The sequence below is a fragment of the Clytia hemisphaerica genome, unplaced genomic scaffold, assembly GCF_902728285.1.
Source record: "Clytia hemisphaerica strain Z4C2 unplaced genomic scaffold, Clytia hemisphaerica genome assembly, whole genome shotgun sequence".
Classification (NCBI taxonomy): Eukaryota; Metazoa; Cnidaria; class Hydrozoa; order Leptothecata; family Clytiidae; genus Clytia; species Clytia hemisphaerica.
The window spans coordinates 1,888,682-2,032,817 of record NW_027103473.1 but is presented as its reverse complement, the minus strand read 5'-3'; the positions used below and the strand labels follow the sequence as shown (position 1 = coordinate 2,032,817).

Here is a 144,136-nt window from a genome sequence, read left to right as displayed (position 1 = left end):
GGGAATAAAGGGAATAAGGGAATATGGGAATAAAGGGAATAAGGGAATACGGGAATAAAGGGAATATGGGAATAAGGAGAATATGGGGATAAAGGGAATAAGGGAATAAGGGAATATGGGAATAAGGGAATATGGGAATATGGGGATATGGCAATAAGGGAATATGGGGATATGGGAATATGGGAATATGGGAATAAAGGGAGTAAGGGAATATGGGAATAAAGGGAATAAGGGAATACGGGAATATGGGAAATGGGGAATAAGGGAATATAGGAATAAAGGGAATAAGGGAATATGGGAATATGGGGATATGGGAATATGGGAATAAAGGGAATAAGGGAATATGGGAATGTGGGAATGTGGGGATATGGGAATATGGGAATAAAAGGAATGAGGGAATATGGGAATAAAGGGAATAAGGGAATATGGGGATATGGGAATATGGGAATATGGGAATAAGGGAATAAAGGGAATAAGGGAATATGGGAATAAAGGGAATAAGGGAATATGGGAATAAAGGGAATAAGGGAATATGGGAATATGGGGATATGGGAATATGGGAATATGGGAATAAAGGGAATAAGGGAATATGGGAATAAAGGGAATAAGGGAATACGGGAATAAAGGGAATATGGGAATAAGGAGAATATGGGGATAAAGGGAATAAGGGAATAAGGGAATATGGGAATAAGGGAATATGGGAATATGGGGATATGGGAATATGGGAATATGGGGATATGGGAATATGGGAATATGGGAATAAGGGAATAAAGGGAATAAGGGAATATGGGAATAAAGGGAATAAGGGAATATGGGAATAAAGGGAATAAGGGAATACGGGAATAAGGGAATACGGGAATAAAGGGAATATGGGAATAAGGGGAATATGGGGATAAAGGGAATATGGGAAATGGGGAATAAGGGAATATGGGAATAAAGGGAATAAGGGAATATGGGAATATGGGAATATGGGAATATGGGAATATGGGAATATGGGAATATGGGAATAAGATATGGGGAATAAGGGAATAATGGGAATATGGGAATATGGGGAATAAAAGGACTATGGGAATATGGGGAAAGTGGGGAATATAAAAGGACTATGGGAATATGGGGAAAGTGGGGAATATGGGAATATGGGAATATGGGAATAAGGGAATAAGAGAATAAGGGAATATGGGGAATAAGGGAATATGGGGAATATGGGAATATAGGGAATATGGGAATATGGGAATATGGGGATATGGGAATAAGGGAATATGGGCATATGGGAATATGGGAATATGGGAATAAAGGGAATAAGGGAATATGGGAATATGGGGATATGGGAATATGGGAATATGGGAATAAGGGAATAAAGGGAATAAGGGAATATGGGAATAAAGGGAATAAGGGAATATGGGAATAAAGGGAATAAGGGAATACGGGAATAAAGGGAATAAGGGAATACGGCAATAAAGGGAATATGGGAATAAGGGGAATATGGGGATAAAGGGAATATGGGAATATGCGGAATAAGGGAATATGGGAATAAGGGAATAAAGGGAATAAGGGAATATGGGAATAAAGGGAATAAGGGAATATGGGAATATGGGGATATGGGGATATGGGAATATGGGAATATGGGAATAAAGGGAATAAGGGAATATGGGAATAAAGGGAATAAGGGAATACGGGAATAAAGGGAATAAGGAATAAGGGAATATGGGAATAAAGGGAATAAGGGAATATGGGAATAAAGGGAATAAGGGAATATGGGAATAAAGGGAATAAGGGAATATGGGAATATGGGGATATGGGAATATGGGAATATGGGAATATGGGAATATGGGAATAAGGGAATATGGGAATAAAGGGAATAAGGGAATACGGGAATAAAGGGAATATGGGAATATGGGAATATGGGGATATGGGAATATGGGAATATGGGAATAAGGGAATAAAGGGAATAAGGGAATATGGGAATAAAGGGAATAAGGGAATATGGGAATAAAGGGAATAAGGGAATACGGGAATAAAGGGAATAAGGGAATACGGCAATAAAGGGAATATGGGAATAAGGGGAATATGGGGATAAAGGGAATATGGGAATATGCGGAATAAGGGAATATGGGAATAAGGGAATATGGGAATATGGGAATATGGGAATAAGGGAATAAGGGAATACGGGAATATGGGGATATGGGGATATGGGAATATGGGAATATGGGAATATGGGAATAAAGGGAATAAGGGAATATGGGAATAAAGGGAATAAGGGAATACGGGAATAAAGGGAATATGGGAATATGGGAATATGGGGATATGGGAATATGGGAATATGGGAATATGGGAATAAGGGAATAAGGGAATAAGGGAATATGGGAATAAAGGGAATAAGGGAATATGGGAATAAAGGGAATAAGGGAATACGGGAATACGGGAATAAGGGAATACGGCAATAAAGGGAATATGGGAATAAGGGGAATATGGGGATAAAGGGAATATGGGAATATGGGAATAAGGGAATAAAGGGAATAAGGGAATATGGGAATAAGGGAATATGGGAATATGGGAATAAAGGGAATAAGGGAATATGGGAATAAAGGGAATATGGGAATAAAGGGAATACGGGAATACGGGAATAAAGGGAATATGGGAATATGGGAATATGGGGATATGGGAATATGGGAATATGGGAATAAGGGAATAAAGGGAATAAGGGAATATGGGAATAAAGGGAATAAGGGAATATGGGAATAAAGGGAATAAGGGAATACGGGAATAAAGGGAATAAGGGAATACGGCAATAAAGGGAATATGGGAATAAGGGGAATATGGGGATAAAGGGAATATGGGAATATGCGGAATAAGGGAATATGGGAATAAGGGAATAAAGGGAATAAGGGAATATGGGAATATGGGGATATGGGGATATGGGAATATGGGAATATGGGAATAAAGGGAATAAGGGAATACGGGAATAAAGGGAATATGGGAATATGGGGAATAAGGGAATATGGGAATAAAGGGAATATGGGAATATGGGGAATAAGGGAATATGGGGAATATGGGAATATTGGGAATATGGGGAATATGGGAATATGGGGAATATGGGAATATGGGGAATAAGGGGAATAAGGGAATATGGGAATATGGGGAATATGGGGAATATGGGAATATGGGGAATAAGGGAATACGGGAATAAGGGAATATGGGGAATAAGGGAATATGGGGAATAAGGGAATAATGGGAATATGGGGAATTATGGGAATATGGGAATAAGGGGGATGAGGGAATATGGGAATAAAGGGTAGATGAAGAAGTTACCGATTTTCTAGAGCTTCTCCGGACGTGGAAGCACTTTCGATTTGAGTTTCAACATTCATTTTCATCATCATCATGGTAACTTTGCACATGTGTTTGCTTTTTTAGTTTAGAAATCATTTAAATGGAAAGTAAAAGTAAAAGATCACAGAAGAACCATTAAATAAAAGTATTTGTGCATACATTAAATTTCCAAGGTTGGAAATTCAATATTTTTGGGTAGGAAATTTTTGTTTCATAATTATTGAAGGTTGGAAATGGGCCATTCCAGAAAAAAAAAATTAGGCCGATGTAAGTTACATGTGAGTTTACCGTCGTCAACTTACCCGAAAATAGATGCGGCATGATTTCATTATTCATTATTCATTATTTTCCCAACAGCACCTTATCCACCATTTCTGCTAACCATTCTCTCTCAAAATAAAAAATTTTGCTTCGCTACAACCCTACGCATGTTTTGCAAACGAAAAATAAAGATCGATTGCTACAGTGGCGCTAGATTTGGCAAAAAACTAAAATGGCCGCCAGGGCGGTTAGGCAGATAGATGGGCGTGACGCCCGCTGTAGTTGTAGGATTGAGGGCGGTCACATTTTCTGTAAAAAATCTTCTTTGTTTACCCGTGTTTACTCTGGGAAAAAGGTCATGCGTAGAGGGAATCCTGCGTAGAGACGATTTTAACAACGATGGAGGTTGTAGTTGTAAGGAAATATAGAAATAATGAAATTTTGAGCAGTTTATCGAAATAATGAAATTTTCATGCGGGTGCTTTTTAGAGATGCGGGCGGCCGACGGTAAACTCACATGTGACTTTCATCGGCCTTACCCCCCAATGGACAACATGGAATTTCAGTAGCAAATTGCTCTCAAGAAAGTCCGGAATTTCCGTAACAAATTTACAAAATACCTATCAAAACAGTGGAATTCCGTTACTGTAACCTAAAAAAATCATGGAATTCCAATACTTTAATGCAAAATTAAGTAAAATTCATGGAATTCCGATACTTTCTCTTTAAAGTTTGCCTGGAATTCCGTGCCAAAATTTATTTCAAAAATTGATGTCATCCATTAGGCAGTGTAGACCTAAAGCTCTAAAACAGCATCTAATAACATGAAAACCAGAATATGATTCTTCAATGGGAATCAAAACTATAAAGTGCACTTACAAACATCAATTTGTCAGATCTAACAATTTAATAACCACACTGTCATCATTGACAATAAAACAAACGATTTTCTGTCAAGAGCCTTGTAAACATTCCAACAACTTCCATCGAAATGATCTATCACAGCTCAGTTTACCATTTTAGCGCGGTCCGAGGATTGAGCCCGAGAACTCTCGCATAGCGCCCGAGCTCCCGCGTAGCGCGCGCCGCGGGGATGAAAAACTTCAATCTGTCAATCATTTTCTCAAGCGAAGTGTACGCGAAGTGATTCTAGCTTTACGATAGTGCCGCGGATCATCAATGGATAGTATTCAATTATCATTATCCCTTTATTTTCATTCCTAGAACTTTTGCAAAAAAAAGGAAAAATAGAAAAGTTGTATTTTTTACTGCCCTATTCACATACTGAATTTGAAAGATCTTCTATGTGGCGTTTTTTTGCAAACTTCGAAAAACTGATTTTTGTCCCGCCTTTGCGGGATTTTGGCTCAAGTGCTTGAGTGCAGCCTAGGGTTCAAAGTCCAAATATCCGTTTCCCGTAATTTTTGTATGAAGAGTTAGGTCTATACTGTTAGGGGGTAATTTTTTTTTTCTGGAATGGCCCAATTTGAGCGATTAGCTACCGTGAGATTGGGTAACTTGCATCAGTGGAGGCTAACATGCATAGCCCTCAAATGAATGACCTGTCTGGTCATTAAAATACAACTACGCAGCTCCGCTCGCAGCTCTAATCTACCAGTGTAGACCTAAAGCTCTAAAACAACGACCCTGCCTATGCCCCAGACAGTCCGGGGTTTTTTTGATGCGTGCCCGGGGTCCGTATTATTTGTTTTTGAGAGACTACCCCGGACGCCCCAGACAGCCCGCGCGGTCGCTTTTTATAGAATCGCTGACCGCGCGGGCTTTTTTCTAATTCATTGAAATATTCTTCCGTGGACAAACGCCGTCTTCCAAAAGATCTTGTAATGTCCTGATTTTGGCGTTTCGTGTGTGAGGCCTGTATTTGAACCTTAAATCTCAAGCGTGGTTTGTTCAGCAATCAAATTCTAAAATCTAACCGAAAGCTGAAAAATGGATCCTGATCAGACAGAGAAAGGTAAGTAAAGTTAGTTTTTTTATAGTTAGAACCTTACCGTCTCCGTCGCTGAAAAACACACATACATAATCTCGGAATTTGGGCGTGAGGGGGTGAGTTTTAGACCTGGATAAAATGTCCGGGGGTTTAAAGTGTGCTCGGCGATATACGTCCGGGGTAAATTTATGGCGCAAAAATTAGAGCCCCGGACGTAGGTCCGGGGAAAAAATTATTTTTTTCAGACCCCAGACATTTGCCCCGGACTGTCCGGGGCATAGGCAGGGTCGTCTAAAACAACATTAGCTGGGAGACCCGACTTCTCTGTCTGTGTGGTTTAAAAAAAATATCAAAGTATAGACAGTGGACAGTAGTAGCCGGGAATTATACAAGATGCAAGAATCAATCGCAGAATTTGATTGGCTAATATTTCATTGTTATGATTTGATAAACAAAAGTATGACGTCAAACAGCTCCATTGTTTCAAGAAGTGGCGCGAGCTTTAAAATTGTTTTGAAAAGATAACGGTTTTTTCTTTTGTGATTTGAAGTGATTTGAATTGAGTCAATAATTCCATACTCTGTATTTCAGTGAAGTTGTTGGGATTTTCACCCAGTATGGATTTCGTGTAACTAACGCCGAAGTTCTTCGGCGTACAACTGAAACGTTTTTGGCGCATTGGCGTAAGGGTACTTACAAAGATTGTTTGATTTTCAGTTGGCGTATAGTAATAATTCCAGCTCGGCGTGAATGACTCCATAATCCATCGATTTTTAGCTTCCATTTGGCTAAATTTGCTTTCGCTCGCTTGCGCTCACGTCAATTTATTAATTATGTTGGCGCATGCGCCCTCTTGCACCCTTATTGAAAAATTGAATGTTGGTACAAAACAAATTTTGCTTGGCGTGAGGCTTGCTGCACGGAAAAATATCTTCGGCGCAAGATTTCGTGGAATCCATACTGGATTTTCACAGGATAGAAATATTTTTGTAACAGAGTATGGCCTCCAGACTAAAACAACATCTAATAACATGAAAACCAGAATATGATTCTTCAATGGGAATCAAAACTATAAAGTGCACTTACATTTTACAAACATCAATTTGTCAGATCTAACAAAATTAATAACCATACTGTCATCATTGACAATAAAACAAACGATTTCCTGTCAAGAGCCTTGTAAACATTCCAACAACTTCCATCGAGATGATCTATCACAGCTCAGTCTACCATTTTTAGCGCGGTTCGAGGATTGAGCCGAGAATGCTCCGCTAACTCCTGCGTGGGTAAAAAAACTTCAATCTGTCAATCATTTTCTCAAGCGAAGAGTATGCGAAGCGATTCTAGCTTTACAGTAGTGCCGCGGGTCATCAATGGATAGTATTCAATCAGTTAGTCACACTAAACGTAGTGGTCCAAAGAAACGGCTATTCTTTTTTAGAATCAACCTTACAATCTAGTTTTTATATTTATAAAAACTAGATTGCTGACGTGTGGAAAGGAATGTCGGCGTGAATGATCCTTTTGTTTCGCTAATAACATCAAAGCGGGAACTAATTTTCTTCTCGTTTCTTTCTTTCCTTTTTCTTTCTCATAACTTAAGTCTCTCCTAAGCGTGGCTAGCTCAAGTGGTTGGAGCATCTGTCTCATAAGCATGGGTTTCCAAGTTCGATCCCTCTGGGTGTCAAATTTTTCAATTCTTCAAATTTCTTATTTTAATTCTCTTTCTATTAAAATGAAGGTCAACCAAACAAGTAACTAGCATATATTACCTCCGCTCTCTGCTGCTCTCTGTGTAAGGTTTAGATAAGCTATGATAGCATCACTTAATAAGAACTTTTTTAAGTTTTTTTTTTCTTCAATCTTTTTTTTACCACAAGCAATTATTCAAGGCTGAGATATAGAAGAACGGGTATAGGCCTTTGCGCCTGCGTTTGGTGACTTACAGTACAGTTTCACTTTCAGTTTCAGTTTCACCACTTTCACTTTCACTTTCACTTTCAGCCAGCGAGTGAGCGAGCATGATAATTGATTTCCGGGTCAAAATGTTTGACACTTGATCCAATCGTTTGTTTATCTTTCTTGCGTGGTCGTCATTTGAATTTCAGTATTCAATGCTTATAAAATACGGTTGTTATAAGGGTATCAAACTCCTCACTAAGAGGGAACAGGTCATAGATTCGAATTGAACGCGTAATTAATAGCAATTAACATTACATAACGCGTCGATATATCTCTTCACTCCCATGAAATGTGATTCAAAATTAAAGTGATGAGCACGAAAACAAAATCAAGAATTGGAAAATTTGACACCCAGAGGGATCGAACTCAGAAACCCATGCTTATGAGACAGATGCTCTAACCACTTGAGCTAACCACGCTTGGCAGAGTCTGAGGGAAAGCTTGAAGTTATGAGAAAGAAAAAGGAAAGAAAGAAACGAGAAGAAAATTAGTTCCCGCTTTGATGTTATTATCGAAACAAAAGGATAAGTCACGCCGACATTCCTTTCCACACGTCAGCAATCTAGTTTTTATAAATATAAAAACTAGATTGTAAGGTTGATTCTAAAAAAGAATAGCCGTTGCTTTAGACCACTACGTTACTAGCATCCCGCAAAAATGAGTATCAAAGATTAATGCTGTGAAAGCGCTACATCGTTTACTTGACTCTCAAGCAAAAAAATACACCGCTAAACTTCTAAAGGGATTCATGAAAAAATAACCCGGCACTTTTTAATGAAATTAACATTTTCAAAAACTTTGAGAAATTGTGTAAAATTTGAGCCATAGATGAAAAAATTAGAGCCAAGCCAACCTTGAAAACTAGTTTGAAGATCAACTTCCCAAGAAAAAGATCTACCGGAGAGGCGGAATCCACCTAGATCCGCGCACCGCCGGATAGGCTATCTCCCAGAAATTTGCCGGACCTCAAACAATGACCCATTTACATGTGCGGAATTGTTTTTACTTTAGCGTATAAACAAGGCCTTAAAAATTGAAGCGCTGTCTCGGGAATTGAATGACAAATTTTGGTTGGTTGATTTTGGCTGCTGCACGTTTTATTTTGTTTCCAACTTTCAAGTTTTAATTAATATTGTCTTGCAAACTTGATTCAGGTAACTCTCATCCTTGTTGTTGAAATGTATCCAGTCATTCGATGACTGATGTTGTTTTTTCTGAAAGCTTAATTTCCTAGTGTGACTAACTGTCAATTATCATTATCCCTTTATTTTCATTCCTAGAACTTTTGCAAAAAAAAGGAAAAATAGAAAAGTGGGTTGGTCTAAAAAGCAGGGTAGCCAATGGGGTAGCCAATTGGGCTAGGTTATGGGGTACCTCTTTTTGCCTAAACTTTTAAAATCTGAAACCTGTTTTCATGTGGAAATAACTATTACAACATCTTGTTAATGATTCCATGTAATAAAATTTAAGATTCCTTTCGAACTTCAGCCACAATAGCCTTTTTTCCAAAGGTACTGAACTTTGTTACTTCTCAAGAGACCTGGCGCCATTTTGTCTTCCTTCTTGGCTTCGTTTGAAAATTTACAGACCCGAATAAAAAATATATACAACAAAACAGTTTTTAATATTTTAGATTTAGATTTTATTTATTTGGAGCTAAACCTTAGCTCAGGTTAATTCCAAGTCGAATGAAGTACATCCCGCCACCGCACCGAGGCGGCTATGAAATAGTATATTTCGGCTGCCGGTTATTCTTTCCTTCGCCTATAAATATCCTACCGTCAAGCCCCTTTCAGCGCAGTTCAGCTCAGTCTCAATTGATCACACTTCAATCGTTCATCATCTGAATAACGAACAACACGACGAACAACGACCACCATTTCAGCCATTTTGCCGCTATATCTGCTACACGTGTCAACAACCAGCGTTGAATCCAACGGCTCGCCCAAACTTTACAATTCCATCAACAGCGCCAGTTTCTTCAGTAGGCGATGAAACCAATATCCTGGTAACAGTATTCGAAAGCATCCAGCGAGCTGGCTTCGTCCATCCAAATAACGAACGAACTACAACCTCTTCACCCGCTACCGCCTCAAACGCCCTCACAGGAGCGATCAACAACAATAATGGTAGCCTCGCTACGAGTAAAAACGTCCATCAACTCTCACTGCCACCCCTCCTTTAATTTTCGGTATGAATCTTTGTATTGTTTTCTCTTTTCGTCTGGATTTAGATAGTCTTAAAAGGCTGGTAAAGTTATTGAGGCAAGTTTATCAGTATTCACCTGAATATGTGGCACTTTAAATTCAATCTTTGACTTGATTTTTTGCTTCTTCTGCTGGCTTTTGTTGTTCCTTTGCTTTTTGTTTTGAGGAGTCGTGTCTGTCTTGAATCAAGATAATTTCTGGCACTAGAATTTTGTTCAAGGCTTAAAAGATTTTCCTGCATTCTGAGTGATTTGTGGCTGGAGTGACACTTGTCATCGTTTCTGGAGTTGTGATTGTCGGTCGTTGTGCTGCTTCATTTAGCCTTTTGAGAGTTGGGGATAGGGGCCTGTTATCCAGTGTTATGGTTATGTATTTTTTATTCAGAATTGTTATAAATTAACCGGTCAATGAGCTATGAAACGATTGTCAAGTTGTTTTGGGGTTTGATATGATGGGACAAGTTCTTTGAGAAAGATGTCAGATTTAATGATTGTTTTGATTTTGACACGTACGTGGTATATACAAGCCTGGTACAATTGAATATTTGTATCTGCTTTCTCAAAGTTGAAATGACAAATTGGTGTTGTTACTTGTGACTTGAAGAATAAGGGTAGTGATCCAGTTTTTGCTTTTCGTCTTTATAGCCTTTTCGTCTTTTGCTTTAATAAGATCAAATTAAATGCTTGTTATAGTGGATTTTTGACTGGATTGATGTGTCATTTTGCATGTGTTTTGATTTTTGAGATGTTGTCATAAACTTTTGCAGTTCCAAAATCACCCAAACATTTTCTGCAACTCTCCTTGTTTTATTATTGATTTAAACGACAGCAAGTCAAAAAGGAGGCTGTTCTCTAACTATCATTTCTTCCATTGTTCTGGGGACTGGTAGGTTTTTATTTAAAAAATTTTCATTGGCCTGAATTTATTATTCTTAACATTTAACTAATATCCTACATTTGAGGTAACAACATTTGACCTTTTAAGCAAGGGTAGTACCAGCAATGCCAGACATTCAGGATAAATTTATCAATTCTTTGCTAATGTTTTGAAATTAATCATTTTATAGTGTTGTGTCAAATTTGATTGATCGATATTCGTTGACTACTATCGGAAGTGTCTATCCTTTTGGGACAATGGGTTGAAACTTTATAATAAGGGATAAGAAGACAAGTTTGACTGGCAGGTTCACTGCTCCAATTTGCAGCCAAATGTTTTGTGACTAAATGCTAAAACAGGTTTTTTTGGAAATACTTGATAAGTCAAATTATTTTCGCTATAGGAGTTGACAGAGCAAAGGGCTTCACAAAATGACTTAGTCATCCAGTATCTTAAATGGAATCACAACCTAACTGTAATGGTATGGAGTACTTTGAAATTTTAGTGCTGTCCTTTCGAGACAAATACTTGCAGAATTTGTATTAAATGCTTGTGGCTCCTGAGTAGCTCAACAATGATTGTTGTTCCAACTTGATAGAGTCAGTGGCTAGACAAGGACAGTAAAGAATTTCAATAGATTTCTCGAGCATGGATACTTTTGAATAATCAAAGGACCAAGTTCAAGTCATTTATGAAAATATTATAAGTTAATGGCTAACAGATGATATTTTTTGAACCGTTCGTAATGTCCAAGTTTAGTTTGCAGCGTACATTCACTACAAACCAAATCTTAATTAGGATGTCTTATTTCCGTTTCATGTCACATCTCTGCAAGAGACTTGAATCACATTGTACAGATCTCGAATCAACAGCTTAAATTCAGATCTTTTAAAGCTCTCTTAAAACTCAAATTTAGTTCTTCAATTTTCCACATGATTGTATTTAGTTTCCTAGCTGATTTTCTTATCCTTAATGCTGATGCTTTTTGAATATTTTCTCTCTTTCTATTTTGTTGCCGTCATATTTTCCGAATTTTTTTTTTTTTTTTTTTTTTTTTTTTTTTTAAATCTTTGTTTATAACTCTTCCTACTTTTTTTTTAATTTACAGACTACAATTTCTAAGACACATTTCTTCGTAGAGATTCCTTTTCACAATAATATATGGAAATTCATGGATGGCAAACTTATATCTTGAAGGAAAGTCCATACCCTGCTCAAGCTCCTTCCTCTTGAACACTGTTTAAATACCCTAAGTTTTTGCATGGGTGGAGCCTCCGCTGCCCTCTCCGCATGTGTGTCTGACTCAATGATACACATTATGGGTAGACGGTCTAGGGATTGCTATCTTAGGTATCTCAAATCTCTGACCAAGATATTTCTAAGTTTAATTCTAACTTGGCCAAGGTAAAATTTTTACATCACTATTTGCAACCTACCTAATGTCATTATGTGTCTAGAATTTCCTCAGATTAATTTCTTTACCCTCCTTTTAATGTTATTCTTTGGATTTGGGTGACGTTGGGGTGTAGGGTTACTCCGTAACCGTTGCATGTCAGTAGTCAGTTACTTAGATTATTCCCCTAAGGTCAAGGATCCAGTTAGATCTGGATTAGGTTCGCACACTGTAGTCCCAACGGTGTTAAGGTTCGCCAGGGCAACCTCCCTGTTTATTTTTTAGCCTCCGTCTTATACGGGGCGTATAAGTCTCCGTCATCAAAACGGGGCTTATCAACCTCCGTCATCAAAACGGGGCTAGGCGACACCTGTCATCAAAACAGGCTAAGTAAGACCCCCGTCATATATAAATACGGGTTACACAGGACACCCGTCGTCAAAACGGGTTAGGCTCTCAGTTATATATATATATATCTTGATGCATCCCCAATGTCATCCCAAGTTCTATTATACATTTTCGGCATTCTTGTTTACGTTTCGAAATATACCGTTTCCATTACTGCACACTTATGTCTCTATTCTATTTCCTCTGTTGCTCATATCCTTTGGTACCTAGATCAGTGTATTTCGACCACTTTCAAAAACTTCTCATCTTGCCTCCTTAGTCTGCCTTTTTTGTGTTTTTATTCCTAGGGCCTTATACTTTAATTGCATCTGAGACGTGGGAATTAATTGGAGCTAAACCTTAGCTCAGGTTAATTCCAAGTCGAATGAAGTACATCCCGCCACCGCACCGAGGCGGCTATGAAATAGTATATTTCGGCTGCCGGTTATTCTTTCCTTCGCCTATAAATATCCTACCGTCAAGCCCCTTTCAGCGCAGTTCAGCTCAGTCTCAATTGATCACACTTCAATCGTTCCCTCCCACCCTCTCCTTAACCCTGTATTTGGTTCTGCTTTCTGCTTCTTCCTTTTCTTTTTTTAGTTACCAACTGCGTTCTCATCCAAGCGTGGTGATTGCTGCTGCGACGGATCCTGATCTCATGGTTTCTCCTGGGCAAGGCTGTTAACCAGAGATTAGGTCATTTGGGATGCATCATGATACGTTTAGTTCTAGTGTAGGGTTACTCCGTAACCGTTGCATGTCAGTAGTCAGTTACTTAGATTATTCCCCTAAGGTCAAGGATCCAGTTAGATCTGGATTAGGTTCGCACACTGTAGTCCCAACGGTGTTAAGGTTCGCCAGGGCAACCTCCCTGTTTATTTTTTAGCCTCCGTCTTATACGGGGCGTATAAGTCTCCGTCATCAAAACGGGGCTTATCAACCTCCGTCATCAAAACGGGGCTAGGCGACACCTGTCATCAAAACAGGCTAAGTAAGACCCCCGTCATATATAAATACGGGTTACACAGGACACCCGTCGTCAAAACGGGTTAGGCTCTCAGTTATATATATATATATCTTGATGCATCCCCAATGTCATCCCAAGTTCTATTATACATTTTCGGCATTCTTGTTTACGTTTCGAAATATACCGTTTCCATTACTGCACACTTATGTCTCTATTCTATTTCCTCTGTTGCTCATATCCTTTGGTACCTAGATCAGTGTATTTCGACCACTTTCAAAAACTTCTCATCTTGCCTCCTTAGTCTGCCTTTTTTGTGTTTTTATTCCTAGGGCCTTATACTTTAATTGCATCTGAGACGTGGGAATTAAGTTTTTAATTGTTATTTCTGTGAAGCTGTAATTCGATGATAATAGCTTTGAAATCGCCTTTGGGCCATATGATCTCTAATCTTGTCATATCTTAACAATCCTTTGTTATTGAATCTATTGTTTAATTTAAATCATGTTTAGATGTTTCAAACAATTAATTCCTTTCAAAATTTTTAAATATGGTAGCTTATAATAGGTACAAAAAGTCTTTTGAAATAGCTCTGTTACAATGAAGCTCTATTTCTTACTCCTCGTGCATTAACACCTGGAAATTTATATCTTTGTTTATCTTTGGAATCATACATGATCAATCTAAGTATCAATCAGATTCATGCTCCCTGGTCAGTAAAATGTGGTTCTATGCATTCATTTTCGGTATTTCTATTCTGGTCTGTAAAATATTTAGGTACCCCACAACCTAGCCCAATTGGCTACCCCAATTGGCTACCCTGCTTTTTAGACCAACCCTAGAAAAGTTGTTTTTTTACTGCTCTATTCACATACTGAATTTGAAAGATCTTCTATGTGGCGTTTTTTGCAAACTTCAAAAAACTGATTTTTGTCCCGCCTTTGCGGGTTTTTGGCTTAAGTGCTTGAGTGCAGCGTATGGTACAAAGTCCAAATATGCGTTTCCCGTAATTTTGTGTGAAGAGTTAGGTCTACACTATCTACCGTGAGAGGTCCTAAATCCGACACTACTGCCTAAATCCAATGGGGTCTTTCAAAGATACAAACTAAAATAAAAACAAACCTTTCGCTGTGACGCAACGAAGATACCAAAGTGTCAACTAAACTGAGAGATTTGATACACTGAACCAATTGAACCAAATAACAATAATTGCTTCTTATAACAAAACATATTTTTTTATTGCAATATGCACAACGCGCACAACACGTCATAAATGACAACAGTAGTAACAGCATCATAAAAAGTAATGAGATGTTTTGATTTTCCAAAGCACACAAAAATATAAAAGAGGTCTGTGTACGAGCGTGCTCATTTTGAAACGTTACGTAATCAAGCCTGGTTTTTATTACTTTACACTGGCACTTGGCTTGATTGCAGGCTTTCTGTAAATAAACATCCGGACTTATGGGTGGTAAAGAGGGCGTTGATAGTTCCCGCCTCGTTGATTCGATGTTTTCTATTCAAATTAAGTGCTACTGCATCCGCCCTTTTTTCAAATTCGCGCCATTTTTGCAATTTAGTCTGTTTGTTTCTTGATGGAAACCAGCCCAAGTTGTTTCGTATTTTCCCCGCACAGGTCACTTATTACAAAACTGTTATCGTTTTAAACATGAGCAACTGATCCAGAATAAAAGGTAATTATTTTTACAACTCACACTTTTTAATTACATTAATTGATATCTTGACATTACAGCTATCTTGTTAGATGTTTTGTTTCGAGAGTTCTAGCAATAGTTTATCGTTCAACTTGGAGAGGGAATGTTTGTAAACATAGAATTTTTTTCATAACAGTTATTTGGGGGGTCGGAATTAGGCAGTGGTGTCGGATTTAGGACCCCTCATGTATGCATGTTAGCCTCCACTGATGCAAGTTACCCAATCTCACGGTACCTTAAGCTAGGGTGGTCAGTCGAAATTTCAAACTCATTTGCAAAATGTCAAACCAAGTTTAACGAAAAGCCCTTATCCTCAGAAAAAAAATCAGGGGTCACTCATCTTTAAACCTTTAGAAGTTTTCCAGATATTTCATTTTGAAGTTCCATTTTTTGAAGATTTCTGTGCAAAAGCCTCCCGCCATCTTGTAACAGTCAGGGAAATCCCTCAATTACGGTATACTGGAAAAGAAAAATTATTTCTGAGGCTAAAAATTAAAATTGCACGTCGTTCGGGGGGGGGGGTAACAAAAATTTTCTGGGATGGCCCACTGTCAAAAATCGTACGAGAAAAAAGCTTTTCTTTATTAAAAGAGTCTGATCTACGGAAAAAATATTTTGTCTGTCTGTGCGTTAAAAAGTTATGATGAATTATGTACAAAATTTGCCTGTTTTCTCGAGTATACCACAGATTTTCGCTTATTCCCCGCTGTTTCCTGCGAGTTCCCTCGATTCCCCTCGGATTTATGTTTCTCTTGTCAGAGATCTCCCGCCGCCGCCTGCGGGTTTATTAGGTTTTCCTGCGGGTTCCCTCGATTCCCCTCGGATTTAAGTTTCTCTTGTCAGAGATCTCCCGCCGCCGACTGCGGGTTTATTAGGTTTTCCTGCGGGTTCCCTCGTTTCCCCTCGAATTTAAGTTTCTCTTGTCAGAGATCTCCCGCCGCCGCCTGCGGGTTTATTAGGTTTTCTTGCGGGTTCCCTCGTTTCCCCTCGAATTTAGGTTTCTCCTGTCAGAGATCTCCCGCCGCCGCCTGCGGGTTTATTAGGTTTTCCTGCGGGTTCCCTCGTTTCCCCTCGAATTTAAGTTTCTCTTGTCAGAGATCTCCCGCCGCCGCCTGCGGGTTTATTAGGTTTTCCTGCGGGTTCCCTCGATTCCCCTCGGATTTAAGTTTCTCTTGTCAGAGATCTCCCGCCGCCGCCTGCCGGTTTATTAGGTTTTCCTGCCGGTTCCCTCGTTTCCCCTCGAATTTAAGTTTCTCTTGTCAGAGATCTCCCGCCGCCGCATGCGGGTTTATTAGGTTTTCCTGCGGGTTCCCTCGTTTCCCCTCGGATTTAAGTTTCTCTTGTCAGAGATCTCCCGCCGCCGCCTGCGGGTTTATTAGGTTTTCCTGCGGGTTCCCTCGTTTCACCTCGGATTTAAGTTTCTCTTGTCAGAGATCTCCCGCCGCCGCCTGCGGGTTTATTAGGTTTTCCTGCGGGTTCCCTCGTTTCCCCTCGGATTTAAGTTTCCCCTCTTGAAATCGCACACAAAGGATGTTCGCAGATCGAAGTTTTTTACTAGATTGTGGAGATGAAACCACGATATTGTATAAAAGTAACGTTCAGAAAGCACTGACGTCACTTTATTTACACCTCAATGACTTCATTCTCAAAGATGGTTAAAATTGACGTCAGAAAATGGAACGCATCGACACGACTTCATTTTCATTAATTCACAAATAACGACATACACGAATAGAAAAGAGCAAAATTGAAATGAAGGTCAAGTTCGAGATGTTGCTCCTGTTGTGCGACCTATATAAAGCAATCCCGTCAAGAACACCGAGGCGAATGGAAATCATTCATCAATACGCAAAGTTGATTTCTGAAGAACCTTTTCTTTGTCCACGGGACATACTAATTGATATTCATGATGAGGAAACACCGTTTCAGAAGACAGAATTTGAATTGACAATTCAAATGATATGCAAACTTGAACAAAACATTCCGAAGCTAAATTAACAAAGACGATTAGAGGTACCGTTATTCTTGTTGCCCACAGCATATTATTGTTGTGGTACTTTTCTGAAATTGCAACCAAAATTTGCCACTGTCAAATTGTATTCTACTGATGGAGAGCATAAAGCCCATTCGTATCATTCAAAGTGTGCGAAATGCTCCAATATCCATTACTATGGATTTACAGAAAATAAGAAACTTTGTCAAAAGACTTTCGATTTCAGCAACTGTGAGGTATTGTTGTTCAATTCTGGCATTGCATTCACCAGAAAATTGTTAGAAATGACAGACAATATGATCTGCATCGGCGGAGTGTCATTTGAGAAAGCTGCTGATATAATCAGTACAACTGGACATATAATGGACAGGATTAATCCTGATAGGTTGGAAACAGCGTGGTATATTTATCGTATTATTGAATACCAGATAACTTTATATTGGCCGAGAAAGAAAGTATCAAAGGAATTAGATGTTGAAGCGCTGTGTGGAATGGTCTATGAAGAAATCAAATCGGAAGTGGATTCAAAGTGGCTGAGACATATATGTACAGAGCCTGGCTGCAAAGAAAGATTTATTGTAATCGATGGCAACGAAAAACTGCATCGACTGATATGTGATGCACCCAAAACGCGTGTTTTATGTTGCGGTAGAGAGGTGAACTCATATGAGTTGTGCATACAAAATCCCCAGAGAGGTAACCAACACCAAACCAAATCAAAGTTCTGTCATGTACATGAAAATGAAAAAACCGGTGAAACAATAACGCAACTGGACATGAGACCGTTCACCAGACAATTTGCTAAACATTTAGACAATGTAGTTGTCGATGAAGATAGCTGTAAGAAAGAGGAGAATGTCGATCGTTTTCATTCGAGGACAGCAGGAATGTTTTATTTATTCAGACCCTGTGGTATACGTTTATCACACTATGAAATGTACACTTCAGAGTCGTTATCTTCAGTATTCTTGTATCTTATTGACACGTTTGGAGAAACAGCTCAAAATTTATCTGGAATTGTGTACGATCGTTCGTGTGGATTGCATCCTTTCATACAACGGTTGAGTAACGAGGGGAATCTAATTGCAAAAAAATACGAGGCGCTAGATTTCATCGTGGATATATTTCATGTCGAGAAACATACTCAGCCAAAATGTATGCTTCCACATGTTGATTGTCTTTATCATCCATTTTTAGACAGATTTAGTCGCGTGAGAGGACTTAACACCGAAGTAGCTGAACAGTCTAACAGTCAACTTAATCGTTTTAAGTATATGACTCGAAAAATGAGCTACTGCAAAAGGTTGTTATTTTTTAAATTTATTGATGACACTCATAACAAAATTTGTTTGGAAAAATCCAAGTATAAATCAATTATTATTTGATTTGATTATAATTTAATTTTTGTGTTAAGCAATTATTGTCCCCGTTCCAAAACGGAAATTTTGTAAAATGCAAGGGTGATTATTTAAATCGTTGCAAAATTTCACTGTTTATACAACTTGTTTTTTCTTTATTTTATTATAAGCGTGTGTTTTAAGAAAATAGGTAGTTTCATTATCATGCACTTTTTGTGTTATCTGTAAAAATCAAAGAGCTTCCATTTTTAAATATAGTTATTTCGACGGGTAGTATATAACATTAATCATATTGAATTTCGTAATAATTAGAGGTATTTCAGGTTATAAAGTTCATTATAATTACATATAATAGAAGTTATATAAATATGAAGATAGTTGGCTGAAAGCCGGTTATTGTTAATACGTGATTGTAGATATTATCACAGAATGTTATTTTATTTATATTTCAAGGAATTTCATGAAAAAAAATAAACAATTGTTACAGTACTTTAATTTCATTTATATTTTCGGTAGTATTATATTTTTGTTCTGGATGTTTGATTATGCATTAGAGACTTTGAATAGTCAAAATACAAACGCATCAAGATTTGAGTGTCCAAATAAGTTTACTGAAATTCATTAATTTCTGATATTTCGATAATTAAAGATTTATAAATTACCCGCAGGGAATCCGCAGTGAAATCTGGAAACCCGCAGGCGGCGGGATTCGAGGTTTCGATATCTATAGATTTATAAATTACCCGCAGGGAACCCGCAGTGAGATTTGGAAACCCGCAGGCGGCGGCGGGATTCGAGGTTTCGATAACTAAAGATTTATAAATTATCCGCAGGGAACCCGCAGTGAAATTTGGAAACCCGCAGGCGGCGGCAGGATTTGAGGTTTCGATATAAAGATTTATAAATTACCCGCAGGGAACCCGCAGTGAGATTTGGAAACCCGGGATTCAAGGATTCGATAACTAAAGATTCGAAAAGTTGCTATAGCATATTTTAAGTCAATCCGCAGGGCTCTGCGGGAAATATTGGACTATCTGTGCCTAAGTGGTTTTCTCCTTGAATCTTGAATTCTGTTTCTTGGAAAGACTGCAATTGCGGTATAAAAAAATGTTAAAGTGACGTTTATACCGCAATTGCAGTAAAAAATTACTACCGCAATTGAGGGATTTCCCTGACTGTGTAACCTCTTCTCCAAGCCATGGAAAATGCAAAATTGCCAACCTTGGAGAGAGTGTCCCACATTTCCAGGTTGGATTTTCCATTGGATTTTATCTTTTTTCCAACTAAGAAAACTTGAAAGTTCGAACCTTTTTTCCTGTGAACCCTAAAGCTGGGTTATTAAAATACAACTACGCAGCTCCTCTCGCAGCTCTACTCTACCATTTTTGTTTTGATTTAACTTTGTATTTTAATGACCAGCCAGGTCTTTCATTTGAGGGCTATGCATACAAACAAACTTCAAAATAAAATTGTTAATTAACTTGTTATTTAAAATATCACTTAAGACTTACATAATTTATTTTAAAACCTGCCCCTGAGATAGTGCCGTGCGCCGAAGGTGCAAATATCCCGTCGCAGGTGCGAGATCTTTTAGGGGTATTTATATAATTTTTTTCGCACTTTGTTTTGGTACCGCGGTTGAGATGTTCAATAGTGTTGAGGGCGTTATTATTTCAGGGCGGAAGGCCGCGTTTAATTAAAAAGGGCGATCAATTGGGTGTAGACTTATAAATTTTGGCCGCCGTAATCTTGTCAAAATCATTTTCGGAACATTTTGGAAGAAAAGATGGCGGACGTTGGCGGTGGTTTGTAGATGCTGCTCTTGGCCTTGGAATCTTGCACTTTCTACCCCTGGTTATGAGAAGCATTTCTGCCCCTGAGGACACTGATACAACTTTTTACAGATTCTCAGGCAATTTCTTTGTGATAGAAATTGAATTTTTCAAATGAGTTATTTGGAATTCTGTTGTTTGTTTCAGTTACTGTTTCTATAGTTTTATGAATGTTAATATTTACGGATTAATGGTGCGTTATGTTTGGGCTCGTTGGGATACATGAGTTGCTATGTACTAAAACACGATTGTTTGTCCATACTAAGTCAAGTATATTGCCATCTTTGTGTGTTTCCTTAAGAATACACTGTTGTAATGTAAATTCATTTGCAAGTTCACTTAACAGATATAAACATTGCTTCTCATCACTAGAAGCTCCTTTTGTAGAACTCCCACAAGGCCAGGATGCATGTGGAAGGTTGAAATCTCCTAGCAAGAATATGTCTGAAGTTACTTTACGCAAAAGTATCTCTCATCTTTTGTAATATTTCAGAAAATTCTTTTGAGGTTAATGGATGACCGTGAGATGAGTCATCTAGTTGTCGATAAATAACATATATCAATATGTTTTATTTCTTGGAGTGAACAATTAGCAGTTATTCACACTGTTTGAATAAGGAAGGACAGAGTACACACATCAAACTTTCAAAAAACGCAAACTGAAAGCAGTAATTATGATGTCACACATTCTTTTCCGTGCTAGAAAATACCTTCGCTGGTGGTTTTTCAGCTTGATTTTATGTCTAATGTTATGGTGTTTTGAAGTGCTTTTTCTAAGAGATGAGCGAATATAATTATTTTTGGACCTACCCCGGTGGGCTGTAGGTCCTATAAATTCCGTCCGTTCGTTACTAGCTTTTCTCGGGATTGGCTCATTAGTTTTTCCTAATTTTTGGCACAAAGATGCAAAATGGTAATGCCCAAAATGTGACGGAGCCCGATTTTCGAAAAAAATTCATTTCCGGCCGAAAATGCCGAAAATATGCCGGAAAAACCGGTTTTTTGGCATTTTCTCGAGATTTCATCATTAGTTTTTTCTGATTTTTTGCACAAAGATGTGTATCAGCAATGCCTAAAACATGGATTAGTCCGATTTTTGAGAAAAATTCTATTCCGGCTGAAAATGCCGGAAATATCCCGGAAATCGCCGTTTTTGCAGATTTTCATTGGACTTTTTCCTTATATTTTGTTGTTTTTTCACACAAAAACATTATTTGTAGCAATGCCCACCATCAAGCATGGTTTAATTGTCAATAAAAGTGATTTTTGAAGCCGGAACTTTCTAAAAATCGCGGGAACAGCCTATTTTCGCCGGAAAAACGGTATTTCTTGAATTTCTCGAGCTGTACTTTATATTTTTTCATGAAATTTTGCACACTGATGCAAAATGGCAATACCTAAAATATGACAGAGCCTGATTTTCAATTAACGTACTTTTCCGGCCGAAAATGCCAGAAATATGCCGGAAAAACCGTTTTTTTGGCATTTTCTCGAGATTTCATCATTAGTTTTTTCTGATTTTTTGCACAAAGATGTGTATTAACAATGTCTAAAACATGGCCTAGTCCGATTTTTGAGAAAAATTCTATTCCGGCTGAAAATGCCGGAAATATCCCGGAAATCGCCGTTTTTGCAGATTTTCATCGGACTTTTTCCTTATATTTCGTTGTTTTTTCACACAAAAACATTATTGATAGCAATGCCCACCATCAAGCATGGTTTAATTGTCAATAAAAGTGATTTTTGAAGCCGGAACTTACTAAAAATCGCCGGAACAGCCTATTTTCGCCGGAAAAACGGTATTTCTTGAATTTCTCGAGCTGTACTTTATATTTTTTCATGAAATTTTACACACTGATGCAAAATGACAATACCTAAAATGTGACGGAGCCCGATTTTCGAAAAATATTTTTTCCCGGCCGAAAATGCCAGAAATATGCCGGAAAACCGTTTTTTTTTACATTTTCTCGAATTTCATCTTTAGCTTTTTCTGATTTTTTGCAGAAAGATGCGCATTTGCAATGCTCAAAACATGGCCGAGTTCGATTTTTGAGAAAAAAATTTTTCCGGTTGAAAATGCCGGAAATCGCCGTCTTTGCAGATTTTCATTATATGTTTTCCTTGTATTTCTATGTTCTTCACACAAAAACATTATTGATAACAATGCTCACCATCAAGCATGATTCAATTGTCAATAAAACTGATTTTTGCGACCAGAACTTTCTATTAATTTTTCCCTACAACCCTTCCCTCTCCCCCCATCAACAATCAATGATGAATTTATTGCGTTATGCATTTTCGCTACACGATATATTTTCTGACTGATTTTTTTCTCCTCGCATTGCTATCTAACTTTCATCATCAGGTAGGTCCATTCAGCATCTAGCTTGTTAGTTTTCAAGAGAAGCGAATTTAATCTTTCTTCTACAACAAGATTCAGCCACCATAATTTTTGCATACAATTCAATTTGGCGGATAGAAAGACGAAAAGGTCTATTTGAAAAACTTATGCGTGCGCATTATTTTGATACTCTCCACCGCTTGGTCTCTGGAGGTAAACAAACCAGTTTTTGCCTGCGTTTCCTTAGGGAATGTTTTTTTTTAGCTTTTCTTAAGTTCTGATGATCAAAATCCCCTCAAATTTGAGCATGTTCAACCTATTCAGTCTAAACTTAAACTCCTATATCAGGATTAGAAACTAGGCTAGTCTTACCTCTTTTATCTTTTCCTTTACAACAATACAATGCTGACAAGTTGACACAACACATGTGTACATGTACATTGACAAGTAATCCCTGAGAGAAGTTTATATTTTCCTGGGGCTTTCCTGAGAATTTCCTTGAAGTACCTCGATTTTAAACATGTTCAAAGTTCACAATAACAACTTTTCTTTTTATTACGGAAACCAAACGAGTCAGAACAAGTCGTAAAACTAATAGTCAGCGCTCCATGGTATTGTGGCGTAGTTTACGAAATTGTTAAGATAAAATGACATACTTTTAAAAAACTTTTTTGACGTCATTTTTTCAAAGCCTCTTCGTAGGAGAATGTGTCTTTCTATTTTATAACACTTCTCATGGCAAATTAAAAAGACGATCAGAAAACGAAAGTTTCTTCTTTTTTTATTTTCGCATTTATGGGGAAGAATGAAATTTTCAGAAGATGCTTTATTTGATATGAGGATTCCCATTTCTGTAAAATCGCCATTCCCCATGGTTGCAAAATGGTGGCAATGGGTAATTCATTTGTTCTTTTGCTATTTTCTTTTGTTCTATGTGACGTAAAGACGCTTCACAAATGGAAGTATTTCCACTAACTGATTCGTGATTGGGTTTGTGAACCACACCAACAAATCGTAATGACCGTGTTTGTATAAAAGGACTAGGAGTGACAACAAAGTCGCATGATTGTGTTTATGAATAGGACATTGTATCAGTTGTTGACTTTCCGGCACAAAACAAGAATCTTGTTGTTGAATTTTCCGCGTGAGGACTACTTTCCTCAGATGTTTTAATTTTAAATCACCAAAAAAAATCTATTGTGTCCCCAAGCCTTTAGAAACACTTGATAAAGTCAGAACATAGTGTCCTCCAGAGTTTGTTCCCCCCACCAAATTCTTGATTTTTTAAAATCTCCCCCCTCTTTTTTTTCCCCCTATAACTTTTCGGTTTTTTAGTTTCCCCCCTCTTTTTTGCTTTCCCCCCAGAACATTCTGAAAATATCAGTTGCCCCCATATACCCGTATAAATTTCTCAAATTTCAGGCTGACACAAACGTAAAATTTTGCTGCAAAAGGAATACTAGACAAAATAGAACGAAAATTTGTTAATTTTTCAATCATGATCTAATCAAATGATATCATGTGGACTGACCTTGGTTGCTGAGATAAAGTTGAAGTGATTTCATACTTCCCCCCACCAAATTTGCCAACTATCGATGTTTTCCCCCCTCTTTTTTTTCCCCCCTTTACTATTCAAATTTTCATTTTCCCCCCTCACCCATTCAAAATTGGAAAATTGGTTCCCCCCCCCCCTTTATAAAGGGGGGGAGGACACTATGCAGAAAATCAGGAAAGAAGAAAATTGGGCGAAATTAAGAGATGTTGCATCCTGATGGATGATATCGTTTGCCAACTATAACAACAGGGTTGGGTAGAAAAATCTAAACATAGAATTCATGTTTAAACATAAGAATTTACTTCAATCATGCATACTTGGTTGAAAGTGATTGGAGGTTTGACATCGGCTACTAAATGTTTTATCAAGGTGTGAACAAGTATGACAACGCCACGCCCTTGATCACAATGTTCTATATATCAGCAGGTTTGGTATGGGGATATATGCTGGTGGTGTCAGCATACTGAACACATTTGGCATCGGTCATAGCAGCCATATCAGAGACATATATATTGATCAGAATGGGACCCAGTATACTGCCTGGTGGTGCACCATCGGCTGATTTTTTATATTTTTCATAGGCTCGGAAGATCGATTGTTGAATGGAGGTGTTGATTATGTGACAAACGGAACTGCAGATCTCATCAGCAGATAGTTTTATATATTTTGATGGTATTTGGTCATGACCGGTCTTAAAGATTTTTGATAGCTTTACGGGTGTGGGCATAGAAGACTTTGGTAATGGTGTATGTATTTTCGGGTTCAGACATGTCATTGATGACTTTGTGAAGGAACACCTCAGGTTTCAATTTCAGTAGCCTTGCACCAGTTGTATTGAAGTGTTGGTTGAGGGTGTCAGGGCCAGCATGGATCTTTTGCTGAATTGGTTTAAGGATTCAATGGATTGTCAACCAAACCTCTTTCGGTTGTTTCTAGGATAGTGCACGCCGGGTATGTAGAAGGACGATTTGGTTACTCAGATGAGAGTCTTAAGTTCATTCGGTAGAGAACGCAGTGCGTGTCCATCTCGAATTCACGACTACGAATTGTTACCAAACTTTGCAGACGATGGATTCAGAGGTGTCCAGACCAAGTCGTTATTTTATCGATGAGTGACAGAGACTGTTAACCCTACTAACATCAAAGCGTTCAAGGAATTACTAACCAAGACATGGATGGAACATCCATTTCGCTATGAATCAAGATCTTTGTAATTGTAGATATGAGCACGAGTCTGGTAATGTCACCCAAAAAGGTGAAACATTTTGGAAAAAATAAAGTTTTGAATTTCAGTTTTATTCCTGGATAATTTTTTTATTATTGACCTCAATTTTCAGAAAACATAAGTATCAGGGCTTAATCAAAATGGTTTGGTCCAGAAATTTGACCTAGAGTAGTTATAATCAGAAAAATTTGGCAAAAAACTCTTTGTAGTTTACACTTCATTTGAGATAAAATATGCATAATCTAATGCTTGTCTTAGATTTCAGTTCATGGCTAATATATTAAGCTGCATTGGAAAGCAATTTTTACCGTCCAGTATAGCATATTTTTCAAATTATGACACTTTTTTCAAAAGAAAATCGAAAATACTAAAAAATATTCCCATAAAGTTTGACTTCATGAAAAGAAAACTGGCTATGGTCAGGAAATTTTATTCTAGATTTGAAGGACTCATCATAACCTTCCAAAAACCAAAGTTTTCTATAATTCAGTTAGTCAATAAAAATAGAAAAATGAAACCTTGTTGGTTGCGGACATAACTTTTTGTTAAATTTGTTTTAAAATAAGCAATAAACTTAAATTGGAGTTTTATTTGGCTTTTAATACTTTGCTGTACTTGAACCAAACTTAATCATTGAAATTTGTTGTCTTGAAAGATCTTTGTAACTATGATTTCCTGAAAATTGAAGATTTATTTGTAAAAGAGAATCCAATCATATAAAATCTTTTGTTAAAATCTTTTCTTAAAAGTTAAGATTTGAGCTTGGCATCAACTGTTGTACATCTTCATAATCATTAAATATGATTTTTCCTTGAGAGTCACTCAACTTTTTCAATAGAAAGGATTAAATGTATAATAATGTTGTGTTGCGGACATAACTTTTTTTCTTCCAGGGTAGAACCATAGGACATTATACATCATTATTAAAATTTTGGAGTGTCTTTTTCTATTGCCAAAATTTAAGGAATATTATAGAGACTAAATCAATATAAAACCAAAAGATTTGGTTTGGTTTGATGTCAGTTATTACATGTTTTCTTCGAAAAGAACAAAGAAGACTTATTAATGATATTAGAGCTTTCTCATATTTCTAATAGAAGAACGACCCTAGAGGACACAAAAAATTGAAAAAAAGCAAGGAAATGCATGGTTTTTACAAATGTAACTCTTTAGTATTGTCAAAGTGTTAGCATAACTGCTTAAAGAGGGTTAAAAATCTGATAAATACTTTAAATAGTTATGTCCGCAACATACAATTTGCTACAGAATATGACTCTGTTTTGAACTATTGAAGCAATTCTAACCAGTCTGTAAGTGAATGTGTAGTAGGTTATGTTGTGTGAACACTACAAAATGAATTTACATGCAAATTAATGCATGATTTATCCTTTATTCAAGCTCGCAGGCTCAGAACCATCATTTTCAAAGAAATAAAAAGGTTATATTTTTCTGTTAAAATTTTCATTTTGGACCTCAACTTGGCATCAGAGTATTTGTTTTCTATTTCTAATAGCCTAAGCACTACTTCCATATGATAAAACATCATGTCAGCTTGCAAAAACACTTTATCAGCAACATTTTTAGATGAAATAGTTATGTCCGCAACATGAAATACATATGATATGAGGTGGAAAAACTGAAATCTTGCCAATGGATAATTATCAGACTTTTTTCTGTTTTTTTTTCAACTTAAAATGACCTCAAATGCAATAATTTGTCAAAGAAACCTAAAAATGATGTATGGGGGCTGAAAAAACTTCGTGAATTGTTGCGGACATAACTTTTTGTTGCGGACATAACTAATTTTTGGAGAATCTGTTTTGTTTCACAACAAATAGCCTTTGAGACTTCAAATTTGTATAAAATGACCCCAAATATGACCCTTGATATAGAAAAATGATTCAGCTGAGTAAGGATAACTCCTTTGAAAATTTAAAGGATAAAATAATGTGCGGACATAACTCAAAATTGTGAACGGAAATCATACCCTGTTCACTTCAAAACGGAATATTTTTTAATGAAGGACAACTGGTATTTTAGTGTTACTTGGTTTGGTTCTCTAATGGATGGGAAGGGTTAAAAATCAAATAACTATAGATATTAACACTTTCACTTCTCTAGAAAATCAATTGTGTGCGGACATAACTTTGTGAACGGAAAAAGTTATGTCCGCAACTTTTTGCATTTATTCTGGGAAAAACTTCATTTTGAAAAATCTTTTTGTAGATTTTGTTTTTTATATCCATTGGCTGTAATAAAAACAAAAATCAAGTATGATCAGAGATGATTGGCCTAGATTATTAACTAATGAATTTAGACAATTTGCTAAAAACCTTATTTTCCGTTCACATTTTGATGTAAAAAGCTGTCCTGAAAAAATTGCGTACTTTGTAAAGTGAAAAAAATGACTATTTAAGCTTGCCAGTATCAAGACTGATAAAAAACATCAGCTTGTATCATTATTACATGCACCTAGATTTTTCACTGGGGCCTTAAAGTTGAAAAGTTGACAAAACCGAAAATGGGTGACATTAGCAGACTCATGCTCATATATCGGTTTAGAGGCCCTCGTGTGCCTGGACTGTAAATCTTTATAATAGTAATAAAAATCATTTTCTTTAAACAGAATCGGGTGTGTGACACTTAGCGCGGAGAGAGTCTTTCTATTTGCTTGTCTCCGATGTTGAGGTCTTTCAACCATGTAACTTTCTGCCCCATAAGTGGATGCACCACCTCTAGGGCAGAAAGTTACATGGTTGAAAGACCTCAACATCAGTTGAGAGCTAATGAGAATCATTTTATAATTTTATCTGCCATGAACCTGACTGCAGATGTGTAGATATGCACAAAATTATTTTTTGTAAATGGTAAAAGAAATTAACTTTACGATTATTGTCTACTGATAACAAGGCTTTCAGCTTTTATACATATTTTTGGACATGCCATAAGTTTAACAAACATGTAATACTGGGCTTTTTAAGCATAGCTTGCATGTATTAGCCTAACATATTTGGGTTCATTTACTATCATCATTATTATTACTAATATCAATATTTATCTTAATCTTCTTAATCTGTCTTTAGTAGCTGCAATTAACAGCATCATAATTGTAGTTTGAATCTCCTCTCCTGATTTTCCAAGGGGTTAAACCTTTCTTGCAATGAGCTTTAGGTACAGTTATGTTATACAACTACGTCATACAGCCATATGTTATGGGACACATTTTTAATTCATTATTTTTTGTTTTTCTTCCAGTTATAAAAATGTTACTTATATTTGGAGTGGTACTTCTTTTGATATTTTCAATCCTTATGTTGTTTTGGAAGATGAAGATATCAAGGTTTGAGGGTTTAAAGATGGCTCCTTATTATCCTATCATTGGTTCATGTTTGCACTTGGAAACAGAAGCTCATAAATTCTTTAAGCAAATCAGAAAGTATGCTGTTGATAATGATTACTGTTTTGTTTTGTGGTTTTTCTTTCATCCGGCTCTGTGGGTTGCAAAAGTAGAGGGTGCAGAACTTGTGCTAAAGAGCCAGGAGATCATCACCAAATCTTATCTCTATCATACCTTGCATCCCTGGCTTGGGACCGGTCTTTTAACATCAACTCATCAAAAATGGAAATCACGCAGAAGAGCAATCACTCCATCCTTTCATTTCACAATCCTAAATGATTTTCAAAAGATTTTCATAAAACAATCACAAATCTTAGTCCAGAACCTGAAATCCTATGCTGTCACTGGGGAAGCTTTTGATGCTCAGATTCCTGTTAGTTTGGCTACTCTTGATATCATATGTGAAACAGCCATGGGTGTATCTGTTAATGCTCAAGATCACGCAGAATCTGAGTATGTAAATGCAATAAATGCTGGGAGCAAGTTGTTACAACAGCGCCAGAAATCACCATGGCTTTGGCCAGAGCCCATATACTGGATAACTAGTCAAGGAAAACAGTTTAAAGAACATTTACGTGTTCTTCACAGTTTCACAGCTAATGTGATCAATGATAATATCAAAGCAAGGCAATCTGGAGCTGAAAGTGCTGGCCGAAAAACAAAAGCATTTATGGATATGCTTTTGGATTTGTACGAGAAAGGAGAAATTGATATTGAAGGGATTCGAGAGGAGGTGGATACCTTTATGTTTGAAGGTCATGATACAACTGCTGCTGGATTGAGTTGGACTTTATTCCAACTTGGGTTAAATCCAAAAATTCAACAAAAGCTTCATGAGGAGATTGATAAAGTAGCTGACAAGGAAGAAGATTTGGTTGAAAAGATACGTGGAATCAAATATCTTGAATATGTTGTGAAAGAAGGTTTACGTCTTCATCCACCTGTGGCTGTCTTTGCACGTGAGCTGGAACAGGATACCAAAATTTACAATGTTTCCATTCCCAAGGGAACAACATTAATGATTGATGCCATCTCCTTACATACAAACCCCGAATATTGGGATGAACCGGAAAAATTCAATCCAGATCGATTTTCAGATGAAAAGTATGTCAAGCGAAATCCTTATTGTTATATTCCTTTCAGCGCAGGCCCACGAAACTGCATTGGTCAGAAGTTTGCAATGTTGGAAGAGAAGATTTTACTGTACCATGTCATGTTGAATTATGAAGTAAAAACAGCACAGAAAATGGAAGATGTGGCTGCTTGCTTTGAGCTCATACACAAATCTGAAAATGGTTTACAGATTCAATTAAAGAAACGATAATTCTTTAAACTTTTGAAGACACGCACCACCATACTGTATGTGCCACCATTTATACCACTTACCATATTTATCATTACATTGATGATTTTTTTATTTGATTTTAAAACAAACGTTTTCATTTGATGTACTATCAAAATATGAAATTACGATAAAGCTTTATAGAAAAGGATTTCTGCAGAGAAATAGCTCTCTAAATATGATTTGGAAATGAATTTTAGATTTGTATCTTCTGTCGAAGTATATTACTTACAACTACAACACATCCATTTTCTTGCACACATTTATGTTGGAATTAGTCAGTGAATAGTCATTCACAGTAAATGTGATGGAATAACAATTAGAACAATAATTTTGAATTCTCACTAGATTTTTTTTGATAATCGAAAAGAGAGACTTTGTAATTACCTCACTCTTTGGAGAAGCCTTTTAGCTCTTATGTTTCATCATAAAGTATAAGTTTTTTGGACTCTAGTCTAGCGTCCCAGAGATATTGTTGAATTTTTGAATATAAAATTGGATTACTACTGCATAGAACGATCGAAATTTACATTTGATACAAATATTCTTACATTTTTCTAAAATACTCAGAAATTATATATAACTTATATATAAAGATAATTGATAGAATAATATATTTTAAGATACTGTAAGTTTAATTTGACAATTGTAATTTACAGAATAGTACTATTGAAGTTTGCATAAAAAAACCTGGTTCCAGGATTTTTGGGTTTCCAGTTTGGGGCTATTCATACATCTTTAAAAACATATTTTCTCCAGTCTATTTGAGGTGGTCTGGAGCCGTTTAAATTATAAAATAGTAGACGCCTCTTAGTGGCTGCCTATTGAATTGAACACATAGTGACCTTTTGGAATATTCTTACTAATGAAAAACTTGGTAATAACCCTCTCCACTTTACAGGAAATTAAAATCGTTTGGAGAGTCAAATTACAATGTGTAGAATACTCTGATTTTAAAATATGCAATTTAATTAGTGATTTATTTTTAAAATTTAATTAAAATTGTTTGGAGAGTCAAATTACAATGTGTAGAATAATCTGATTTTTAAAGTATACAATTTAATTAGTGATTTATTTTTAAAATTTAATTAAAATGTTTGGAGAGTCAAATTACAATGTGTAGAATAATCTGATTTTAAAATATGCAATTTAATTAGTGATTTATTTTTAAAATTTAATTACAATGTTTGGAGAGTCAAATTACAATGTGTAGAATAATCTTATTTTAAAATATGCAGTTTAATTAGTGATTTATTTCTAAAATTTAATTACAATGTTTGGAGAGTCAAATTACAATGTGTAGAATAATCTGATTTTAAAATATGCAATTTAATTAGTGATTTATTTTTAAAATTTAATTACAATGTTTGGAGAGTCAAATTACAATGTGTAGAATAATCTGATTTTAAAATATGCAATTTAATTAGTGATTTATTTTTAAAATTTAATTACAATGTTTGGAGAGTCAAATTACAATGTGTAGAATAATCTGATTTTAAAATATGCAATTTAATTAGTGATTTATTTTTAAAATTTAATTACAATGTTTGGAGAGTCAAATTACAATGTGTAGAATAATCTGATTTTTAAAATTTGCAATTTAATTAGTGATTTATTTTAAAATTTAATTAAAATGTTTGGAGAGTCAAATTACAATGTGTAGAATAATCTGATTTTTAAAATATACAATTTAATTAGTGATTTATTTTCATACACCAATTTGTAAGTTTATAAAGGATACACGGACGATTGTAACAAAATATTAATCATTGTAACTTTTAAGATGATTTTTTATAAAAATGGAGGCTTATTTTCATGCAATTTTATTTTCATCTATAAATTTTAATTTTGACTTTTGATTGCTAATGATGATGAGTCCCTGATAAGTCCCAATAAGCACGAAATACATATACCTGCTCTGCCACTCAAATCTCCTCATTGAATATAGTCGGACACAAACTCTTTCTTCACATTGGGCTTTTCCAGGAAAAATTTGAATATGGGGGGGATGGAGGATATAACAATTTTCAGTGATTTTTGGCCCCCCGGACAACAGGTTTTACCCCCTGGAGAAGCATCAGTTGACCCCCCGGACAGAACAAATTTACCCCCCGGACAAGGCAAATTTTGATGATTTTTTGCTACCCCCATACAATATATCCTTCACCCCCCCATATACGGACATTTTCTGGAAGAGCCCATTTATATAAACAAAAATCTGGTTCATGTTATTGTAGTACAATACTCACAGGTTCCTAGTAAGCAGATGAACATGATTACAGGTGGTATTACTTCTGAATACCAAACAATGGGCCATTCCATTTTATATACATACAGGGGGTGGACGAACATTTCCAGGAGGTCTAAATGAGTGTTTCCAGGGGGTAAAAAGTTAATTTTAAAATTTCCATGGGGTAGAAGACTGATGTTAGTTCGTCCACCGTCACTTTAAGGTATGAAAAGAGTTTTTTCCAAGGGTTTTTATGCTAAATTTTGCCATTTTCAAGGGGTATCTTTACATTTCCAAGAATCGTTTCTTGACTTAAAAAGGTTCGTCCAACCCCCCCCCCCCACTATATGGATTTTTAATAGAAAAGCCCAATAAAGGTAAATAAAGAATAAAGCTAGTTTGATAAAGCTGAAGCTATCTTTTAAAGTTAATTTTTTAAACATCAATCCTGGCCATAATATTTGAGACAAAAGGGAAATTCCCACGAAATCTTATAACCACAAGTATTTTGGAAGCGCTCTAAATTAGGTTAGACGAATAGAGTTTTAACTCTGAGTTTTAACATTAGACTTAAGACTCAAAGATCCAAAAGTCCCAGAATGGTCCAACAGGGCTCAGAATATAGCCTGGAAGTCAATTAACCCCACCCAAAAATACTCGAATAAATTTATCAATTAGCCCAAAAACGACTTTCTTGCCTGAATTCCAAATTTTGAAAAACGAGGAAATAAGCTAAATTCTCAATATATTTTGGCCAGGATTGATGGTGTAGTTTATTATGCACCTGAGAGTACACTACATCAAATTTAGGTTACGTTCTTAATTTAATTCTTACTTTGCTCTTGGTGTAAAAATCCAAAACTATCTGCAGTGTAGACATTTTAGCATATTCCTAGCATTCTTATTCTTTCCAAGGATGGTATAACATATTCAAATTATTATTATATTTTTAGAATAAGCAAAATAACATTGAAAAATGGCTAAAAAGAATAAAAATCTTAGTTCCGATGTTGAGGCACGGCGTAAAAAGAAGCGATCAGGTGGTGAAGTCAAAAGAAACCCATTTGAAGTGCGCATCAACCGTCTTAAGCATGATGTTATTGGTCAGAAAGTGAAAACTGATAAAGGGATGCCTGGAATATCTCGTTCCAAAGCAAACGAAAAGGTGAATTGATTAGATTATAATAGATTTGTACTCTTCTTCTCTTTATGTAGCTTTCGTAGTAGACCACTATACTCAGCCAGTTTCAGTTTTTATTAAACTATATATCTACCATACAGGGGGGTGGACGAACGGTTTAAAGAAGTATTTTTTCAGTTTTCCAGGGGGTAAAAAGTTATTCTTGAATTTCCAGGGGGTTGACAACTGATTTTAGTTCGTCCACCCACACTTTAAGTTAAGACATGAAAAGAATTTTTTCCAAGGGTTCTTTTGCTAATTTTACCAAGAAATTTGTTTTCACTTGAAAAAGGTTCGTCCACCCCCCTGTATGGAAATTTTATGGATAAACCCATTGTCTTTATCATCCTAGGATCAATAACGTTTTAGCAAATCATAAATTATAAAAATTATTCAGTATTTCGGAAATTTTAGCAAAATTATTCAGTATTTCGGTAATCACAAACCCCGTACGCCCCCCCCCCCCATAAAAGGTCTTTAGAAATGTAGTTTTTTATGATTTTCTGTCTTCTAGAATTGAGAGAATTCTTTCATGTGTTTTAACGATAATTCTAATTACCTTTTCAGAGAAAGAAGACACTTCTGAAAGAATATAAACAACGCTTCAAGGTTTTTCATTTTCCTTTTTGATGACTTTCCTGTCCCAGAATGTACCTTAACTTTTATTTTGTCAATTGTTCCTTTTACCAATAATTATCTGTGGAAAAGTCCCTAGAAAAGTCTTTTTGAGGATGTGCACACAGAATAGGGACACATCTCCTACGTTTGTTTTTGTTGAAAAATCACACACAAGTTGTTATTCATACGATGATTCAATAACTTATACTTTAATCGGATTAACTTTCGCGATTTCGCGAATTTTTGCCATTTTCGTGAAAACTGGCGAAAATGAACGTTTTAAAGCTGTTTTCAGGTATATTCGCGAAATTAAATCCAGAAAGTTTTGCGAAATTTAATCTCGCCAAATTTAATCCGATTAAAGTACCTATTGTGTGCTTCTTAGATGTAATAAGCGAAATTCGTTTCAACTAAAAAAGCCCTTTTTTCTCGTTTAGAACAATGCAATTATTGATCGACGGTTTGGAGAATTTGATGAAAGTCTTTCCATTGAAGATAAAATGCTCAAAAGATTTGCCATGGAAAAACAGGTTAAAGTTTACCTCAATCAAAAAATATTATCAAACCTTCTTTAGACTTGCTGATGTTTATGATTGTTAATCTTAATAACAGGCTAAGGAAATTATACTGGATACTTCCGTCCATGTTATTGTTTTATCTTTTCTATCAAATCTTTCTAAATAAGTTTTTCTATCATTCTAAATCCTCTATTTAACCAACAAAACCAACATCTCTTTAATGATGTCTTTCCTTCGTCTTCCTTAAAAGGAATAATCAGAAAGATTTGGCTTACAGACACCCTTGTTCTAATCAAATTTGAAATGAGTCTTCGCACATCTTCACGTTGAATTTTCTTCATTTTTTTCCCAAACAAAAGTTTTGAATATTTCTTAGACAAATATCTCATTTTGGCAAAACAATTTGGCGGTGGTTTCTAGAACCACATATAAAGCAAAATATCAAAATTTATCTTTCTTTTCAAAACAAATCTCCTTTTGTGTCTCTTCTACGTCAGGAAATTCCTATGAATGCCTTGAATCAGATCTCCCTTGTGTCGCTTCTCACATAGATGGGGGAACTTTTCATACAAATACACGTTGTTTTTTTTTCAGAATCTAGTTTTACAAAGCAGCCTCAATGTTTCTTAAGAAATCGGCCTTTTGAGCCTTAAATGTTTCTTACATGTTTCTAAACTTTTTGACATAAACAGACTATTTTTCATGCAAAGAAAAAAAACATTTGCTTAGATTGGAAGGTTCTTAAAAAAACAAATTAAAAAATGTTATTTTCTCATTCTCAGCCTCAGCATGTTTCTTAGATGTTTCTTAGTTTTTAGGCATTCTGAGCCTCGTGTTTCTTAAAAGTGTGTTTCTTAAAAAAAAGAAAAACGTGTAATAAAATAGATTTCTCTTCTGTATCTCCTTACAGAGCCATCATCAAGAAATTTATATGGATATTTTGAATCAATTCTCCCTTGTGTCGCTTCTCACATAGAAACACAGGGAAAATTTCACACAAATAACGAACTAGATTTCACCTTACAGAGTCATCACGAACGTTCAGACATTTACCGTCTTCACGATGATGATGAAGATGACATTCTAACACACATGGGACAGAATCTTGGTGATATTGATAATTTTGATGATGCTGGCTTGCAACTCACTGATAATGAGGATGATAATGGTTTGTTGTTTTGTTTGTTTTAATCATGAATATCTTATATAAAACACTAGATAGAGCTACTCCGCCATCATAGTTCGGTGCCGGCAATTTGATCGATCAAGCGTATCTTTCGCCTCGTCGCTTCGCATCATTCAGTTTTTTTTGCTTTGTTGAACAAATTGCCGGTACCGAAATGTGACCTACTATGACCTACTTTCAGCAAAGTTGCTTGGGAAATGCAGAATAGCTCTATCTAGTGTTTTATATAAGATATCTGTGGTTTTGATATAATTATGTACATTAGTGTACAAAGAGAAATTCAGCATAACATAACCTTGTTCGCAATTCGACGACATGCCTCTCTATATACCATTGTCAACATCTTGAATGGAATTATTATTAGGTCCTAGATATGAGGTATGGTCACGCCATCTGGAAGTATGATTCTAAATTGTTTTAAGCTATTCCGGATCTCCCAAGCAGGGTTGTCTATTAAATAGTATCTGGAACTGGATACCAAAAAATGTTTTGAAGAGTCCTCAAAATTTAACAATTTTATCAGTCTAAATCCTAATCTACTTATTCTTTATAAAATCCCTTAAAGGTTTTGTTTTCAAATAAGAGTGATATCGTTTGCTTGATATTCAATTTCAACTTACAAGCTTTTTCATATTGGATTGACACGGATGTGGAGCAAGATTGATCAGAAAGAAAAAGTAATGAAAATAATGGAAATAAAAACATTGTTACTGATATGAAGTATATGTGTCTGAAATGAAACGGGAACAATTATGTAAAAATAAAACCTTTAAGAAGCGTGATATGATAGTTGAAGTGGTGAAAGTTTATTGTGTCAATACTGACAATTTCATGTCTTATTCAAACAATCCTCAGTTGAAAATAGAATTTAATGATACACCAAAATTTTATCACTTCAACTACCATGTCACGCTTCTGATTTCGGTTGGTTAAGCACTATTCATGAATAAAAGCATCACATCAACTAAATAAGAAGCGTAATAAAATCTTTATTTTTGTCATCAGATGCTTCTCAAAACTTTGGTGGTTTTCTTTCGAAGAAGAAGAAGATAACTGATGAAGAACAAGACAACATGATCAACCAGGTTACAATAATAATACTTTGCTTTACTTTATTTTATGAAAGACACTAGGGCAGTGTTCCAACTTTTTCCTTTGTAGACGAAAATCTGTCCTGTTGAAGTATTTTTTGATTTTCGTCCCAAACGTAGGCCCTGGGAGAACGGAATTTCAAAAAGTTTTGTCTTATTTTGAACTTCCCGTCCAGATTAACCAAATATGGTTGCAACACTATAAAATAATTTTCAGGGCTGACAACAAAAATTAAAGTACCTTTCGCTATAGATCTACCCCTCCCTTTTCGACGAAGAATTTAAGCCAGAATTTAAGCCAAATATTTCTGAAGCTTTTCCCCTACCACAGTTAAAAAGGCATAAAAGAAACACAAAAACGATGTTCATGGAGTCTTATCTAAAACCTTTTGTTGAAAAGGCTGGGTAAAAGGTAGGACAGAAGTAAGAGCTTTGTGTTTTGTGTGGTAGTTCTGTTTACACTCTTGTCTTTCTGCTTACAGATGAGTAACAAGAAAATGACAAAACAAGAAATTATGGATGAAATCGTCGCCAACTCCAAAAAGAAAAAGGTAGTTTAAAAACTTTCCTTTTTGCTAATTCAATACAAGACAATGCATTGTATAAATGCAAGAAAGCAATTATTTCGTTGTCTCTTTAATTTGATGTTGTTACAAATTCTTATAAGATCATGAAATCCAAAGTTTAAAGATACAGACTCATTAGTCAATAAAGGGCTGCAATTGCTAAGACAAAACTGCATACCATCTGACTATTCCTGAATCTAAAAGTTGAAAAATTACAATGAAAAAATTTGATGAAGAAGAAAATTAAGACTTTTGCGAGTATTTTAACCAGTTTTAACTTCCAGTACGTTATTTTCGGTGAAGAAAAAAATAATTTGAAATTTTTTTTGCACGAGATGGTGTATTTTTATTTTTAACCAAATTAAAAACAGATTTTCGGAAAATTTTTGTAAAAGCTTCTTTGTCTCAAAATCTTAATGGTGGCTTTTGAGCAACTTTTCATCCCAATTTTTCTTACTAAAAGAGTCCTAACTTTTGATACATCAATTTAAAAGATTTTTCCGAAAAGATAGTTCAATCTTTTGCAGATTACCCATTAAAATTAAACGCTCTTTGTAAAAGAGGGTAATATAACATTATATTAACGTCTTTTTAAAGTTCGTAACGTCATTTTTGTAATCAAATTGCTAATTACTCTTGATGGAATAAATTCACAAACAACTTATAAAGACAGTTTTTTGTTAAAAGTGTAAAGGAACTCGAAACATAAGTTTTATCTTCAAATCTCATAACCGGATTTTTTTACTATGGTCAGAGCCCTTAGGTTCAGAACCCGAGAAATTTTGGTGAAATATAAAACATAGACCGATACTATGAAATTGTTTCTGATTTTACCTTTTGTTTACCTTTTAGATGGAGAGACAACAAACACAGGAGAAAGCGTTCGAACTGACACAAAAATTAGATTCTGAGTTGAAGGACATTATGCCGTTACTGGCAAAACAGGTATATTGACTATTATCAACCCTTTGAAATAAAAATAATAAAGATAATGTCCATTCACTTTAAGTATGTCCTCTTTTATGCTACCCTATACCACTCTCTAGGGAAGTAGTCAGCCATTAGACGCTGGTATGGTTACATTACTTTAGCAAAAGAAAGTGCACGCTTAAATATAGTGAATATAATATATTTTAGTTCGGGATTCATGATTTAACTTGATAATTACCTTGCTTTTATTCTTCTTCCGCACAGCAAGTGAAGCAACGCGATCGCATTCCGGCGGACGATTATGACCGCACGGTGAACGAGCTCTTCTTCGAAACGAAAAAAGCGAAAGCCACAGACCGAATGAAAACAGAGGGGGAGAAAGCACAAGAAGAAAAACAACTGCTAGAGAAATTAGAGGTAGGGTTTCCTTGCATACTTCCTTATACTCTTTTTTTTATATAAGAATGTTTAGGATGACATTTTGGTCAAAAATTTAAGAATATTCAAAGAATATATCCATTAAGGAATTTTGATAACTGAACCAAAGAATGTCATTTTAGAGCATTTTTGGCTGTGAATTGCCAATTATGATTTTCCACCGAAAAGTTAATAATATCCACTATGAAAGGGAAAAATCTCTTTCAAATATTCATTTTTTTGTAATAATCTTCTTAGAGGGTAAATTCTAACAAAATAAATACAAACAAAAGGGACACGGTTTGTGTATGGTTGAAACCAACATAAATACAGTGAACTGTTGCTGATTCGAATTTTCATTATTCGAATCTTTCAATGATTCGAGTAGGCTCTTAGTCAGGGAGAACTAAAATACTTACTATACTTTGAGGTCGAATTAGCCAGAGTCAAGTGTACATCGATTCCCACTTTAAGTGTCATACTATGCGCATATGTTTGGGATAACAAGGCAAACAGTATGAATACCGCGTTACTTCGAAGAAACGTCCCGGACATTTATTGAATTTTTTGTTTTTTAAGGGGCGTTCGAAGAGAGCCTAAAAGAAGGGGGCGTTTACTAAAAAGCTTTGACTTCAGTCCTGAGTTTTGAACTCAGGAGTTTGACAACAAAGTGAATTGGAACCTTTTTTGCCCTTCGTTATCATATGAGAACAAAATGTGTCAATGCGATTTTTCAAAAAAAAAACTGTAGACCCCCTGTGTCTGGAAATGCTGTAACCCCCTGGTAACCCCCAGGTAATTTCAGCTTTAAACCCCTCTGGAATTCTGAATTTTGGTAGAATTTAAATCATCATCGTATAAGTTTTACTTCATACTTTTTTATACAACTAGGAGGGAGGCATTTATTTGAAGAGAGCGTTTACTTGAGGGGGCGCTCATTGCAAATTTTTACTCAAAGGAGGCGCGTCTGATAAAAGGGGGCGTTTAAAAGAAGGGAGGCGTTTATACAAAGTACGGTATAAAGAACTTATTGTTATCTTCCCTATAAGTCTCTTATACTATAAAATATAATCTCCTTATATTGAAAGAACGATGTGCGCGGATGTTCGGGATAACACAGGATAGCGATGATGATAATGACCCAAAGAATTTCACCCCCTTATACAATATAGGTTTTCATCCTCGCTATAAAAAAAACGGCATATGTGGGTATTTGGGGGGATAACACAGGATAGCGATGATGATAATGACCCAAGAGATTTTGTCTCCCTTATACAATATAGGTTTTCATCCTCGCTATAAAAAGAACGGCATATGTGGGTATTTGGGGGATAACACAGGATAGCGATGATGATAATGGCCAAAAAGATTTTATCTCCCTTATACATTATAGGTTTCCATCCCCGCTATAAAAAGAACTGCATATGTGGGTATTTGGGGGATAACACATGATAGCGATGATGATAATGGCCCAAAAGATTTTATCTACCTTATTCAATATAGGTTTTGATCTCGGCGATAGAAAGCACGACATATGTGGGTATTTGGGGGGGGATAAAACACAGGATAAATTATGATAATAATGGTACCTTTTTATCTACCTTATATAGAAAGAACGGCGTATGCGAATGTTGGGGATAACACTGGATAGTGACGATGATATGACCGAATCAGCTGATGCCCTTATCACCAAAAAGTATGTCTTTGTTTGTCTATAAAAGTATTTTTGTATTAGATTTTCTTGCATGAAAAGGATAAGATTTTTTTTATCTCCCTCAAAATAAATACCAAAATCCTGGATCGGAGTTTTTTCATTAAACATTCTTTTAAATCTTTTTTATAACGAGTAATTTATAAGGTTGTACCCACATTGAGTAGTGCTAGCCATTAAGGGACAGAAATTCTAAAACTCAGATCGAAGATGACGGATATACTTCAGCTCAGGTACGCTAATAGTGTGACCTACTTTCAATAATTACAGTGGACTTCATAATCATAACTCGTACACGCACAGGGAACACAAATTTGTTCGATTTTAAGAGGCCTCCACCCCCAGCGGACCCTCAATTCACGCATTTACGAAAACTTTCCTCGAGTTTCACCCGATAACCCGATTTTTCAGAAAATCGGAAAATCGGAAAAATTTTCGGGAAACATTGGAAAATCGGGAAAACTGCACATATTCGGTGGAAAGAAGGGAAAATTTACGTATTCACGCACAAAATAGCCCAGATTCACGCAATCACGCAATCAAAAAGTGGATTTTCACGTTCACGCAAGTTTTTTCAATTCGCGCATTCATGCAACCGAAAATGCCCGATCACGCACTCACGCAAACCGCTGGGGGCCCCATTTAAGGAGATTCGAGTTATGGAGTAGGGTTTATAAGTTTAGGACGCATTCGAGTTTTAAAGGTTCGAGTTAGGTAGGGTCATTCTTTATTTTAGATAGCCCAGTATCCACGGCCAGCCGTAGAAGGGTTCGGTATTCGAACCGAGAACCCCTGGTTTGTAGTCGCAACGCCTTAGGCCAGTCGACCATCGCTTCTTTAAATTAGATTTATTGTTATCCAAATCTTCATTCTTTTTGTAGGAAAAACAAATCTGATGACCGGTTGGAAGTGTATTTCAGAGATGGTAAAATGGTACTCCCAGGTACGGACTTTATCGTTCAATTTATTCACGAAGTTTACTTTAATGATCTACTCCCCCCTTCATCTTTCCTATTTGCTTCAAGAGGGTTGGTATAATAAGGAGGTATTGGGAGGGAGGGGTACCCTCAAATGAGGGTAGAAGATTGAAATTAAATTTTCGTAAGGAGGTAAGGAGGCACACAACGTTTTTTCGTTAACGTTTCCAACGTCCATATAACGTTAGATGGCCAGCTGGGAAGGTAGTCAAGCTTTAGCCCTTCAAACTTAAAAGCGTATGTGCAGTGTCGTTGAATTAGTGTTAATTATTGGCCTTTAAATAGTGAAAAGCATAACCAGAAGCGTCATGTTTTTTATTTAAAAAAAAACTATTTTTCGACCTTCACTACAAGAGATCATCATCAGAGTGTGAAAATCTATCTACAATAAAAAATTAAAAACAAATTCATAATCGGCAAATAAAAAACATTTTTTGAAAAATATAAATGCTATAAAACAATAGTCGAACGTGTGCACCGCACTAATTTCAGATATTTTGTTATTCGAATGCCCAATTGTAACAAGGAACAAGTGTGCAAAATTTCAGCCAAATCGAACAACTTTTGAAGTCTCCAGGCTGCCCCAAGTTTTAGCCTCGTTTTGGCGAAAATAATGTCCCCAGGCCCCAAAAATCAAAACTTTTGAAAAATGAAAAAAGTACCCCCAGATACATTCACCCAAGGAACAAGTGTGCAAAGTTTCAGCCAAATCGAACAATTTTTGAAGTCTCCAGACTGCCCCAAAGTTTTCGGACGGATATACAGACATACAGACAGACATTGTCAGATTCTAGCTCAACTGAAGTTGAGAATAGAAAATATATACACAGGGACCATTATGTATATCAGTTGTAAAAACGAAACAAAAGCATGAAATGGGACTAAAGGTGCGGGTGACTGATCAATGAAATAGACTACGCCGTGAAAAGTTGTATTGTTTTAAATAAGTTTAGTACATTTAATAATGATGGTTTTTGTTCTATAATGAGAAATGCCTCAGTAATTTCTCTTGTGTCATTTCTTTAAATCCTTTTGCAATCAACTCATCATCGTCCATTGTGACTGGTGTATGGCCGCGGTTTTTCAAGATTAAACACCATCATGTAATTTGGCAACTGAATCTAAAGAATGCCGATTTTTGGATCATTTTACCTGGAAATTGCTAATTATGCTCTAGTAATACTAAAAGCTTCACAAAAATGCAACATCTATTGCTTGTGCTGGATTTAGGCTTGGTCGGATCCTAACACTAGGAATACACGCTTTTTTTATAAGAATGGTGTAAATCCATTTCATCATGGATCTTCTAAACATTTTTGGGAAAATCATCCTAAAATATTCTTACAGCATTCTTAGGTTAGGATGGTGATATTCTTAGCATATTCTTAATTTTTTGGCCATTTTCATCATTGACATTCTTATAAAGTGTATTCTTATAAAAAAGCGTTTAGTTGAACATAGTGCATCAGCTCGATGTACTAGGGTGTTTAATGTTCCTTTTTTCCAAACCACTGGAGCGAACGATTTCCAATGGAGATAGATGTCGGTGTTCGTTGGATTTTCGGTAACTGATGTTTCAATCTTCCTGCCGATTACGAAAATCTTAACGTCTAGGAACATCATCATATCATCATTTTCAACCTTAAATAAAATAACAGCCGTAATGACGGCTGCAAACTCCGGTAATTGTCATTTTTGAATAGCGAACCATTATGCAAACATCTTTATCGGGGTCAGCCTTTCTTAATGTATCTAACATAAAATTTAAAAGAGTATATCCTAGTAAGTGCGAGCGCAAACGCAAACGAAATCGGGAAATCAAACTGGAAAGATCGGGAAATCGAACCCGACTATCGCGATTGATCAGATTTACGCACAATTACAAATGAAAAACACTGATTTTAAGAAACTCATTATACCGGAGTTTAATAACAAAAAGCCCAACCTCGCTTTAATAAATTGTCGCACTTATTATTCTACGTTAAATACTTGATTAGTTTTACTAGGTAATAAGGCATGTTTCATTTATTTAAGCGTACGTGCCCTAACGTTGATGGAGAACGCTTTTAAGATACGTTTTAGAGAAATAGATAATATTCATTCTGTAAAAAAGAAAAGAAAAATCATGCAGATAAACTCTGTTTTTGTGAGGCAGCTAACCTCGTTCTCGACCCCTAGTGGGTTCAATGTTTCATAGAAGCACAATGACATCTATACAGGATCAAGTTCGCTAACATACATCTCTATATTTCGTGCTTAATTGAAGAGAGGATAGGGGGTATAGGAGAGGCAACGAGTGTTGCTCTCGCTGAAGTCGTTTCGAAAGCCGTAGTTTTCAATGAGATTTTAAAATTTCTTTTAAAAACAGAGGGCTTTTTAGGTCAAAAGATGGTTAAAATTTGGCAATTTGTCTCTCCCAAAAAATGGAAGGTGACCGCCACCACCCCTATAATTTTAAGCACATAAGAGTACTGTAAAATTATAAATATGCGTTTGTTCAATTCAATGTTATGTTGAGGAGGTGTGATGTCCAGGGTGGTCTGGTTTTTTAAGTGTAAAAATCCAGGGTCGTTAGTAAAATGAGGTTGAAAATCCAGGGCAGGGTTGTCATTAAGCGAGGTCTAAAGTCCAGGGTGGTTTAAAAAATGAAGAGAAAAATCCAAGGGGTCCTGATGATTGGAAAAAAATCCAGGGCGTCACGTTTTCCAAAAAAGACCTCTTCAACATAGGGGGGTGCAATTTTTTCTGGAAGAGCCTGTTCTAAGAAAAATTTATTCAAACTACGTTTGGAGATCATGAAGATAATAAAAATATATGGAGAGTAAACGACTCGATAATGGCCTAAGTGATCGTTAAATTCTTCTTTAGTTTCATTCAAATCGGTTTTCTTTGATTGGCCTATAATTGGAAGCAAAAAAATCCAAAATGTAAATTTATAGAACAGAATATCGGATATCCAGGAGGGTTGACGATTTTTGTTCAAAAGTGGATATCCAGGGGGTTAAATATCTACAAGGGAGCGGATATCCAGGAGGTTAAGTGTATTTTCAGGTAAAAATACGATATCCAGGGGTAAGCATCTTTATAAGAGAGGATATCCAGGGGGTTGAGCATATTTTTAAGAGCGGATGATCTTTACTAATAAAGTAGGATATCAAGGGGGTTCGATATTTTGAAAAATCAATATCCTCAACAGTGGGGTTAAATTTCTTTTCTGGAAAAGTCACTTCAAACAGATTGTGTTATCAACATGTTATCAAAATTCAAAAATCAAAAATCAAAAATCATTTAAATCGAACTGATTTTCAGAGACCATTAAAAAATGCTAATCATGTGATTCGAATTGTCGAATTTTTTTGACGTATGGCAATCAAATCTTTGTTCTACCTTTCAATGTATTAATTGTTTGCAAAATCCACCATAATAGTGAATTCTTTTTCAAATTTCAATTTATATCCTTGAAAAGATTGCTTCAGTATTTCACTATTCAAGAAAGAAAATAGGAAAAAAAAATGTGCAAAAGTAAACCTGGGAACATCCTTTTTCATCAAATGAGGCCAAAAAATGAAAAAGCACTTTGTTCGAAACTAATAGTCCAAACGAAATTCTCGTTTCCTTATAAAGAATTATATGGCATTTTTGTTAAATTCCTAAAAAGGACTTTTTAGACCTATTTGGTCTAGGAGCAATAAATCAAATAAGAGAAGTAAGCTCGAATGAGATTTAAAAAGATTAATGTTTCTACAAGAGCAATAAATTTTAATTTATAATCAATATTTGGCTTTTTACATGCACGGGAAATGCACCCGAAATAATTGTCATTAAAACTAAAAAACAAAACAAAATACATTAAAGGACAAACAATATCAAATATATATTAATTGGAAATAGGTAGGGTCCATCCATGAATTTACAATTAATTTGAAATATATACAACTAGTACTTTCCTATCCCTCAAATTGCACTTTTTTCGTAATTGAACTTTTTGGGTTTCAATCCAAAGAATTATCTTCAGATGTTGTAATTTATTTTCAGCATTTTCTGAGTATTTTTGTCTAATTTCTATAAAGATCTTTTAGACCTGTCAAAGCCTTGGAGTTTTATAAAAAAAAAATTTTGTTTATAATTTTTTTTATAAAACTCCAAGTGACAAACCTCTTCCTCCTGCTTCCTCTAATGTTAAAATGGTCTTAGCTGGTTGTTGTCTCTCTTCTTCATTTATCATTAAGATAATAACATACTCAGTATCTATAACCTCTTTCCCTCATAGTCTTTTTAATAATCTCTTTTCACATGTCGTTCAGTAGGCTGGAAACAGAACTTCGTCATTTAACCTAAATCCACAATGGGCAAAGACTTTCCTAACTGAAACTGACGCCCCCAAAATAACATAACATATGTAAAGCCTTGAAAACGTTCTTAGAATGTTCTTAAATTGATATATGTATGTATGTATGTATCTTATATAAAAACTCTGCGAAGGTGTAAAATTACCAAATGCAATAATACAAATCAACAAATGCATTTTTTACCTAACCAAGAAATGATATTTCCGTTTCATATGAACGGAAATAACGGAAAGCCAATGCCACCTATTCGATTGATCAGCACTCGCTGATTGGTTGAGAGTTTTTAAACTCATTGTATAACCGAGATTCACGAGTTATCGGTAGTTTTGTTTTGATAAGAATATTCGTTGTATCGATGTGATGTTTCTCCAACAGTGCTTGAACAGTTTCTTTGTTATGATACACTTTACTCAAGCCCAGCCGCAACCCTAACGTTATCGGTTTCTGATAAGATGTTATCACACGCAAGAAATCCATTGTTGTTTTCTCATCATCTTCCTTATTAACGAGTGAGTCGTTGATTATTGTGATATCGAAAGTGTTTGATTTTTCAAGCCATTCGTTTGGAATCTTCTTGTTTTTTATGTAATAAGGGGTGATATGCAAAATGAATTCTCCTTGTATCACACGAATTGATCTTGTGTATAAACCATCATTAAGTAGTATGTCTAACGTTGTGTTATATTCTCCACAGCAGGACAATACCAATGAAGTCAAGTATTGTACTGCTTCATTAAATGGTGGTTCAGTAGAACAACATAACTTCTTTATCATTGTTATGTTCATTTGTTTGATTAAGTTAACTACAATTTGTGGATCTCCTCTAAAATATGAGCATGTGATGTCCGCTGATTTCAATTCAGGCGATATAATGTTGCCACCACGTGATTCTTTGAACAAATTCAAGAATTCTTGATGGTCATCCTTGCTATTATCAATATGAAGAACGTTGCCATCTTTGATCATACTTGATGGTAGTTTGAGAAACGCTCCGACGAATTCTTTAAATAAAGACATCTTTGTTTCCATCTTAGTTTCCATCTTAGTTTTGGTATGGAATAATTTTGTAAACCGCGGTAATTTTGATTTGCATATTTCGTCCAACTTATCATAAAAAGTGACAAATAGTTCATTGTCATTCGTTTCGAGCATACGTTGGACTCCGACTATGGTTGGCTTGCAACTTGATAATTCTCGGTTCGATTTAAATGGTGCGATATCCTTTGTTACACATAGGTGTAACGCAGTAAAGAACTCGTGGAGAACCAAGTGCCTGAACTGGTACGTCACTTTTTGTTTATTCCCGGTACGGTATTTGGTAATGAATCCGGTTTCTTCAATCGGGAAACGGCATTTCAAAGATCTGATATCGGATTCGCTAAAAACGACTTTGTTTTCCATGTATGTGGTGACGGATAGCTGCATGATGGAATACAACATTTCTACCACTTTTCGATCTTCTATGATGGACATGAGATTTGGGTATTGATTCGGTTTACTTTTGAAATGATTCCTGATGAAAATCAAAGACGAATAGAAGTATAGTTCTGTTTGTGTGTTTATAATGTTTGTCAGCAGGTTGTCTTTGTAAACACTGCAAATAACAAAGAGAAAGACTGGCACACGGGCCATTAGACGTAGATTGTATGATTGGGCGATTAAATCTTTGACAGTTGTTGCTTTCTCCATATTTTCACCGAAAAAATTGTCGATGTATTTAACGATGTTTTCGTCATCAAATCCGCACACTTCAATAGTTTTTCGTTTCGAGTTTGTCGGTAGTTTGGTTTTGACATGCTCGATAGCCTTGGGTCTGCCGCATGCTAACACTTTGTGGTTACGGAGCCAATCCCCTTTTGGATCGAGTAATTTGAAGACAAGTTGTGCCAGACTATCTGCTGAGGAACCTCCAGGTTTGCTTTCGACGTAAATGTCCTTGAGTTCATCGATACCATCGACAATCACCAATACTCTATCTGATATCTCCATCAAATCGTCGAAAGTGATCGACTCAAACACCTCGGGAAATTTCAGTTCAAAAAGTTCCTGGAGATTAGAAAATTTACGGGACGTATCATTTAAGTCCCGGCATGTGAATTTGAAGAGGAATTCGATCGCCGAGAGATCAGGAATCTCGCCTTTAGCCCATTTAAATGTGAGCATATCCAATAAACTCGTTTTACCTATGCCCCCAATACCCCTGATGAAGACAAGTTCATCATTGGATAAGAGGACTTGGTCTATGGATTTATGGATGGTGGTTTTTGGAACATTCTCTTGTTCCATCAAAGCAGCACGGTCGGAGTTTGACCAATCTTTATCGACAACAGTAGAAGGTAACACCACAAGATCGATAAAGACATCTTCTCTCATTACATAGTCGGTCTCCCCGTCGGTTTCAGAAAGCGGCTTTTCGATCAGACATCTGATCAACTCGTCTTCATAATGCTCCTCAAGTTTTTGTGATGCGCTGCGAAGTGCTGAAAAGTAGATAAATGGAGTGTTAACCCTTTAAGCATCTTTGAGAGACGTATAGCGCTCTCTTTCGAGCAAAACACTTTCTGTCAATTATTTTGTCATTATTGATAACGCCATTGCCACCTAATAACGTGCATGAAATTTTGATACCTCCGAAAAGGAGCACCTCTAGCTCCCTTTTCATAGTATTTACATGTTTACATTTTTGTTTCACTGGGGAGGGGCTGTTAATTTGGGCTTCCGAAGTTTAGGTGGGACTAGTGAATTTTCGGATTATAGGGGGGAGAAATAGGTTTAGGAGGGACTTAAATTTTCCTGGTGGGACTTCGGGTGTTTTTAGCTTTTTAATAATCTTTTCTTTATCTATGTTAACTATTTTAAAGATAATAACATATATCATATATACATTGCTATATCATTCTTCGTTGAAAAAACAAGCTATATTTTTTTTCAGATTTTGAATTTTTCTACCTGTAGTGCTGGGACTTAGGGTCATTGATTTTAGTTTTAAGTAGTGGTGGGACCTCATTTTTTTTGTGGGACCTGGAACCCCCTTCCATGCTATGGCTGCTTAACCTATGAACTAGGGGCGCTGGGTTAATTTCTGTCACCTGTCTAATACGTGCATTTTAAAGACCGTCCTTAGTTTGTTCCCCGAGGGGGGTGAGGGGTACTTGGGTTGCGAGCTGACGGGGGGGGGTGCCGCCCGACTTTTGGCCTTTGGAGCCTTACCGGGACTGAAAAGGAGAAAACAAAGGAAAAGGGAATTTTACGACCCTTATCGGGACAAATTCATGACCAAATTTTCATCTTTCTTCAGGGGGTAAAAGGTTGAAATTTTCCTATTTTTCCGACCCTTAGTGGGACTGAAACTTGATTTTCAGATTTTTCCGACCCTTACCGGGACTTTGGAGAAAGGTACCCTTAAGGGCGCCACATACTGTACACCCTCAATTTGCCTAAGTACCCCCTCCCCCCCAGGGTTTGTCCTCTTATGTAGTTTAAACTCTAGTTTTTCGGGATTGAGATACGGTTTGGTTATCACTTGAAATGGATTTTTCCTGGAAAAATAAAAACCCATGAAATAAGAATTCTATCGCCCTTGAATTCTTTATAGTGTAAAGGTAAGAGTGAGCGAACTATAATCAATTTTCTACAGTTCCAAATATCAGTCAAATTTCTATCTTCATAGCACTATGATATGACTTGAAGATTCCCCACATGATTGGGTATAGAAATTCCTTTGAAGTGTTTGACCGCAGGAAGCGTTCCGATGCTCAAATTGATAAACTGTTAACATAAAAGGTACCGAGTACAATTTTCAAAACCAGGCAATTTTTATTGATTATGTTTGTTCTTTACTTAACGTAGACTTTAGGAATCGTCATCCAAATCAGGGCCTTCGACATGATATGGAAATTTGGGGAGGAACCAAAATAAACTGACCAAGGAGAAGATTTTGACCATCTCCAATATGACTTAAGATTATATGGTTGATTACATTTAGCTTAGATTTGTAAAGGACGAGCGGGGCGATAAATCCGTAATAGCCCCGCTTTTTTGTAATCGCCCTGATGTAAACAAAAATTTCTATTGGTTGAAAGAAAAGTATCGTACGATATTTTGATTGGTTAACAAAATATCGTACGAATTTTTTAAGCCAATCAAAATAAGAGTGTCATTTGAATGTTTTTTATAGTTTCGAATGTTTTTCACTACGTTCGGGCTATTTTGAAATGTTTTCAATGGACCTCGGGGTTATTAATCCCAAATCACCCTCTAAACCATGTTATTACTAGTACAAATGGTCCTATTTAAGATGGATTTTGTTTAGAATCAGCCAGGGATTGAACCCACTTGTTATAACCCACTTGTTATAACCCTTTGGATCTGAAGTATTTTCTATGGTGGTCAATTGAAAGTACCTTTGGTAATGAGAGTTTTTTCCTTGATATGTTTGACCACATCGCGTCTTCCGATCACTTCCAATTCTCTCTTGATATCTAACCATTTCTCATCTTCCAATTTCGTTACCCTATCTTTCAGTGGATCACCATCATCAACGATACCAAGGTTCTTTAGAAGTTTTCTTGATTCGTTTTCTGTGATATTGTTTGAGATATGGTCAAGGGCTTCTTTAACACAAGTCGAACCTAAGATCGAATATACAAAACAAAAAAATTGACAATAGTATACTTTTGAGGGCAGAATTTCATGTTCTATCCGATGTTATCGGTCATTTTCGTTACTTCAACTTTTAAAAATCCTCAATTTTTTATTACCTTTCTTGGGCTTAGGAGTTTTGCCTACAACGTTAGCTTTCAAACCAATTGCATGCGATTGCGTCCCGCGAAAGATGCTACGGTTTCCCATACTAACTTTAGGGCGTTGCGCGAGAAGAATAGAAAGTTGTTTTTCTTTCTTTTTTTTAAAAGCAAAGTTCAGCCAAGTAGACTCTAGTCTAGCAGAAACATGGCTTGTTTCTAGCATCTACTTCTTGTTTTCATGGCTCAGAATATTCTTTATAAAAATATCTATGATGAAATTTGCCAAAAACTTAAGAATACGGTAACCATCATGGAATTTGGCAACAGACCCTAAGAATGCCATTTTTAGAACATTTTATCATTAAAATGCTACTGATTCCCGCCTAGTAAGCTAAAAGGTTTCACAAAGATAAATTTTTGATTGAGGTATGTATTACATGCAAAATTTAAGCTGGTTTTTATCCAAACCTAAAAATACCGTAAAAATATTTCATGATGATTTTCCCAAAAAGTTAAGAATATTCATCGTGAATTGGAAAAACACCATTCTTATAAAAATAGCGTACCTTCTGGTATCTTTTAATACTCAATTGGATACCTTATTGGCCCTTTTTACGCGGGGCCTTGTTGGTGTTATTTTTAGGCTCTTGGCGTAAAAAGGGCTGGTGTAAAAAGGGCCAAATTTTTGACCATTTTTCTCTATTTAAAGGATTTAAGTCATGATTAGAAGATAAAAAACTATCCATTGTTTTACTACATATCTAAAAATCCGTGATTTTCAATGAAAGTTTCAACCGTTTACTACTGAAAAATGATATTTTAATGTAAATTGAAGCATGAAAAGTCATTCTAACAAATTTTGGCATTATTTACGGTCCTAATTGGCGTAAGCCCAAAATTAGGGCCGGCGTAAAAAGGGCCGATAAGGTAGTTAATTACATCGTAAAAATGCGTATGCGTTAAATTGAAACAAAAGAAAAGAAAGAAGTGGAAAACAAATCGAACAAATGTTAATCACCCTTTTTTAACGCATTTTTGCACTTTTTGAAAAGTGATTTTTGACTTTAAGTGATTATAACTCTTGAACTGATATTTTCTAAATGTAAAAACTAATAAATCAAATATTAAGTTAGGCCATCCCCGATTTTAATAAAGCAAGGTAAACCTTACAGATCATTTTGAGAGCTCTAAAAACGCTGCCAAACATGCGAAGTTTCTTTTTTGAACCACCCGGCATGTCTGAATATTACTAGTCATTTTATTAACACGAATTGAAAAATTTTGTGTTAATAAAAACCCCCTTAATTAAAACTAGCCATGGTGTCCTTGAAAAAGCAACAAAATTCGTGTTAATTTTTAAAAGTGTTAATTTCAAGGCTGTTGAATACTTGCCTAGTAATATTCGTGTAATAAGCTAATCGTTAATTCATCGTCAGGGTATGTGAAATAATTCCAATTTCAACACACGAAATAAATTGTACTATCATACCTGCTGGTTTTTGTTGAATAGTTTTAATTTGGCTTTTCAATTTTTTGATTTCATTCCCCAAGACGGTTAATTGCTGTTGAAGGTTTGCTTTATCTTTGGCATATTGTTGTAACGATTTGAGAACATTGTCGTAACGAGGGTCAAGAGATTGGGTTTGAAGTTGTGCTGTCGGGAAAGTAAAACCAAAGTTGTTGATAATTTGTTCCCCATCTTGCCATTTTTGATTGAAAATTGCTTGCGTTATGGTGTCAGGGTCCGTGTGATGGACGAAGTTACGCCACTCGCGTGCACGAATAACGAACGCTGCGATACTGAGATCGTGAGCCGGAGGGTTTTTGTCATTCCAACCGTTCAGAGGTGCTGGAATGGTCGTGAAGTGTCGTATGAGTACGCACAATAAAGTTACGTCGAAAGTACTTGAATCTGTCGCGTTCCCGTTCGGTGGTAGAAGGAGATCGAGTTGGTCTTGTTGTAGAACTTTTCCTTTCAATTTGTTGATTTTCCTTTGATTGACAGGTGTTGAGAGCTCTTGGAAAAGTAGTTGAGGATTTTGTGGCAATCCTTTGTAAGATTGATTACCAAGGTTGTGTAAGATCCATATGAGGAACAACTTTATTGGCTCGTGTAAAAATGTTGCAAGCCTCAACCAGAATTGAATGTCGTTAATGACTTTTGCAATAGTACGATTCATCTTACTTCACCTGAGAAAGAAACAAAAATTAAATGTAATTCTCGGGATATATATAGAGTTTGCAAATGGAAGGTATGCGTGAGTAATATATTGTACTTACTAATTAAGTGGAAAATTGAGCGATTTCAGAAAATGAATTTTTTTTTAATTTCACGAAAGCTTTAGATCTAATGAACGAAATTCAACATTCATGCTTTTTTGATTCTTTAAAAAATAGAAATTTCATTTTAAAAAGGATACTTTATTTCTGGCACTCCCGTAGTGATATGCCAATAAGCGCGTTAAAAGCATCATGGACTAAATGTCTAGCTTTCATTTTGAAAAAGCAGAACACATTTTAAAATAAACATTATCTTAGTTTTTACGTGGGAGTCTTAGAGAGGAACATTTCAAAACTAATAATGTTCCACTCATTTATTTATAAATATATTTTTAACGAACTGAAAACCTATCTAATTCGAATTCTATAAAAAATGCCTTATATGCCTCCACTCTTATCGTCTAATTTCCGAGCACATCCGGATTACTCCGCACACAACACGCATGCACTCTAAATACCGCAGCTCTGTAGAAGAATACAGAGTTTATGTGTTTTCTTCTGCGACGGAGATGGTAAGGTTCTAACATCCTGACTGACTGAGGACGACGGTAAATCAGCACTTTTACCGTCCTCGATTTTGCGGGGCAGAACTGTGGGTTATTCCAAATCGCTTCAGTCACTTTACCGTCCTCAAAAGTGCAAATGCATGAACTCGCTAATTTGTCCAGGTTGGTGGCATATTGTATTTTACCAAAAAAGTTTAATGGTAATTATGATATAATTATTAAACAAAACTTATAATACTATGTCCTTTAAAATTGAATTAAGGATCAATTTCGTGAGCACCTGCTTGTACCAAACCCTTGTATCCAACCCCCTTCTCTCTCGGGAAAGAATCATTAAAAATCGAAATACCTTTTTCAAGACAGTATGAACCATTCTATATCCAGTAAAAAAATATAATTCTTACAGTCACTGAATTCTATCAATAATAAACGAAATTTCTTTCTCTCTTCTCATACTCACACTCACACTCACACAAATCAAGTACCTTGCAAAAAAGCATCAATTAGACGTTTTTCTTTCATGTAGTTGAAACATCGTAAATTCATAAAAGTATCACGTTTCTTTCTCATGACATTTTATTAAAGCCACAAGATTATTGACCAATATCAACTTTCTCTTTTGGATTGGATAATCATTTTCATTCTACAAGAATCATTTTCATATAAAAAGGTTTTTAAGGCTTAAACCTTTGCCACCTGATCATAAGTGTATATCATTTTAACCCATTTTTTACATCTTCAGATGAAATTTCAATGACTTTTTCAGATTGAGTTAATTTGTCCAAGTTCCTACTTTTTAATTAAACCTGTGAATACAAGATCAATTTGTTTCTTATAAAAAAAGTGGCTGGTGACCCTTTTTGCATTTTGAGGTTATAATGTTTGTTTATCTTGTTTAGAGAGGAGACAAATTAGTGACGTAGACAACAAAAACTACTATTATTTTTTCTCTCTTGATTCTTATATCCATTGCATCATCATCAACATCAATGCCAAGGTTCTTTAAAAGCTCTAGAAACGTTTTGTGTTATGGTCTATAGAGCCATCGTTGATTCTTTCGGCAAATTTTTATTTCGTACTTACTTCAGGCCTGTCTCTTAAAATTACATGAAAGTTTCTAAACCCGGTTTTTTCCACATTGAAAACTACAATAAATCTTGGTATTACATTTAATAGTTTAAGCAAGTGAAACACCCCTGTACCATAGATTTATAAAGCCCGAAGGGCTAGATGTCGGGCTTTAAGCCATCGCAGGCAAAAAAAGTGAATATCGGAAAAAATATTGTTGCTATTGCGAAGCTTCTGATTGATCAATCGCTGAAATTCTATTGTAATATTACGTTAGGTAGGATTTCCTACCTAACCACGGCACACTTTTCAGCAAAATACTTTACATCTAGCCCTTCGAGCTTTATAAATCTATGCTCTGTACCAGTGCCCCGGTCAGATCAGCCCCGATTAATGATCCTAAAAGAGAAAAGCCTGAATTTTTTAAGCCCCTGTGAAAAAACAATCTATCGGAGACAAAAGGTCACATATTTTGGAGCCAAAAGGTTACATAGTTTGTAAACTAGAAAATTCATAAGCCCCTCTTCTGTGGAGATGTCATTTGTCAATTTTGTTACCCCGTCGGGATTTTTTCTATTTGGTTCAATCTACGGTTAAGTTAAGAAAATTCAAAAGTCACCCTGGTGGGGTTTTAAAGGCCACCCGCACCACTGAGACAGGGGTGTTCTAGGTTAACTCCTTAGTGAAGTCTTTAATGAATCCTAGTTGTAACTCCTAGCTGCTTTTCTTCTGTATTTTCGATCAATTTCACTGGGACTTTGATTATTTAAAAATTAACTTACCCTTTCAAAGCCGTAAACATCCAATAATTACTCTATCGATAATAAAACAAAACAAAACAAAACAGCTTCCCTTCTCACACACACAAGCATCCCCATAAAGGTCCATAAAGCTTTCAAGATTATAAAAATTGTTTACATATCTATCAATCATATCCAGATTTTACTGTTGTTATTTTAAACCACAATGACAAATTTGTCAACTTTCGCTTTTTAAGAACACGGTGTAGTCTTTTTACAAGTATCTGATTGTTCCAATTAGAGTTTTTTTTCGTGATATAAAACATGGTTGCCTGATCTATCCCATTTCATTAGTACTTCATTAGTAAAAATACGAAAATTCTTTGTTTGAGCGAGTTCTTGAACGTTTTTCTGATAACTCTGAAAAACAGTGACCTTATGTTTTTAAAATATCAACGCGCTTTGTTTCTTGTTAGTTAGGTTACCCTGTATTACGTTATGATGTTTATCTTAATACAAAAATGATACTTGATGTCTCTTTGCTTGACGCTCAGCAATTAAAGAGAAGGAATAATCGTTGTAATCCAGGAAGAAAAAGTGGTGCCCTCCCCTACCTTTTAGTATACAGCTAACGAAAAAGGAGTCTTCGGGCCGTGTCCGGCTGCGGTCACACACTTGCTACTGTATCTTATTTTGCGAGGCATTTTTATTTTGAAAATAGCATAGTCTTTATCCTTACATATTAATTAAAGTTTACTTTTTATGAGAGAAAAATACTACTGTATTATAATTAATTAACCGAATTATAAACAACTCAAGTCTAGCAAGATGGACGGGAATCTCAAATTTTTTTGCATTTGTGTTTGTTGTTAGTATCGTGTGTTCCGGCTAATATTAAGTTCCGTAAAGTTTGGCGCCCGGTTATATTTTGTAAGCTAACAACAGTGCCGTAGCAACTGGGGGGGGGGGCAAGGGGGGGGGCTATGCCCCCCCCCAATAATTTTTTCAAAAATGGTTATTTTGCAAAATGCAAAGTTTCTTTTTTAATTTGTCATAATTGTCACAATTGATTGCATTTCAAGCAATCTAGAGCTCAAATTTTCAAAATTCCCCCCCTCGGGCCAAACCATGATTGGCTCTCGCGGTGTCACTAAACTTCAGCCCCCCCAATATGAAAATGCTTCCTACGGCACTGAACAATAAAGCAAGAACAATATACGCTGCGGACATTTAACTTTCCCGTAATAAGTTCTGACAAAGTAAACAAAGGACGATAAACGTTATAAGCTATTAATTCTTTATAAGCTTCTACTTTATAAGAATCAAATCAATAACTCTTGATAAACAGGGATATACCTTTCGGTAATTAGTTCTTACAAAGTAAACAAGGGATGCATGGCGCATAATATGAGCATTATTTATTTTTCTTATAAGCATCTACTTTATAAGAATCAAATCAATAACTCTTGATAAACAGGGATATACCTTTCGGTAATTAGTTCTTACAAAGTAAACAAGGGACGGTGCACAATATAAGCATTTTTATTTCTCTTATAAGCATCTATTTTATAAGAATCAAATCAAAAACTCTTTAAAAACGGTGATATACCTTTCAGTTTTTGCATAGTGAACAAGGGATGAAACACTTTATTTTATTGGATATTTTTATTTTAGAAGGATTTGGTGGCTTCTAGGTGGGGGAGAGGGTGCGTGCGATATTTCGGTATTGCGGAAAACGATCCATTTTTTTCGCTGTGGAATCTTAGTAATGAGAAGTTTTTGCTCAAGTTTTTTGTGGAATTTGTGCACGCAAAATCATTTTTCTGTGAAACTTATGCCAAATGGCTCAACGATTGAGTAGCTTAGATTGGGTAATCTGATCTGGACGTGAGTAACTGTAGCGCTCAACTTCAGCATTTGACCTTTCAAGTTCTAGTGTAAATAGAATTGGGGATGGACACGGATGAATATGTCTTAAGATTTGGTTGTCTTAAGTAGATCATATTTAATGTTTGATTACCAACCTTTATCGTTTCAATTTACACGAATATTTTTGAGAATCACTTTTGAACTTCTTACTATAAGGAAAAGCATAATTTCAATTTCTCAGCGATGACTGAGTGGTCTAAAACGCCATGGACCAACAACCAGGTTTCCCAGTTCGAATCTCATAGAGAGCCGAACCGGCTGGTCAAGAACCCCATGAAAGCGATTGAAAGACTTCTTAACGTTCTAGAGTACAGTTGACGCTCTCTAATTTGACGTTCTGCTATTTGATACGCTCCATTATTCGATACTATATAAAGTTGTTGTCAACAAGGAACTCTAATAAACGACGCTCTACTATTCAATAGTTTTCCTTATTCGATGAAAATCCAATTTCCCCCTTAAAAATCAAATAAGAGAGCACCAACTATTATAATATCGACTCGATTCTTTCATCAGGAAAAGACGAAGATGGAGACAGCGGAACAGGAGGTGAGGAGGAGAGTGAATCTGAAGAAGAAGAAGGAGACTCTACGGTGGAGAGCGGAGAAGAAGACGAAGGGGATAGTGACCACGAAGACATTTTTTCCGGTAAGTGAATGAGCTGATCGTTACCATATTCCATACCCTCCTTAGACCATATGGATGGTCCCGCTGTTAGAATGGTCGTGGGTGCTTCCAGGAAAACAGAGTTGTCAAGGTGCTAGCGCCTCAAGCTAGGGGTTCCTGGGTTCGAATTCTCGCTCCTTCCAATGTTTTAATGTTTTACTCTCACTTTTACATTCTTTCAGTGCACCTTTCTTCTGTTGACCGTTACTCCAATATCGAGAAGCCTGATAATCTCAACCTTAAGGGCTGCTCCTCAACCACTTTAGTGCCCCCTCCTGCAGAGGGCTCAATGATATTTACCTGTGCCCTAACTTATTGAGGTAATTGGTCATGACTTCTACCGTCACTAAGACATCCTAAAGGATATCAACAGGTCATTTGAAACAGTTACCTTATCAAGAAAAACTTCGTCGGGGAAAATTTTTGCCGGGGAAAAATATTCGTCACTTGCTGGTAGTTGGTAAACGTATTAAGGCCGGGGAAAATTTCCGTCGGGGAAAAATATTCGTCACTTGGCCAAAATTTCGTCACTTTTTCCCGACGAAGTTTTCCCCGGTAAGGTAATTCCCGTTTCCAGTAAGCAGAGATTTATTAATCGTGTTGTTAAAAAGAAAAATCACTTTCTTCTTTAGATGAAGATATGCAGGGGTCTGGTGACGACTCTCTAGCTGATGACGAAAAATCTTCGAAGAAAAAGAACAAAAAGAAACGGAAGAAGAGCAAAGAAATTGAGGTAAAAAAAAGTTCCTTCGAACGACTCTTAATCCCTGCAGTTTTTCGACGGATAATTCAGAGGGAATACCTGTTTTTTCATCTTCCAAAAATTTTGATATTTGTGCTAGGGACAAGTTTCCCATTTGGCCTTCGAATAGTTTGCAAAATACTGAAGTTGAGCTGCAATGGCTTTTAAACGTTTATATCTGTGAGTCTAGTTTAGTGATTTTATGGAGCCATATTTTTCAGTAGCTCTATGGTGAAGTTGCAAGATGATATCATTCTTCTTTTCCCTTTCAACCCCGTTTTTAGAAGTTTAATCGTAAATTCAGAATCTTATTTTTAATGTTTTTTTCTTGTAGGAGGCAATAAACGAACTCCCGTATGTCTTTGACGGTAAGGATTGCTACGAAGCTTCATAAGTTTGCCAATTTTAAAAAGGGGAATGGATCAAATTATGGATCAAGCATTGATTCGCTTATCTTTCCTGGTTCGTTGACTTTCTTTTGGTCTTTATCTCACATTTTGTGACTAAATAATTTTTTGTATCCATTAAAACGTTTTTATTTGTTGGATGAAAATTTCAAGGAGCACTGTGTAGATTTTAAGGAAAACCATTTATTTTCACCACAGTAAAGGCTTGGGCACATCAGAAGTTTTTTTCGCGTTGGTGCAATGCAACATGCTCTATCCCACCAACACAAGAAAAAAAGTGCGTGTCCCATGGTTTCTTTTTGTGTTTCGTGAGACAAAAAGTGAGGAAAATACCCAAAAGACTTTGTCCCTGGGACAGTGGAGCAAATTTGATTCGAATCAATTTTGCTCCATTGTCCCAGGGACAAAAGTGAGATTTCACTTTTATTGGTAGAAAGAAAAATGGGGTGGACACACGAAAAAACGTTTCAGGTTGATGGTGTAACTGCAGGAGAGCCGGACGTGATAGTTTACGGTTTTGGACGGTAATATATTTTGCTAAAATAGATAAAGGTACAGTTCTTAAGTACAAACCAAACCTGAGAGGTGAATAATATGTCAACATAAGGCTCAATAAATCAAGATACTATGTAGAGGGCTACAATATAAAAGAACAACATCAAGATAAAGGAAATACTACTTACTAAACACGTTGGTAAGCTCTAATGCAGTGAGATATGTAGAAATATCATATTTTCTTTTTCTGGGCGTCTCTTCAGACTATAAGTTTTACAATTCTGGTTTTCTGTTTCGACATTGCAACTCTGTATTCACTCTACAGTGACCTTTGTTCATCTGAACGCAAAGCAGAAACAGAGCACACAAAGTCCCGTGAGACAGACGCTAGACAAAGAGAAACACACGAAGGAGAGCAAGCCTAAGGGAATACGTATCACATAATTACGTAAAAATTAACAAATAAATAGACAATACACTGACGATCAAATTAACATAAAAATATACAAAACAACTGCTATTCGGCAGTTACAGATGGAATGTAGTATGTTGCATTGCACCAACGCCAAAAAAAACTTCTCGTGTCCCCAAGCCTTAAACTTTCTGCGAAAGTTTCTTTCCTTAAAGGAGTCTGTTCAGCAAGTTGCGATCTTCTCTCTTTTTCATTTCAGCTCCCAACAATTTAACAGCGTTTCTGAAAATCGTTGGTGATAGGTTTGATATTTTCGTATCTTTGAAATGAGGATGAGTGTTGTTTAATGTAAATCTCATCTTTGTCGCTAACAAGAATCCTTTTTAACAAATACGGTGGACTCTCTCTAGTTCGAACTTCTATTACACGAATCTTTCTGCAATGTGAACTTAAAACATTGCTCTCCTTAGCTAGAAAGTTTGTAAAATGCTCTCTATAATTCGAAGAGCCGCTCGAATTAGAGAGAGACAACTGTAAGAGAGAGTATTTCTTAGTTAGGTTCGAACTTGAAACCACACCACACATTTTGCTGACCTGTCATGAATGTACGTTTCGTGGCAAGTGAATTTCACACACTAAATAGGGAATCAGATGTTAATAAAGTTGATGACCTGTCAACCGCCACACAACGTCAATTCTGCGCCATGGCGTTTCTGGCGGTCAGAAATTAAAGAGTTGGCGGCTTCCCTCTTCTACATTAGGGTAGACAGAGGCAAGATGATATATTTGTGTTTTTCTGCGATGAAGACGGCTTAGTCTCTGATTTATCTAGATCTTGACTGACTGAGGACGACGTTAATTCAGTACTTTCATTGTAGTCGTTCGCGGGTCAAAACTGCAGGTTATTCCAAATCGCTTCAGTCACTCCGCCTTCTTCAAAAGTGCAAATTCATAAACTCGCTAGATTTCAAAGGGAAGCCTCCGTCTACGTCATGGAGTAAGAAAATAGCTTTTTCGCTTACTTTAGGTCAGAGGAAGATATTCTTACGGTTTGTCAGAGAATCAAGAAATGTCATCACATCAAACTCGATGTTAAGAATATCACTAAAATGCAGGTTTGAACAAACTTTGCGGGTTTTATTGTGTCAATAATTCACCAAATTATCTTTTTTGCTCCCTTCCGTGTTACTAAGGTAATCATAATAAGGTCGAACCTGATCACATTTGACATACACCCAATGACTTTTATATACACTGAACAGGTATCCATGATACAGTTTTTTGATCCCGATCAAACAAATTCTTTGATCAGAGTTTTTTAAAAGTGGTACCCTAATTGTACCACTGCTCGATGTGGGTTAAAAGGGAAAAATTCATTGAATTATAAATTGACCAATATTGAGTTATGTTGCCATTAGGGTACCACTTTCCTCACTTTTCTCTCTTTCTGACTCCGATCGAAAATGAAAAAACACTCTACATTTAGGTTAAAGATACGTAGAAAAATCTGTTGAAACGCACGTGACCTTTGCTGTTGATTCAAGACAGAACGTTTATCCAAAACTTTTTTTACATTAATTACAGACGCTTTTTGATGTCATGTTGGACTATATAGAACATTTGTGTAATGACCCAAAACCTCGCTTGAAGTTAATCAACAATCTCACCGAGTAAGATTCTTTGTCTCCATTCCTTATTGTTATTTGCGCTCGCACGTGGCTTTAAACTTCATTCAAACTATTCAGCATGTAAATGATCAAGTCGGCCGAATGTTAACCAGAACTTTAAATAGGCTCTGATATTTTCGATTGGACCACCTTTATGAATGTCTATCAAATACATCAATTGTCTCAAAGCCCCGGTGGAACTTTTTCCGACAGTGAAAATTTCTATGGGAGTTCCAATGGGAATGGAAATTCTATAATTGATATTGTTCTCAGCTCAAAAACTCCCTTGAGGATGGTTTTGGAGTACAAGTTTATTCCATTGACTTTCAAATTAGGTTGATACCAAGTCAATTTCTGAAATGGGCTGAATTTGAAGAGTCTTTTTCCCACCGGGGAAAAATTTGGCTAAATTTTCCATTGGGCGGTTCAGCCGGGTCCAGTGACACAGGGGATGTTCAACTTAATATGTTATGGTGCACATTCGTGGTATTTTTTCCCTAAATATTGTATCGTCAGGTATTTTGACCCAGATACTGATTAGATAGAGCGTAACAAAGACATAAATGATTGAGTTTCTTTTCTTTTCGCTCTTTTTCAAGATTCTTAACAGAACTGTTTACTGACGTTCAAAAACACGCCAACAAAACCATGCTATCCAAAATTAAAAATCTATTCAAGAAAATTAACCAGCGTGTGCAGAGAAAAGGTATTTTCTGCTTAAATATGACCATGCTTTAATGTGGCGTCTATTCAACCTATTACCTTTAACCTCCATTCTAATTTAACACCGGTTTTTGGTTTTCTCCTCGAAAAGTTGCTTTGATGAACTATTATTTTCATTTTCGACATTAAGGGATAGTTTCACTTTTCTAAAGAGAAACCACATGTCCATACTCTGATCACTGGGTATTACATAGGTAATTTTCCCTATGAAGGTACAAAACGACTCAAATGCTTCAAAATTTCAATTTGTTAACTTTCTCTTTTTCTTTTAGGCGGTCAGACGCGAATATTCCCTTCACTAAGCGAGGTTTGTTAAGCGAGATTCAATTGTCAACTCCTTTCTTGTTCCTCTCACTTCCAGAGTTGAGCATGACAATTGTGCAAACAATGGAGCGACTGTCTGAAACCCTGTAGATTAGAGGCCATCATTAGATTCTTAATCAATAAGACGTTTTTTATACAAGAACAAACTATATTTAAGAACATAACGATTCAACGGTCATAGATTTATATTAACATTTATTAACGAAAACACTCACAAAATGATGAAATTAAGAACATTTTAAGAACATTTTGACGCCTAAACCATAAAAAGTTAAGAACATCTGAAGGCTTTGAAAGTTCTGAATGTTCTTATAAAAAACGTGAATCTATTACCAATTTTTGTTTCAGTTGACATTACTGCGCTTGGTGTGTGTGTTATATCCAACCTCTGATCTCAACCACGTCATCACAACCCCTGCACTGGTATTGATTGCCATGATACTGGCTAAGGTAAGGTGGTCGTGCTATTCATGATATGCACCACTGCAATGACTTCACGAAATTATGCAACTTTTTCTGTTTTTGTTCCACCCAATACGTCACGTGTTCTATTGTTTAAGTGGCGTATCGGGTGGAAAATTTTAAAGTTTTTAGAAGACTCTCCATTGGTGCATATCATGAATACCATTCCCTCAACAGAGGTACTAATTATTAATTTGAATTGTTTCAATTCAATGATATTCCACTCGTAATTATCTTTTCGATGAACACAGAGCGCCATTATTATCTATTTTGAAAGTTGCTGTTTTTTTTAGTCACCCCTGCAGATTAAATCGAGACTGACTGATGATACGTATCCAACAACATCCTTATAAAGCTTGGTCGAGTTACACCACTCTCTACCTCAGCGAAAAAGCCTCAATTAAATCCAGCACGCTATTTAACGTATCTCCTACCCTTTGCTTACAAAACAAAAGAACTTTCTCCCCTTTCAGCGCCGCGCGAACACTACTCTATATCTCACGTTTATCGCTTCGTATACACTCTGTGCGCATTGTCTGTTTGATAAAAGATTTCCGTACGGAGACCTTTGCGATGAAGTATGATTTATAAATAGCAACACTTCTCTCATCGTCTCCCTTCTTTCACCAACACTTCATTGCAGCGGTCGGTTTGAAAAATCTCTAATGAGAAAAGACAATGACAACAGACCCTCTACGGCAATGAATTTTGAAATTAGGCCGTATATACTCGGTCTGTGTACAGACAACGCGAGCACACGTTTCCAGAAATTCTTTTGCTGCTTTGAGACACGCCTATATCCTATATCATAAAAAATATATTTTTAAGTGATGATGCTGTAATGTGGACATTATACCTCTGTTTGTGTTGACATTTTGTTTTTCATTTCGTCTCATTAAAACCTTCTTTCCACGTCAAATTTTATAGGGTCATTTCCGAGATATCAAAGATGTAGTTAGTGGATTATATCTTTTACAAATCACCTATAATGTAAGTATGCCAATACAAAGCAAGATATAGTTTGATCGGTTTAATCTGAAACATAAAATCTCTATTTTTCAAACTATACAACTGCAAAATGAAAGTTTTATATATCGGAGAGCTAGTATTATTTCTATCTCGTCCAAGGTCTTTAAAACTTTGGCTTCCTCGAACTTTTCTGCTAGCCCCTTAGACATTCTAGCTAACGAGGATCACCGTCTCAACATACCGATCCATTCTTAAAGGTAGTGGATTACCCTCCCTTCAAAGAAATCTTGTAATCTCACTTGTAACAAAATTTATAGCTTTATTTTTATTTTTTTTTAGTATGTGAAAGAAGCCAAACGCTATTTACCTGAAGTCATCGCCTTTCTTTCGAAGCTACTTTTCCTGGCCGCCCCAGTCAACGCGAGTATAGATAGTATGCGCTTTCATTCGTTTTAATTTAAGATATTTGAATTTTGTTGTTTGTTGTTTGTTGCTATTTCCTTTTTTCAGGGGTTATAGTCATATTTAGCAGTGGTGGATCTGGAGTAGGAAAGTTTCGAAATTTATGCCGGAAGTCTTCATTTCCTTATAAAAGAAACACTCTCTGTCATATGTTTTGAACCGCCCCTCCCCCTCAGATCCGCCACTGTTCAAAGTAATGGTTCTTTTGTAGACAACTGAGAGACGCAAAAACGAGTTCCCTCGATAATTCGGAGTCATTTTAGACTAGAGTGTACTCATATGACTGAACTTTGCTTTCTAGTTTTTTTTAATGACGCCGAGTCCAGTGAAGTACTCCGCCTAACCGCGCCATTTCAGTCTATAAAAAAGCTAAGTTGACCCCGGGCTAGCGTCACTTAATTTTATTTGTATCATCAATTTACCGGACTTCCATTTTGTTTTATTTTGTAGAATTGTCAGCATCTGTACTGAACTTACGTTTTATTTTGTAGGATTGTCAGCATCTGTACTGAACTTACGTTTTATTTTGTAGAATTGTCAGCATCTGTACTGAACTTACGGAAAGAAGAGAAGAACTTGATACTGGTCAAAACGAAAATGTAAGACGTCGCTTCTTGTGTGAAATGTTTTTGCTATGGTATACACCTTTTTTATAAGAACAAACGGTATAAGAACGTAAGGCTTCGATGGCTAAATAATTAAGAAAATTTCGAGGTTGGACTCTAAAACACCCCATTTCTTAGGCTGGACTCTAAAACACCCCATTTCTTAGGCTGGACTCTAAAGCACCCCATTTCTTACGCAATCGTACTTAGATACTCACAAAATGGTGAAATTAAGAACATTTTTAGGCTTAATACTCAAATAGTTAAGAACATCCGAAGGCTTCAAAAAATTTGGATGTTCTTATGAAAAAACGTGTTCAAGTCTGCAACGTTAGAGTGGAGAACTAGCGGAAAATAGTTGCAGTTTAAGATGCCGGGGTCTCAAATTTTCACGAAATGTATTGATTTTTCTAGCAGTGACTGTGAAGTCATTTTTGAGAAAAATCGAACCGTTTAAAAAAGGAAACTCTATTTAAATTTAAAGATTTTGAATGTGTACCCCTTACACTGGTGGACTATCCTAAAATACACGCTTTCAACTCTCTTTTATTCGAACTTCCATTATTCGAATCTCACCTCAGTTCGAACTAAAACATTGGTCCCCTCAGCTGGAAAGTCATTCGAAATACTTTCCGTAATTCGAATCATAATTCGAATCTTTTCATAAATCGAAGAAGATTCTTGGTCCCTCAACTGTATTTTCTCAAATTAGGCATTCATGATTTATGGAGACGGGATGGAGTTTTTACAAGCTCTTATTTGATTTTGTTGGTCGTTAACCAGTAATAAAACAATATTGTTACTTTTTCTAAAGAACGCGTCAATTTTTTTACTTCAAATGACCAATTATTAAAGTATCTTATAAAAACTCCATCTAATCTGAGATTTATGGTACGGAACTCATTAAAGGACGGCGCTTTTCAGAGGAAATACGATACTCCTCTTTTACTTCTTATTAATTGTGTTGTGTACTCTCCATCCAGGAAAAAGAAACCTCAAGCAATCAACCTTGTGGAATGTTTATCAATAAAGCAAGATGAAGTTTCGTCTGCCATGGATTCAGATAGATTCAAGTAGGTGATATTCATTCTGATTTTTCGACATGTGAATTTCCCATGAAAATTAATAAATTTCCATTGAGGCTAGAATGTTATTCTATTTTTTTTAACAACATGTCCTTATTCATGATATGCACCACTGGAGAGTGTTCTGAGAACTTTTAAAATTTTCCACCCAATACGTCACTTAGTCAATAGAAAAAGAGACGTATTGGGTGGAACAAAGACATAAAAGTTGCATAATTTCGTGAAGTCATTGCAGTGGTGCATATCATGAATATGGCACGGTTAGCCATCTTAGCCAAATTGTTCTTATTTTTTGCTCAATACTCAAGTTCAAAAATTGTCTTTTCTGTCGATGAATTTTTAGGTGGCAAATAAACGTTACCAAATAAAACAGCCAAATAATAATTTCCCAACCATTTCTGTTGCAAATGTTTTTATACCCAGGTTGTATTTAAGGTTTTAGGTCACCTTGAGCCAGAATCTATACATGTTTTTTTATAAGGATAATGTTTATAAGCATATGTAGGTTCGGTTCTTGATACCTTAAGGGAAGAAATTTTCGCGAGAAGAAATTTTCGCGGAATTTAATTTCGCGAATCAGAGTTTCAAAATGGTAAATTTCGCGGAATTTAATTTCGCGAATGAGCCGATTTTAAAAGTTTCACGGAATTTAATTTCGCGATTGAGAAGAATTTATCAACTTAGATTAACTTTTAAGCATCACGGAGTTGTTTAAATTTGTTTATATTTGATAAAAAATACACGTTATAATGCTTAAAAATCAATTGTGTCCATTATTTTTGGTAATACCTGGTCAAAAACAACAAAATAAAAGAAGAAGAAAAAAAATAGAATTTCGCGGAATTTAATTTCGCGATTTAACAATTTTGGTGTGTTTCGCGGAATTTAATTTCGCGAATTACGCCCAAATTTCTTCCGCGAAAATTTCTTCCCTTTAAACAATGGCTTTATTGTTTAAGAACAATAGAATGTTAAGCTTAATGCGAGCCTGAAATCAGGGGCAGACACTTGCTTATAAAAAAACATGTAAATTGATAAGTTGATCTTGCTCTATAGATTATCGTGTGTATGGAATGTTCTTCAGATGACCAAAAAATTCAGCAAGTTATACGTCGATCTATCAAGTTACAATGAAGTTTTCACACCGTGTTTATCACTACTCGAAAGGTATCACCTATGATTGTCTATCAACCCTAAAATCTTGGATTCGAATTTCTTATGCACAGATATCTTATATAAAACACTAGATAGAGCTACTCTATCTTTCCCAAACTGCGGCAGTTGAAGCAAAACAATGCGAATCTTGAGCAACCAGACCCAGTATACCAGAGAGAATTTTGATAGACACTGCCATGCCCTCAAAATTTGCAAAGGCAAAAATTGTGACGTTGCTCTATGAAAGATGGTGCAAAATTTTGCTTCAATTAGGGACGGGGAAGCTCCATTTATTGTTTTATTTTATAAGATATCTGTGGTCTTATGACGTAAAATTTCTATTGTATACAAATGCCTGGAAGACCTTTGAAGGGGAAAACTGGGGTAAAAATCGGGTAACGGTGATGAAATTTTTAGGCAAATGACGAAGTTTTCCCCTAGAATTTTTTTCTGTTCAATTTCAATTTGGTGATGACAAAGCTTTTTCTCCTCTTTAAAGATAGGCTTTTTTTTAACTTCAGAATCCCAAAAGAAAAGTTCAACAAGACAACGAAAGCGCTCTACGACGAAGTGGCGTTACTTTTAAAAAGCCAACAAGATAAACCAAAAATTGCTTTAACAATGCAAGCACGAAAACCGAAACCTCTACCGTTACTGGAGCCTCAATTCGATGAAAAGTAAGCTCATTTTAGTCGTTTAACGAGAAAAACGTGTCGTTATCTCCACCAGTTATTTAAGTTCTCCGTCTTTTAATGGTTATTCATTCAGCTTATTTAATTAACCTTTAGTGAGCGCTGTTTTTTTTTAAACTCAAAACTTTAAAGTGCCATAAAAGCTTGTAGCCTTTGATTTAGAAGATGGTTCTGGTACCATTGAAAAGCTATTTTCATACTCTTTCTAAAAGCATTCAGTGGCGTCCCTCGGGGTCTAAGGGTTAAAACTATTTTCTTTCTCGATAACAAGCCTCAAACAATTGTCTAGATTCACCAAAGGGAGTTGCAACGTCTATGCAGCATGTCATTTGCTTCCGATCGCTTCAATGAATTTTCTAAATCCTTGGGTTATCTTGGAAAATTGTAATTGTCATCAACCATCCTTTTTTAACCATGTTTTTCACTACTTCCCATTACTTTCTGTAAACACTCACTACTTTTCGAACTAGGAAATGAAAAGTCATGAATATGAAAGATTACTATGTAAGGCCACGCCTTCCCCACAAAGTGGCCCCCTTGAAATTCTGTATAAATGTGAGCAATAACTTTGGTGTCCATTTCAGCTACGAAGTCAAACCGAAACGGAAAGCAGGCGATAAAGCACAAAACGAAGCCAAGAAATTGAAATATAAACTCAAGAAAGAAACTAAGGTACGAATGAAAAATCTAATCTCTCATTATCTAAATTCATCTTGTAGCAGGTATATCCAGACATATCATCTTTCTCTAAGCACACTCAAACAGAAATTTACACTTTGCGCCTGAGCCAAATTTTACTGGTCCTTATAAAAAAACATGTAACGCTGAAACATATGAATTACTTTTGGTCTCGACTGCATCCATATAAGGTGATTATGTTCCAAATCATGGCTGTATGTGTATGTCTTGTTTCTTGTAGGGTGCAATACGCGAGATACGAAAGGATGCACAATTCTTGGCTAAAGAACAACTCAAAGAAAAACAACATAAGTATGTCATATTGTCCTTGTCTCTAATAGAAAAACATGTCCCCCAAATGAGAGGAGACCATAATTTCCCGGAAATTTCTGGAACCCTTTATCTCCAAGGCGGAGGGGAGGTTAGAGGTTGGAGAAAATTTCTTTGAGGTACTAGAGTTTAGAGAGAAAAAAAGCTTTTATAATAAAATGAGATTCTGTCCCCCATTAAGTCAAAATAGCGATAATTTGCAATAAATTCGATATTGAATTGTAAAACTTTTACACTATTAGGGATATTTCAAGCGCATTTTTGCATAAATAGTGCACTTTCATTTCATTTGTTTACCTGTGTACTTATTCTTTCTCTTCTTTCAGGGATAACATTCGAAAACAGAAGGTTAAAGATCTTCAAAAACAAATTGATAACGAACGACAAGAAATCAAAGAAATGGAAAAAGGCAGATGATTATAAAGCTATCATTTGTTTTATTTTTATATTGCCAAAATTTTATTTTAACTGTTTCTTTTTAGATTTGATACAGAGAGAACCCCTCAAAATTAAACTTAAAACATCCTTGTGATTTGACTTTTTTTACTTTGCGAATCGCGAATTTTTTTGTTCGCGATTGCCATTTGTATTCAGTTTCGCGATTCAATGAATTGGATATTTGTTTAAAGAAAAGGTTAAAACAGACTGCTTTTGCTTGAAATATAACATATTAGGTGCAAAAATAGTATCAGAATTATAAAAAATGGTGGCAAAAGTAACGCAACGTAAAAGATAAGTTCGCGATTTTGTGTTTTTGAACAGTACAAAATCTAGTTACACTTGGGTAATCAGTTGAACTAGCCTCCAAAACATCTCCTTTGACCAAAAGCATGTTTGTCGTGACAAGCCAACACCTTATGCAAATCCCATCACTCTAATACATTCACCTTTTAATGAAATTACCTTGACTGACATGAATGATTTTGGATTTGCTGACAGGAATAAATCTATTTAACAGAACCAAATCTGCAAGAATTACTGTTTTTATAACATTTTTAACAAAAGGCCAAATAATGATATTTTTTGTCAGAACTGAATATTTTGAAAGTTTTTCAGACAAAACTCTGAAAAAGTAGATGTCTTTTAAAACACAGGGACAACCAGCCATTAAAGGTTAAATTAATCTTCTTTTTCTTTTTTAGGGTCATAACTTAAATGCAGAAATAATGGGTCATTCCATTTTATATCCATGCAGGGGTTGGACGAGCAGAATTCCCAGGGGGTACAAAAGAGTGTTTTTTCATTTTTCCATGTGGTAAAATTTTCCAGTGCGTAAAGGACTGATTTCAGTTCGTTCACCATCACTTTTAAGGTATTCTGAAGGGTTATTTTGGAAGTTTGTTATCATTTTCCAGGGGGTATCCACACATTCCCAAGAAATGTTTTTTAAATTAAAAAGGCTCGGCCTAATTATGACTCAAAAACACAAGAAGAACTAATCACTATGAAACATATATTCAAATGGTGTAAAGAAAGTTGTAAACAAATGATTTAGAAATTCATACTACATTAAGGATCTTGAGAATGGGCTTTCCAGAAAAAAAATTGAATATGGGGGGTGGAGGATATAACAATTTTCAATGATTTACCCACCGGACAAGCATCACGATCAGTTTACCCCCCGGACAACCCAAATTACCCCCTGACAGAGCAAATTTACCCCCGGATAAAACAAATTTTGATGATTTTTCGCTAACCCCGGACAATATATCCAACCCTCCCCCCCCCCATGTACGGACATTTTCTGGAAGAGCCCAATCCTCGAAAAGAAAAAGAACAGTCAGTGTAAAGTTGTTCAAACGCAATGTCAAATATCATCGGAAGCCTTACTGAATGGAACTGAAACAAAACAATGATATGCCCAGTCATCCATCAGGCGGAAAGGTAACAATGAAATTACAATCAAAGCTAGGATGTACTAAATTTACTGCTAAAGTGTAAAGAATGGTATAGCTATAGTGGAGAGCCAGGCTGGTTTGTTGCCCGTGACATATCTTATAGGACTAAATCTAAATGGGTAAGGGGTTGTTTGTGATACATTTTACACTCAGAATTCCATGTTTTTTCAGATGGTATGGTTATTTAGATTTTTTTAAATCAGCTGTTTTAATAGGGTAGTTCTCGTTTTTGTAGTTTTGCCTATAGCGTCATATTTTTGGTCACAAAAATATTTCCCTGGAATATTTGCTGGTATGTGGCGATAACATTTTAAACCGGTCACAGATTTCTGTAAAACCTGATGGGCTAAATCGAGTATTTGAAGCTTTTCTAAGAAGTGAAGCTTCTGATTGGTCAAGCGCTGAAATTCTATTTTAATTTCACGTGACCTAGGTAGGATTTCCTACCGAGATACCGGCACACTTTTCAGCTAAAGTATTCTATCTAGTCCTGCGGGCTATAAAAATCTGTGAAACCGGCCTGACATTGCTCTTTACAGATGAGTTTTTGTTTAACTAGAGACTAACTATGACAAATTACACTTCCAATACGAAAGTTAACTTTTTTATGATAAAAAAACCAGAAGTTTGAATAAATTATCATGTCACTGGATCATTGTCATTCTGCTACTAATCCACTTATCTTGATCAAGGTATATTAATAAGATTGCATTACATTTTTGTAGCATTTTTCCTTTCGATATACAAGGCTGTACGTGTGGTATAAAGTATTCTGCAGATCAAAGAAACGGTAAGTGTGAACTTAAAGGTTTTGTTTTTAAATAAGAGTGATATCGTTTGCTTACTCATCAATTTCAATTCACAACCTTTTTCACATTGGATTGACACGGGTGTGGAGCAAGATTGGTCAGAAATGAGAAAAGAAAAACATTTTTTTGCTTAAATATCAGCATAATATAACAATAACAAGACACTGTCCTGATATGAAATATGTATATGATATGAAACGAGAACACTTGTAAAAATAAAACCTTTAAAGTCAGTCGTTTGGTTTAAATGTGCACTCTTTCTTGCTCCTATGGAAACCATTCCTAAGTGAACACTACATTAACATAACACTGTCATGGTTTTCACATGGTAACAGATGCACTTTTTAGTTTCATGTTATTTGAGAATTCACAAAATGCAAATCTAGCATCATAGGCCACCCTTTCTTTTGTAATTATTTTTTTAGTTTTAGAGAACTGTGTCCATAATAAAAGTATTGAGTCAAACAACAAATAAAAAGTTTTAATGTGTATACAGGGTGTCCTGAAAAAAAGTCCTGTGTCAGAAAACGTGTGTGTTTTTGTGTGTGTTTGTCAGTATTTACGTGTTTTACTATAATACGATCTTTAATGTCTTTTTTACTTTATTTGAACGAGACGTCCATTAAAATATTTCATTACACAATTAATATCTCGATATGTTTGTAAGTTTATTGCGTTTCTGTTTCATCGTAGCAACTAGCAAGTATTCAGTGTTAATATAGTTTGTTGCATTAAAGTGAGAAACTAGACAAAAACACAAAAAAAATTTACTTGTAGTCGTGGTCTGACACAGTCTTTTTTTCGCGACACCCTGTATTCACAAAATTGTATCTCGAATTCTCACTTTTTTTCTTTGACTTTCTAAAAACGTACATTTGTACAACAAAGAAAGAACTAAAAAGGGCCTGTAGTTAAAATTAACTTTTGTAAAAATCCTATATGATGGAGTACTTTCTAATATTTTGGCGATAACAGACAAAGGAGACAAAGCCCTTCTACTTGACATGTTCAAACTCGATATTTCTTCCGGATATTCTGTACTGCGAGGAATTTTTTAACCATTGTTATCCCAGAAATGAAGCCAAAAACCAAATGGGGTTTTCCACTTGGGAATTCTTTTGGCCTTTTCGTTCACCGGGGGCTTGATGATATTCCACTCTGGTTGTAACATAAGGTTTTGTTTATAAAACAATTTTCTCGCATCTCGCACGTAGGAAGTGAGTTGTTATAATTGAGTTTTAATGTAAATCCGTTTTTTTTTTTCAGGAACCCTATATAAGATGGTGATACAGATATCATTTCGTCCAATCATTTTGCTTCTGCTTGTATCATCTTTAATCGAGTCTGGGACGACTTATTATTTAAAGAAGGGCTTTCGAAAAACAATCGATAATGATAACAAAAGAAGTTTTAAACTAATTAGACACGGTTTTGATAATGTAGATGAACCAATCAGAATTGATTTAGATTCTCTACAACCAATGAGAAATGGCCTTAAAGATTTCTATCAACCAATCAATGAAGATTCAATGGACTTTAAGAAACCAATCAAATCAAATCATTACCCTTTTCAAACAACAAACAAAAAAAGCCATTTCAATAAACAGACCGTAATCGAACCAATAGAAAACGAATCATTGGATTTTGGACCAATCAGTGAAGACCTGAATCAAATCAAACCAATAGAAAACGACCTTTTGGAATATGAACCAATCAGTGAAGACCTGAATCAAATCGAACCAATCAACGACTTGGAATATGACAACGATTGGCGTAAATGTGGACGAAGATGGTGTGACGGGCAGTACCGCATGTGTGACTCTGTTGCAAAGTCCCCTCGGGAGCAATACGAATGTAACATCGAGTTGTGGAAATGTCAAGACATTAGATGCTAGTATCAAAAACATCAGTTTGAGTAGACTGACTAAATAAAAGATAAAATAGGTATTTCTTTAGTATGATAACCTTAGTATAATAACTTTTACCAGGACAATTTGATTGTATTTGATATTTTTTTTGGTGTAGCATTAGTAAATGAATGTTTTTAGAACTTTTTTCTTAAAAAAGAAGCTTCTTTTCTAAAAGCGTGTGCACATTGAAACATTTTCAAGCCTATATTTGACTATGTTATTACTGTTACAAACTTGGGAGTCGGAGAAAAGATTTCTTTTGAGGGAAACTCGTTTCACTGGTTTTCATAAGTCTCAGAAGAGTTTTAAATAGGGTGCGCGACTAAGTTGCGGTGTTCATGGTACTTAACAAATGAATTCTTGCATTGGATACCTTGTTTTTTCGTATAAAAGATATGTATGAACTCGTAAAGTTATTGGCACATACAGGGTGTCCGGAAAAAAAGTATCGAGTTTGAACATGATTCGGAGTAGAAGGTTGTTGCGTGTGTTTAACGAAATACAAGAAAATATATTATATACCAACACAATAGTCATTACGATTAAAAACAATTAAATTTCTTTACAATTTTCATGACGTTAAAGTTATTGAGAATTGTTTTTTGTAAAAGTTATTCATAAAAGATGTCTCATGACAATTAATATGACACAGAAAGAAACTGTTATAAACATTGCAAATTTAGTGAAACACAAGAACTTTCTTTATTTCCGGACACCCTGTAATGTAACAGTAACGACATACACCTTTTTTTATAAGAACATCCAAATTTTTTAAAGCCTTTGAATGTTCTTAATTTTTTGAGTTTCAAGCCCGGGTTTCAAGCCTAAATATATTCTTAACATGTTCTTATTTTCCCCATTTTGTGAGTATTTTCATCAATTTTCCGAAGAAATCGGCTGTTTTAAAGCCCACAAAGCCTTAAAATATTCTTTGTTCTTAACATTTTGGCCATCGAAGCTTTATGTTCTTATAAAAAACGTGTAAAACTGAATAAATGAAATTATGAACGAAAACTAAAGCGGTTTTGTCGTTGAATTTTTGTGTTTTTTAATAATAAGGCCATAATAATCAGAGGGTAATATTTATATATCTATACTTACAAGCAAAATGATCACCATATTTTTTGATTATTAAAAAAGGTATAAAAATGAAGATGATTTAAAAGGATGACATATATAAAATTAGGATTTTGGTTAGAAAAATAAAATATTTTACAGTTGATTTAGATTAATTTTTAGGCGCAGCACCACCTCGTTTTTGTTTAATTTTTCTAGGTATCGGGGCGGATAGCTCTTCAATACGGGGTGAAGGGCGTGCATTCTTGGCGCTAGTAGAAACTTTCCAGCAAGTGCTATCGTAATCTTCTTTATACTGTGACCTGCTTTTCGGTCTTGATAATTGTTGAACGCGTATGCTTGGTAACGCTTTCCGTGCAGCGTGCGGTACCTGCCATATGACCGGTCTACTTTCTTTATACGTGCGGTGTAAAGATTTTGGATTTGAAAGCTGTTGAGTTCTATCAGTTGCATTGTGTTTTAAAGCTGCTTTGGAGACATCCGAATTCCATTCACTATAATCCCAACAACTATCCGGCTTAATGGGTAATTCCTGATACGATTTAGCCTTTGCTAGAGTCTCGATACGTTCATTAGCACTTGCACTTTTAGCCGCGTTGCTCACTATCGAATAGACTGGTTTACTCGGCTCAAAATCTCTGTGATGTCGTTTTGGTTCTGCAAGCGATTGGACACGGCCTGATGCATTGGCACTTTTAGCACCTTGGCTAACGAGCCAGATCGGTGTTGGTCTATTAAGAAAATGAAAAAGAACGCTATTATTTTTAGAAAACACGTTGGACTTTCAAAATAATTTCCTGAGCGAACTACATACCCATTTCCATTTTTTTACTTCCATTTACTTACTAGCTAGTGTCTCTGGAGAAAATTTAATACTAAAAAATAATTAGTCCACTAGTATAATTAAGAATGAATTTTTTTTAGCTAAAAACGAATAAATCAATTCTATTATTTTTAACTTTCAGCAAAAAATAAGGCCCCAATTAAGCAAGCCTGGATCAGACTGTAAAGCTTTCCTTATTTCGTCGCTTCTGGTTTACCACCTAGACTTCTGAAAGCAGGAGCTATAGCGTTTTTTTGTTCATTCTTTAATTCATGAAAATCCAGGGAGATTACTCCGACATTAAAAAGCGAACGAAAATGAAAAATATATACCTATCTCCCATCCATTCTTTGTGCCTTGGTTTGGGCTGGACAAGTTGTTCAAGTCTTTCTGATAGAGCTATGCAAAATAGATGAAAGTAAGAAAATAGATTAAAGCCGGATTGATTGATAAATGGTGAGGTCTGTATTGCAATGAAAAAAAATGCTGAGCTTGCAAAAACATCGCAGTTGTTAAAATGAACCATCAAAAGAAAAAAAGCGCACGTTTCGTCAGTTGATTGCTCTATTTGACAACGAGTCTTTAAAATGTCTTCTTTTCAAAATTACATGATATACAGTCTATTAATTAAGAACGACTTGAGACAGTGATGATTAGAAATGGCGACTAATGGTCTAAATTTCTGATGGAAAAAAAGAAACATTTCGTAAGGCCGGTCTCCACTTGCGCGCGCTGCGATCGCACTTTTTGGCTTCACTCCTTTTTGCTTGGAAAAAAGATTACGTCATAAAAATGTAGCGCGCGCTCGAAAAAAAAGTTGAACACACTTCAACTTTTTTCAACCGTTGCTCGATAAAGTGCGATCGAAGCGCGCGCAAGTGGAGACCGGCCTGTATTGCTTATGTAACATCAGCACTCAGTTTCATTATGTATAGATTGGCTTTAAGGAAATCTTAAAACTAGATAGTCAAAACGGCTTTGGCGACAAATTTCCATATTGCTTGGAAAATTAATCAAATAAATAAAAAACAACATGTGGTACCAGCGTTGAATATGCATATAAAGGCTTAGTTAAGTTTATTGTTGCAGATCTTATCAATTATCTGATTGAAATCAAAAAACAATTTACCAAACTTTGTATTTAGATCCCCACTGGTCCAATCTTTTAGCTTGCGGTTATCACAATAAACTGATCTCCTGAAACAAAAATAAACAAAAAAATATGATACTGTAAGTTGGTCTAATGTTGAGAACCTAATTTTTTCAGTGATAGGAATAAAATGAAAAAATAAATGAGTAATTCAGGACCTTTCTATTGTTTAAAACATTTTTGTAAAAAATTTACATCTCATAAAAAATATTTATTGTATAATTTTGTTTATTTATATGTACCAGTGTGTTATTGTTTTGATAGTTGGTGTTTTTGATATTCACAGTTTTGATCCGGAATAGGTAGATAGACCCTCTTATAGTTATTTAGGTGATCACAACGGTCTATTTAATAACTAATTACTATAACATATATTTATTAGATTTATTCATCTTTCACTATATAGCACAACGGTTTATCTAGATACAAATTTAAGCTTATTTTTTTGTGTCCTATCTTGGTGCTAAATTTTGTATACTTTTATTCCTATACAATATCATAATTTTTACCAAAATGTATAGATAATAGGTCTTAGAACCTCTTAATAGTAAAAATACAGAGATAGATGTTTGCTTCGCCTAGTTGTTTATTTCTGAATATCTTTTTAATATTTCCATTGCCTTTCTTTCATAAAAATAGTTTTCTGAAATTGCAGAGTGAAAATTCATGATTCTCAGATTAAATTAGACTCCAATGGAGGGGGTTCGCGAGGTGACAGGTATGTCAAGCCAAAGTTTGAAAATCATCCTCTATTTAGAGACTGAATTTCGAAAAGATTTGCATTTACGTTTTGAGACTCTATTGTGTTATGGTTTTTTGTACCCCTTCGAGAGAGTTTGCAGGGTGTAGAAAAGGGACATGAGGGCACACACTCGACACCCATTTTGGTGCCTAAAGTTGCCATGGGCAAAAAATCCAGGATATCTGAAATTATGGTGGCTTAAAATCATATAAGTATTTTAGGGAAAAAGAACTTACTTGTCATCAATGAAACCTGCTGGTATCGGCTTTGACTTTGAGAGAGTATCGATTCGATTTATCCCTGAAAATGTAAAAGGAGAAATTACTTAAGGCCAGCTTAGACCAGAACATCTACAACTACAAACATTTTTGTTAAATATTCTAGAAATGTAAAATAGTAACATTTTTGTAAAAAACATTCAAATGTTTGCAAATGTTGTTGAATATTAAGTTTAACTGCCTTAACACTTTTCGCCTTTCCATCCGACATATTGAATTGTATGCAAAAATTATGGTGGCCAAATTGCCGTAGTGAGATTGCATTGAAAATATGCAAAGCCTATGCAAAAAGAAAGTATTAATATAAAACTTATATACATACAAAATTGGCATTATATTAAAGTGTAATCTTGTATAAGAAAGATTAAATTTGCTTTATTGAAAACTAAAAATAATTATTTTCGCTCATCTCTTAGAACAAGCACTTCAAAAAACCATAACATTAGCTGATGGTAAATTATTCTCCTGCGAATAGAACTGTCAAATGATGAAATCAAAACATTGATCTGAACCCCCTGATTTACAGCGGCTTTTACTAACGTGTTGCGCTTTTGTGTGTGTGGATTTTTTTAATGGCATGTCTTTAAAGAACAAATTTCTAAAAGGCTTTTGTTGTTCTGTAAATATTTCTTTTTGAATTTTAGAAATTCCATCTTTTATTGTTCTAAATCTTTTAATGATTATAATATTTCTTTATAAGATGCTTTGTTGTATTTTTAATCTTTGTGTAAACTTGCATATGTGTTACTGCCGCTGTGCATAAGTTTATTTGTAAATATCAAAGAGAATACTTTTATACTTTAACTCGTTTATTGTATATACATAGTTAATTGTTTTTTTATTGTTCTGTAACCATCTTTTATTTTGTTATTTTATTCCTTTGAGGATTTTAATGTGTTTAGTAAATTTATTGTAAAATTTGCTAGATCTGTATAAAGAGCAGATATTTGTAATGTAGAATTGTGTGAGAAATGCTCAGAGAGCGTACATGGGTGAAATCATAGACAGTTATATCTCTAAAAGGTCTATGTTATAGAGATAAAAAATCAAATAAGTTTTAACAAGGAATGTCACCATTTAAAGTGAATTTATTACAAGTAAGGGATACTTCTACTGTAAATTAAAAAATTAAAGAGATATATTGTTAAATGTTTCGTACAAAATAAGTTGTTGTGTAGCTAGCCTGGATATACAGGCAGTAAACTATTAGTATTTCACAGTCTAGTTTTTTATATTTTATGATTCTGATCTTCCTAGGGCGGTTTGCATTCACAAATCAGACAGTTACATCAAAATGCCTCGAAAATGTCAATATGAAAATTGCGTAATCAGAGAACGTATGTCTCGCTCATTATAAAAAGGCCGAGACAAACTTTCAATAATTGGATTGTAACATCGAGTTAAGTCTCTTTTGTTAAGTCACCAGGGGGTAAATAAAACAGACCTTGATACATTTATCGTTCGTTTCAACTTGACCATTTGTTTAAAACTCAGCCTCCTAAATATTTGGGGTAGGTAAAATATGTACAAAGAAATTCATACTTTTCCAACCCGGCCAATCTTTAAAAAAGAACCGAACAATAAAATGTAATTACCCTTTCCAAATAAACCTCTTCGGTGGCGAGTGTAGTCTACTCTGACGTAATTGTACAATTTATGTAATGGGAGTTTGACATAGTAATGTAATGTTGTTTGGGGAATTATGAAGTTCTCTGGGATTTCGATTGCATTTATTCAGGTTGATTTTTTATGACTTCTAATGGTACTTTTTCTAACGAGTTTGATTACTCTGTTCTCACACTTATGTCTTTTTTTTTCGCGTCCTTTTCCGTGATTACTTTTATTTATATTTTTAAAGACAGGTAAGAAGGCATATTGATGTAACTGTCAGAATGCGTGCCATCAATTCAATTTTGAAACTTTGCAACTAATGTAAGCAGGCAAGCTAGTGAAAATTCTCGTACACATTTCTAAATCAGGAATATTGGCGGATGTTCAAGAAAAGCGTTCTTCATGGCCTGACCTTCATCATTGGAAAAACCATGAAATTATCAAAAAAAGACAATAAACTAAACAAAACAAAATATATAGCTACTGACATGTATTGAAAGCAAATTGAATGAGAGGAAACAAAAACTATTTTCTTGATCTTCTGCTCTTGTAATGATAAGCATATTTTAAGAATTACCAAAATAGGTTAAATAAAAATATTGTAAAAATGTGAAGAAAAAGATCAAAACTCACTTTCCACGGTAGCCATCTTTTTTCGAATGTAAATAAAGTCGAGGTCGCTATGTACATTTTTGTCGGTTCCGTAAAGTTTGTCAGTCAAACCAAAACAAAAAAGATGGCGGCCAAAATGCTAGCGAAACTTCCAAAACTTGAACAACTTTCACCACTTGTGATACGAGTTTTAGGATGTAATCCTGGACATATGACATTGCAGGGAACCAATACTTACCTAGTAGGCTCTGGAAAAAGGTAATCTTTTCTTATTTATTGTTTTTAGCTTTTGAGCTTAGAGTCAGTTCGCCAGTGCACGAACAGCCCCAGTGCACGAACGAGCGTCTTTGAACTTGAAAAAAACAACCAAAAACAAACTTCTATAGAACTTCCTTTGTGCAGCAGAATCCTCAAACTATTCCTTGCAATCTTTCCAAAAATTAAAATAAACGGAGCACTAGAACAACACCAAACCGATTTTGAACGAGACCAAGTAAAAAAATCACGAAATTCAGCTGATCGTGACCGTGAGAGAAAATGTTTCTTATAAGAAAATTTGCACAAGAAGAGTTCTGAAAATGACTTTCCTCTTTTAAAAACCTTTTATCTTCCATCACACAAAATTTCATTGAAACATATGTTAGCTCATTAATTCAAAATCAATAGAAACCAGGGGGGGGATCAGGGTCCAGGATACCAACCCAGGGCCCAAAAACCTGACTTTTCGAGATTTGAAAGTAGTAGACACCACCACCCCCTAAATTGGTATCAATACCAACTCGAAAACTCTAATTTTCTGAAAAAGGGGGGACCCACCCCCTAAATTGGTATCAATACGAACTTGAAAATCCTGATTTTTCTGAAAAAGGGGGATCCACCCCCCCCCTAAATTGGCAATCAGTAAAAATGAAAGAAGTTATATGCATGATACTGCATACAAGGGACGCTAAACAAAATCTGTTGATGTTTTTATTCAAAGAACATTCCTCTTATCAATCACTTATATTATGTACCACTACTCTTTAGACTCCTGAAAATGAAAACAAGTTTTTCTCATTCTAACACAACGTAAATTAAGTTTCTGGAACTAAATTGGCAAAATGTATCGAATTCATAAAACTAGTTGACCCGGGGGGAGGACAGTCAGGCAAATAGACCGACGGGTATGTGCGGCGGTTAAGGGTATGTTTTTCAAAATATCAGAAATGCACTGTAAAGGTGGACTTTTGATAAATGCACTGGATGGGTGGAAAATTCAGCAAATCTAGGAAAAATTGCAAATTTTGGCTGAAAATCTTGATTTTTTTGCTCTAAAAGAGTTTAAAATATGAAAAAAATGCACTGTAAGGGTATGAATTTCACCGATTTTTTTCTGCACTGTATGGGTGCGATTCTAAAAAGCCATTTTCTTCGCCGCACTGCCGTCAGTTGGTAAACCCACTGCCCCCGGGCTAGTTGATAAACTAGACTAGATAAAAGACTCATTGTATTAGGCACGCCTTGAGTCTTTGTAACATAGCCTGACATAGCCTGTATGATGAACGTTATGTACAGAAAAATTTTATCACAACTAAAAATTCACGACTTGATTCAGTTTGTTCAACTCTAGTTTTGAATGAATTTTGGTTGATTGAAAGGATTGAGAAAAGCAAAAGTTAAATAAGAATTTAATTTCAATTATAGAATGAAGAATGCTTTTATATGGAATCAGGGTAGTGTAAACGATTCAAATAAGTTTTTATACTTACATTATACAACATTTTAAGTCAGATACTAATTTCAAATTCAGCAAAAATTAAAAAAAGGGGGACCCAACCTCTCATTTTGGTATCGATACCAACTGAAAGATTCCCTAATTTTCAAAAAAAGGGGACCCCACCCCCTTATTTTGGTATCGATACCAACTTGACTTTTTGAAATTTGAAAAAAAAAATTGACACCACCCCCCGGCCCTGGGTTTGGTATCTGGATCCTGACCCCCCCCCTGTAGAAACATATATATCACCACTAGTTGAGGCGGGCATCACAAATAACGATGTCACGAAAGTGACATAAATTCAAGATGGCGGCGAGAAAAGGGGTATCTCTAATTGAAAAACCACGAGGGAGAATTAAAATGAATAATACAGGGGGTCACACTACTGGCTACAGGAGCTGCAAGCAAAGGATTAAGGCCGATGAAATTTACATATGAGTTTACCATCGTGAACTTACCCAAAAATAGATGCGGCATGATTTCATTATTCATTATTCATTATTTTCCCAACAGCACCTTATCCACCATTTCTGCCAATCATGCTCTCTCAAAATAAAAAATTTTGCTTCGCTTCAACCCTTCGCATCTTTTGCGAACGAAAAATAAAGATCGATTGCTACACAGTGGCGCTAGATTTTGCAAAAAACTAAAATGGCGGTCAGGGCGGTTTGGCAGATATATGGGCGGGACGCCCACTGCAGTTGTAGGATTGAGGGCGGCAGCATTTTCTGTTATAAATCTTCTTTGTTTACCCGTGTAAACATACGTAGAGACGATTTTAACAAAGATAGAGGTTGTAGTTGTAAAGAAATATGGAAATAATGAAAAATTTATGAATTTTGAAAATAATGAAATTTTCATGCGGGTGCTTTTTAGAGATGCGGGCGGCCGACGGTAAACTCATATATAAATTTCATCGGCCTAAGGCTAATGTTTTTGGCTTTTCAGAAGGACAAAAGGTATAGGAAGGTTCACTAAAAGTGGGATAAAGCTGGGACCATATTATACTTATAAAAATCCGACGTTTTTCCGACTTTCCAACTCAAAAAAGCTTGAAAATTAGGAAAAATCATCAGCCGGTCGGACGACGCGAACACAAGTTATTTGTGATAAAAAACGTTCCAGTCCGCGAACGATCGGAACACCATATTCAAAATGAAGACATTGCAACATCAAAACATTCGAAAGCGCTGGCGATCTCAATTAAAAAAGAAGACACTACATTGCCGCGCTTTTCGATGAGCAAAATTTGAAAAGGAAAACAAAAAAATGGACGACAAGAAAATATTTACAAAAATAAACAGGTTAGTAAAACAGTAAAGTTCTAAAAAAAGACGCTTTTTTAGTGAAAAAGCGCATGGTTTTGAAAAGTTCAAATACCCCTGTATCATCTCGGAAGAGAGTTAAAGTATTACCTGCGAGCAGAGCTCTAACTGCTTCTTTCAAAAGATCGTTTGCGAACTGGTTCCTCGTTCGCGGACTGGGTTCGAATAGCGCTCGCTTTAACAACTTATTATTCCAAGAAGAAGCTTTCAAATAAAGTGAAAGAAAAAACTGAAAGAAGGACTTCAAGCTTGTTTACGAGATGGTCAAAAAGGATTTATGTAAAAACCCAAAATAAGTGAGAAAAGTGAAAAATAAGTTTGCCGTTCGTGCACTGGACACCTCCCTCTACGTGTTTGCCCAGGCAGTGTTTGCACACAGAAAAAATAAGTAGCTAGCTAGCTAGGCTAGTAGGAGACTAAAAATGTTCTAAAAAGGTAATCCTCTTCTTTGGGTATTCTCTTATCTAGAGTATAATCCTTGACTGATAATCTCAGTTGTATCAATGTAACGTCATTTGTGTTGTTAAATGCTGAGATCATCTAAAATACCCTGAAGTCGGGTAACTTGAACTTGCATCACCATCATCAGTTGTCTTTTCGAAAGAAAAAATCAAGAGGAAGATTCACTGGAGGAGCTTGCTTTTACACAAGAGCAGACAGTTAGTCACACTAGCGTCCCGCCAAAGGGTAGAAAAAGATTAATGCTGCGAAAGCGCTATATCAGCTATATCGTTAACCTCTGAATCTCAAGCAAAAAAATGCGCCGCAAAACTTCTAAAGGGATTCATTAAAAAATAGCCCGCTGCTTTTTAATGAAATTAACGTTCTCAAAAACTATGAGAAATTGTCTAAAATTTGAGCCATAGATGAAAAAATTTGAGCCTTAAGCCAACTTTGAGAACTAATTTGAAGGATCAACTTCCCAAGAAAATATCTACGACGGAGACAGAACCCACTTAGATCCGTGCACTGCCGGATAGGCTATTTCCCGGAAATTTTGCCGGACCTCAAACACTGACCCATTTACTTGTGCAGAATTGTTTTTACTTTGGCGTATAAACAAGGCCTTAAAAGTCGAAGCGCTTTCTCGGGAATTGAATTGAATGACAAATTTTGGTTGGTTGATTTTGTTTCAAATTTTCAAGTTTTAATTAATTGTCTTGCGAACTTGATTCAGGTAACTCTCATCCTTGTTGTTGCAAATCCATCCTGTAGATGACTGATGTTGTTTTTTCTGAAAGCTTGATTTCCTAGTGTGACTAACTGGAAGATATAGCTTCCTCATGTCAAATAATTTACTCTCACACTTCACCAAGTGTACAACTTCTATGTGTTCACTCAAGCCACTGAAAACTTGGCAATCCTAGTGATGTACAGACAACCTAATGACAAGAGCAATGGGAATCCTTCAACAGTAAAATATTTTCAAACACCATTGAAAGGTGTAAAACTTGCCCTTTCAGCCCTGGAACCTGCCCCTAATATAATTTTTGGTGGGGATTTTAACCTTCCAAAGTCAACATGGCCAGATGGACTACCCAAACCTGGATGCTCACTGGAAGAAAGGTCAATGATAAATGACCTGAATCAACTTTGTAACAAGATGTTTTATGTCCCAGTATGTTTGCCAACCTACACATAAAGATGGGAACATCCTCAACCTTGTTTTCACAAACAATGAAGATCTTATTCATGACTACACAGTTATACCAGTATTACAGAGTACATACTAATGTTCCACAAAATGATGATGACAAACCAGAACCTCATTCAAAATTCAATGCATTGAATTTTTTCTTACATGAAATTGAATAGAAAAAGCTGAAAAATGACCTGAATCAAATTAAATGGAATGACAAACTAAGCAATGATAATCCACAAGAAATCCTATAGATATTCAACCAAATTTGCCTGGACAAATGTGAAAGTCACATTCCAGCTCGAACAACCAAGGATACCAAGAAAAAGTCTAAAATTGATAGATATCGCCGTTCTCTCACAAAAAGGAAAAGCACAAAACGACTAACAAATTGCACATCACATTTAAAGAAAAGCAAAATAACAAAGGAACTTCTTCAAATAGAAAAGGACCTGCAAAAGTCTTTCAATGATTCCAAGCGCTGCATGGAAACTAAAGCTATAAACTCAATAAAGAAAAATTCAAAGTATTTTTTCTCCCATGCAAAAAAAGAAATCAAAGATAAAGACAAAAATTAGCCCTCTCATGAATGAGAATGGTAAACTGACACAAAGTAATAAAGAAATGGCTGAAATCCTATCAAAGCAATATATTAAAGTCTTCAGTGTTCCAAAACCAGATAATACAACACAACGCCAAGATAATGAAATCATGAATTCCATATGTGACATTTCCAACGGACATTTCCACTGTTTAGCAGGCTAGAAGTCAAGCTTGAAAATAGGAATAAAACTTCTTTTGGTGTGGTAACTATCAGTAGGGGTCAAAGTTTCAAGAACCATATAAAACTTTTTCTCTTGACTTTCACTTGGTCAGAAATTGCAATTAATAGGCCCGTGACTAACGGACACAAAAATTAACATCTAAAATGGGACACTTTTACAAACAGCTGTAAGGTGCTGTTCCTAAAGCTACAGGTTGGGTTTTTTGCTTAAATTCACAAGAGGAAAGGTTGAATTTTATGTTTCAAAATTAATTTTGAAAAAAAAATGTCAAAGTAAGAAAATATGACAAAAATTGGGTAAAAAATGCTGTGACTAACGGACATTTAAAAACGTGACTAACGGACAAAATGGTTTTTTAATGATTCTGACGAGGCAATCCAACCATTCCTATATTTGGTGCTTTTGGAGTGAAATGTTATATCAATAGAATGACAAAAGCCTGAAAGAATAGAAGAATTCTTATTTTTCTCTGTGTGGTACCATTCCTATCAAGTTCATAGATCTCGAAAATTTGAAAATTTTGAAATATAAAGATCTGTTGAGTTTTTATGGGTGTTTTTTGCACTGCATTGTTTCTTTGTTGAATCAGGACAAAGACAGACAAATTGGGTAAGGGTATTTTATTTATTTACTTGTGAAAAGGATTATTCTCCCTATTATGACAACTAGTCCGTTACTCACGAAAAAATAAAATGCACACACAAAGAAAGGATTGACTATTTTTAACATATATCTATGGGTGAAATGGGTAAATATAGTCAAAATAGCTTTAATAAGAACAAAATACATGGTTTTTTAAGCGAGTGCCGTCTATTATATTCTCCGAACTCTGAATTTTAAATCTATTTCGTGACTAACGGACAATTGCCATGTTTACTAACAGAAAACAACTTTTAGTGGAAAAATACTTCATTTTTGGTAAGTTTAGCCTCAATTTGTTTGCAATAAGGTGTTAGAAACCAAGCATTTTGAAAAAGTGATCTTATGAAAATTTCATCTCAGGTAGGATGATTTTCGTGACTAACGGACACTTCTTGATGAGCCTCTTGTGAGCTACCCACTCAACCTTTAGGGCTAAAATTTTGCACTTATTTTATGGTCATAGTACTTCTGTTTTTAAGACAAAAATAAAAGAAACATGCAGCTTCCCTTGGCTTTCATTGGAACTTTTCTTCTTATCAATGTGACTAACGGACAGTCAGGTAGGCATGCATAACAGCCAGAAAAAAACAAATAGGAGTTAAGCAAAGCAGATTTTGATTATTGATATGTTTTCTATAATGGTTGTCAGTACTCTATCACAGATTTGTGTACTGATACAATCATATTTGGATGAAAAAAGTTTCTGGCAAAGTTCTTGGTTTTTTCAAGCAATTTTTGTTTTTTTGTATTAAAGGCTTCACCCCAGCACAGAAGCGTGAAAAATGGACTTTAAAGAAAGATTTTCTGGATTCTCACACTTCAACATATGTATATTCAAGAGAAAATGAAAACTTGTGTTATTTCTGAATTTGAAATTTTGACCTAGATGTTAATTTTCTCATGGAATTCATGAAATCAATGTAAACAACATCCCAGACCTCCAAGTCACAGAGAATGATCTTGTCAAAGCAATGAATGAGTTATCTCAATGTGCAGCTCCTGGTCCTGACGGCTTTCCTACAATTCTACAAAGGAATAGTCCCAAACGAAGTGAAACAAAGCACAATTACACCAATCCACAAAGGGGGTAGCAGATCACTGGCAGTAAACTACAGACCAGTAGCGCTTACATCACATGTCATAAAAATATTTGAAAAAGTACTTAGATCACATATAGTACAACATATGGATGTAAGTAATCTGTTCAATCCAAGCCAGCATGGCTTCAAAGTGGACGCTCATGTCTAAGTCAATTGCTTGAACAATATGACTTGATATTGCATATACTTGACGAAGAAGAGAATGCAGATGTTGTCTACGTAGATTTCTCGAAAGCCTTTGATAAAGTTGACCATGCAATTGTCCTACACAAGATAAAGCAACTAGGAATTGATGGAAAAATACTACAATGGCTCAATTCCTTTCTTACAGGAAGAAAGCAGTCAGTGCTTGTAAATGGTGTGAAGTCAAAACCACAAGATGTCTTATCAGGAGTCCCTCAAGGAAGTGTCCTGGGTCCTTTGATCTTTCTTATACTCATTGGCGATATTGACAAAGATATCTTAAACAGCTTTGTGAAGTCCTTTGCTGATGACACCCGTGCAACAAAACAAGTCAAGACGATTGAAGATGTTGCCTTACTGCATAGCAATCTGACTTAGAGAAAATTTACAAATGGACAGACGACAATAATATGAAACTTAACGACATAAAATTTGAACTCTTGAGATAATGGTCAAAATCAAATTATCAAGGACCAAACAAACTATACATCACCATCAAGCAATATCATTGAAAGCAAAAACGTTGTAAAAGATTTGGGAATCCTGATGAGTAACGATTGCTTGTTTGAAGAACAAGTAATTTCAACCATTCAAAAAGCAAAAAAATTTAACTTCATGGATACTGCGAACTTTCTCATCACGGTCATTTGAATGTATGACTACACTCTACTGCTTCGTTTTATGGAGTCCAAATACTGTTGGTCTCATTCAGAGACTTGAAGACATTCAAAAATCCTTTCTAAGAAGGGTAAAAGGCACCTCAAACAATTATTGGGAGTGTCTCAAGCAATCCAAAATCTATTCACTTCAAAGGAGAAGGCATCATCTACGTTTGTAAGGCGTTAGAAGGGATAGTACCTAACGTGAATAGCAGTATAAAAGCTTACGAAAATCCCTGGCTCGGCCGGCTGTGCCAACTGTCAATCTCCAAGAATCAAACATCCAAGCTTAGAGATTGCACTCTTTCTGTACAAGGTGCAAAACTATTCAATGCAATGCCAAAGAGCATAAGAAACTTAAAAAACACTTCAACTGAAAAATTTCAAAATGCCCTTGACACTCACTTAAAGTCGACCCCGGATGAACCCCAAATTCATGGATATACTGGGTGCAGGAGAGCTAATTCAAACTCAATACTTGACATGAAAAATATTTGCTGAGATTTTTTTCCCTCAACAGATTGATCAAACAGAGTCACCAAGTAACTTACCTGAGCACTTTGCTCGAACACCTACACAAGTAACACAAGTAAGTAAGTCAGAGGCAAACATGCATAGCCATCAAATGACTGACCACTCAAAGCGGCAAATTTCAAAACAAATGAACTACGCAGCTCCGCTCGCAGCTCTACTCTACCATTTTTGTTTTGATTTAAGTTTGTATTTTAATGACCAGATAGGTCATTCATTTGAGGGCTATGCATGTTTGCCTCCACTGATGCAAGATACCCGACTTCACGGTATACCGTCCAACTGCTCTAGCTAAAATAACTTGGGACTATCTGACAAATCATGGGATGGCAAAGTCATTAATTTGAGTCAATACAAACGGGAAATTATAAAATACACGAATTCGATTTTGCACCGAGTAGGCTTTTTAATTGCAATATATGAAAAAATCTGTAGTGGAACACAACCTAAGTGTCTGGAATGAAGAATTGAACAAATTAGTGGTAAAACGATGGAGCGTTTGACGTTACTCGCGCGGCAAGTTACACACTCGTTATTTGTTAATCCCATTGGGAGATAGGCGGTTAGGTGGCGGGCGTTCTCTAATTCTCCAATTGGCGTCTGGTCATTTTGAATGAAAACAAAAAAGTTAAAAAGGACATGCTATCAGTGAAAGTTATTGTGACATGTTATGACAGAAAGTATGACTGATAAACTTGGTGGAGTTATCAAAACAAATTTTTAGTCTGAGCAGCCCTAAAAAAGGATTTCTACTAGGGTTTCTAACAGTGTAGCAGGGGTTATCCAGGCAATTACAGTCAACTGCTCTAACTTTGGACTATCTGATAAAACATGGAACAGCAATTCGGCTACCATTTCACCTAACCTCCAAAGTAACCGATCAAAGACCGACCGTCAAAGAGATTTAACAGTAAGTGGAAATACAGGCCAGATATCAACAATTTCATGTTTCGACCAATCTTCCCAAGTTAGAGCTGTTGACGGTACAAGGGGTTGTTTGCAGTTATAATCTGTTTCAAAAGCATATGTGCTCTAAGATACAATGTATAGCAATGTGTGCTCTAAGATATGTAGATTTGGATTTGAAACAATGCCTATATCATACCCTGTTTCAGGTTTTCCAGGCTAATGTCTCTCCAAAACATGTTTTTTTTTTCAGATTAAAGATGTAGGAAATAGATGTTAGTTTATTTTGATTTTCTTTCATCTCTTTATAAAGGAAAATTCTGATTGATACTGGTGAAGAGAACAACTTAGACTACATTTCCAATTTGAAAGATGCTTTGAAAAAGTTTCAATGTTCCATTCAAGAAGTTATCCTAACACACTGGCACCATGACCATGTAGGTGGACTTGAAAACGTGATCAAACATAAACTGATACCAGGTTAGTGGAGTCTACTGACTGATCTTTTAACTACTTGGCTGGATAGTCTACCAATATGTTTAGATTATGTATGTTTAAAATTAGGCTTGAACATACCTATCAAATAGCAAAAAGATCAGACTTATTAAAGGAACAGTTAGCTCTTTATGTTTTTTTTTTATTATCGCAAGCCTCTTTCTGTGTAGCCAGTGTTTTTACCTAAAATGAAGACGTTTTGACGTTAGTGTTAGAAAGTTTTTGCGAATCAGGCAAATTGTAAAATTTTCCCAAATTTACCAAAATTACTTCCCATCAAATTGAATTCTTTTGGTCATTCACTAAAGTTAATTTGCACCAAATTTAATTCCCCTTCAATACACGTATTTCCTATTAGCAGATTCATGTAAAAAAGTCACGAAACAACGTAGTGTAGAGTAAAGTTCTGATTGGCTGCATATTACACACATAAGCATACTTTTTTCAAAATGTCCAAAGTATGAGGTAATCTTTGCATGTCTCAGCCAGCCCAGCCAAGTCTCAGAGTTTTACTCGACGTTTTTTCGTGACTTTTTTATATTAATCTGCTAATAGGAAATACGTGTATTGGATGGGAATTAGATTTATAGTTCCATTATCAAAGTGCCACAAACATCATAATCGTCTGTGATCGCCGATTTTTCCAGTCCCGTACCGGTAGCTCTAGGCCAAGGAAGGCCACAACCCATGTGGCCCCCTTTTTTACCTCGTCTGAATAAAAAGTCCAGATTCTTTTTTAGTTTTGCCACATATATCTGAAATCTGAAATAATAGCTTTTGATGGGTTAATATTGCGATTTGTTATTTTCTATTAATTTCTCTTATTAGCTGATTCAAGTTTACTATCAAAGTTCATAAGACCTGGATACACCGAGAAAATCCCCTTCGATGGAGAATATCTAGAATACACGTATGTTAAGGATGGTCATATTTTCACCACAGATGGAGCGACTATTCGTGCAGTTTTTACACCAGGTCATACTTCAGACCATATGTCATTGTTTCTTGAAGAAGAAAATGCGATTTTTTCTGGTGATTGTATTTTGGGTGAAAGTACGGCAGTGAGTTATTGATTTGATGTAGTAAATTACAAAAAGTTCATGTAGACCCACCCCAACGTTTCATAGTCGTACATTATTTTTCAATGATACTCTCGGCCTTTTCCAGATAAAAGTTTTAAGTGGGTGTTGCGGATATAGGACCTTCAGGGGAATGTTTATACATCAAAAGGGCTGGATATGCAGGGGTGCTAGTCAAAAAACAAGATCATTATTAGTAAGCCTAAATATATAAGCAAGGGTCAAGATTTAATAATTAACCCTATGAAATAACAAACTCTTGAGATTGTCCATAAACTGATATCCTCATCACCCTGAACATTTATTTTTTATCCGGAAAAGCCCATTCACCCCTCCCTTTTTTCCATCTATTTATCATTCTTAAAGAAAGGGACAGTTTCACTTTTAATTTTAACTTATTCATACGTCTTATTAAACGTAACTTAACTAACTAACTTTAGAACGCCATAACTTCCTATTATCATTTCAACGTTAGTGGCTACACCAGTAACAAACCTTTAACATTAAGACATTTTTTCTCATTCTCCTTGTTACAGATATTTTCTGACCTTCACACTTACATGAATTCGCTGGAACGATTAAGAGCGTTGAATCCTGGTGTCATTTACCCAGCACATGGTTCCCTCATCAATGATGGGCATACCAAAATTGTAGACTATATTAACCACAGGAACGCCCGAGAAAAACAAGTGAGCATTTCCCTAGTGTGTTTTATTAACCGCTATAGATACTTTCCCAATAAGAAACTTTTGCGTCATACACGTTTTTTATAAGAACATTCAAACTTTTGGAAGCCTTCCGTTTTAACTTTTAGATTTAAGCCTAAAAATGATCTTAAATGATTGCTCCATTTTGTGAGTATTTTTATCCGCAAAGCTTTAAAATGTTCTTAACTTGTTCCGAAAATTTTAGCAATGGAAGCCTATTCTTCTTAGAAAAACCTTTAGGATTAGTGTAAACCTAGATTCTTTTTGATTGGAAGATGAAACTTGTGGCATATGCCGACATCTGGCAAATAGGTCGAACCTTAAAAAATACGAACGGCAGTTAAGGGGTTAAAGTTACACTCTACTTTTAGATCTATGATGTTTTGCTGGAACACAGTGATTCTTCGCTCACATCCCTCGATATTGTCAAGCAAGTTTACCTAGTAAGTGAACTTTCAGTTGTTACCTTAATTTGTTTTAGTTTAGCTTTTCAGTTATATACTAATCTCCTAACAGATAATTCATTCTACACGTACCAAGCTTTGCTCTAAAGGGTTATAACGTGACGATCTGAATTGGTTATTCAGCGAAAACAATCAAAACTGCTTAGGTTTTTAGGATTTCTTTTTGATTTTGGTGCGATTGTTTTGCTTTAGCCAATCACCGGCTCAAAAGCTCATTTAATATTCATCCGAAACCTGGATGAAAAAGATCAAAACGGTGTTTCAAGCTGGACAGATTCTCTTACGGAGCCATGTCCTTTAGTGTGAATACGTGCCATGCGTGGAGTATCAGAATCTGCTCGGAGAAAATTTTGAATGAATAATAGTGGTTCATCGTATCAGACCCATTTAGAAGGCCATGTATCAGACCCATTACTTCATATCAATCAATCTACAATCTTCAATTCTTATCCTGACTAAAGAAAAAGTCCGGTTCTCTTTTCTTTTTTCCACGAAAGTGTTATCTCAATATAAAGGAGCTCGTTGTTAAAAAAAAAAGTAAACAAGACGATCCTTAAACCCGGCATGGTTCTAGGTTTACGAGATGACGGGTATGTCCGTCAAAGCCAAAGTTTGAAAATCGACCCTTGGAGAGACTGATTTTCGAAAATGTTGTCCATTTTTTGACGCTTTTGTCAACCCTTAATTTTAGTCCAAATTTCAAGAATTTGTGGCCGGGTAGCTCATTCGGTAGAGCTTTCGCCTTACAATCTAACGTTTGTGGGTTCGATCCCCGGTCACCGCCAACTCAGCGGATGAGTAGCTTAGATTGGGTAATCTGATCTAGGCGGTAAGTTACTGGAAGCTGGGAGTAGGTGTGGCGCTCCACCTCAGCATTCGATCTCCCAGGTCTAGCGCAAATAGAAAAGGGGATAGACTCCCTCACTCCCGGCTCCACCGACAGCCACCAGATGAATATACTTACTCACATACTTCAAGAATTTATGACCATTTGAGGGAGTCGATTTTTCATTTTTGTAATTTTGGAACCCTTACAAAGACTCAATTTGCTTTTAAATAGTTTTTGTACCCCCTTTGAGTTTGAGGGACTTTCAAAGGTGTGAAAAAGGGACTCTTAGGGCTCGCACATACTCGTCACTTATTTTGCCCAAGTAACCCCCCCCCCCGGTCCTAAAAAAACTTTTTGACATATTTTCGGCGCTCTACACCCTGACTACATGTTTTTTTTTTATAAGCAAGTGTATGCCCCTTGGTCAGGCTCGTGTATGTATGCTTATGTTCTCAAAGCATCCAGGCATAGTTTATGCTTATTATATGCTTAAGAATCATGCTTATGATTCACCCCCGAGCCAAGTTTTTAATGAAATTTCAGAAATTTTGTAAAAATTTGTTCAGATTTTGGGAGCAGTGGAATGTAGCTAGCCGTGGAATGTCTTATTTTTTACTTGACCTCTAACAAACCTTTTTTAAACAGATAAAAATGACCACTTGAAAAATATTTTAGGCTGACATATATGCTCATGTTATGCTTAGGAATTCTGCAAATCTGAGCCTTCATATGCTTATAAGCGCTATGCTTATAAAAAAAAAACATGTATTATATATTTTCTCAAACCTTTTAGGGCTTAGCGGAGCAACTGATACCGGCTGCCATGAATAATGTGGAACTACATCTCAAGAAATTAGAAAAAGAAGGGAAAATATCCCAAGTAAACGATGAAATGTGGACGAAGGCTAAGCTGTAATAATAAAGGAGAAGATTTGGAATTATCCGGCGCCTTAACCTGATTTTTCGCTTGACTGGAACTAAAGTCGGAGAATTATTTTTCACTGGAAACCTGGATAGATGCTAGGAATTTCGATCCCGAAAAGTTACATTGCCATAAGATATTGGATGATGAGTACACTTTTTCAGCTGTTGATGATTTTTTCATCGAATTGATAGTAAGTGGGAGTTCAATTAAATGAACTGAAGTTAAATTGGATATACTTCTTGGGTTACTTAAAAAGGATTATTTTCGCGGTTTCGTTTTCTCAAGTTTTGGATGTGGTATGACATTTTCAGGTGCAGGCCTGTTTTCAAGCTTATTTGCTTCAAATCCACGGGAAATTTTTCTAAGAAAAAACCTAATTCGCAACATTTAAATCTACGATATATGGGAATATTTAGATTTTTTTGTAGATAGATAAATTTATAACAGAAATTTTATGATTTTTATAATTTTTAAAAGAAGAATTTTCGAAACATTAAAACATGGAGGTGTTTTCTGTAATTGTTCTTATGTGCCAAAAGTTTGCCATCAGCACCTCGAACAGCAGCCTAAATTGAAAGAAAATAAATTTAGCTTAAGAGCACCTCTACATGTTTTTTTCTTTATAAGCATTGCGCTTATAAGCATAACTAGGCTCATATATAACAAAAATTTAAGCATATGCTAAACATTACCTTGAGCCTTCATACTCGGAATTTGTTTCTTTTTGACTGGAATTTTACGGATTTTCTAAATTTCTCTAAAATTTTGCTTAGGATATAAGCATCCCTCAAAGCATTTTTCAGCTTTGTAAATCTCTCGATCTAAGCATTTCCAAGCCAGCTATTGGATTTTTGTATGCTTATGAAAAAAACATGCATTGATAAACCGAACTGTAAATTCTAGGCTACAGAGACCTTTTATATTAGAATCACAAGGCTCAAATTTGCTAAATCTTAAAAAAAATTAAGGATCATGGGGAACTTCAAATTTTTGTTCAATTTTTGTCATAAAGCTTTACCATTTTTGGGTTTTCGAAATTTAAAAGTATGGTAATTCCATGCAGGAGGGGAAATATAGGTTTTTTGACCATTAATATATAAAGGTGGACCTTTCTTACAGAAACAAACATATAGAATAAGATAGAAAAATAGGGGTAAATTTTTGGTTGGACACATTAGCCATTAAGAAATAGGAAATCATGGTTTATGTAAGGCAGAGACACAGATAAACATTTATATTGCTTTAGATTACTTTAGATTATTCAAACAACTTTCAAAAACTAAAATACAAACATTGGAACGTTTATGGTGGAAAATTATGGAAAATTTCCACAGTACAAAAATTAATAAGGTAAAAATCGCATCTGCTTGTTTTTCACTAGTTTGATACTCTTGTCTTACTTAAAAATTATTAGTATTATTAAGAGATAATTTTATCCACAAAAAATTGCGATGAAAAAGGGGGAACAAACAAGAGGGGTCACAAAGGCTGAAAAAAGAGGGGTAGATTTACAAAGGAAGGATTGAGTACATCCTTTGAAAAATCACAAGCCTTTAAGGTTGTAGGAACAAAGTTGAATTTAGAAATATGTATAAAAATTAGTCCTAGCAATAAATATTGGAACACAATAGTATCTATCTATCTAAGTTAGGAAATGGTTAAGAAAAAATGTGGAATGTAAAAATGTTCGAAAAATATAAAATGTTCATGAAAGCATCAAGTTCAAATTTCTTGCAGTACTCTTGGATTTCAAAGTTTCTTTCAATAGACTTGGTGAGCTATTCAAATTATCAAAAAGATTTTTGCTACTAGGTAGACGCCCACAGCCAAGTGAGAGTTTCGTAAAACTTTCTTTATTGCTGTAAGGTGTTGTTGTAGGTTTTGAGAAATCAAACCTCCAGTCATCGGTTGGTGTTTCAGGTGCAGGACTTGTGAGTATAGATTCGTTCAAAATTCGAGGCTTCTTGGCTTCTCGTTCCTCATCTTTGTTTTCTTCATCAAGAAAACTTTTCTCCAATTCAGAAAATGGTAAAGCCAAACTATTACTGTGCAATGCAGTCATAAGCATGCGAGATTTCTTTTTAATATCACGACCTTCATTATTGCCAATGTTTGTAAAATCAAGTCTCTTACAGGTTTTATTTCCGAATTGTGAACCTGCTAGATTTCGTCTTGAGATCGAAAATTTCTTTTTCTGTGGAGCTCTGTCAAGATCGAGAAAAGTGATGCGGTCATTTCTTGATTCGATTGGAGTTGATGTAAAAGGTGAAGATAACGCTAAAGGAATCAGTTCCTCAAATTCAACGTGTCCTTCCTCGAAATAAACCTGCTCCATATTGTAACTTCTGTCAAAGAATATCTACTTGGGTTCATCTATGACTTCTAAAAGCTTTCCAGTTGATCCAAACAGAAAGAAAAACACACTTCAGAAGCACGAACTCTCAAAGGTGAAATCTACAACTTTACAATTTTTCGTACCACTTTCTTTTTAAATTTTTGTTCGATTCGAATGTTTTTAAATTCTTGGTCTTTGATTGGTCAAAAAAAGATTTTCTTAAAAAAGGAACCAATCAAAAAAAGAATCGAACGTCTTTTTAACGACTTTTTGTTTCGGAGGACATTGCAATGCAACTTTATTTTTCTTATGCGGGGAGGAGGGGCACGAGAAGTACGGAAGGGGGAGAGATCTTGTTGTTGTTTTTTCTAAGGAGAAGGAGACTGGAAGAAAGTGGCCGAAACAAAAGAAACCAATGCAATATGGGGAATAATGGATGGATGACCTGAAATGAATATGCATGAATATAATTCTGAGGTATACTTTTTTACTTGTGATGTTGTTCATTATGTCGCTTGCGTTTGTATGTGGCTTCTACCAGTGGAATGCTTCTACTGTATGAGCCTGTTTTTTGCTGAAAAAGAAAAGAAAAACTCTTGTTTGTATAGTTTTTTTCGATTTTCCTTCACCTCAACCTCTGTCTCCATCCCCCTATATTATTTTTATTGGAAGAAACTTTGACTAGACTTTGTGAACTAGAACTGTCCAGGGTCAATCAAGGTCAATGGTCCAGAAGGCTCAACTCAAAAGTGACACTGTATGTGCACTTCTGACTTTTTGTCACAGCGGGAAATTTCCAAGCGAGCGGCCCGCGCAGTGAATTTTTCTTTTGGTCTTTAAAATGAATGTCGAGTAACGCAAAATGAGTTAAAATTTCCGAGTTGTCCATAATATCAAGAGTTACAGGTTAGAATTTCAGAGTTAAATGCTGGTCAGCAAAATTATGACACACTTCTGTCTTAAAACCACCACCTTTCCCACCTACCCCCTCCCTCAAGGTAGTACCAATATAGTATACTCAATAAAACCAATAGTTAGCATTCACGCACCAAAAAAATGTTCTTATACAGACCATATTTACAACTCGTCAAACCAAAAATGATTTCGCTATTATCGTCAACTCATTTATTATAACTCGGTATCTATTTTGCGGTATCTATCTTTCGAAGGGGATTTTTGCGTCTCTAAAAGATTTTTAGAAGTGCACAGTGTCGTCACAAAAAAACTCGGAAGTGCGCAGTGTCTCATGAGCCTTCTGGGCCATGACCCTAGACAGTTCTAGTTCACAAATTTTATAAGATCTGGAAGTGCGTGGTGAAGCCTTAGGGACCATCTAATTTAAGGAAGGCCAAAATTGCGAAAGAATTTTTCTTTTTCAGCAAAAATACAGGCTCATACACTGGTATTTGTAGAAGTCACCACACGCAATTGCAAAATGCACCGCCAAAGAGGACGTCGTCAATTTTGAGCGCGCGCGCGCCTCCCTATTTTAGAGGGGAATGGAGACCATGGAGTTTCAATCCCGAAGGGCTTGAGGCGAAACTTTAACCCTTCTCAGGCAAGGGAAATTGAAGCCACTTATTTCCCATCCAAAACACGCATAGAACACGCTGTAATAATGATGATGGATTGTATCTAGCAGTTCCTTTGTTTTGGAGGACTGCATTTTTTGAAATCTAACGATAGATTTTATTTTTAATCCTGCGTTTGTGTAAAAACTACGCGCGGGCGTTTTGGATGAAAAATAAGTGGTTTCATTTCGTGGTTTCCTTTCCCATCCAGGAGTCTCGCCTCTAGCCCTTCGGGCTTGAAACTCAAATGATGGAGACTGAGGTAGCCTGGATATCCAGGCTGTAAACTCGTTCATAATTTGATGTTTCTGGTTTACAGCCTGGTCGTCCTAAAGCGATTTGCATTCCAATATCAGAAGACAGCACGTGTGTACTTTGTGAATTCAAATATTGCACGGAGCTAAAAAAAACTACCGGCCCCGGGTTAACAAGTATCTAAATAGACCAAGCTGTATGCAGAAACATTAAAATGAACACCCCTGTGTCACAGACCCGGTGGGACCCCCGCCCCACTGGAAATATCAAAGACTTTGGAAATATAAACCCAAAATTTGTCCCCGGAGGAGTTAAATCCCTCAAATTTCGTCCCCATTGGAAAGATTGAAGTATCAATATCCCCACTGTACTAATTTCAATGTAAATTTGCCGTCCCCACTGGAATTTTCGTATTGAAAACAATAGAAATCAAAATCCCCAGTCATAAAATAGAAGGGATTTTCTACCCCCACTGGAGAATACTCCTTCAATTTCATCCCCACCGGCTCAAAAGTTCCCACCGGGTCAGTGAGACAGGGCTGTAAATGAGAAAATAATTTACAACTTGGATATCCAGGCTAAGACTGAGGTGGATATTTCGAAAAATCGAGAAGAAAAATTTTGTATCTCCTCCCCCTCGTTGAAATATATCCAAAAAACTTTTGTATATCCAAAAAACTTTTGCATCCCCCCTTAAGTCTAAACCACCCTCCTGCCGAAAACAAAAGGAAAAAATATCTGCCTTGTTAAGATAGAAAACGTACAATTAAGATTATGCCTTCCTCGGTCCTCTTATGTGTTGGTGTGGACCCTGTGAAATTCTTGAAATAAAGACCAAAATGTCATCTAATTCTCTTTGAAATTGATATTTTTGCAGTATACACTGGGGAAGCTAAGGATAGAAAAAAGTTTTTTCATTCCTCCCCCTTAACATCTCTGTCTCACTTTTTTCCACTACGGGTTTCCACTGCGAGTGGAAATGTCTAATGAAATCCAAATGGGGATAGAAATTCTTTTGTCCAAGTTCAAGGTTAGAAAATGCAGCGAGGATAATTTTAGAGTGCAATTTTTAAACATTAAATTTCGATTTATAAATCGTTTTTAACAGAAGAGAGATAATGGGAAACATCTTATATATATTTGATATATTTCTGGCTTTGGAAGTTCATAGTGTCAAAGGTTGTGTCGCCTTGGAAATACACTTTGAATTTGGATCAGGGAACGTGATAATAGCCATGAACGTGTGTCATGATTGAATAAAATAAAACTAGTAGCGACAGACTGCATATGAAAATGTAGGAACTGGGAAATGTAGTGGAAAATGGAAAAGGAAGAAATAGAAATGAATTATCAAAGTATTCGAAAATCAAAGAAACATTCGAAAAACAAAATGTATTTAGTAAACTTGATAAACAAAACCATTCAAACAGTTTCAACAAAACAATGGGTTTGTGAACGGTTGAATGATTTTCCTTACAGAAAATGTGCACATGTACCTTACCCCCGTCCTATCAACTTTTACTGGAGATTTTTCGAAAAAAAAGTCCTATGTTAAAAATATATCGATATATTGTTATTTTTATATAAATTTTATGATTGAGTGTACAAAGGTCATGAGTCACAATACCATGACGTGATAAAATTATTTCGATTTTGTCATCCTGCTGATATACAAAGTTATACGATTGAGATTAGTGGGAAAGGTTGACGACCTTTGAAATTTGATTAGAAAGACATTGAAAATGCTATCGTACAAATGGCACATTTTGTTTGGTTTAGTAGCTTTATGGCTGGCTTGTGAGGTTTATTCGGGTAAAGTAACCAAGAAATTAGGTGAACTTCGTCAAAAACATGACTATTATGAAAAGCGAGAACTCGTCAATCAAACGATAAGCAAGCGTTCTAAAAAATATAAATTACATAACTTGAGAGAAGGACTCAAACAAAATAATACTAAACGTGAATATGTATATTACCCTGAAGGCGGTAATGGACATTTCCGTGGTTTTCCGCCCGGTGGATTTGACGATTGTGGTGATGATTGTGGGGGAGGTCCGGCATTAAATGACTGCGGAAATGATGGTGGATGTGATGATGTACCGGAATTCACACATACGCATCACGTGGTCAGATATCACCACCACGTGGGTAAGGGTTTACAAAAGATGGTCGATTGCACGACAATTTGATATGTTTTGATCATTGAGAATTGCCCATACTACTTTCCATCTACTATCCCACATCGTAGTTTATCTAGAAAGTCCTCCTGTGATAGAGAGAGTTTTTTCGAGCGAGACAGGGATGTTTCAAATTGACATCTTCTGTTGAGTCAGGTTTAGACTAGTAAACTAGTCGTTGAAAACAGACCCATACACAAAAAATCAAGCTCCAAATAAAAAGAATCGAATGGGTGAAGTTGAAGTTGCGTCTCTTTTCTGAATTTCAACGACTAGAAGCTACTTCCCTCAAAAAACGTTGTTTAATTTTATAACTTTTTTAGGTTTTTGAGAATCCATCCAACTTTTTTGACTAAATAATATTTCATAGTAACATTGAACATGGGAACATATAAATAAATGAGTATTTCTAATAACTCAATAAACAGAAAGAAAAATAAATGCAATCCCGCACGGGTCAGACATACAGAAATCTGTATGTCTCTCCTTACGATTTTAGTGGAGTCCACGAAGCCTTATTGTGTTCTTATAAAGCTTGTTCTTATTAAAAAAACTGTATAACATCATTAAATCCTACTAGTCACCAACTTTTAGAATCGAATGTGTACTGAATGAAATGTTTGTATGAAATAAACTAATTAAACTTTAATTTAAAGTTCCTATAAATAAAAGAAATATTTACAAAAACCACAAGCGATTAAACAACGTAAAGATACTAACAAAAATTGATGATCTGCTTTCGTCAGCCTTAAACTTATGAGTAAGGAAAATAAATGCCTGGGTGACGCCGGGTATACGCATTACTGATGCATTAGTAATATTTGGAGGGTGGCAGGCTGCCCTTGGGCTTGACTCGCCTACTTCTGCGAGTCGCCCTTGTTTAGGCGGCCTCCATATTTGTAAAAGTGAAGATTTGAAGAACTAGTTATTTGAAGGGACGGATATGTTCAAAAGCTTTAAAGAAACATTTCTAACCGTTTTCGTTATGGAGAGATTTTTCTTATCGATTTTTTCAAAAGCAAAAATCGGCTGTAGGCGTATCGGTTTGGTTTTCCCGCCAAAAATTAATCGTACTTGAAATTGATGATGTTCAGAATTTTTTTGGCGCGAATCCAAATCGAAAGTGAAAGAAGCGTGGTAAAACTGGGTTTAGCTATAAAGGGGTATGAATGTAGCCTAGAAATCTAAGCTAGTTTGATTCAGTCACTTGGATAAATCTGATGGTTAAGTTGTGACTGAATAACTAGCTTAGGGACAGTAAACTCGGTAGCTTATCAACTGACAACAACGACAGTTCAAATTTCGCGGCGAGGGATAACGTAAACTCACATAATTTGCATAATTATTCGTCGTTGACTTAATTCCGTTTCATATCAAAAATATACACACAGAACATAATATCAAAACATTATTTAGAATTTTTTTATTTTGTCTTTTTTCTATCTTCTGATTGGCTCTTATTGTAAGATTAGATAAACAAACTCTCCGTCTTACAGTTTATGCGCTCCTTTTGTAAAATATAAAATGAAATTCTATTGTAAAGTGTGCCGATGGAGAGCGAAGGAAAAATTTGTTCATTTTTTTCAAAAAGTTATGCTCGTGTTTTATGGAAAAGTCAACAAGAGACAAATTCGTTTCTTGAGTGATAATTTTGTGATTTGACATAAAAGTATTTTGTACGATTTTTACAAAGCTCATCATAAAAATAACCTTCAGCAAAATAAATAAAAATTACTTTAGACTAGCAGGCTAAAATACCGTATACAAAACAATGTAATCAATCCCCCCCCCCCAAAAAAAAACATTTTCTTGAGTCTTGAATTCGTATAGCTGTCACTGAAAATAAGCACCGACAATTTTATGTTCTTCGAAAACGAAAGATGTCATTGTCTGTAAAATCGAGCATAAAGTCTCAAATTCATAAAACAACAAGAAGCCACAACCAGTCAAAAACCAAGAACTGTCTATCATCTATCCATTACAGTATAATACAATATCATGTCATGCAATCCAATCAGAATACAGAACTACAGCATAGGATCTGTACAAGTACTCTCTCTTATATATTGCCACATACGATAGTCAATGTTCAATCACAAATCTTTACTTTATTATTTGCCATTCTGGAAACAAGCAACTTTTGCTGTCTTTACGACGAATAGCATTCTTTTTTCTTCATCAGTTCAATTCTTCCCAAAAACAAGAGAAGCACTATTAGATCGGGATCAGGTCTTGAAAACTTTTTCTGATACAGTATTCCAAATATATCTCTCGGCTCTCTCATGGTAATAGTCTCACATCATAATATAATCGAAGAAAGATCTTGCATTCAATGAGTCCCACCTCTTCTACTCGTTTTCTGATAAAATAATTATAAACTTCTATCGCTCACGAAAACTCCCGATTTTTTACCACGTGACCCACTCTGACCAATCAGAAGCTCACCGAATCCTGCGTTCATATTATGAACGCGCCCTTTCCCTAAGCCAGTATTCCAAGGCAAACTTAAAATCCGTAAATATAAAAAAATCTTTAAAGCGCCGAAAAACGCTATATTGCCATTAGCCGTGTGTCCTAGCCTTGTGAATACGGGCTTAGTTAACTAGGCTAGTATGAATGTGAGTTTATCATTAATGAGTTTATCTTAGTCTGTTAGCATCTAGAAAAGTATTTGAAATCTGTTTAATTTCTTCTTAGAATCTTCTCTGCATTTTTGAAAACCTTCACCAAAGTTCTTAGTCGAACAGTCCAAATTTGTGCTTTCAATGAAAAATAATATTTATAGTGAATTTGATCAACTGCTTTCATATATATACACTTTTCTTGTTTTAGTTCATGGCAGATGTGAGCCTTCACCATGCTTGAATTCAGGAACATGTACAATTTTAGCTCATGGTTATGAGTGCACTTGCCCTGTGGGTTATCTTGGGATCCACTGTGAAAGTATGTATTCATTTTACCGTGAGTGGTCCTAAATCCGATAGCCCTGCCTAAATTCGACCCCCCAAATCACTGCTATGAAAAAAGAATTCTATGTTTACAAACATTCCCTCTCCAAGTTGAACAATAAACTATTGCAAGAAATCTCAAAACAAAACATCTAACAAGATGACTCTTACCAATGTCAAGATGTCAATTAATGTGATCAAAAAAGTGTGAGTTGTAAAAATAGTTACCTCTAGTATTCTGAATCTGTTGCTTGTGTTTAAAACTCTAACAATTTTGTAATAAGAAATTATGTTTTGTACAAGAAGCAATTATTGTTACTTGGTTCATTTAGTTCAATGTATCAAATCTTTCAGTTTAGTTGACACTTTGGTATTAGTAAGATTAAGCGAATACTTACTAGTATGAAGCTTGATCGATGTTTCCGTGAGTCTTCTTTCCGAAGGGTAGTATAAATGAGAGACGATCCGGATCTTGGTCAATCTTTGTAGCTAATTGCCAGGAGCGCTGTATATCTCAAAATAACTATAGTGTGTATGAAGTAGAGATATATACAGTAGGGAGGGAATCAAGTGGCGGGCATTTATACTACCCTTCGGAAAGAAGACTCACGGAAACATCGATCAAGCTTCATACTAGTAAGTATTCGCTTAATCTTACTATTTCCGCTCGCTTCTTTCCGAAGCGTAGCATAAATGAGACTTGAAAGAACTCCTGGCAAACACAAGCGTGGAATATATCAAATATCTATAAGGTGAACCATAATGTTACCTTACCTCAAATACGAGGTAGATAGATAAAATTTTCTAAATGACATAACTCAAGCCAGAAAGGCATAGTGAATAAGAAAACAGCATTTTTAAATGCCAATGTTCTAAAAGTGCTCAATACATAAAATGTAAACACAAGTAGTGTTAGTGGTAGTATCTGAAATGAAACTAAGTTTCATTGAAGGTCTGAATCTTAGACCAATAATATCCAATCTACCAAGGGTAGAATACCATAGGTAGTTTGGATAGTTTTCTGTATAACCATGTATAATAGTAATCATGGCAGAAAGAATATTTGAATCCCTAGATTCATAAAAGTAAATCATCCAATAACTATGGAGCTCATCATGTCCTCTCAAGATATTAAATTGAGTGACTTAGTGAGAAAAGTAGTCTTCATCATATCTTAAAATTGTATGAAACTAGAAACTATGTCTTTGAAAAAATGAAAAGAAAGCAGCAGAAGTTAGTATCTACTACTTCATATCAGCAGAGCATGGTATCCCCTTAAATAGGGTATGTTATGCAACGGATCACAGAGGAAACTTGTATGTACAAAGGGTACTAAAAGGGTACTGAAAAGTTCAATCAGTAACTGTTTGTTATGATTAACAAAATATATCTATAACCCAGTAGGTTATGTACCCTTCTCTGTCATAATCCACTCTGCCTTAAAAATTTAGAACAGCAACATAAACAGAACATTGTATGTAAATAATCTGTGTCTGTCAAACACCGTAATGTCATTGGACCTGGTGCAAGAAGAGCTAAGGGGCACTTATCATTAGATCTGTCCCGAATATATAACAACAATGTCTATTAATAATGCTGGTTAAGCATTCCAATTAATGAGCTCAATATCTCAGTATAATGAAAGGAATCAGTTATAGCTGGGAATGTGAGAAAACATTGGTAACATAGCAACTGCTGAATGAAAACTTAGACCTCTGCTCTATGTCAGTAGTATATCATGTCTGCTATTTGTATAGCTATAATCTACACCTGGAAGACCAGGATAAGTTAAATAGGAAATTTTTAATTTGCATATTTACCTATAGTGCATAATCGAGGGATATTGTTAAGAATCTCAAAATATCAATATTGCCAACGTTATGTGTTCTCCCAGAAATGTCTATAGAATGCTGCCACAAAATGGTTGTTTGTGTACCATAGAAAATACATAGAGCCCAATACATATTGGTGTCTAACTCTTTTCCAATTGTTTTGCCTGACACTATGAGACACATCAATTGCAAAACACAATACATTGTACAATCATTTTTCTGAAAATGAGATTCGTAAGAGTCTTGTAATTACATGCTTTGTGCAATTTACTTGGATGCCTGCAAATCATCATTGGCAAAAGTTTCATTATGACAATAGAACGTAGTTTCCTTGAAACTAATCATAATTTGCATGCTATGTGTAATCTACAGATCTGGATTATCATAAGCAGGCCCTGAAAAGCAATTGTTTCATACCCTTCTCCGAAAACGAATATATAAGTCTTGTGTACCTATGGGGTATATATCTACAATTAGATAAGAACTACTAGGTAGTGTACAAGTATTGGAGTAGGTGAATAATGTGCTTGTATCTCTGTTTAAATAAAGCAATTCTATACAAAATGGCTAAGCCTGGTATAGTAAGCAGGCTAAGGGCACTAATCATTGGATCTGTCCCAAATGTATAATTCTTTTCAGAATGTAAAATACATAGCCTGTACTGAAGATAAAGTAACTCACACCGTTATGTCATTGGACTTGGTGTAGTAAGAAGAGCTAAGGGCACTAATCATTAGATGTGTCCCAAAACTATAACAATTCTTTTCAGAATGTTAAATACCATAGCCTTTGTTTAAAGGAAGGTAACTCTCTTCTTTGAGCTTTTTATCTGTATATGTACAATACGAGAATAACCTCAATAACCGGAATTCATAACAAATCACTAAAGTATATCAACTTGTGTTGAATACTGGCACAATCTAGCAAAGTAGAATGTAATAAATGTGGTAGAACAAATTGGTGCTGAAATGCATCCAGGTGAAAGAGCTCTCTATAGCCTTATGAATGACTAAGTAAAGATCAAAAACTCATGAGATGCTATATAGATGTAATGTTGATGTATGTATTCAGCTATAGTAAGCTGAATAGATAAATAGCCATACTATTTGGCCAAGTGGCAAAACCTTATTAAAATAAGGTATGCATAACCAAACTCAACATAGATTTCATAAAAAAAAAAACATAGGTATTCATGTATGAGAAGCCAGCCTCGATGCATTTTTAACCAATATAGTCGGTAAAATTGATTTCTATTTCTACAAATTAATCTAGAGGGTATATACATTATGTACATTCTCTTGAATAAGATAGACATCTAAACTTATTATGTAGCTGTTACAAACTTAAGGTTCCTCTGATGCACAACTTGGATTTAAAAACCCAATGTCAGTGTGTTCAACTGAATAGGATCATCTTGAAATTTACTGTACGTACCTAACAGCTGACAGCAGTGTAGGTATCCGTAATCTGTGTAAATACTATGTTGTCATTAGACTTGGTATTTATACATGTGCACTCATAAACAAGCTTTTTACTTACATGTTATTGTCATTTAGATTTTTTGCATGAAGTACCTTGAATGCAAGTTAAATATTGTACCATGTTTTTTGGAGGTTCCAAAGGTGTACACAGAATATGATGGTTAAAAGTATTTGGCATGCTGGGTAAACAATAAAACCTGTCTACCTTATCATTTGCTCCACCCAAACCCTCCAATAATCTAAAACAACAGTGTTATCTTTTGAATGAGTTATGTACTTATGATAATAGAAAATACATAATTGGCCAATTTCTTTTGACTATATCAGAAATTTTAACACTTGGCCAAGAAGATGGATATTGGAAGGTTAGGCAGAATAAGGCAGATTCATGTATATACCATGTTGTGGTAATCTGCAACTATGTGCAAGGTATGCCAGTTTAACCATGACATTATCTTGGAACCTCACCATCATAGGTTGTTGTATGATACAGTTCGGACTGTAAAATACAACAACCTGTGTTGAAGATAGAGTAACTCACACCGTAATGTCATTGGACTTGGTGTAGTAAGCAGGCTAAGACCACTGATCATTGGATCTGTCCCAAAAATACAATTCTTTTCAGAATGTAAAATATAATAGCCTATCTTCAAGGTAAAGTAACTCACACCGTAATGTCATTGGACTTGGTGTAGTAAGCAGGCTAAGACCACTGATCATTGGATCTGTCCCAAAAATACAATTCTTTTCAGAATGTAAAATATAATAGCCTACTTCAAGTTAAGTAACTTAACTGTATGTCATTGGACCTGGTGTGGTAAGTAGGCTTTAAGGGGACTAATTATTGGATCTGTCCCAAATGTATAATTCTTTTCAGAATGTAAAATACAATAGCCTTTGTTTAATAAAGGAAGGTAACTCTCTTCTCAGAGGTTCTTTACAGTCTATACCTGTACAATATGAGAATGATCTCAAATCTTGATGAATGAACATCTAGTAATCAATTCTCATTGATTCAGATGTAGTCAAGATTTCTGTACAAAACATCTATGCACTTATATTGCCTTTACTAATAGATAGTAAGTAAATATCTGCGAGACTATTCCTCACACATGATCATAATCATAATGTGAAGGATAATAATTTGTACGTAAACAAATCAGTGCAGTCCAGTCTGGAAGTGATGTAAAGCTAAAGTAAAGTGATCAACTGTATATAATAGCTACAGCTATCAAAACAGGATATAGTTCTAAGAAAAAAACAAGCCAATATGGCATGCATAAATGCTCATCCACTTTCAGACTGTAACAAGTGCTTGATGTGATGTAGTTGTGGAGGAGGACCGATTTTTCGAACCTCTTCTTGCTAATAATAGCTAACCTATTTTAGGTATATAAAATTCAGCTAAGATTTGTACAGATTTGTAGATTTTTTAGTTTTGTAATTGGAACTAAAATCAGAGGATGTTCAGAACTTCCGCTTGCAGCATAAATTTAGAGACCTGAACTGGATCTTCCCAAATCACGGTCTATTATATGTAAAAATAACCAGCTAAAAGTCCAATTGTACGAAGGAAAGTAATGGAAAACCTGTGTCCCAACTTCGTGTCTTGAAAATAGTATTGACTTTATCAAATTTTGAAGCAAAGGTCTATCTAACTAGACCAGAGTCCATGGTACCACACAGTGACATGCTATCCCCTCCCTTTTTTCAAGGAAAAACAAAACTCAATGTGGGTACCATGGCATAACAGGCATATAAAATAATCTAGCATGTTATGAAACTCTTGAAAAGAGTAAAGAAGTTAAACAAATAAGAAATTCTTATCTGATATCCTTGATCTTGATGTATAATGGAGGAGGAAAAAATCCATTTCCCAATTCTTTTGAAAAAATGTAAACTTGCATCGTTTTTGCGCACGCTTGTGTGATGTTGACTGACCAAAAGTCAGAATCGAAGTGACCAAGATCCGGATCGTCTCTCTCATTTATGCTACGCTTCGGAAAGAAGCGAGCGGAAACAATCAGTAGAAGAGACCACTTTCGCTTTTGTTGCAGATTTTGATATAAACTTCTCTCAGGGATTACTTGTCAATGTGTTGTGTCAACTTGTCTGCATTGTATTGTTGTAAGGGAAAGATAAAAGAGGTAAGACTAGCCTAGTTTCTAATTATGATATAGTAGTTTAAGCTTAGACTGTTTAAGGTCCAAAGAAACATACCCGCAAAGTTTATGACCCAATTATTTTCGAAAGCTGAGATTTACTTGAAAACAATAGAAATTCAACATAAAGACTGTGTAAAGACTCATTTTTAGAGATTTCAAAGTCAAATATCTCAGTTTTGGAAAGAAATTGGGTCAAAAGATTTAGAGGTATCTCTCTGGATTTAAAAGGTATCTCTAAGCCAAATATCAAAAATCATCTGATAATCCCTTTAAAGATATATGATTATAGTAATTGGTTATCGAAGTAATCAATTGTTTTATCAAAGTTATTGAAAGTAATACGATAACAATGAAAGTACTCAAACAGTTATCAAGTCTTCGAAAGGTTGTCAAGAAAGTAATCGGATACTCACAATTTTTTTTGAAATTTTGGTACTTGTAATTCAATTGTTAATCGATAATCAAATTTATTGATTAGTACCATTTGGATCTGAGGCTACCAACGGATTTAGTGTGAAAAATAGATAACGAAAATGGAGTTATTTGTTAAGTTTTGACCACAGTCTGGTGCTGAGAAATAGCATTTTTAAGGCAAAACATCTACATTTTGGGCATTTTCTGATGACCTCAGCATTTTCCTGCTAAGAGCATTTTCAGAAAAAATTATTCTCTCATCTGGATAGCCCTGAATTAGTAGTATCTAAAAATGGTATGGTTTGTTAACTTTTGATGTCTAGATCTCAAGATATTTTGGTTTAGATATTGAAACTTATCGATAACTCTTGCTGAGTCAGCAGTTTTTCAGCATATTTATCCACTTTCAAAATCAACCAAACTTGTGCTTGAATTGTCAAGGTCGAGCTCTAAAAAGTTTTTTTAAATACCTTAGCCCAGTAAACATCTGAGATAAGCCAAAACACATTGTTTTGAGATTGAGCCTTTTGCCATGTAAGCAGACTATGTACATGAGGTCGGAGAAAATTTCCACAACCTTGCCTATCTGACAATGTGTGGACTTTGTTTTGGATCTCTTCTTTTTACCTCTCAATCTTTTTCTGTATTATTTAGGAGACAAAATAATTGTTTTAAGCATGACCTAGCAAATTTTTAGCGCGTGTTTGATCACAATGTCCTCCTCAAGCAAACGATCATGGAAGCTACGTAAGTTCAAACTTTTTACGAGAAAATCTTTTTAACGCACTTCCTATATAAAGTAAATTGAATGCTATATAATATGAAAGTTCTCTGAAATTACGAATAGCGAATCCTAAATTCCTAAGTGGCCATTGAGAGTAAAGAAACTTGGGAAAAATTAGCAACTAGAACTATTTTAACATCAGTAATTCTTTTTATATAGAAGAGTTTGTGGCTCACAGCTCCAATGTAACATGTTTATCAATTGGTCCTTCTTCGGGCCGAGTTATGGTGACTGGAGGGGAAGATAAGAAAGTCAATATGTGGGCTATTGGCAAACCTAATGTCATTTTAGTAAGTGAATTATTTGAATTTGTTTTTTTTTATTTTAAATTTCTTTTTATTTTAAATTTTTTAATCTTTCGTATTTGAATTGAGACTTGTCTAGTTTTTAATTACTTACTGTACACTTGTCTTTTGTATCATTAAAAACATTCATGCATCAAAATAAGGGTTAGAAAGTGCATAGGCAGGCTTGGTTTTTGCATCTTGAAATGGATAAATGTTCAACGTAAAGGTGATGATGGTGGTCGGAAGACACAGAAACGTCTAAAATATATGTTTTAAATTTTATTCAAATAAAATGAAAACGCTTCTGTGCTTGAACTTCACGTTGAAAATATTCAGGAGGATCAATCAATTTAATGATAAATTTTCAATTTTTAGCTTGTAAGTAATCCAAAAACGCATCGCAAATTACGAAATGCAACACACTAATTCTATCATTTTATTTAAATGTTATTATATTATATTTCAGAGCCTCTCTGGTCATACAACACCTATAGAATGCGTTCAATTCAACAACAGCGAAGAACTTGTCTGTGCAGGATCTTCTTCTGGTGCACTCAAAATATGGGACTTGGATTCAGCTAAAGGTAAAGTAGTTTCAAATTCTGTACAGCTGTACAGTATTTCCTTTGAGTCCTTCATTACATATCTATTAACATTAGGTTCTTATCTCAGTTCAAGATGATTTTGTTCCTAGAAAATTACAAAATCCCAATTCATTTACGAGCATGAATCTGGTAATGTCACCCAAATAGGTGAAAAAAATTGGAAAAAATAAAGTTTTGAATTTCACTTTTATTCCTGGATAATCTTTTTATTAATGGCTTCAATTTTCAGAAAACATAAATATCAGGGCTTAATCAAACTGGCTTGGTCCAGAATTTGAACTAGAGTAGTTATAATCAGACAAATTTGGCAAAAAACTCTTTGTAGTTTACACTTCATTTGAGATAAGATATTCATAAAATGATACTTGTCTTAGATTTCAGTCCATGGGTAATATATTAAGCTGCATTGAAAAGCAATTTTTACCGTCCAGTATGACATATTTTTCAAATTCTGACACTTTTTCCAGAAGAAAATCTGAAATACTAAAAAATATTCCCATAAAGTTTAAGACTTCATGAAAAGAAAACTGGCTATGATCAGGTAACTTCATTCTAGATTTGAAGGACTCATTATGAGCTTTCAAAAAAACCAAAAGTTTGCTATGTTTCAGTTGATCAATAAAAAATTAGAAAATGAAACCTTGTTGGTTGCGGACGTAACTTTTTGTCAAATTTACTTTAAAATCAGCAATAAACATTAAACTAAGTAATTATTTGGCTTTTAATACCAAAACTTGATCATTGAAATTTATTGTCTTGAAAGGTCTTTGTAACTATGATTTCCTGAAAATTGAAGATTTATCTGTAAAAGAGAATCCAATCCATTAACTGTTGTACATCTTCATAATCAGTAAATATGATTTTTCCTTGAAAAGCCACTCAACGTTTTCAATAGAAAGGGTTAAATGGGTAATAATGCTATGTTGCGGACATAACTTTTTTTCTTCCAGGGTAGAACCATAGAACATTTTACATCATTTATTTAAAATTTTGGAGTGTCTTTTTCTGTTGCCAAAATTTAAAGAATATTTGAGGCTAAATCAATATAAAACCAAAAGATTTGGTTTGGTTTGATTTAAGTTATTACATGTTTTTCTTTGAAAAGAACAAAAGAAGACTCAACAATGATATTAAAACTTTCTAATATTTCTAATAGAAGAACGACCCTAGAGGACACAAAAAATTGAAAAAAGCAAGGAAATGCATGGTACTTACAAATGTAACTCTTTAGTATTGTCAAGGTGTTAGCATAACCACTGCTTAAGAGGGTTAAAAATCTGATAAATACTTTAAATAGTTATGTCCGCAACATACAATTTTCTACAGAATATGACTCTGTTTTGAACTATTGGAGCAATTCTAACTAGTCTGTAAGTGAATGTGTAGTAGATTATGTTGTGTGAACACTACACAATGTAGAATTTAATATGCAAATTAATGCATGATTTATCCTTTATTCAAGCTCACAGGTTCAGAACCATCATTTTAAAAGAAACAAAAAGTTTATTTTTCTGTTAAAATTTTAATTTTGGACCTTAACTTGGCATCAGAGTATTTGTTTTCTATTTCTAATAGCCTAAGCATTACTTCCATATAATAAAACATCATGCCAGCTTGCAAATACACTTTATCAGCAACATTTTAGACAAAATAGGTATGTCCGCAACATGAATAAATAAACTGGAAATCTTGCCAATGGAAAATTATGAAACTTTTTTTCTGGTTGTAACCAACTTAAAATGACCTTATTAGATGCAATAATTTGTCAAAGAAACCTAAAATTGGTGTTTGGAGGTTGAGAAAACTTCATGATTTGTTGCGGACATAACTTTTTGTTGCGGACATAACTGATTTTTGGAGAAACTGTTTTGTTTCACCGTCTCCCAACAAATAGCCTTTGAGACTTCAAAAAATGTATAAAATGACATCAAATGTAACCCTTGACATAGAAAAATGATTCAGCTGAGTAAGGATAACTCCTTGAAAAATTTAAAGGATTAAATAGTGTGCGGACATAACTCAAAAATGTGAACGGAAACAAGACGCTGTTCACTTCAAAATAATTTTTCGCGTTGACCAAGATAACTGGCGTTTTTTGCAACTTGCTCTAGTTTCCCATTATCTGGGAAGGATTTAAAATGTAAAAACCAGTGAGCTAAAGCTTCTCAATTTTTTTCTGTGTCAAATCTGTGCGGACATAACTTTGTGAACGGAAAAAGTTATGTCCACAACATTTTTGATTTTATATGCCAAAAAAAACTTTTTTTGGCAGTTCTTACTGTGCTTTTCATTTTTCATATCCTCTGGCTGTGAGAACAACAAAAACCAAGCTGGAAAAAGCATGTTTTTGATGATGATGAATTATTATACAATGATGTTGATCATTTTTTTAAAAACCTTATTTTCCGTTCAAATTTTGAAAGAAAGCCCCCTCTAGGAAAATTTGAGTACCTGTTATATCAGAAAAAATGACTGTTTAAGCTTGCCCATATCAAGATTGACCAGAAACAATAAGATTTGATATGACTATATACCTATAGAGATTTCACCAAAGCCTCAAAGTAGGAAAATTTATAAATCGAAAAGTGGGCCACATTACCAGATTCATGCTCTTACAGTTATTTACACGACAAATACAGTTATTTACACGACAAGGGGACTTTGTCATTTTAAAAATCAAGCTGTGAGGTCAATCACACCCCTAAAACCTGAAATTATGAGATTAAGATGTATGATAAGGTGTGCTATGCACAGCTTTTAGTAGTGAAATTCAGATTTAGGGCATTTGATTGATCACACACCTCAGAGAAATTAATTTCGTACTATCACACTCCACAAATGGTGCTGCCTGAGTAAGGGGAATGTAGCCATTTTGCTTTAGTCACTAGAGCATTTGAGAGGCCTTGTTAATAACCTTCTATTTTCATTTCAGTTGTACGGACATTAACAGGACACAAAGCCAATATTAAAAGTTTAGACTTCCATCCTTATGGTGAATTCATTGCTTCTGGCTCTATGGATACAACTGTTCGAGTGAGTTACAAATTGATTTACTAATAAATTATAAAAAATTATAAAAAGCACATTGTTGATAATAATGCACGCATCCTTCATTTAGTTTATTGATCTTTGATTTAGAGTTTCTTAGACATGCAGTGCCAACAATGTTTGATTTCTTTGGCCACTTTTAATCGATTCACAAAACGAGTAGTTCATTTTTGTTTATAGAGGAACGGCAGAGATGCTCGTCATTATGAAAATCTCAATGCTTTGATATAATTTAGCTTATCTTCCAAAGTCACCCTATACATATTATTTCTCAATAAAAAACCCTCTCTGACCAATTAGTTTTGTATTATGATACATTTCAGCTTTGGGATATCAGAAGAAAAGGCTGCATTGTTAGTTATAAGGTAAGATAAGAAACGGTACTGGAAATTGAGCTCAACTCAGCTGCTCAGGGCAAAGCTGTGCATTGATAAAGCTGATTGTCTAGGGAGGGGGGGTGGCACTTTAAGTCACTCATTGGGTCAAGGGCAAAGCCTTTCTATTCTAAAACTCAATCTGAGTATTTTGGCCGGTAAAGAGACATAAAAAAGTGCTTGGAAAAATCCCTGCTGTTAATCCATATACAAAATAACTGTTTATTGTTTCAGAGGATTTGATGATTGTATTATAAAATCTTTTGAGTTTGACAAAATCTGTTTAATTTTTATTGTTTACTCATTGTTTTCTTTTAGGGGCACACAAATACTGTTAACCATCTTCGATTCAGTCCTGATGGTCGATGGGTCATTTCTGCTGGTGAAGATGGCATTGTTAAAGTAAATTTCTTTGTAGCTATCATTTATTTTCCAGTGTGTAGCCATCTTTGCTTTGTTTGGGAGCTAGATATTTTGTCCATTGAGATTAAGACCCTTCTTTTTATCTTTTTACCGTTTTTCCCAAAGCCTTTAAACTTGGCTACTCCTGCTCTGATAAGCTACTGTTGTTAAGAAATATTATTAATGAATGAATTTATCATTACAGCTTTGGGATTTGAATGCTGGGAAATTATTAGCAGACTTTATACTTCATACGGGTCCTGTCAACTGTGTTGAGTTTCATCCTCGTGAATTCCTGATTGCGACTGGATCTTCAGACAGGTTGGTAACGTTCTAATTTGTTGTTTATTGTTACCAAGAGAAATCATCTCAACAAATTTTTCTTTGTCAAAACTTAAAGCTGGTTTTCTTTTCTTTTCTATTGGACTACATCCACTTCACTTCTTTAATATTGTTTAGGACTGTCAAATATTGGGATTTGGAGACTTTTGGATTGATCTCGTCAAGTGACTTGGAAGCAAGTCCTGTTAGGTAATTTCCCTTTCTTCACTCATTTATTACTCTGCTGAGGGAGTATTGTGTTAACTTTCATTTGAGGAACTTGCTGATTTTGAGTAGGAAACTTTTATATAAATTTCAATTTAAGGAAATTGTTTTTTAAAATTCTGTTGTTTTTTATTCTTTAGGACTGTCTGCTTTCACCCAGAAGGAGTTTGTCTCTTCAGTGGTGGTCAAGATTCATTGAGGGTATGTGATTAGTAATTAAATAAAAAGTTTTTCATGTAAACCAAAAATCAAGAAACGTTCTAACATTACAATCTTGTTGCATATTTTTCATTATGAATCATCCATATTATCTTACAGGCACATCTTTGGGAACCAAGCGTTTGTTTTGATTCTCAAACTCTTGGATGGGGCAAAATTACTGACATGGCATTCTCATCAAATCAACTAGTAAGTAATTCTCTTTTGAACAATTTCAATGAGCTAATATCGGAAATGCAGCCCAAAGCTAAAGCTAAAGGTTAGAATTTTATATACAAAGATCTAAAGTAGCAGTGGAGATGTAGCAATTACTAAGCTACAAAAACATTATGCTTATATTTTAGCACTTTGTGTTCATTCATACAGAAATCTTTGGTTATTTTAGTTCAACTTTGCCTCTTTAGATTGGAGCATCTTACCAAGCAACGAATGTGTCTGTCTGGGTTTCAAGTATGAATGTGAGTAAATATTTGCCATCCACACATATTTATTTTTTGTTTAAGTAAATCTTCGGACACACAAAAGAAAATTTGGAGCAACAGTATTGATCTTTTAATCATGTTAATTTAGAACACAGTTTTGACAATGAAACAGTCTGGAAGTTGAATAGCTGTATATAATGTTTTCATCTTCTCTGCGTTTATTTTTTAGAATATTGAAACAATGGCAGAAAAAGCAAATGCAGAGACGTATGTTGGGAAAGTTGAAGTGGTAGGGGAGCGACACTCCTTTTATTGTTAGTTTTTCAGAGCAAAAAAACATAATTTACCTGATGATAAATTTGCTTTGTTTTCTGGATGGTAATTGGGCAATTGTTGATTTAGTTTTAAATAAAACGAATAAAGCCTCTTGGCATAAGCAATAAAGTTCCAAACAATGAGTCATTGAGAGTCATAATAAGAAATCCAAGAAATGAAATTGAATAAGTACTGTTTTATTGAATCAAGACAAAAGCCTCCCATTTGATGCAAGAGAATTATAGTAGAAATTAATGCTAAGGCGTTAAAATTCCGTTTTTTTATTTCTTTTCCACAGAATCAATCAGTCCAGCAAATCAATTCAAGGAAACACAGGTTAGTGGTTAGCTCTGTAAAAATATGTTTCGGTCAGATTCTGAGTATATTGTAGGTCATCAAGAGCATGCAGCTCAGTCGGTAAAGCATTTGCAAACTCAGCAAATGAGTAGCTTAGATTGGGTAATCTGATCTGGGCCGTAAGTAATTTGGAGCTGAAAGTAGGTGTTGCGTTCCACTGCAGCATTCGACCTCCCAGGTCTAATACAAATAAAAAAGGGGATAGACTCTCTCACTTCTGGCTCCACCGTCAACCACCATTTGAATATGATTACTTACTGTAGGTCATATTATGTATTTTAAAGTAGCCGGAATAAAGATTTTCTGGGTCTTGTTTAACTTTTCACTGGGTTTTATTGTTTGTTATTTTTCACATTTCAGCCCTCCGAGGAAGTCTTTCCCAGCCAGGCCGAAGACGCAATCTTCAAAATCAAGGTAAGATTTGCTTTTTTAGCTCAAAATAACATGGAAATCGAATTTGAAGTCTGACCCATTTTCAAAATTTGTTTTTTACACTTTCCGAAAAGTGAATTTTGACTTTAAAAGCTCATAAGTAGAGAACAAGTCGATCAAATTTAAAAAGTGATAGCTCAAATTTTAAGTTAGGATATCTACTTTTATCAAAACTCCAAGCACCTTAGGACATTTTTTCGGCCTCAAGATGTCGGGAAACGTCTGAACTTTTTCGTGGGTCACCCGGTACAATTTTGGCAAAATTTCTCTTGTGTAATTCAGAAAAACATTAAAATTTTGTTCACTTTTCTTACATTCTCAGGAAAACAGAAAAGCAATCGCAACAATCAAATGAAGAATTTTCCAAAGCCGTCGACGATAAGCTGAGCAATCCAGCAGCAAACTACGACAACATCTTTCAACCCTCTACTGCTCTTTGTAAGTTTTAAAATGAATCACCAATAGTAAATTTGAAACCTCTATTTTAACTTCTAGAAAGAAAATGTCGTTTTGTCAATTGACCCGGGCAACTTTCATTTTCGAAAGATTTGTACGATTTCATTTCAGCACGGTCACCTGAATCAAAACGTAAACAAACTTCAGAGCCTGTCACTAGGAAACAAGCGCCAGAAAGTAAGCAAATTATCATCTCTGTTTTTTCATCAATAAGCACCAACGCTAAGCAACCTGAATATTTTGCTACGGGTTCTCTCACAAAAGCAGTCTTAAAGCCTAAAACTGTAAATAGGCTTAGGTCTTTTAATTTGTACACTGGGGTATGTTTTTCAAATATTTAAATTTTTTAATTTTGTTATGAATATTTTTTACAATTTGTAATTCCGTTTTAGCGGCACCGAGCAAACCAGTTGAGCCACCACCAAAGGTATTAGTCTTACATCATTCGGACCTTTTTCTTTTCAAATTTTACTTTGTTCAAACCTACTGTAATTGGATCCTTTAACATTTTTTCTGTATCAGTCAGTTTTGATATTTTACATTCTTTGCAATCTCAATTTTTAATTTGGAACACTTTTTTCAGGCCGAACCGACAAATAACCGCTATAAAGTCGAAAATATTTCCAAACCAGCGCCACAAAAGGCCTTTTATCACCCTTCCGATATTTCTCAACCACAAACGCCCTTTCAACCGCCCGATCAAGACCTACCGCCCGAAAACAACGAATTCCCCGTGCAGTACCAACAACCAACGCAGCGCCCTGTTACAACACAGAAAGCAAAAAAGACATCAATCGTTCCGCCCCCTCAACCTCAAGCACCGCCCTCTGCAGTTGAGGAGAAGATGCACGGATTGAAATTAAACGATTTTAGCACTAAAGTAAAGATTTCTCCAAAATTCTACCAACATCTTTTTCTCAGTAACATCCTACGCATGTAGAATATCTGGAGTTTCTATATGTTAGGGCCTTGTTTAGATTTTTTTTGGCTGGGTACTTTAGGATTTACATGTTCAATTTCAACAATATTCTCTTCTAGAACGAAAAGAGCAGGGTATCGACGCCAAACGACGAAGAAAGTACACTGGAAGTGCTTGGTAAAAGTATGTCTTTTCCTAATTTTTTGCCACCATTCATTTGTTTGAGCTTAGTATTGTAGATTCAGATAAGTGTCAGTTATGAGCTTGGAACTGGAATTTTTGAACGCGGTGGCAATAACAATATCTATAGGTCCTTAACATAATCTTGACTTTTGCCTGCCTTCTAAAATTTGTCAATTCACGGTCTACGTTTTCTGATTACCGGTTCTTTTTATTTGCTTCGTTAAATGAAAATTTGATATTGCAATACAGGTTTTTAATTCCTTGAAAGTTAAGTGGATCAGTACTCAGTGAAACAAAGCCCTTTGTTACTTATCTACAGTTTAAAGATATTCTATTTTATGGTATAGAAAGAAGGCGTGCCTCTTTTTCTGGCAAAGTAGAATTAGTGAAAGAATTTCTCCAAATTTGTGCTTGTGCTGTGCGGGAGGGGAAAGAGTTTTCTCTTTTGTTAAAAATGGTGTGTAAGCAAATGCTTGGAGATGCGATTTCTTTAATAGCATTTCGTTTTTAAATCTTGTTTTAGGTCATGGGTCTCTTTGTCAGATCATGCAAGCTCGTCTACAAAACCTTTCACTGGTCAGTCATCTCTGGACTGAGGGTGACATTAAAGTAAGTGATGAATCTAAACTTCATATTAATTTCAAAAATGGTTCGAGGGATTTCGGTCCATTTGACTGACAGCGTTCTCCTCATCTTGCATGGACGTTATATTGACGTCGCTATGACGTTTTTTCAGCTGTGTAATATGCTTAGAATTTCACCAGTAGTAGACAAATGATTCACAAAAACAACTTTCTGTTCAATCTTAGGGTGCGATCAACACAGCAAGTAGTATGTCAGATTTGTCGGTGTTTGTTGACCTTGTCAACGTCCTCGTTCTCAAACCGTAAGTATAATTTCTGCATTTCCACCAATCGTTGACCCAATAGCGTTTTAGCCACTACATACAAATTTGACATGAATCTCTACATTGAATTTTATACGAAGGCATGAAAAGTCTTAATAGCCGAAATGTGATTTAATGTATTGAGTATACAACAAGTAAGGTTTCCTGGGCCAATCTTTTGGTGATAACCTTATCAGAGGTCCCAACTCACAATGACGTGGTTGGTTTCCACCTTTTTGGACCTACCTGGAGGTCCTATAAATTAACCTGTGTTCGTCCATTCGTCTGTTAATTTTTGGTACAAATGTGCAAAATGGTGATTACCAAAGTATGACGGAGCCCGATTTTCGAAATTTTGGGCTCAAAAATGCCCAAAAATTGGGTTTTTTGGACTTTGTTAAAAATCTTTTCATTAGTTTTTCCTTACAAAGACGAAGAATTTCAGTGTGCTAAATATGAAAAAGCTCATTTTTCGAAAAAAAAAATTTGTTGCCAACTTGCAAAATTTTAAATTATTCAGTTTTTGTTTTTACATTGCCTTCATTAAACTTTAATATTCGTTTTATTACCATAATAGTATCGCTTGTTTTATAGAGCACTATGGAATCTTGAACTATGTGGAGTCATTTTACCCCAGCTGAAAAATCTGTTAGCGAGCAACTATGAAAGGTAAATTCTTTTTAAATCTGATTTCGGTCGTCTTTCAGTAGTAAAATCTAGCATAGGACCAATCGCATGGAAAAAAGCGACAACAATGTTTACTGACGCTTAAAAACCTTTCAAACCCGTATGGACGAATGTTCTTTATAGTTCATTTTACCTTACTGGACACTAATTCGTCAATTCATTTTCTTTTTCCAGTTATATTGAAAGTGCGAGTGCATCCATCAAATTAATATTAAAGAATTTCGCACAGCTGATCAAAAACACATTGAGCATACCACCTGGTGCGTTGGGAGTTGACCTCTCAAGAGAAGAAAGGTAATTTAAAGTTGACCTTTATCTGCAACTTTATTTGTATTTTTTGTAGACGATCTTTTCCAGTTAAACGCCTGTAGACTAATCAGACTGTTACTTATCTAAAGTGATATTTCTAGTGACAGATTTTTGACAAAAACTTATTAATTACTCATTTTAGTAAAGAACTTAAAATTGACATACTTTTAGCCTTTGTTGAATTTTCTGCCTCGGATTACTTTCTATTTGTTCTCTTTTGTTTTCGGGCCTGCACTAAGCCTCGCTTCCTCCAGAAACGTGTATGTAATAAATCATTAATCTAACCTTTTGTTTTTTTCACGATAGGCATAACAAATGCAACAAATGTAATATTGTTCTATTGGAGATTCGGAATGTGGTCAGTGGTCGCAGTCAAGTTTCCGGCAGAATCGGGTCACTGTGTCGTGAACTGTCACTCGCATTGAGTGTCATGGATTAAATGCATTTGATTGAACGTCCCACAGCACAGGTGTTTGTGAGTGTTGCTGCAAAGTTAGGTCTTTACTGCCTCATGGCACGCATCAGCGTACCTCAAAGATATTGGAACTAACAGACGACGTCGTCAACTTAGGGTGAAACATCATTGAACACGCTGATGATACCTTCTTACTAGATAAGATCAAGATTTAAATGGTGTCTATAAATCATTGTTGGTTTTACATGTACTACAAATGATAGTTCGGCTCAATCGATCAGGAACTGATATAATGAACAATATGACATCTACCATACCTTACAACCATGATTGGCTGGCTTACTTTATAGATTAACTAAAGGTGTTTGATTTTAAATAACTTGACATTGTTTCTTAGTGGTTATAAAAACCGAAATTTCATGGTTGACAATGTTAAATGACGTTGATGTGGTGACGATTGTATAGTTCTATCTAGCAGTGAGGTACAAAAAACTAATATAAAAGTGTTGAATTTTTAACTGATTTAAAATTGAAAATAATTGAAATGATTTTTATAATAGTTTCCTTGTTTTGGGATTTTTCCTTTTTATCGTGAATGCCCATTATAAAAGGAAAATTAATTTTTGCATAATTTTTAGATATTTCTTTGTTCGTTTCAATGAATTCTCATGATCATTGGTGCAAGGGATCATCAAAAAAACAAAATTCAACGATTGTGCCTTCACTAATTGTGAATACAGTATGAGTTTGCTTGAGTTTGGAGTTTCAGTCCGCAAGTTTAGCTATTTAAGCAATTTGTAATTTTCATGTTTTAGATTTACGACCTGGTCTACATTCTTCTTTGATAAACTCGCTATACAATTTTCGTGGACCAGGTATGAAAGCCAAAACATCAAAATAAAACAATAGTTGTCTAGATATACAGTAGAAAATTTTTATGTTTTGCCTCACTCTGATCGAAGCCACTTCTTATTTTTTTGGAATGGTGGATTGAAACTTCTATTCTTCCTCCATGTTACTGTGTGTTAGTGTTTTTTTGTAAATTATACTGTTTTAAGTTATATTTTGAAAGTAGTAGGTTTATATATATTTTCAAAATTGATGGTCCGTGTAAACAAAAAAGATATAAACTGATCAACAAGAAATTTTGTTTCCTTCTTTATGGTTCGATTTTCCAGAAACAGTTTTTATGTTCATCATAAATCTGAGTAAAATGAAGATTCTTAATTCAGCCTTTTAAACATATAGATTTATCCCCTGGACCTGGTGGAGGCTGCATAGGTACTGTTCTTACCCATAACAAAAGTTCGCTTAACAATCTAACGCCTTTTCTGAGCACTGATTGGTTATTTAGGTCAGTGACATCATTAACATATAAACGAGTGGACATCTATTTTTTATTGTCTCTTTGAAGCGAGCTTCGTTGCCGCTTGTATTTCAAAATTGGTATGAAAAATCCGACAATATTCCGTCATAATTTTATTTCTTTGAATTATTTAGGTAAAAAGATTGATAGAGCTTGAACATTACTCATAATGTACAAAAAAAATATTTTCAAATTTTTTTACAAGTTGTAATATATTTTATCAACAACATTCAACTCTGAAATGCAGAATTTCAACTGCGTGTATACTTTTGAATCTCTTTTGTCACTCCAATAATTTTTTTATGACTTGAAAAAAAATAACTTGCCAAAGTTGAGAGCCTGTGTAATAAGAATATCGAAATTAGAATGTGACACTCTCTAAAATTATTAGACACTTTTAAGTCAAAATTTAGAAATTTTAGTTGGAGTTTTGACAAGCTGACGATGATTTTGCCTCTGTTATCTTTGTTATGATATACATAAAAGACTTGAGAAGAGTAGAACAACAGAGACTTTTGTCGAAGTTTTGACGTTGTTAGCAAGGTATTCCCATATGGTATAACATCAAAATCTATTGTTTCATTTTATGCTTTTAACGAGGCGGCAACGAAGCTAGCTGTGTTATCTTTAAAAAGACAAAGGAGATGGATGTCCAGTCGTTTATATGTTCATGATCATGGTGACATCTAAATTTTGAGTTTGAACCAATCAGATATCGATTTAAATTTTCTTACACGTGAAATTTATTTATTTACAATAGACGATATCGGATTTAGATAAATGCAATGCATTCTGGTTTCTAGGGACTCTCAAAGGAATTATAATAGATCAATTATAATAGATTATAATTCCTTTGAGAGTCCCTAGAAACCAGAATGCATTGCATTTATCTAAATCCGATATCGTCTATACTTTGCTGTTAAAAAGTAGTCTAAATCGCAGACCTCTACACAACTGCAGATATATGTATAAGGAGCACAAATCCGTTAGTGGAAGCCAGCAGCCAAACTAGGAAGGAAGTGGGTAGCCCCCCCTGGGTACGACAAACAGCGAGGTTAACGCCCTCCTTTTTTTCTGTTAACGCCCGTGTGGAACGACATTCTCCGCCTCTATTATATTTTGATCTCCCGATTTCCCCGATTAAAAAACGGATTCCAAGATGGCGTTGATGACATGGACCAGGAAAAAAGAAATTTTTTGATTTGATTTCCCCTGGTTTTCCAGAAGGTAGCGTATTTCCTTTTCTCTACATTGACAATGCTGCTTGTTGAGAATTTCTTGTAGAAAGGGAGGAGTTCTTAAAAGGGGGGAGGTTCATCTAGAGGGGGGGGGGCTCCATAGAATTTAAAGGGGGTGTTCTTTTTTAACACGGTGTTGTTCAAATAGTTCTTTGTTTTGAACACCCATCTTTCTATATATCTAGTTTTGCAGTCTCAGAACGGGTTAAGATCTTAAAAATTTTCTTTCTTGCTTCACTTACAATCTATTTTAACTTATTTTCAGAAGGGATATTACAAATATACTCAAAACGAAAGCCAAGGGGGTCAATAGACCTTTTCGCCTTTCCGTCCGCCATCTTGAATTGTATGCAAAAATACAGGAACGAAAATACCGTGGTTGGATTTAGTTGGAATGTATGCAAAACATATGCAAGTTTACACAAAGATTAAAAAGACAACAAAGCATCTTTATAAGGCGGTCATCGAAAAATTGTTCTATTCGCGTCACCCGCCCGCATCAAATTTTCCGCTGATTTTCCGGTGCGGAGATGCGGAAAAAAATCTGGGAAAAGCAATTTGTTCTTTTAAAGTATAGCTTTTTTCTCAATTGCTCTGACGACCATAGAAAAATTGTTTTGCTTGCGTTACCACCCGCCCCTGAGTTACTGGCGTGATTAAAAAAAAACGGGAATGTTTTTGACCGCCCGTCCTCCCGCATTAGAACAATAAAAAGGTTACACATGCGCGCGCACATTTAATTTGGCAAATCAAAGATGGCGGCAAGAGATTTTGTTGATTGCCGACTTGATTCTTCGGGATTTACTAGATTTAAAAAACCCGACAAAATTTACTACCAACCGACCACCGACCACTGACCGACCGACTGGATTTGAAGATATTTCATGACGCGAACAGAACATATTTTAGAGTGTCGCCCTACTGTCAACTGCTCTAACTTGGGACTATCTGACAGTGACAAAACATGATGGGACGGCAATTTGGCCACCATTTCATCGAACCTCCAAAGTCATTTGATTTGAGTTAATGAACGGCGTATTAAAAAATACACGATTTCTCTTTTCAGTGAGGATCTTATTGCGATTCTCAGATTTACGGAAAACACCAGCTTTTTGCTGATTTTTGCCTCGATTGCCCAAAACCCGTAATCTTTTTAGCATGAGGGAAGAAAAAAATTAGAGTTTTTGGCTTTGCCAAAAAAACGCCTAGTCAAAATTTTTTCATCTTCGCAGGATCCATTCCCAACCTCAAAATACATCTTTTTGTCTAGGGGTTTGTTTGGCAAATTCTTCCTTCGAAGAATATCGATCACTTTCGTTTTCCCCTGAAGACCGCGAGAGAAAAAATATATGTCTTGAAAGTGGGGAAAGAATCCTGATGACACTGACTTTGAGGGGGGTTCCTCCATTAAATTTTGAAAGGGGTAGAACCTAGATTAGGTAAGTAAGTAAGTAAGTAAGTAAGTATTTATTTATTTACCATTTAACACTACAGAAAAGATACAAGTGATGATATGCACAAAAGATATATGGAAGGAGACCGCCTTATAGTCTAGCTAATCAAAAAGATGCGGCCACCTAAGTACAGATTGCGTTTATAACACATTGTAAATTAGTTAAAAATGTTTATATATTTTTAAGAATTTTGTTATGTAATGAAAAAGAAATTAAAAGAAAGTTTGCTAACCTTTCTTGGTAGGGGAGGGGTGTGCTCAGTATCTCCCAAGACAGTGAGTAAGGGCGAGAGATTTAACAAAACTGAAATCAGATGAGCTCAGGGTAATATTTGGATAAGATCGCTGCATGCTGTTCCAATGTGTTATGCAAAACTTAGAGAAAGATTTGTTCCCAAAGGTAATGGTGTTGTAGGAGGGAACAAAAAGTAGTTTCAAACATGCTCCTCTGGTACTTTGAGTGTTTTCGTCTTCAGCATCGAGCTGAATAAAGTTAAAAAACTCCAGAAGGTCAAAGGGTAATTTGTTATTTAGGAATCTGTGGACAAAAGATATATTAAGGCATTTGACAAGGTCAAAAATCTTGAGAATTTTGAGATCAGAAAAGAGTGGAGAAGAAGGGCATCGAGAGTTGTTAAAAGTAATAAGACGTAAGGCTTTCTTTTGAAGGATAAATATAGGCTTGGAGGTGGTATTGTCAGTAAGACCCCAGAGTTGGCAACCATACTGAAGATGAGAATGAAAAAGAGCATAATAAATGTTAACTAAGGTTTTTGTTGAAACATAGTGCCTGAGCTTAGATATAATACCATTTGCTCTGGCAAGTTTAGCTGATAAAGATGTAGTGTGGGCTTTCCAGTTGAGGTGCATGTCAATCAAAACGCCAAGATATTTGATATTTAAACTTTGAAAAATTTTCTTACCTCCAATTTTAAGAAAAGGAACAAAAGGAAGAATTTTTCGACAGTGTCTGAAAATTAAAATTCAGTTTTTCCAGCGTTTTTAAGGGATATTTTATTGGCTTTGAGCCAAGTTTGGAGGGATCTTAGGTCACGATTGACTCTGTTGCAAAGGGAAAGAAGATCATCATTAAAATGTAAAATATGGGTATCATCGGCGAAATGAAAAGTTTCACTTGAAAAGATTGCATTGTGAAGATCATTAATATAGATTAAAAATAAGAGAGGTCCTAGAACAGAGCCTTGTGGAACACCATGAGGGATTATTTTAATAGAAGATTTATTGGATGAAATAGAGACAAACTGGGATCTGTTAGATAAATATGATCTGAACCAGTCATTAGCCTTTCCTCTAACCCCATAGTGGTCCAGTTTTGAAATTAGAATAGAATGATCAACAGTGTCAAAAGCCTTTTGCAAATCAACAAAAACACCACACACAAAGTTACCATCATCAAGAGATTTCCGAATACGTTCAACAATATTAAGTAAGGTATGGATGGTTGAGTGAGATCTACGAAAACCAAACTGGCGCTCAAAAAATACTCGATGAGAATCTAAGAAAGTAATAAGACGAGAGTACATAAGTTTCTCAAGAATTTTCTCTATGTTGGAAAGAAGAGATATAGGGCGATAATTGGATATTTCAAGTGGAGAGCCTTTGTTTTTGAAAACGGGAATAACTTTCGAGAGTTTAAGCATTGAGGGAAAACAACCAGATTCAAATGAAAGGTTAAACAGAAAAGAAAGGGGTCCAGAGAGGTCAAACTTTAGAAGACGAAGAATTTTTGGGGAAATGCTATAAGGGCCAGATGATTTGTTAAAGGATAAAGAATTAATTGTTAGTAAAACTTCAGCAGGGTTAACACGATCAAGAAAAATAGAGTTCCTAATGCGATTTTTGAGATAGTGAGAGAAGTGACGATTGGTTGGACCAATTTTGGAACGGACAGTATCTGCAATAGAAGTAAAAAAGTCATTGAAGCCATTGGCAACAACGTTTGGGTCAGAGTTGAGATGGCCATTGACACGAACAGATGAAGGAGAAGATTTGGAATCAGATCCAATGATATCTCTGATCCCTTCCCAGACTTTCAAAATATTTGTAGCATGAACGGAGAAAAAATTGGAATAATAATTATTCTTACTCTTACGTGTAAGAGTAACTATGAGATTTTTGTATGTTTTATATCTTTGATAGTAAAAAGATTTCATAATAGGGTCCTTGGTTTGAATATATTTTCTAGAATAAAATTGACGTTGTGAGATTGATTTAATAATAGGGGCTGGGGTTGCTCTAGACTAGGGGCTGGGGTTGCTCTAGACTAGGGGTAGTGACCCCCTTCCGAACCATGAGCTATCGTAAGTTAGTCTAATGTCGACATCCCTCTTCTAATTTCAACATCCTTCTTTAAAGATATGAATGATAGGAAGGTCAGAATCGCAGATTGAAACTTATTTTTTTGCTAAGCAATCAGTTGGGGAGTCCATCAGTGATTCCAACCTTCCTATTATTATATTATTATTGTTAGTTTAGTTTATTTAGTATATAATGCAGGTTAAAAAAAAATCTCTCTAAAGAAGGATGTCAAATTAGAGGGATGTCGACATTAGACCAACTTACGGTACTCTTTTGTGCTTAATTGTATGGGGTGGTGGAATAAGGGTACTCTGAGGGAAAATCCTTAGAATGAGGAGGGGTGATCTTCCCAAAAACCCCTAGGAAAATGAGGGTTTTGGCACTTTTCAGGAAAATTTCATAAAATGGGGAGGGGGGTCATTATAAAATGTAGTGGTGATTTTTTTGGAAAAATTAAAACTAAGTTTAATGAAAAGGCCTTACCCTCAGAAAAAAATGAGGGTCGCTTATCTTTCAACCTTTGTAGATTTTTAGATATTCCACTTTGAAGTTCAATTGTACAAAAACTTCCCACCATCTTGTGATAAAAAAATTCTACGCAGGAAGTTTGGGGTAAGAGTGTTTTTCTGTAGTGCAAGTCATAGACTGGGGTCGCTATACCATTGACTTTTCCTTGGCGCTTTCCACTCCAGACTATTTTGATTAAATGATTTTTTTCAGATATGGAAAGAAAAAACATTTAACTTGTGAAAATATTAACGTTGGTTTGAAAAAAATTGTAAATTTAAAGGAAAAAATTGCATTTCAAGTGCAACTTCCAGAAATGTGTAGGATGCTATAGTCAGTCAAGTTTTGAAAGCTATACTATTACAAGGGGAAAATGCAACAAGAAATTCAGGCCCATAGCTATCTAAAAAAAATTCCTGTGCCAAGAACAAGAAGTTTGAAAAAGCGCACCCGCAAGTACTCAATTTTTGATTAAAAAGAGCTGTGAACCCTCTCAATTTAAGGTTAAGAGGGAATGCGGAATAAGTACCTTTGTACCCCGGAAACTTTGGTATAAAGCCCTTTGTCAAATCCAATCTTCGTAAAATTTATGATCGTGAAGGCTTCAGCAACTGATTTTGCCAAGAGAGACCTAGCTAAAAATCTGAGATAGTTGGTCTTTGAAAGCAAAAACGGTTTTTCATCTCATTATATTATCTTAATCTTATTACTTTACTTTTTCTAGAAAGAATGACTTTCAAATGAATAAATACTCTTTTTTAAATGGCTACAAAAAACTTAACACGTTTGTATTTCAAATTTCGAGACAATCATAAAACACAACAACAGAGAGACACACCCAAAAAAGATCTTTTCAAAGCAAGAGCAAAAAATGTAAGTCTTTTTATCTTTTCTTGGCTATTCAAAGTAATTCCTGAAATCCTCATCTGTAGATGGAATTTTGTACTGTTTGGATTTGAAAGTAGGGTTTCTGTACTGGTTAATTCAGCCCAGATTTCTGTGTAATTTTGAGTTAGATTTTTTGTAAGAAAGTTACCGTATGGAACAAAGGAAAATAGTCAAAGATCAAAGAAATTTACCTTTACCTTCAATTGCAATTGATAGCAAGTACAGGGGCTTTCAAAGTTTGTAAATTTGAATGGGGGCTTTCGTGAGCTAAATCTAAGAAAACATTTGCGGCATCACGATGGAGCGCATGACGTCAACCATGCAGCATTATATTGGGGTGGTGAGCACTTTGGCGGTAGGCGCTCTCTAATTTGCCAATCGGCGTCAGCCATTTTGAAGGAGAACAAAAAATTCATTTGTCATGGTCTCTGTCACAGAAATGTTGGCTCATTTGTGTTGTTAATGCTGAGTTTATGGACACAAAAATACAACCGTGCAGGACGGTGTGCATTAGCAATTAGCTTAAAAATAAAAGTAAAAAATCCTGTTGTGTGTAATTCTGGACACCTCCTCCATATTCATAGTCAATTGTAACACTAACAAGGAATACAAATTGAATTAATTGAACTGTTCGGTTCAGAGACTGGATTTTCAATAAATTGTGAAATCCTCAAACTTTTGTTTGTATCCAAAGATAAAATCTGATACTCTTACAGACAAAGTTTTGAAATAGTAAGTGTGATGATGATCAATAGCCCTTTATTTATCCATAACATATTTTTCATAGGAAGAATCAATTTCTTTGATCAATGATGAGGATAATGAAGATGATGGGCTTGGAGGATCCAACTTCTCGTCCCTTCCTCCTGAATGGTATGTTGTTGTTTTTTACCTAGAAAGCTGTTTTTGTCATCATTTATTGTCAAAGTTTTACTACAATCATAGCTGACATAACAAGATCTCACTTCAATAACTAAAAATCTTATCTGAACACTATAGTAGGAGCCAGGTATATTCTATCCATTATTTATGAAAGTCAGTTATGGTTGGTTTTAATTATAGGACAACTGCAGTGGAAGAAGTACAATATGATATATCCAAAATAATGAAAAGAAGTAAGTACTCATGGATACCTACATTTGGGATCAGAACTTTACTATTTTCAGGCAGGGGGTCGATATAAGATAAAAAAAATTAAGAAAATTAAGTAGCCTTTATATATAAGTTAGAGTGGATAATCAGATGGAAGTTGACTGGGCTTCAATGGTATTTGCTGATCGAAAAACGATATAGAGGACACTTTAGCGGACATATTGATTTCCCAACGTAACTCTAGGAAATCAACTGGAAATGATGACGTCGAGAAGTAGCTTTGACATTGATTTTCTAAAGATAGGTTGAGAAATTTACTATAGCCACTTAAAAGTCCTGTACATCGTTTTTCGACTGCTTTCTATTGGTATAAGTGGTGTTAGGTTTTTTTTTACTTTGAAATGTTGTCAAATTTTGTGGGTTGAGGTGTTTGCATGTGACGCAAATTCTGAGCTCTAAGTTTCCTAGGCCTTAGCAGAAAAGTTGCGAAAGAGTCTTTAAATATTTTATTCTTTGAAATGAACCAGGTTTGGTTGCGTCGCATAAAAGATGTCACAGGTCCTCAGGGTTTTCCCCTTACTACTAAGTATTGGAATCTATTTTCCACGTAGAGTTTTATGCAATGACTCTCTTCTCTTCCTCGAAATATTATAGAATGTTTTCAAATTGACAATTTGTTATGAGGATCAAAATGCCTCTGATCATCCTTTTCCTTTTCTTTGCAACTTATAGAAATTATCCTTACCCTTTGCTTTGCTTTTAACCCCAGTGAAAGACTTATCATCATTACACAACAAACATCTGAACAGACCGTCAATGGATGACAATATGACCGAAGAACACACCATTGATGTCACCACACAAGAAATCACGCAGGTACAGAAAGTAATTCCCAATCAATTGGTTTAAATATTGAAAATTATCGATATTTTTTGCTGAGTCAGCAGTTTTTAAGCATATTTACCCACCTTAAAAATGAAATATCTCAAGATCGGAACATCGAAAGTTAACAAACCATACCATTTTCGGATATTACTAATTCAGGGCTATCCAGCTGTGGGAATGATTTTTTCTGAAAATGCTCCCAGAAAAATGCTGACGTCATCGGAAAACGCCAAAAACGTCGATTTTTCGCCTTAAAACTGTCATTTCTCGTCACCAGGTGGTCGAAACTTAACAAATAACACCATTTTCTTTGTCTACTTTTCACGCTGAATCTGTTGAAAGCCTCAGATATTTGATTTTCAGTAAAGGGGGTCCTTGATAAGTTCTATCGATTAACTAAAAATCGATTCACTCGAAAACTGCAGGAGATTCGAAAGGCAAATCAGCCTATTAGGAGCATAATATCATAATATTTGCCCTGGTCTAAGGGGTGCCCTACCAAAACCATTTTTAAGGCCTTTTCTGAATCTTGGACGCTGGTCTATATTATATAGTCAAGAAGTATAAAACCTTCAACTACTTAAAATGGAAACAATAAAGACAAAACTCACAAAACAAAAAGACAATATAAATACAACAAAAATCTAGAATGAACATTCACAGAAAATCAATCAGGTTGGAATTGAAAAGGAAAAAATGATGACATAGACATCCATCAATGCAAAACTAGTGATCTAAAGTGACTACAAGGAAGAAAGCGACTCAATATGAGTTAAGATGGAAAGAAGTAACTCAATATGAGTCAAAAAAAATTTTTTTTATTTATTTTTTTTTTTTTCAAGAAAACACATTATCTGTTCCTCAGTTTTCGACCTACACAGGATTTCAGCCATTTGTGAAAATATCCTCCTATATGATGGAAATAGGGTTGTGTAGGTAGGCCAAGCAGTGTTAGCTAGACACCACCACAGATAAAAAGATGTAAAAAGATGTGTTTAGTGAAAGTATGAAACGCGCTCAAATATAAAATAAACTAAAACTTAAACTCCACGGAACCAGCCGGAGAAACTAAGATAACAATGAAAAAAGAAGTGTACTTTCTACTAGACAAAGTTGCCACACCTTTGACACGTTTCTGCCACAACGTTGTAGAAAGCATCCTAGATGGGAAGGAACTGGGATTGGATCGCCACTATCCAACCCCGTGGCTCTCACACACATTTTACAGTTCAAAGAAGAAGATGGAAAGAGTGGGAGAAAAGAATGAGAATTTAAAAAAAGTCGGACTAGAACCCGGTTCGAAGCCCCGTACACCCGTGACCGCTCACCGCAAAAGCTGGCGAACGACTGAATCTTGAGAAAGTTGAAATCTTGCAAATTCTGAAATATGACGGACAATCACCCTACGAAGACTGCAATCTAGCTTTGCGTTATCAGCACCCTGACGGCGCATTCTTTCAATGAAAACTTTAGCTTTAACTTTCAGGTCCTCGAAAAGTAACGTTGATCGAGCAATCCTGAGAAGTTCACCAACAAACGAAGAATAAAAAATGGATTCAGGCATGTTGCTATCTTTATGTGGCATTCGAACTATAGAAAAAGGAAAAGCGTCGCGCTTATCAAACAACTTGTAAATAAAAATCCCGTCGTTGATGGAAATATCTAGGTTTAAAAAAGAAGCATGAGATCCAGAATGTTCAATTTTGAGTTCAAGTTCATCTGGATAGATTTCTCCATACACAGATTGAAACAAGTTCCCATCATTGATAGCACACAAATCGTCAATGAATCTCTTTGTTGAATGAAAATGGCGAGCTTTAACCTTATCTTCCTCGATGAGCTTGCTCATGTACCGTTGTTCATATTGGTAGAGGAAGAGATTAGCCCAAAACGGTGCTGGATCAATTCCCATGGGAATTCCTATCACCTGACACATAATAATGTCACCTGCCTTGAAAAAACAATTTTTAATAAGATGCTTCATAGCTGTCTTCAACGAATTTTGAGTAAAGGACACAGAAGATTTGGGTTTTGTCTTTGACCAGTATGCTTTATCATTTTTTGAAATAGCGATGTATTTGCAATTGCCAGCATCAAAAACAAAGTCAATGACTTCTGAAAGTTCTTTAATCAGCTTGTCATGAGGAATCTTTGTGTACAATGTACTAAAATCAAAGGTCGAAATTGATTTAGCATTCTTCTTTTTATCGATTCGGTTTAGAGACTCTAAAACCGGCTCACAATTTTGAAGTACCCAAAACTTGTTGTAATGACTCAAAAACTTGGCTTTAGTATGAAAATTTTCAACTTGACGGTAGATCAGTTTAAAAACAAGACTAACTGATTTGGAAATTTCTTTGGTTGAACAATGTTTAGAAGCAATGATAAATCGTTTTCCTGTTGGATTCTTGTGTTTCTTTGGAGTCCAATAGATACTAGGAAGATCCAAGTCCTTCTCAGAAACAGCAAGACGAAGGCGTTTAGAAAAACCAACGTTTTCATTTACAATTTCTGCCTTACCCCGATCAATCCTAACGTATGTTTCATTTCCTGTACCCAATATCCCAATCTCCTTCAAAATCACTTCAATATAAAAACGTTTACAAATAAATGCAACGTTATTAGCATCTTTATCAATGGGAACAATAACAAAATTTGTGTGAAGTTTTTTTTTTTTTTTTTTTTTTTTTTTTATCTATAGTATAGTCCCACGACTTATTGTTCGTGGGACTATACTATAGATAAAAAAAAAAAAAAAAAAAAAAAAAAAACTTCACACAAATTTTGTTATTGTTCCCATTGATAAAGATGTACAATAGTACAAATCTAAAGGTTCTTATCCTCCCGCAAAAGGACCACCAGATCATACCGCCAGGAGGAAGGAACCCCAAATGAGCTTACAAAATGAGCAATAATGACTAAGAAATGAAAATATATATAAAAAGAAAATATATATAAAAAGAAAAAAACAACAAAACTAACTACAGAAAATAATTGATAACAAAAATAAAAATAAACAGAAAGAGCTAGGAGAGCACTTGGAGCATAAGACTAGAATAACGGTCCCCCAAAACGTCCAGTATCGCAGATGAATTTTATCGTTATGCTCAATATATCATGATTTTGGACAACGCTAAATTCGGGGTCACCATAAAGAAGATTTCTACACAATGTTCGGGGATTAAATGGAAACAAGTTATGTCAAGTTGAAGAAGGCTGTCAAACATAACAAGTCTGTCGTTAGAGTAATCAGAGCAATGCACCAAAAAATGCTGTGTTGTTTCGACTGAATTTTGTCGACAGTTGCAAAAAGGGTCGACTGTGTCAGCCAAAATTGTGCCTGAACTTATGCTCACGAAGATGACTGAAACCAACCCTTAATCGGTTAAGGAGAACCACGCCCTTGTTGTCACTAGCTTTGAAAACTGAGTTAGCACTGGGTCTGAGGAATTGGAGAATTGCTTGCTTAAAGGACTTAATAGTTGGAAGATTCCGTATATGATCTCCGAGGTTATTCCATTCATTTATGCAAAAAGGAAAGAAAGAGGCACGATAGCGCTCGGTTCTACAGAAAGGTGCCTCGAGTGGTGGTTTTATCTCCTTCGCCCTGCATTGCGCTCTTCCTCTCCTCTCTGGGGAGGAAGAATATTCGTAAGATAAGCAGGAGCAAAGCCATTGATTATTTTATAAAAAAATACGAGTCTTCTAGTTAACCGCCTGTTTGCCAGGCTTTCAAATCCTAGCTCAAGGTAGATTTTTTCTCTGGATGTTCCTCTGAAGCATCCGGTTATTGCAAGACAAGCATCATATTGAACAGACTCGAGTTTTTCAGAGAATGAGGAATTACCAGGACGATCATATACGATATCTCCATAATCTAAGTGTGGTCTAACATAGGTTTTGTATATAGTGACAAGAGAATCCCTGGGTAGAAACTTGCGAAGTCTGCGAATAAGACCAATACCTTGATTAGCCTTTTTTATTTTTTCATCAAGGTGACGGTCAAAGGCCAGCTTTGATCAAGTATGAGACCAAGATGTTTTTTGATGATCCTGAACTGCAATGGCTGCATTATTGAATGTAATTTCTGGGGGGTCAGGTGGATTTAGCCTCCTGGTAAAGTACACTTCAACTGCCTGTTTAGAAGGATCAGGGTTGAAAGGACATTTTCCATTGATGAGCCCACTCACTTATCTTCTGCATGTCACTGTTCAACTCTTGAGAACAGCGAATATGATCTAGGATGAGTGAAAACAGGGACGAGTCATCAGCAAAAATTTTGATTATGGAAAGGATTGCCTCAGGGAGGTCGTTAATGTAAATCAAAAAAAAGAGGGGTCCGAGAATAGATCCCTGGGGTACACCGGCCAAGATTTCTGTCCAATCAGAAGCCTGACCATCAAGAACCACCCGCTGGGATCTCCCATAAAGAAAATTCTGGATTAATGAAAGAAGGGGGCCAGAAACACCATATGACTTGAGTTTGAATAACAAACCATCGTGCCAAACTCTGTCAAAAGCTTTGGAAATATCAAGGAATACTCCACGAGTGTCTAGAGGTGGATCAACATCAAAACCATTCAGAATGTCGTGTGTTATAGATAACAGCTGAGACACACAGGAGTCACCCTTGCGGAACCCAGACTGGGAATTTGTGAAAAGATTGGTTGTTTTCGAAAATAGGTGTAGACGGAGTCAAAGATACACTTTTCAAAGATTTTTCCAAAAATAGGCAGGAGAGACACTGGTCTATAGTTTTTTACTACACTCTTGTCCCCTTTATTTTTGAATATAGGAACAACATTAGCCTTTTTCCAGTTTGATGGAAAAATGCATGAATCTAAAGAATATTGATATATCTTCATAAGAGGTTTAACCAAGGATTCGTCACAGATCTTAACCATCTGTATAGAGATGTCATCCCAACCATGCGCTTTGTTAGTTTTAAGTCCGCGAATGAGGGCTAAAATTTTGACTTGATCTAGAGGTATATTGTTTATTCTGAGATTAGTTACATAGTTTTGTTGCGGCAATACACTATCAGTGTCTATGAGAGAGCACTGATTTGCAAAGAATTGATTAAAAATATTTGTTTTCGTTGGAACATCAGCAATAAGATTATTGCTGGCATCTCGAACAGGTGGAATCCTTGGTGACTTCCTCCTATGAAGAAATTGATTTAGAATAGACCAGTATTTCTTAGAACCCAAGTTGGGATCATTGAAGTTATTTGCTAAGCGAGAGAAATAAAATTCTTTAGCATCTCTGACAGCCCTTCTACACCTAGATTGATGTTCTTGGAGGATTTGAGGTCTTCTTTTCTCCTCCCATTTTTTTACATACCGCTCATAAACTTTAGATTTTTTCAAGTAGGGGCTCTCTTTATCTCAGCTGTCATCCATACTGCATCCTTATTCCTGATGGTAATGATTTTATTAGGCACAAAGTTTGACATGATATTAATGATGGTTTCAGTCAAGAAGGAGACCCGGCCATCCATATCAGTTCCCTCAAAAAACCTATCCCAGTCAACCATGTCCACCGCCCTTCGAATAAGATCGGGATTTGCTTTGGAAAAGTCCCAAACCTTTCGTTTGTAAGATGGTGGGAAGGGGATTTTAAAATTTAGTTTACAAAAGGTTATCTGGTGATGCCACTTAGGGTTCAAGGATGGAAAGATACCACTATCCAGAATCAAATGATCAGCTGATGAAAAAATTAGATCAATGCAAGAAGTTGAATTATCAAGGAGATGTGTGAAGTTCATTTAAATAGTCAATGACATCTTTTCTCTTGAAGATATATATAGTACTTATATATAGTACTGTACTTCAACTTTTTCCTACAACACAAAACGTTTTTGAAAATGAACGATGCTTGATGTTTCTTTTTGTAGCTGTTTCATCAATGCCAGCGCTGTATACAGTCCATTCAGGGACGATCCATGGGCTGCCAAAAAGCAGAACGACAAATCATCAAAAACGTCGTGTCATCTCTAGCTTCACAACTTCAAGATCTATCTTTTAACTTCAAAAAGGACCAATCTAAATATCTAAAACGTGAGTTTTATTATTAATTGACATAATTTTCTGATACTCATATGACTTAGAAATTTCCTTGGTCTATATTTTAGATGATCTCTGTCAAAAAGGATTTCAAAGTAGACCTTGTCTGCAAATGGCTGGTTCTATAATGAATTCAAAATTGCTATGCTAATTTTAACTGTTTATCAACAATTCTCATTAGGATTTAGCCTTTAGTCATTGTCACTTTAGTTTTATCGCTTTATTAGTGTGGATCGGTCTAAAGTCAGATTCTCTACTCTTTTTACTTTAAGGTATGAAGAACAGAGAGGAAAGGGAAAAGGAATATTTTAGCAACGATTTTAACCCTACCAATGTCTTCATGCAAGAAGATGAAAACTTCGAAGAACTTTACGATAAGGTTTGTATTTGTTCTGCAGTCTTCCTTCCACTTTCTGTTAGGAAACAAAACAGAACTCACTTGGGAAATTCATAATGGGGAACGTTTTTCTGAATAATATCGTCAATTGAGAATAAGAATTGACTGTTTACATATTTCCTTTTCGGACCTTCTACCTCGAGGTCCTATGAAATTAACTCCTGTTTGTTCGTTCGTTTGTTTGATTTGTCATTTTGTATATCAGTGTTTTTACACCTTAATGAGTGCCCCATATGTCACAATAGTCACTTTAAGAGTTTTCTGTCCAATGTTCAATGATCTGTAGATGAACCTGATAGGTCTAAAAGTATCATTTGTTACTTCTTAGGGTTTCACGACCGCACAACTAACAATGGTGGAAGAAAACGATAAATTTGTCAAACAACGAGAAGAAGAAATTTCACACATCGTTCAATCTATAGGCGACTTGAATACCATATTCAAAGATCTATCAATACTGATTGTGGATCAGGTAAGGCTCATTATTTCCCTGGTCAATTAACACGATACCATGGAACAAATCCAGACTGCTGCAAAACTGATCTATACAAAAACGGATTTTCCAGATTCGTTCATTATCATCGATTTGCTTGGCCTTACTTTTTGGACCTACCTGGAGGTCCTATAAATTAACCTTTGTCCGTCCGTTCGTCCGTCTGTTACCAGCTTTTCTCAGGATTGGCTCATTAGTTTTTTCTGATTTTTTGCACAATGATGCAAAATGGCAATGCCCAAAATGTGTCGGAGCCCGATTTTCGAAAAAAAATATATTTGGGCAAATTTGGGCCAAAAACTGCCTAAAAATAGGGTTTTTTGCACTTTGTGAAAAATCCTGTCATTAGGTTTTTCTGATTTTTTGTACAAAGATAGAGGGCAAGATTCTCTAAAGAATGGCTGAAGTGGTTTTTCCCGGAAAATTCTTGGTTCGCCTTAAAAAACGGATTTTTGTATTTTGGGGAAATTCCCTTTAACCAAATAAGAAAATATAGCTTGATTTTTTGCACAATGATGCAAAATGACAATGCCTAAAATGTGACGAAGCCCGATTTTCAAAAAACATTTTTTTCCGGTCGAAAATGCCGGAAATAATATGCCTGAAAAACTGTTTTTTTGGCTTTTTTTCTCAAGATTTTATCATTGGTTTTTTCTGATTTTTTGCTCAAAGATGCGTATTAACAATGCCCAAAACATGGCCGAGTTCGATTTTTGAGAAAAATTTTTTTCCTGTTGAAAATGCCGGAAATCGCCGTGTTTGCAGATTTTCATTGGATTTTTTCCTTATATTCATTTCTATGTTTTTTACACAAAAACATTATTGATAAACATTGCTCACCATCAAGCATGATTTAATTGTCAATAAAACTGATTTTTGCGACCAGAACTTTCTATTTATTTTTTCCCTACAACCCTTCCCTCTCCCCCCATCAACAATCAATGATGAATTTATTGTGCTATGTTTTTCGCTAAACGCTATATTTTCTGACTGATTTTTTTTCATTTTTCTCCTCGCATTACTATCTAACTTTCATCATCAGGTAGGTTCATTCAGCATCTAGCTTGTTATTTTCAAAAATAATTTACTTAATGCTAACGTACTAGTCATCAGTTTTGTTTACGTGCCATTTAACTGAGAAAATGAAAGTAGGATAAGTTTTTGTGACTGTAAATTCTTTGATGTAAGGTATATCATTTTGTAATTTATGTATGGCAGGAAATTATGAGATAACGTATATACAACAAGTATTATCGAGGCCCAGAATTTAAATCATTCTTTTCACCTTCTTTTCTCTTTATATTTAGGGCACGATATTGGATAGAATAGATTATAATGTGGAGCAAGCATCAGTACAAGTCGAAAAAGGATATCAACAGCTGCAAAAGGTGCGTCAAATACCTTCCATTACGCCTGTCTGCCTCTTTCAAAGAGATATTTATCATTAAGAGAATGTTTCTTTCCACAGGAAGCGAAATCTCTTTTATACATCCGCAAATTAGAATCTTTTTGAATCAAAGTTAATTTAGTATACCGGCTATATGAAGCTTAAAATCAGTTTTTTGGTATACTCCAATCCGGCGACATTTTCTGCATTTCTTAGCTTTTTGGACCTACCCCGGTGGAGGTCCTATAAATTAACCTTTGTCCGTCTGTCCGTCCGTCCGTTAGTTACCAGCTTTTCTCATGATTGGCTCATTAGTTTTTTCTGATTTTTTGCACAATGATGCAAAATGGCAATGCCCAAAATGTGACGGAGCCCGATTTTCGAAAAAAAAATTTTGGGGGCAAATTTGGGCAAAAAAACGGCTAAAAAACGGGTTTTTTGGATTTTGTGAAAACTTGGGTCATTAATTTTTTCTAATTTTTTGCACGAAAGTAGGGTACCATCATAGGTATAAGATGGCTCAAGCAGATTTTTGCAAAAAAATTTTGTTGGCTCAAAAAACGCATGTTTATCTATAAGAATCACTATTAATAAGCATACATCAATGTTCTTAGTCAAATTACTCAATTTTTTTATGAGATAGATGTTTTTTTCTGCTCATGAGGGCTTACTTTTGAAGAATATGTGTGTTTAGACAGGAAATTTGGGTTGTTTGGCGTGTTTTTATAGAAAAACTGGCCAAATTCGATATTTTTTATAAGCACATTATCAATTACTTAGGCATTGGCTTTTCTTGAGATTGGCTCTTTCATTCTTAATGATTTTTTACACAAAGATGCATAACTATAAACCCTTGAATGTGACAGAACCTGATTTTCGAAAAAAAATGTTTTTGGGCAAATTTGGGCCAAAAAACGGCTAAAAAACAGTTTTTTTGGACTTTGTGAAAACTTGGGTCATTAATTTTTTCTAATTTTTTGCATAAAAGTAGGGTACCATCATAGGTAAAAAATGGCTTAAGTAGATTTTGGCAAAAAACATTTGTTGGCTCAAAAACGCATGTTTATCTATAGAGAGAAATCACTATAATAAGCATACATCAATGTTCTCAGTCAAATTACTCAATTTTTTTATGAGATAGATGTTTTTTTTTCTCACGAGTGTTTAGACAGGAAATTTTGGTTGTTTAGCGTGTTTTTATAGAAAAACTGGCCAAATTTCGATATTTTTTTATAAGCACATTATCAATTGCTTAGGTATTAGATTGATTGGCTCTTTCATTTTTTACGATTTTTTGCACAAAGATGCATAACTATAAATCTTCGAATGTGACGGAGCCCGATTTTTGGAGAAAAAAAATTTGGGTAAATTTCAGCTGAAAAAACGGCTATAAAAGGGTTTTTTGGACTTAGTGAAATATTGGACCATTGTTTTTTTCTGATTTTTTGTATGAAAGTAGATAAAAGATTGCTCAAGCAGACTTTTGTAAAAAATGAATTTTCAGCTCAAAAAAAGCATCTTGATCAATAAGAATCACTATTAATAAACATACATCAATGTTCTTAGGCAAATTACTCAATTTTTTGGAGATGTTTTTTTGCTCACGAAGTCTTGAATATGAAAGAACAAGAGTATGAAATTTTGGTTTCTAAACGTTTTTTTTATAAGAAACAAACGACTAATTTTAATAGATCGTCACTATTTGTGTTCTGAATGATTGTTTAATGGTCACGTCACGTAGATATCAATTATAAACGTGTTAAATGCATAATCCAGGTAGGTCCATCAAAGTATCACTTGTAATTCTTATTTTTTCTTCTCATCTTGTTTTTCAGGCTGAGAAACATCAAAAGAAGAATCGTAAAATGATGTGTATTTTAGTTTTGAGTGTCATTCTGACCATCATGGTCATTATTCTTGTGCTCACCAAAAGCTGATAGTGGTTTTCTTGTTTTTCTAGGAAATATTAATCTATTTATTTATTTGCCCCGTTTTTACCGCGAATTCTCCGAGTCTATACTTTTGTTATGCATTTTAGCTTGGACGAACTAGAATGGGCTCTTTCAGAAAAAAATTGAATATGGGGGTGGAGGATATAACATTTTTTGGAAATTTGCCCCCCGGGCATTGTGACTTTTGACCCCCCTGGACAACAGATCTAACTTGTCCGGGGGACGAGCATCAGTTGACCCCCGGGTAGTCATAATTAGCCCTAAACAAATATATTCTCCACCCCCATGTGCGAAAATTTTCTGGAAGAGCCCTCTCTCACACTTGAGACGCGTTCTGGGTTTTCCTCTGACACCGTTTGAAATTTCAGTTTAGTTGGTCAAATCTACTGAACGAATATTAATTTGGAAGGGTTGAAAGTGGTTTAAAGTTGGACATCAGTCGTTGGCTTGGCTTTTCTCATACATGTTTATATAAGAACATTTGGACAATTGTCATAGAGATAAGCGCATCCAGGCTCAGACCAAATTAAGAATTTTTAACAGTTTTTAACGGATTGCGAGAGTATATAATATAATATAATAACAATTTCATTCCAGTCTTGCCACGCCTAAAGCAATTTCCTTTTTCGGGGTTAGTTCTTATTTTAAAAGATAATTTTGGATGCCATTTTGTATATTTAGTTAGGTGTTATTGTAAAATTGCATCATCTTTCGTTTCATTTTAGAAAATATTTGAATTTAATTTTGCTATTCGCGGTATCAAACCCTGGCAGTATCTATTGATAATTGATTATCTTTTTGAATTAATTCTCGGACACTTATTTTATGCTGAATAAAACCCAATCTTACTTTCGGTCAACTGAGAATACATCAATGAACATTTTTATATGGGCACATGCTATTATTTTTCGTTGAAAATATATTTTTGAGTAGCACTGCGAACAATGAATTATCCATCATCCTTGAATTTCTATTTTATTTATTATTATATTCAGCTATTGTAAATATTATAATTTTTTCGGTCCGAACAATTTTTTATATGACAAAGAAAGAATTATTTCTCGTTTGAGATTAAACTAAGGAAATTGATCAACAATTTTCAATCCTTTATATTTTCCCAGCTTATACCCAAGTCCTTTGCAATAACCAAAAAGCAAACATCATAATGGAGGCTTCCGGTCTGCCCGCGACGGACCCTCGAGTCGACTGCGTTCTCACGTCTGGTGATTTCGCTGCGCTATAGAAGGATAAGAAGAGAAACAGGAAGAAAGAGGTTAGAGCCTGCACGCTATATGCAAGCTTCCATAGCGTCAGCCCCCTGCTAGTTGGGGGTTACGCCCTCCAAAAATCCCAAAAAAGGTGGGGGCCAAAGATTTTTCAAATATTTGGGGGGAGCTGAAATCTTATCATTTAACGTGGAGGTTGAGTACTTCATCTGAATGGTTGGCTTCAATTACTCAAATTAAAGCTCCGTGAAGCTTGAACAATTTTTCGCCTGCGGAACAAACTTTTGAAAGGCCTTGAAAGTGTCGAGGGTCGAAAGCCCTACGTTTTGGGGGGACTTAAAACTCAGGGGAAACATAATTTTTGCCTGGGACCTAAACCCAGGCTGACGCTATGGCTATAGAACGATGCCCCCATGTCCATGCATCAAATGTATAACTGTATTATAGATTAACCTTTCTCGATTTCGACACCTCTGACAACGCTTGAATTGAATTTTTAACTGAATTTTGTAAAATTTGCCTATGGGACATCCTCTGTTTGGTTACAAACAAATCACATTATGAATACTATCTTTTTTCAAAACTCCATGCATATTCAGCATAATATGAATCAAGTGAATGACGTCATGAATTGTGACGTAACAGCAGAAACGAAGGCGTGCTGCCGATTCCCGTTTTTTAAAACCCACGGTTTAGAGATCAAGTTTGGCCATAATCAGAAACCCTGGGTTTTCACAATGAGAAAACTTCTTTCATTTCAAAACAAATATCAAAACAAAATGGCCGACATTTTTTGTCGAATTCAAAAAAAGACAAAAATTATAGATTCACGTCTCAATCTTGATGCTGCTGGGTAAGATTGTACTTCTCAAACAAGGCTTATTTATGATCTTACTTAAATTGAAGTGTTTTTTCTATCCTGTTCCAAAAAAAGAGAAGATAAAGTAGATTAAATTAGATTGTTTTTTTTTGGATATTTTTTCTATATTTTTGTGAAAGCTGTTGTGTTATATTCTGTTTCGTCTTCTGTCCTCAGATGTGAGGCTTTGTCAACCAATTTTCTTAGTTAAACCATCGAACAACTCAATTGAACTCAATCAATCAAACTCAATCGAACGATGGATAGGACTAGGCGCTAGGTTTTCAATTACCAAACTGAATCAAAACAGTACTGTAATCAAACTATACCTTTATTTTTAATCCAACTACCGTAAGTTGGTCTAATATCAACATCCCTCGTCTAATTCTGACACCCTTCTTTAGAGACAGGAATAATATGAAAGCTTTTTTTTTCTACTTTTTTTTTTTTCACTGATATTGAAAATGGATTATTCCTCTACTGTGGACCACTAAGGAAGGCGGCAATCACAAATATCTTCATTTCGCGTCCTCGTTGGGTTGAAAAAGTGAGTCGGTCGGTCGGTCATAAAAATGTTCGGGTTTTCTTAAAATTGGACCCAGTGAATTTCTTCTTCTCGTCCGACCTTATACAGTGTAGACCTAACTCTTCACACAAAAATTACGGGAAACACATGTTTGGACTTTGTACCCTATGCTGCACTCAAGCACTTAAGCCAAAGTCCCGCAAAGGCGGGACAAAAATCAGTTTTTTGAAGTTTGCAAAAAAACGCCACATAGAAGATCTTTCAAATTCAGTATGTGAATAGAGCAGTAAAAAATACAACTTTTCTATTTTTCCTTTTTTTTGCAAAAGTTCTAGGAATGAAAATAAAGGGATAATGATAATTGAATACTATCCAGTGATGACCCGCGGCACTATCGTAAAGCTAGAATCGCTTCGCGTACTCTTCGCTTGAGAAAATGATTGACAGATTGAAGTTTTTCACCCGCGCAGGAGTTCGCAGAGCGTTCTCGGCTCAATCCTCGGGCCGCGCTAAAAATGGTAGACTGAGCGTGATAGATCATTTCGATGGAAGTTGTTGGAATGTTTAAAGGCTCTTGACAGAAAATCGTTTGTTTTATTGTCAATGATGTGATGACAGTGCGGTTATTAATTTTGTTAGATCTGACAAATTGATGTTTGTAAGTGCACTTTATAGTTTTGATTCACATTGAAGAATCATATTCTGGTTTTCATGTTATTA

The 144,136-nt window shown here is 35.4% G+C and overlaps 8 protein-coding genes and 1 non-coding gene across 10 annotated transcripts; 7 read left to right on the top strand and 2 right to left on the bottom strand.

The window, feature by feature from the left end:
- Positions 1 to 28,547: 28,547 nt before the first annotated feature.
- LOC136798476 (cytochrome P450 4V2-like) lies at positions 28,548 to 30,668 on the top strand. Its single transcript, XM_067055091.1, has one exon. The coding sequence runs from the start codon at positions 28,563 to 28,565 to the stop codon at positions 30,069 to 30,071; it is 1,509 nt and encodes a 502-aa protein (XP_066911192.1). The 5' UTR covers positions 28,548 to 28,562; the 3' UTR covers positions 30,072 to 30,668.
- A 2,602-nt stretch (positions 30,669 to 33,270) lies between these two features.
- Positions 33,271 to 69,521, top strand: LOC136798475 (nucleolar protein 14-like). Its single transcript, XM_067055090.1, has 28 exons — positions 33,271 to 33,484; positions 34,067 to 34,108; positions 34,555 to 34,647; positions 35,662 to 35,803; positions 36,827 to 36,906; positions 37,395 to 37,463; positions 38,331 to 38,423; positions 38,673 to 38,825; positions 40,436 to 40,521; positions 41,418 to 41,479; positions 57,647 to 57,778; positions 58,429 to 58,529; positions 58,873 to 58,906; positions 60,112 to 60,154; positions 60,880 to 60,967; positions 61,437 to 61,522; positions 62,119 to 62,225; positions 62,515 to 62,549; positions 62,915 to 63,016; positions 63,956 to 64,018; positions 64,337 to 64,430; positions 64,992 to 65,058; positions 66,048 to 66,137; positions 67,206 to 67,316; positions 67,826 to 67,981; positions 68,581 to 68,668; positions 68,916 to 68,986; positions 69,331 to 69,521. The coding sequence occupies exons 1-28, from the start codon at positions 33,296 to 33,298 to the stop codon at positions 69,419 to 69,421; spliced, it is 2,568 nt and encodes an 855-aa protein (XP_066911191.1). The 5' UTR covers positions 33,271 to 33,295; the 3' UTR covers positions 69,422 to 69,521.
- Positions 45,920 to 53,896, bottom strand: LOC136798474 (uncharacterized). The gene is made up of 4 exons (XM_067055089.1): positions 53,743 to 53,896; positions 52,097 to 52,797; positions 50,266 to 50,493; positions 45,920 to 48,342 (listed from the first exon to the last, which is right to left on the bottom strand). The coding sequence occupies exons 2-4, from the start codon at positions 52,785 to 52,787 to the stop codon at positions 46,118 to 46,120; spliced, it is 3,144 nt and encodes a 1,047-aa protein (XP_066911190.1). The 5' UTR covers positions 52,788 to 52,797; positions 53,743 to 53,896; the 3' UTR covers positions 45,920 to 46,117.
- A 1,320-nt stretch (positions 69,522 to 70,841) lies between the features above and the next one.
- Positions 70,842 to 73,833, top strand: LOC136798473 (uncharacterized). The gene is made up of 3 exons (XM_067055088.1): positions 70,842 to 70,888; positions 71,628 to 71,692; positions 72,978 to 73,833. The coding sequence occupies exons 1-3, from the start codon at positions 70,857 to 70,859 to the stop codon at positions 73,604 to 73,606; spliced, it is 726 nt and encodes a 241-aa protein (XP_066911189.1). The 5' UTR covers positions 70,842 to 70,856; the 3' UTR covers positions 73,607 to 73,833.
- An 817-nt stretch (positions 73,834 to 74,650) lies between these two features.
- Positions 74,651 to 80,024, bottom strand: LOC136798472 (sperm microtubule associated protein 2-like). Of its 2 annotated transcripts, none has more exons than XM_067055087.1 (5): positions 79,936 to 80,024; positions 77,650 to 77,713; positions 76,651 to 76,718; positions 75,854 to 75,920; positions 74,651 to 75,429 (listed from the first exon to the last, which is right to left on the bottom strand). In XM_067055087.1, the coding sequence occupies exons 1-5, from the start codon at positions 79,949 to 79,951 to the stop codon at positions 74,850 to 74,852; spliced, it is 795 nt and encodes a 264-aa protein (XP_066911188.1). In that variant the 5' UTR covers positions 79,952 to 80,024; the 3' UTR covers positions 74,651 to 74,849. The 2 variants fall into 2 exon arrangements, with proteins under 2 accessions (XP_066911188.1, XP_066911187.1); XM_067055086.1 differs by lacking the exon at positions 79,936 to 80,024 and adding an exon at positions 79,656 to 79,674.
- Positions 80,020 to 94,434, top strand: LOC136798471 (endoribonuclease LACTB2-like). Its single transcript, XM_067055084.1, has 6 exons — positions 80,020 to 80,172; positions 89,754 to 89,920; positions 90,764 to 90,996; positions 91,551 to 91,703; positions 92,093 to 92,164; positions 93,808 to 94,434. The coding sequence occupies exons 1-6, from the start codon at positions 80,039 to 80,041 to the stop codon at positions 93,928 to 93,930; spliced, it is 882 nt and encodes a 293-aa protein (XP_066911185.1). The 5' UTR covers positions 80,020 to 80,038; the 3' UTR covers positions 93,931 to 94,434.
- Positions 94,435 to 101,020: 6,586 nt separating this feature from the next.
- Positions 101,021 to 101,172, top strand: LOC136798540 (U12 minor spliceosomal RNA). Its single transcript, XR_010845395.1, has one exon. It is a non-coding gene; the product is annotated as a U12 minor spliceosomal RNA (small nuclear RNA).
- Positions 101,173 to 109,772: 8,600 nt separating this feature from the next.
- LOC136798470 (katanin p80 WD40 repeat-containing subunit B1-like) lies at positions 109,773 to 121,908 on the top strand. Its single transcript, XM_067055083.1, has 24 exons — positions 109,773 to 109,864; positions 110,061 to 110,191; positions 110,655 to 110,772; positions 113,726 to 113,826; positions 114,165 to 114,206; positions 114,534 to 114,617; positions 114,823 to 114,938; positions 115,077 to 115,148; positions 115,304 to 115,364; positions 115,482 to 115,571; positions 115,787 to 115,840; positions 116,034 to 116,093; positions 116,418 to 116,455; positions 116,837 to 116,890; positions 117,231 to 117,346; positions 117,476 to 117,541; positions 117,757 to 117,791; positions 117,948 to 118,244; positions 118,403 to 118,466; positions 118,990 to 119,075; positions 119,276 to 119,352; positions 119,947 to 120,021; positions 120,214 to 120,333; positions 120,655 to 121,908. The coding sequence occupies exons 1-24, from the start codon at positions 109,831 to 109,833 to the stop codon at positions 120,785 to 120,787; spliced, it is 2,124 nt and encodes a 707-aa protein (XP_066911184.1). The 5' UTR covers positions 109,773 to 109,830; the 3' UTR covers positions 120,788 to 121,908.
- A 6,460-nt stretch (positions 121,909 to 128,368) lies between these two features.
- On the top strand, positions 128,369 to 140,863 carry LOC136798469 (syntaxin-16-like). The gene is made up of 9 exons (XM_067055082.1): positions 128,369 to 128,519; positions 129,322 to 129,407; positions 129,597 to 129,649; positions 130,396 to 130,502; positions 136,408 to 136,570; positions 136,849 to 136,955; positions 137,302 to 137,445; positions 138,774 to 138,854; positions 140,689 to 140,863. Exons 1-9 carry the CDS (start codon positions 128,409 to 128,411, stop codon positions 140,788 to 140,790), a joined length of 954 nt encoding a protein of 317 aa, XP_066911183.1. The 5' UTR covers positions 128,369 to 128,408; the 3' UTR covers positions 140,791 to 140,863.
- Positions 140,864 to 144,136: the final 3,273 nt, after the last annotated feature.

Bases quoted from the DNA above. Each gene is read 5' to 3' on its own strand.
- LOC136798473 (XM_067055088.1), top strand. From the start codon at position 70,857: ATGATATGCCCAGTCATCCATCAGGCGGAAAG. The intron at 70,889-71,627 runs GTAACAATGAAA...ACATTTTTGTAG, and splicing joins GTCATCCATCAGGCGGAAAG to CATTTTTCCTTTCGATATAC. The intron at 71,693-72,977 runs GTAAGTGTGAAC...TTTTTTTTTCAG, and splicing joins TTCTGCAGATCAAAGAAACG to GAACCCTATATAAGATGGTG.
- LOC136798472 (XM_067055087.1), bottom strand. The intron at 76,719-77,649 runs GTAAGTTCTTTT...TTTTTGTTTCAG, and splicing joins GCAGGTTTCATTGATGACAA to GAGATCAGTTTATTGTGATA. The intron at 75,921-76,650 runs GTAAATTGTTTT...TATTTTGCATAG, and splicing joins GGATCTAAATACAAAGTTTG to CTCTATCAGAAAGACTTGAA.
- LOC136798470 (XM_067055083.1), top strand. From the start codon at position 109,831: ATGTCCTCCTCAAGCAAACGATCATGGAAGCTAC. The intron at 110,192-110,654 runs GTAAGTGAATTA...ATTATATTTCAG, and splicing joins GCAAACCTAATGTCATTTTA to AGCCTCTCTGGTCATACAAC. The intron at 115,572-115,786 runs GTAAGTAATTCT...TTGCCTCTTTAG, and splicing joins CATTCTCATCAAATCAACTA to ATTGGAGCATCTTACCAAGC.
- LOC136798474 (XM_067055089.1), bottom strand. From the start codon at position 52,787: ATGAATCGTACTATTGCAAAAGTCATTAACGACATTCAATTCTGGTTG. The intron at 50,494-52,096 runs GTATGATAGTAC...ATTCGATCTTAG, and splicing joins TATTCAACAAAAACCAGCAG to GTTCGACTTGTGTTAAAGAA. The intron at 48,343-50,265 runs GTACTTTCAATT...TCTACTTTTCAG, and splicing joins AAAAACTCTCATTACCAAAG to CACTTCGCAGCGCATCACAA.
- LOC136798471 (XM_067055084.1), top strand. From the start codon at position 80,039: ATGGCGGCCAAAATGCTAGCGAAACTTCCAAAACTTGAACAACTTTCA. The intron at 89,921-90,763 runs GTTAGTGGAGTC...TTCTCTTATTAG, and splicing joins CAAACATAAACTGATACCAG to CTGATTCAAGTTTACTATCA. The intron at 92,165-93,807 runs GTAAGTGAACTT...CAAACCTTTTAG, and splicing joins TTGTCAAGCAAGTTTACCTA to GGCTTAGCGGAGCAACTGAT.
- LOC136798476 (XM_067055091.1), top strand. From the start codon at position 28,563: ATGGGACACATTTTTAATTCATTATTTTTTGTTTTTCTTCCAGTTATA.
- LOC136798469 (XM_067055082.1), top strand. From the start codon at position 128,409: ATGGCTACAAAAAACTTAACACGTTTGTATTTCAAATTTCGAGACAAT. The intron at 128,520-129,321 runs GTAAGTCTTTTT...TATTTTTCATAG, and splicing joins TCAAAGCAAGAGCAAAAAAT to GAAGAATCAATTTCTTTGAT. The intron at 129,650-130,395 runs GTAAGTACTCAT...TTTTAACCCCAG, and splicing joins ATCCAAAATAATGAAAAGAA to TGAAAGACTTATCATCATTA.
- LOC136798475 (XM_067055090.1), top strand. From the start codon at position 33,296: ATGGCTAAAAAGAATAAAAATCTTAGTTCCGATGTTGAGGCACGGCGT. The intron at 41,480-57,646 runs GTACGGACTTTA...TTCTTTCATCAG, and splicing joins TGGTAAAATGGTACTCCCAG to GAAAAGACGAAGATGGAGAC. The intron at 67,317-67,825 runs GTATCACCTATG...TTTTAACTTCAG, and splicing joins TGTTTATCACTACTCGAAAG to AATCCCAAAAGAAAAGTTCA.